This window comes from Elaeis guineensis, chromosome 4 (assembly GCF_000442705.2).
Source record: "Elaeis guineensis isolate ETL-2024a chromosome 4, EG11, whole genome shotgun sequence".
Taxonomy (NCBI): Eukaryota; Viridiplantae; Streptophyta; class Magnoliopsida; order Arecales; family Arecaceae; genus Elaeis; species Elaeis guineensis.
Window position 1 is genome coordinate 3,644,165 of NC_025996.2, and position 144,179 is coordinate 3,788,343.

Sequence of the window (144,179 nt, forward strand, 5' to 3'; positions counted from 1 at the left end):
TGAACCTTTCCCCAAATGTACTGTCATAGAATTGGTATACGGGAGGCATATACAAGAAAAGGATGAAACACAGGAAACTACGCTGTAAGAGACCCAAAACTCTAAACAGTCAATCAAGCAGGTCATTGTAAGAAAATATGTTGTTGTCAAACTAGTCAATTTGCAAGTTGAAGAAAATTTAATCTCAAGATTCAAGTTGACTTTGGTTTTGTTATATTTGAACTAGTCCGATAGTGTTGTTGCCAGCCCACCCACATGGCAACTATAATTGCTTTAGCATAAAGTCATGCTGAATACGTTCTCTTGCTTTCATCAATCAACTCCATCTCTAGTTAAAACATCTTGTTGCAGTGCGAAATTTCTTTTCTTCTTCTAGAGCTTGATAAGTAATAATTGAACTTTTTTATTTGAAGCTTTCCCCACCACCAACCGAGTGCTCCCCAAGTCACGCGGTTGGCACATCCCAATCGGCTCCCCTCCGTCCCATTTCCAACCGAGTGTTCTCCAAGTCACGCGGTGGCACATCCCAATGCAAAAATAAATAAATAAATAAATAAATAAATAAAAAATAAAAAGGAAGAAGAAGAAGAAGAAGAAGAGGAGGAATGCAATGCAAGTCAACATCTCTACTTATAATTCTCTATTGCATGGCATGACTTGGTTATACTTATGCCCAGTCCTTCACAGTGGGGTGTGGGGCCTCGTGCGTTCCATCGTGAGGAAGGACAAGGTCTTGGACAAGGACAAGGACGAGGGCTTCTTTACTTTACATATATTTCCAACCGAGACTTCTTGAAGTCAAGTGAGTTCAACTTTCAAGAGTCCCCACTGCTTCGAAAACGAACGTTTACTAGATTTATCCAGATCTTTTTTTTTTTGGTAGAAGATTCATCCAGGTTTTTAAAGGAAACAACCTATGAAGGGACGAGGTTTTCCTGTCCTCACATTTGGTTCTTTTTTCCCCCCTCTTCCTCCCAGTTGTAGTGCACCTGTTACAAGAACTCCTTGGCTTTCCTACAAAAATATCTTTATTTGGATGATGGACAAAAATAATGCATACAGACCTGTTCTACCCGAGTTATTTGACTCTGAACCAACTAGAAAAAAGTTCTCTAGGATTTTGGTTAACAAATAATGGAATACTGAAATGGGCATTAAAATGGATCACTTTCGGCAACTGACATCTTAATCTTAGACGATTAGGCTTTGTCTAGCCGAATCCAAGTAAAGAAATAGAAGATTTTAAGTAATTAGCATGGTGAAGCAAGAGTCCGATCTGAAGGAATAGGCTGACATCCAAAGCGAGCACTACCTCGATTGTTTTCAAAAATGATATCATGTAAATTATTTAGTTTTTGATGTTGGACTTCATTCTAAAAGGTAATGAATTCCTTGTGAGCTATGTCTAAGGCAGCTAACTTTGTTACATTTCCCAGCTCATGAGGCAAAGAGCTAAATAAATAATTGATTATTGAAAAAGCGTAGATAAGTGAGGCTTCTAAAATTGCCAAAAGGCTTAGGGATGGCGCCAAAAATCCTACGATGAAGAAGCGAGGTTCTTCAATGCCTCATGGGATGGGGAATATTGGAAGCAAGGTTCTTCTATCAAACACTACGATGAAGAAGTCAAGTCATGATTGGTCTTTTGTATTGCTATGTTACACGGTGGCCTATCGATATTTACCATAAATTTATTTTTATAAGGAAAACTGCTGTATATCTGAAATTAAGCATTGTGTATTTTTCTAATAAATCTAGGTCATAGAGTGTTTGGTTTTAAGTGCGGAGTAGTTGAAGGCTTTGAATATGTCATTGACGTGAGTTCGGACTAAAGTCTAGCACTCCCCACCCCATATCTCTCTGCACGCGGACACAGACGTAGGATAAGCCATCCAAAAAAAAAATGACTCTCTTCTCACTCGCACTCTCCTCGGTCTTTCTCGCTCACGCTTTCTTAGCTTAGAAATATTTCTTTCTAGAATTCTATTGAAATACAAGTCTTCCTTCTTCACTTTAAAAATAATCTTCTATAACTAAAGAGGTTCATGGATTATTCTTACTTGTACTTTATATTTCATACATTTTGACTGAGGGAAGCATCTTGCTTCCCCCATTTCCACTAAAAAAAACGAAAAGTTCATGGATTAGAAAAATTTCTAAATCGCAATCCTAAAAATTATATAAGTGTTGAAATAACTTAGATGACAGCTTTCATCTTTCTTGTTATATTGCTCCAAAAATAGTCTTTCCTTGTTTATCTCCCGTGACAGTTTAGAATTCTTATTATGGTGAATCTCTATTTCGAGGAGTTTGTTTTTTCCTTTAAAAGAAAGCCGCGGTATCCTTCTTTGGGCAGAGGGTGCGAGTGCTCGGAAGAGGTTGCAGGTGCTCTTGTGCGGGTTTGCTCCCTGGCTTTCTCCCGCTGGTGCTCTTGTGCGGGTTTGCTCCCTGGCTTTCTTCCACTGGTGCTCTTGTGCTGGTTTGCTTCCTGGCTTTCTCCCGTTGGTGCTCTGTTGGTGTTCTACTTGTCTTCTTCCTTTTCGGTTTCACGGATGCCCTGTGCTGATGACCGAACACTTCTTCGGTTGGTAAGGAGGTATTCATCTTAATTTTTTGCCGAGGATTGAGAAAAGTATCTTCACCTCAGGTATTATCTTACCTTGATCTATTACCGAGGCTGAGATTGGTAGATCTGATTGGATCTTGGTTGCCTTCTATTCGATACTCTGTTGCCTTCTTATTGGTTTCGGTTAAAGGTATCTTATACCTCATATTGTACCTATTTTTCGGGACGGATTTATAGTGGATTGCTCCTCCTCCCCGTAGATGTAGGCCTCTTGTGCCGAACCACGTAAATCTTGGTTTCTTTGTCTTTGTTTATTTATGCCTACAATGTGTTTGGTGAATTATCTCAAAGAGATTAGATTTTAGATCAAAAGCCTAGGTCGATCCAATCCGATGCGCGTGGCCTCAATAATTGGTATCAGAGCTCTTGGATGGCTGGTGACAAGAAACAAAGTTTTTCAATGGCTAATGATCCGGCGTCTGTCTCTCACTCCACCACCATCAGGCATGAAGTGGCCGTCTTTGATGGCACGGGAGATTTTTCACTATGGAAGGTAAGGATGAAATATTTGTTGATTAAAGAAGGTGTTGCAAAAGCCCTTAAGGGTATGGATTCAATCCCGGGAGATAATGAAGCTGCTAAAGAAGAAATTAACGAGAGAGCCCTAGGAACTTTGTTTTCAGGTTTAAGTGATAAAGTCCTACGCAATATTGTGGAACTAGATACAGCCAAAAGTGTATGGAAAAAACTAGACAGTTTATATATGGCAAAATCCCTGACTAATAGATTATATTTGAGAGAAAAATTACACACATTTCGTATGATAGAAGGAACTTCACTTAAGGATCATTTGGATGAGTATAATAAGCTCCTGCTTGATTTAGTAAATATTGGTGTCGATGTAGATGAATAAGATAAGGCTTTGATTCTAATTTACTCTTTGCCTAAGTCCTTTGAGCATATTAACACTACCATACTTTTTGGAAGAGAAACAATAAGTCTTGAAGAAGTAGAAGCTACTTTATTATCCAATGAACTTAGATTAAAAGTACAGCTTCAGCATCAGGCTCAGACTCCAGCTCAAGGTCTTACTGTTAGAGATAGAGATGAACAGAAAAAGAGGGGATAGGGTAGAAGTAAGTCCAAAAACAGATCAAAGTCTAGGCCCAAAAGATCAGGTATTTGTCACTATTGTAAAAAGTCAGGTCACTGAAAATCTGAATGTAGACTTCTACAATCTAAAAGAAAAAGGAACAAAAAGATAAAGGAACAATCTCTGATACAGCATCAATTGCAGTTTCTTCAGGAAGTCATAACAGTATACCAGATGATGCAGTGTTTACAGCTGCCTGCAGTGTTAGCCATGCTGATACTTGGATCGTGGATTCTGGAGCATCCTTCCACATGACACTTCACAAGGAATGGTTCTCTTCCTTTAGATCTTGTGAAGGTGGTACTGTTCTTCTTGGAGATAATGGTATCTGTAATATAGAAGGTATTGGAATGATACAAATTAAATCTAATTCAAATACCATGGTGATATTGGATGATGTCAGATATGTTCCTAAATTAAAAAAGAACCTTCTCTCAATACATGCCTTTGACAGAGCAGGATATGAGGGTAGATGGGGAAGAGGATCTATAACTATCAATAAAGGGATATTAACTTTATTGAGAGGTAAATTAAGTGGCACCCTTTACTACCTGGATGGCAGTACAGTTGTTGGTCAGGCATCAGCAGTACAATCTTCTCTTGAGCAGTTGACACATTTATGGCACCAGAGACTAGGACACATTTCAGACAGAGGTCTACAGGAGCTGAGCAGACGTGGTCTACTGAGTGGTCAGAAGATTGGTGCACTTGGATTCTGTGAGCACTGCATATTTGGAAAACAACACAAAGTCAGCTTCACTACAGGCGTGCATAGGACAACTGATATATTAGACTATATTCATTCTGACCTATGGGGACCTGTTCCAATTACATCCAAGGGTGGATCAAGATATATACTTACTTTCATTGATGATTACTCCCGAAAAGTCTGGATATACACCATTAAAAATAAGAGTGATGTATTTGAAACATTCAAATGGTGGAAGTCTATGGTCGAGAGGCAAACTGAAAAGAAGGTAAAAACTTTTCGGACTGATAATGGTTTAGAATTTTGTTCTATAAAATTTGATAACTTTTGCAAGTCAGAAGGCATTATTAGACATAAAACAACAGTGGGTACACCTCAACAAAATGGTGTGGCAGAATGCATGAACCGCACACTATTAGAGAGAGTCAGATCTATGCTATCTAGTTCTGGATTAAGTAGAGATTTTTGGGCAAAGGCCGCTCACACAGCCTGCTATATTATAAATCGATCTCCAGCATCAGCATTAAGCATGAAGACTCCGGAAGAAATGTGGACAGGAAGATCTGCAGACTATTCAATACTCAGAATCTTTGAGTGTCCAGCTTATGCATATGTAAGAGATGGAAAGTTGGACCCCCGGGCTAAAAAGTACATATTTATTGGATATGCATATGGGGTAAAGGACTATAGATTATGGTGCATAGAGCCTGGATCTCAAGGATTTCTAGTCAGCAGGGATGTGACATTTCATGAGACAGCCACTGCTTCAAGGCAGCTACAGCCTAATTCTTCTCAAAGTGATCAGGATCGGGGTCAGCAGGATAGGACTGTTGTAGATATTGATCAGACTATTAAATCACTACTGCAGCAGTCAAGTAAAGATACTTACAATGAACAACAACAACAAACAAATGCACAGATTCAGACTCAGGAGGAGGTGACATTACAAGATCAGGATCAGATTGATAGTATTGCCACTCGAAGACCTAAGCGTCAGATCAGAGTACCTCAAAGGTATGGTTTTGAGGATTCTGCTTGTGCTGAGTTAGTCTATTATGCTCTGAGTGTTGCAGACACCATTGGTGATGAGCCGACCACATATCAGAAGGCTATTAGTAGTTCACGGGCTGATAAATGGACCATGGCTATGGTTGAAGAATTTCAGTCTCTAGAAAAGAATCAGACTTGGGAGTTAGTCAAATTACCAAGAGGTGAGAAGGCAATTGGCTGCAAATGGATCTTCAAAAGGAAAGAAGGAGCCCCTCCTCAAGATTTTAGATATAAGGCCAGATTAGTAGCAAAGGGATACAGTCAACGGGAGGATATTGACTACAAGGAGGTATTTTCTATGTAGTCAAACACTCTTCTATCCGTGTGTTACTTGCTTTTGTTGTTTCTCAAAATTTGAAGCTGGAATAACTAGATGTTAAGACAGCTTTTCTTCACGATGATTTAGAGGAACAGATCTATATGCAACAACCACCTGGTTTTGAGGTTTCAAACAAAGAAGATCATGTATGCTTACTCAAGAGATCATTATATGACCTCAAGTAGTCTCCAAGACAGTGGTACCATAAATTTGACAGATTTATGGTCGACCATGGATACAGTAGATCTCCATATGATAGTTGTGTGTATCACCAGCAGCTTTCAAATGGGTTCTTTTGTTATTTGTTATTATATGTGGATGATATGTTAATTGCAGCCAAGGACATGTCAATCATCCAGAAACTGAAATCCGAGCTCAGTACTGCATTTGATATGAAAGACCTTGGACCGGCAAAGAAGATATTTGGGATGGAGATTATTCGTGACAGGCAGTCAGGTAGATTTTTTCTTACTCAGCATAGTTATATTGAAAAAGTCTTGGACAGATTTGGTATGTCTACAGTTAAGCCTGTCACTACCTCCTTTGCCAGTCATTTTAGACTTTCTGCTAGAGACTCTCCTCAGACTGAGGATGAGGAGAGATATATGTCTAGAGTGCCATATGCGAGTGCAGTTGGCAGCATCATGTACGCGATGGTCTGCACTCGACCTGATATTTCACAGGCAGTAAGCGTTGTAAGCAGATACATGGATAAGCCTGGAAAGGCTCACTGGTCAGCTGTGAAATGGATACTTATATATCTAAAAGGCACTTCTAAATTGGGATTAATATTCACTGTACAAAATAATTGCATAGTTACAGGATTTTGTGATTCAGATTATGCTTGTGACTTAGACAGGAGAAGATCTTTGATCGGATATGTGTTTATTCTTTCTGGATGTGCAGTCAGTTGGAAGGCTACTTTGCAGTCTACAGTTGCTTTATCTACCACTGAAGCAGAATATATGGCATTGACAGAGGCAGCAAAGGAAGCTATTTGGCTAAAAGGGTTGGTACAGGATTTGGATCTCGAACAGGATTGTTTAGACATTCATTGTGACAGTCAGAGTGCTTTGCACCTTGCTAGAGATCAGATGTATCACGAACGAACAAAACATGTAGATGTCAGGTATCACTTCATCAGAGATCTGGTAGAGAAAGGTGATGTCAGGCTTCAGAAAATATATACTGCCCATAATTCAGCTGACATATTCACAAAATCAATCCCTGCAATTAAGTTCAGAAATTTTCTGAACTTGATTGGTATAAGCATTTGGTAATGCCCTGCGGGGCTTGTGGTGAGGAGGAGGTTATAAAAGTTTTTTTTTTAAATCCACATCTGATATAAAAGGTACAATATTTATCGCAAGGAGGAAGATTGTTATATTGCTCCAAAATTACCCTTTCCTTGTTTATCTCCTGTGACAGTTTAGAATTCTTATTATGGTGAGTCTCTATTTCGAGGAGTTTGTTTTTTCCTTTAAAAGAATGCCGCGGTATCCTTCTTTGGGCAGAGGGTGCGAGTGCTCGGAAGAGGTTGCAGGTGCTCTTGTGCGGGTTTGCTCCCTGGCTTTCTCCCGCTGGTGCTCTTGTGCGGGTTTGCTCTCTGGCTTTCTCCCGTTGGTGCTCTTGTACTGGTTTGCTTCCTGGCTTTCTCCCGTTGATGCTCTGTTGGTGTTCTACCTGTCTTCTTCCTTCTCGGTTTTATGGATGCCCTGTGCTGATGACCGAACGCTTCTTCGGTTGGTAAAGAGGTATTCATCTTGATTTTTTGTCGAGGATTGAGAAAGGTATCTTCACCTCAGGTATTATCTTACCTTGATCTATTGCCGAGGCTAAGATTGGTAGATCCGATTGGATCTTGATTGCCTTCTATTCGATACTCTGTTGCTTTCTTGTTGGTTTCGGTTAAAGGTATCTTATACCTCATATTGTACCTATTTTTCGGGACAGATTTATAGTGGATTGCTCCTCCTCCCCATGGATGTAGGCCTCTTGTGCCGAACCACGTAAATCTTGGTTTCTTTGTCTTTGTTTATTTATGCCTGCAATATGTTTGGTGAATTGTCTCAAAGAGATTAGATTTTAGATCAAAAGCCTAGGTCGATCCAATCCGGTGTGCGTGGCCTCAACATTTCTCATAGTATTACTATTTCCTGTTCCAAAATAGCTTTATAATGTTTGAATTTTTGGTTATCCCCATAATATCCCTATTAAACCTTCTCTCACTTCTCCAATCCCAAAAGTTTCTGTCATCTCACACTCAAAATTCTTCCACCTTCTAGACTCTCTCTATATCTTAGACTCAAAGCTCCTGAATTAATTCAAGTAGGCGTTAAGGATTGCTAACCCGGTTGCTCTAAAATCCATGGCACCTTGTGAACAAATCAAAATCCGACAGTAGTGATTGCAATCGCAGGCGCTTTTGAAGCCCACGAGACAAGGCCCAATTACTATTCTTGGCGGCAAGTGAGCTGGCTTGCCTAATAAAATCCAGAAGAGTTGTTAGTGTGGGTTGAGGGCTTATGCAAAGCTGGGGTGGTTCTATTTGAGGAAAAAAAGACAAAAAAAAAAAAAAAAACAAAAAACAAAAAACAAAAAAAAACAAAAGAAAAGGAGAAAGCAAAGCAGGGTGACCAACATCTCGTGTTAAGTTGGGTTAAATAACCACGGAACCGAATGACCACTGCGGAACCGAATGACCACTTGAGAAGCTTATTGTTTACAATACCATCAGTTTTAATGATGGAAGACTACAAGAGAGAAGTTGAGTCTGAAGCATGTGGAGCTGAAGCATAAAATCTAGAATTCGTGGGCTGAGATCAGGTTAACTGGGAGAACGAAACTTAGTATGCGTGTATGAGCACAAAAATACGAAGCATAAACGCAGGACTTGATGCCAACTCAGTCAAGCTTGGGTGAGCTCTGGGTTTGAAAATTTAAGCAAGGAACCACGGGCCTGACAACTTGGTGCGGCCCATGTTAAGAAACTGGACCACAAGCTGGTTCCTGGGCTTAGTCAGCGTCTGGATCGAACAGGTGATGGGCGACAACAAAATAGTGAAGTGAAAAAAATGACTAGCAGTGGTAATGCGACGGGTGGACTTGATGGCCTTAACCAATTGTTGAACCAAAGGACGAGTTAGGAGCGAGCCTGTAAGAGAAATTATTCTATGTGAAAGCTTGAATTGATTAAAATTCATATTTAAAGTAGGAATATTACTAGTTTAGAATATTTATTAGAGAAATTATTTTGGATGGCTTTTATCCAGAAGGCCGTGCTCATTTAAATTTTAAAGTATGGAAGGCTTCGATTATAAGGAGAAGTTTTAGCATCATATACATTAGTTTCAAGGGTTTTTACATACCCGTTGACATGTGCTCCATTTCGTGTGCTAAATGCTTTTATTGTTTATGTCATCTGCTAAGAATTGTTTCTTCTTCCAAGTAGATTTCTCTTATCTTTCTCTCCTTTGTCCTATCTTCCGCTGTTTATTTTATTTCTAGATATCTATTCAACCTTTAACTAAGATTCAGCAGTTTTCTTCTTCCGAGAGTCATGCCAGAAATTTATCCCATTAGTCTTGCTCCAACATATTTTTATTCAATTTGACAACAGGATGTGGCCATATATACAATTTTGAAGAGATTTTCTAAGCACTGTCATATTTATCTCATAATGATTCATCAAATAGATTTTTTTTTACTTTTTTTAATATACTAATTAGATCCATCCAATAATAGTTACACTTGAAACAATCATGGCATCATAGACCTTTAAGTAACGACAGGACATAAAATATATATATATATATATATATATATTTGAGCAAAAATGGAGGAAGCAAAACACTTCTCCTAAATCTATTGAAAAGAACTAGTAAATGAGTACAAATTATATTGGATGTTCATATAATGGTATTGCTGAAAGTAAAAGTATAAATGAATTATAATAAGATTCACAAATAGCTGCTTATAGCAAAAGAGAGTGCGAAGTCTGTCCAAAGATTTGCCCAAGCATAAGTATACCCACATCATAAATGTTGGCAGATTTTTATGCAGAATAATGTTTATAGTAGTTTTTTCATACAAAAATTTTGGAGTTCCACTTTCTTTTACCTCCAAGGTGTTTGGAGTGCATAAAGATAAGAAGGTTGATCATCAAGATTTAAACTGATGGTTAAAAAAGACCATATGTCCCTAGTAAATGGGATCTTATAGGAAAAATGAGACAATTAGCTCCACTCTTGTGCCACACACTAGGTAGTTCAAGCTAATCATCCAGCTCTTTTTCCAAAAAAAAGCTTACTCTTGTGTAGTGCATTCTTCTGTTCCGATTAAAGAAATATTTAAACTTTTTTCGATATAACTACTTTCTAGAGTGCTTTGTAGTAAGGAAAAAGAAGACCACCACTATTGATAAATTATATTAGGAATCAACCATAAAGTATCATTCTTTATAAGTTTTCAAACTAGTAAATCTGCAATCCTGAAGGATTTGATTGGAAAAAGAAAGATCTCAAGAGTTTCACGTTGACTTGATTTGTAAAAGAAGAGAAACATATTAAGATTTGATACTTTGAGATTCAATCCATATTGAGCCCACAGTAAGGTCCATGATGAAAAATAGAATCCAACGAGATCAAGATCACCTCAAATGAAGTCCGAATGGCCGAGATACGAGCGATTGAAGCTGGCACAGAATTCGAAGCGATGGAGGACCGCCGGTGGCCGGCAGCCAGCCGGCAGAGCGACGGCGGCGTAGCCGCATGCGGCGGGATGCGGCCCATCACACAACGCGCAGCCCAGGCCCAGGCACGTGAGTACATGGGCCGGCCAAGGCGAGCGAGCGCTCGAGCACAGCCCAGGCCCACACGCAGGCGCGGCCCAGGCCCAGTGCGTCGGCTGGGAACCCGTAGCCCAATCCACCATGGATTGGGCGGTGCACGGTTGATCGTGTGGACCACGTGGATGTTTCCCACGTGTTTCTCACGGTTCACGGCACTGTTCCATAAATCGGTGCGTGATCGAAGGATGTGGGTTATTTTCGATGTTGATCCAACGGCTCAAAGATTTTCTGGGCTTTGTTTGGGCCTGATTAGGACTCCTAAACCTAATCTAACATGATTTTAAGGCCTTTGAAAGGCCTGATGCATGGAACAGAACACCGTGTGGTGCGGCGTTGATTCGAGAAGAGCCCACAAAAATCTGTGAACACCCATGGAGAGAGAGAGGTTGAGATGCTGAGAGGAGAAAGAGCAAAGAGACTTTTGGACAGCAGACAGCGATCGCTTCAGGGATTCAAAAAGGTCTTCTAAGAGAGAAAGCTTTTGTGAGATAGAACTTTTTGTGAGGAAGAAATTATATATACGAGGGTTGAGGGTGAGATCTTCTCTTATAATATTTTTTTTTCTCATAGTAAAGTTTGCATGCTCCATTGAGGCGAGCTCTTTTTTGGCTGATCCACGTATTTGATTGTTTTATGTTTTATTTCTTCTTTCTTCTTACTGCATCGTACGGTATTGAAAAGATCATGAGATGTGGTGTCCTGATCAGACATCCACCAACACAATCCATGTAGTTTGATATTCTATACTTCTATCATAAGTTTCTCCAACTCCATTTAGAGACAACTAAAGAATTACAGGATCATGGCTCCTAGCGATGGGGCCGTTCTAGCTGCAAAGGAAAATATAGGGCAAAGGGGGAAAACAAGGAATTGTTGCGGCCATTGGGGATAAATGGTGGTGGTCATTTTGTCTTCTACAAATAATATTATAGAATTTATATTTATTTTTTATCAAAAAAAAAAAAGAATTTGAATTTACTTAAAACAAGATCATCCACGTTCCTAATGACCAGCTTCTTATGGTTTTATTCAAAAAATAATTGTCATCTTAATTTTGCTATTATTATAAAATGATTTCTAAAATAAATACTTCACTTTACTCTTCTTTTATATAAGGTTGTATATATTGATGAAAAATTATTGTTGAACAAAAGAAGATTTTAGAAATTAAACATCAGTTATATTGCAAAGATTGAATGAACAAAAAGAAATTTTAGGTTGAAGGACAATGACCAACTAAGCTACTATATTTGCATCTCATGTGTCAAAATGGTATTGATGGTCTTCAATGGTTATTTAGGTATATTCACTGGCTGGATTGAATAAAGAGATGAATCCACATAATCTTGATCTTTTGGAAAAGATGATGAGAAATATTTATATGCACAGTGTCCACACTTAATGGTACGATTATATTCTTGTATTTATAAATTATCATTATCTAACTACTGTGCCAAGTGGCTTCACCCTCTCATCGCATCTCACTCATGGCATCATTTAAACTTCAAAATAATGGTTGTTAGTTGTTTTTATTTTATAGCGACCACCATAACAATTTTGGATCCTTAGCGGTGCATCACATGTATGATAATGGAAATAGAAAATATAGTGACTGTTATGATCGATTATCTTAAAATAAGCGACGTTAGAATATTGTCACATGGATTCTGCATATTCACGTGATCTTAATAGTTCACGAAGCATGTGACCCACTTCAGCCAAGCAAGAAAAAAAAAGCGAATCCCTTGAATCGATGTATCAATGCCCAACGGCTCAGATAGACCGGATTCTCTTATCCCACACTGGATATTCCCTCCAATGATGAGGGACATGACAAAACATGTTACCTAAGCAAATGGTCCACTGAGTCTCGAATTCGTGAACCCAACTTGATTGGTTATATATCAATTGGTGATAACCACATCTTTTTCTCTCCCTTTATATATGTGATTGCTTATGCTTCCTTTCGGAGTTAATAAAAACTTTGAAGATTACTCCTTAATTATCCAAGTGATTTAGAAAAGTGGAGCAACCCTTCATGGCTTTATCTCTGTTAGGTTAGAAATTTAGCTCTCCAACTTTCTAGCTCCCTTATATTCAGATGAGCTTTTGCAGAGGCTTGGAGCCAGCAGAGCCATGAGGGGATTGGAAGTTGAGAAGGGCTTTATTGGGTGATGCATCAATATTCTATTGGATGGGGAATGAAAGCGAAGCTCTCCTTTCAAGCACTACGATGCATGAATTGGTCTTTTGTAGGGTTATTTTGCAATGATCTATTGCTATTTAGCATAAATTTACTTTTATAAGAAAAACTGTTTTATGTATAAAGTTTAGCATAGTGTATTTTTTTGATAAATCTAGGCTAGAGAGTGTTTGTGTTTTGAGTATGGACAAATGGAAGCTTTGATTATATTTTTGACGTGAGTTTGGACTAAAGTCTAGCACTTCCCCACCCATCTCTCTCTCTACACACTGACGGACACTTTTACGTGGTGAGGGAGAGTGTGACTTGGATGAGACTCAGGTTTAGCATCCTTCCAGGTGAATTATTGAAGAAAAGCACTTTCAGTTCCGATTCTAACACATACTGTGTAAAAATATATTAGGCTCCATTATGAGTGGGATTGGAAATGGGTTAGGCTGAGCCAGGCCACACTCAGATTCTAGTCAGATTTAAAACTTTTCTGGCTTTGGATCGGGCATAAGTTCAAAAATTTTTAAAAAATCCAGATCCAAATCTGACTAAAATCTGATTAGCCCAGCCTAGGAGTTGATTGCCAAACTAGAAGTTGGACCATATGAACTGTTAAATAAAAGCAAAATGTCAACTCATCTCATGATTTCTACCCAATGCAATGTTGTAACTCAAAGGGAATTTCATTTGTATTAGAGGTGAAGAGGACAACATGACACGGAATCAACAATTTTGTTATATGTAATGCTTCAACGATATATCAGTGACTTCACCTCTAAATTTGGAATATATACAAAAAAATGTAAGAAATTTACTGCAGAACAATTTGGAATGCAAAAGATTCCGGGCTTTGATATATCACAAATGGGATTCGAAACACAAACTTGACTCTGGAAATCTGCATACACAGAACTACGTCCCACCCGTCTCGTGTGAAAATATTAGATAGCCAGCCAAATAAGCAGACCTGTAGCAGAGATCCATCTGGCACAAATCTCATGTACATCCCTAGCCAAAGAGTGACAGTTCTCCGAGACTATACCCAGACTATAAGAAGAGTAAAGGGCTGCATTGTTTATGCACAGGATGGACATAAATCAAAAGAATAGAAGGCTTCATGTCGGGACTGAATTCGGACTCGAGCTCATACTAGACTAACTATATATTCAAATCGGATCCTAAAAAATAAGCTCTATATTTAACCCTAAATATGGCTTGAAATTTTTCGGGTCTCGCCCATAGCTTGACCTCGAGTTGGCCCAGCCTGATGGGTTTTGTTGCGGCCAATCCCTTCGTCACGTGGTCGTCGGGAACGAGCGCCTGCAAAAGAAGTCCGCACTGATCGAAGGTGATTCCGGCGGAGACCCTCCGATGGTCAAATCAGAGAGGAGACTAGGCAACAGTAGAAAAGAATCAAGGAGCTCAGCGAGAGAGGGCGAGAGCGAGAGCTAAAGAGGAAGAGTTCAGGAGTTTCGAAAGGGACCTCTTTCAGCACTGTTGCCTTCTCCGTTTTATAGTAGAGCGCGGCATGGCGCCGTCATTAATGGTGCAGACATTGGAGAATTGTCAAATCGCCGAAGACTGTCAGGGTCACATGAGGCTGTCAAATCGTCGTGAGGCTGTCAAATCACTAGGATTGACCCATGCCTTAGGTGGGATAATGCCCCAAGGCGGCTGTGCCGCACGCCGTTGTCAGGACGAACAGTCTCCAGCAGTCGTACGGCGTTTTGAAGAGCCGACCGACCATATGTCGACGTCTGGTTGAGGAATGTCGGGTGGAAACCCAGGGACCCTCCGATGGTCAGTCGGGCGCGTTGCGGGAGTCAGATATTGGGCTCCACAGTTCGGCCAATCGAGAGCGAAGAGGGTCTGTCCGACCGACGTATACTCGGTCGGTCGGTGACGGCAGTCGTCGGTCGGCAGAGTCGGTCGCTGATCATGCAGGCCCGACGGTGAGTCGGCGTGAGGGGGACCGGTCGGTATATCCCAACAGGTTTCAAGCCTACCTAAGCCTAATTTCCAGCTCTAGTTACAAGATGATAGAGCCATACTGACTCGAAACAAAAAAGAGCGCTCTTTCACTACAGGTGCTACAAATAGAATAAAGCAGTTATTCGGCAGAAATAAAAGAAGAAAGAGAAGGATTAAAAAGAATAGGGATGCCAATGGGGGTGGTTTTAATTGAAATTAAATAATTAAATGAGAATGATTTTGATGATCATTTTAATATATGAAAAATCATTTAGTTTCGGTTTCGATACCTATGTTCGTAAATTTTTTAATTTGAACCCGATACGAAACCAAACTGAACATTGAATTTGGCATTAAATCCAAAATCAGATATATTTGATGTCTCTTATTACTTCTTATATTTAGTATAAATCCTAGCCATCTATTTAATTCAATCTGTACAATTCACGGGACTTAGATAAGTAAAAGACTAAATGGCAAACCCTAGATGCTAGGGAGATGGCTTTTGCCTTCCCTTCGGTTCTTCTTCATTATTATTGTGTTTGTTAAGATTATTTTCTTTAATATAGTTGGACTTCTTTTTAACTTAAATCATCGTGCTTGTTGGATAAATATATTATTATTTAGAATTATTGAGTTTGTTGGATAGTTGTATTATTATTTTTGGACATATTTATTAGCTAAGTTTATATGAATTATATAAAAATTATAGATGATAATTTTAATTTAGATATTTATATATAAAAAATTTTAAAATAAGCAAAAAAGATTAAATAGTTTTATTTTTTAATATTTTATTTTATGATTTTTTTATTTCAAAAATAATTCAATTTTGGTTTTAGAAAATGGTGATAGATTTTGGATTTAGTTTTAGTTTTTTAATTAACCGTATTGAATTTGCTCAAAAGGGTAGGGGTGGCAAGGGATCGAGTATGAATCAGATTGATCGATATCTATATTTGACCTGTCAATAAAAAATCTATATCCATGCCTGCCCATACCCATCTCAGATCGGGTTGGATTGAGCTAAGCTCTAAGAATTGATCGGGTCAGATCAGATCAAATGTATCCAAAATCCCTATATAGTTTAAAAAAAATTGTGCAATGAAATAGAGTCACATAAATTAAAAATTTTATAGTCAAAAACAATCTTTTCAATCAAAAATCCCCAACCCTATAGAATATCTTGCTTCTACCAAGATTAAGCTCTCAAACCTCAAGGAACCAACTCACACCGCCAGAACTCGGACAGAATCCCATATACTTGAAGAAAAAATTAAATCAAAACCTCGGTAACCCCTCTAATCTCTCTCGAGTGCTCTCCTTTCCCATGGATCTTGAAAAAAGATAATGAAAAGAAAAGAAAAAAGCAACAAAAAAAAAAGATAATATATGTAGGAAAAGGACTTACCTCTCAATTTCTTTCATTTTTTCTTTGTTTTTCTTGACCTTTCCTTCATTTTCTCTCAATTTTTTCTATGCTTTTCCATCCTCAAGAGTCCTAATCGGGTGGAAGGCTTGGAGTGGCCGAATACAGAAGCTTAAGGGAGGCGGAGTGACAGAATATGGAAAGCTTAGATGGCTAGGATTTTGTATTGGGTATTTGGGTGTGGGTGGGTGTGTATGTCTATACATATACATATGTATGTCGGTTCGGATTCGGGATAGGGCATATTATTATCCATATCGAATCTGTGCCCACTTTGAATTTTTTTCTAAAACCCATACCCATTCCGAATTTTAATTGGATCGAATAAAATCCATCCCATTCAAATTGGATCAGATCATATATCTGACAGATTAAACCAAATTGCCACCCCTACAAAAGAGAAGGGAGAGAGAGAAGAGATCAGGAGAGAGATTTTTTTCTTTTTTTACTTGGTTCTCCTTTGAATTCTCCATATCTGGCAACTTTCTGATGACAAGCTTCTGCTTTGGTAATTTTCTCTATAATTTTTAATTTGATAAGGTGGTTGGTTCATGCAACACTTGTATGAGTAGAACCCAGAAAATTAGAGAAAAAGATATCTCGAAAGGACATTGGAAACAAGAACACATCATTCCAACCTCCATTAGATTGTTTAGCAACAAATGAGGCCACCCAGTCTCCCAGACTCTCTCGTTTCTTTTCCATGTCATATTCTCTATAAAATTTTTATCTTTCTTTAAATGCCTCTATTTCCTATCTTAAAATATTTTTTCATATTTAAATTTTTAGCTATTCTCGTAATATAATATATATATATATATATATATATATATATATTAAAATGGAGGCATCTACATTAGCAATGCCCCCATCTGCCACATGTGCACAAAGGTAGAGCCTCCATCCGCCATGTATGAAAAAAATACCATAGTTTTTAAGAGCTTTCTCTCATTTCTTTTGGATCTTTGCCACCATGTCTAGGGTTTCATCTTGTTTGGACCTTGAGAGAGAAAGCTTGATGAGGAGGAAAAAAGAAGAGATCTCGATCCACTTCGAATGGATAAGAATTCACTTTGCTATCTCTCATTTCGATTCCCATCAATTGCCATCTATATCACCTTCTCTTTGATCTCCTTCTCATGGCAGCATGGATTAAGATCTACAAGCTCTGAGGGAAGTCCAAGACAAAGCTTCTGACCCAGCTAAAGGACCTCAAGGCAAAGCTTGCTCGATCTCCATCCCAACGTGACTCGCACCATTTGCCACCACCTCACCAAGCACCAGATCTTCACCCTTCTTCTGAATTCTCCCTTCTTTTCAACTATCATAAAAAGAGAAAAAAAATATCCTCTTTTAGTTCTATAAGTTCTTGCTTGCATGTCTTTTGCCTTTATATTTCCTTCCAATATTATTTGCCGGCAGGGGCGGACCACACCAACTTTTATAGAGGAGCCAAGAGAATATAAAAATTAAAAAATAATAATAAATAATTAAACTTAATTTAAATAATTTTTTTCAAATCATGATGTACCATCATATATATAAATCTGAGATGATTAAATCTAGTGGTTTATAGTATGGTCAAGTGGGTATTGGTACGCTGTCCAATGATCATGGATCAGGATCTCTTTATCAAAATTAGTAAACTCATTAAAATAATTTTTTTTTTGAGATCTTTAGAGAGAGACACAATTTTAGAGATAGCAAATTCTAGAGAGAGAAACTAGAGAGAGAAAGTGGAGAGAAAATAGAGAGAGAAAGAGAGAAGAGAGGAAAGAGAGAGAATAGAGGAGAGAGAAAAAAGTCTTTTTTTCTTTTTTCTTTTCTTTTCTTTTTCTTTTCTTTTTTTCTTTTTTTTTTCTTTTCTTTTTCTTTTTTTCTTTCTTTCTTCTCCTTCTTCCTTTGGTTTGGGCATAGAATAGGGGATTCATTCGAATCCCCCCATTTTTCTTGAAATAGAGATTCTTGCACTTACAGATGGGCAGCCGAAGACGTGCTTGTGACGGTGCAACCATAGCTCCCCGATTCGATGATCGATGGCGACGAATGGCACCGAATGGCACTAGAAGAACAATGAATAAGGATGATCAAATAAAAAACTGAACACTTCGAGCATCCAATTTTCTCCCAAGAAATCAGTAAATAAAACTCGAAAATCTTAATCTACGTTCAAGAAGAAATCAAAGAGAAATTTTTCTTCAAATATTACTTGGCTCTTAGGGGTGTTTGGGCCATAAATTCACTACCACAATACCTTCAAATCGAGAACAAAAAACAAAGAAAAAATAAAAGAAAATAGGGAGAGAAAGATGGACTTTTCGACGATGAACGATGACTGGAGGTAGTAGAAATTTCAGAGAGAGCCAAACACCTATATATATGAAATTTTGCCTAAAAAATCTAACTTATATATAGAAGTTGTGGAAAAGTTGGGAGGAGGGGGGCCAAGGCCCCCCCCACCCCCCCGACGGTCTGCCCCTATTTGCCAGTTAGATGGATTTTATTTTATTATGGCATGGATAGTTTAGCTTTGCATCGAGTTTCGAAGAAATAATTTGGCAATCACTAAGGGGTTAGTGGTGTTGGATTGAAAGGTGAGGGGTTTAAGCTTGATGAGTACAAATCTGGCATTATAGGTGTCCTATAATGGTAATCTCAAGTGCTATTTTATTGCTCAAGTAGCATGTTCTTATGGATTAAAACTTAAGCTTGTTGAGTGTTGTGTTTTTCTGTCATTGGAAGAATTTATTTATCAGGGCATGATTCTCCATTTTTTGCTAGTGGTATTGCTACATAAGGTTCCTTGATTGCTTAAGTATGAGCATGTTAGATTACTGCATCTAAAATTATTAATGAACGTAGACGATTTCATGCATGTATTTCAAAATTTTTTTAAATAAATTATAATAGAAGATAACTAAATTAATCAAATTTATCTAACATGCATATGATCTAATCATCAAATCAACCTACTCTAGGATCTATGACATGATATGTTGCATATAAAATTTAAAAAATATTGAAGATAAAATCAGCATGCATGCATGTGAGCAGTAGATTACATCTACTTCTAATTTGAGTTCAGAACTCGATACCTGAGCATGGATCGACGATCACTGCTGCTGAGAATATGATAGAGAAGGTTCTCACTGGTTGCTCATAGCCTATATGCATTCGGTCTCTATGAGAAGTTCACTCGAAGCTAGCTCACATGAAGACCTTTCGATTGACTGATTTGGATCCTTTCTTTAAATCTTCAAAATTTTTTTAGAGATTGAAGATGTACTTTTGGAGGAGATAAAGAGGTAAAAAAAAGATGGAGAAGAAACTAATTTTTTCTCATATTTTTCTCTCTTCCCAAATCCTAAGGACCAAAACCCTAGAAAACAGGTTTTTGCGCACACCCCAAGAGAAAAGGACTCTCCTCTTTTTTCACACCATGAAACCACACCTAAAACCCCTCTCAACATGAAGGCATCTCTCTTAAGTCTCTTTCATGCACAAGAATAAAATAAAACTCCTTTTATCTTAGCGTATAAGGAGGTGGGATGAAGAGTCTTAGAGATCATGGACTCTTGATGTGTTGTCGTCCCTATTCATGATTTTATGCCAAACTACATCCAAAAAAATATGGGATATCTCTTTTCATATTTTTTCTCAGTAAAGCAATTCTCCAACTAATTTTTCATAAAAAATATCCTCAAAATATTATACATATAAGGAGAAAAATAAGTTGGCATGGAGAGGTGATTTGGATAGGAACAGATTCTCTTGATAAAAAATATTTTAAAATTTAATTTTAAAATTTTTATTTTATCAAAAATAAATTAGATTTGAATGTGAGATAAAGAGAGAGAAGAACTCTTTAGCATAAAAAAATCTCAAGCAAAAAATATTTGCACGTGGAGAAGAATAACATCCAAAGTGGGTTGGCGTAAGGGAGAAGAGTCCTATCCCAATATAGACTTTTAATTTTCTTATTTGAATCCAAACCAAATCATATCTGATTTAGCCCAAATAAAATAGATAAAATTCAATCTAATTTAGTTTATAAATTTTTAATCAAATCTCAATCAAATTAGAAATTGATTGAACCAAAGTCCCGAGCAAATCAGGGATAATTTTTGCTTAGCGATTAAGTCATTTCATAATCTAATCGAATCAAACCTAATTAAATTTAATTCAATTAGATTTTATTTAATCCTCTTTGCTCAATCAAATTGAGCTAATCAATAATCTAAGTACTAATTAATCCTTCATTAATTCACTAATATTTGATAAATTAATTTATTGTAACTTTTGTATAAGGTTAACCATTAATAGAATTGATGATTAAGCCCTTAAATGATTCTTAATCGTTGATCAACTACATGATCAGTCAGAAATTTCTTTTGAATGTGACCCTATAGATTCGAACTTAAGTCGGTAACACAAGAATAACTTTCTGAATCAATCGATGTAACCATCTAGCAATGATGACCCGATGTCCGGATAGGTCGAATAAAAGCGAAGCAATATTCAAGAACCTATTAGCGTATGGTTATCATATAATTCATCCCTTTGACTCTAATATTTGAAGACAACCTAAGATTTAACTATCAATTCTAGATAAGTCATCCATATTATATTTTAATCTTTTTGAAATCCATCATATGGATTACTCGGGTCCAGATTTTACTAAATTAAAATACATTGATACATTAACTCCTACTAATTCAGAGGGATCAGTTCCATCTTGATTCATACACCGACTTGATAAGTATTTGACTACACCTAAAAATTTTTCATCACTGAATTAAAAATTTAGTTAGTCTGGCATCAAAGTACAGTGAGTTGCTTGCAAGTCATCATGGTGATCTCAAGTCGGAGGGATACTTATACCCATACCCTTCGTAAGCTATCCTTGATAGCAGAGTGCTCCATAGTTGATCACGTTCAGTGATAATGTACTCTTACATCTCACTTGTATGCCATATCAGTATCTTCACACTATTTGGTTGCGAAGACAACCAACGCATATGGCACACAACGACCTACACTTGATATCACTATCGTCATAATAATAGCATATCATTTGATCGCGAACCAATTTAAGGACTACACAATAAATCCTTCTTCATCACAATATAGGAGTTCGTTAGAAGATGTAATCTTATGATAAAAAATATCAAATATTTTTTATTATTTATCAATTCATATATATTTATAATTAGCATAATCGTCAAAAGATTGATTTTAGGATACAATTTTCAATAACTCCCACTTGAATTAAAGTTAATCAATATAGTACCATATATCCATCTTCGATTTATCATCTCAGAACTCTTAGATACTGAGGCTTTAGTAAATAGATTGGTCAGATTCTTCTTTCTACCGATCTTTTAAAGATTGACGTCACCTTAATAGATTTTTTGAATAAGATGGTAGCAATGTAAAATACCTAGTAAGCTAATGAAATTTTGGCTCCTAGGCATAAGCTATAGTTCTGGCACTGTGCAATACAGCAAGACCATTATCGGAGGGTGCCACTCCCAGCTTGCCAGTGAATCTGTACAATCACATAGTTTTCTTGCACGCATTGGATGCTGCAATGCATTTAGTATCGTAATTTAAATTGGCTATATCGCTCTGCTTAAAATTTTTCCAGCAGATTACTTCATTATTTAGGATAAAAATTTATTCCGATGCATTCTTGCTATTATTATATCCAACTAAAAACTGGAGTCATACTCTTATAAATTTTAAGTCAGCTTTTTCATAATTGAGTCACTGATCCTTAATATTTCTTAAATACTTAAGGATAACCTACCAATGATTCTAACTCAGATCTTGCAGGTATCCACTCACTACCTTAGTGAGTATACCATATCCGTCTCATACATGGTGTACATAATAGAACAAATTCTACTTATAAATATTCTATGTATGTTGGACTAGAAAAATTCAAGCAGCCTCCTAGATCTACCTCTATAGATCTTCATCCCTAGGATAAAAAATATTTTTTTCAAATCCTTTATGGAGAATTATGATAATAGCAAAATCTTTATTCTCTGTAATGTAAAGAATGTCATTCCCGATTAAGAAAATTTTATTCACATACAAAATAAGAAATACACTCACAGAACTATTAACCCATTTGTATTTACAGGATTCTTCTTCGTTCTCAATGAAGCAATGCATTTTGATCACTTATCAAAATGTACATTCCAACTCCAAAATATTTAACATTATCATAGGAGAAAAATATCTTATTATGGTCAAAACCATAATGTTGACAATATCTTTAGGCAACCAGACGAGCTTTATAGATCTCCACCTTCTCGTCTGCGCTCTCTAATCCTATTGAAGATCCACTTATACCCTATCAGCTTTACCCTTTTGAGTGGATCAACGAGTGTCCATACATCGTTGATCATTATAGACTTCATTTCGGACTCTATGGCTCTAAGCTATTAATCAGAGTCGAACTTCTACATAGTATCCATGTAGATAATCAAATCCTTGTTGTTCTTATCGAGTTCAGCAGAATCACATCCTGGATCTAGATATAAAAATATCCATCCGACGAATATGGTACTCCACGGAATCTCCTTAATAGTGCTTTTACAATAGATTTCGAATTTGATCTAATCAAATTTGATTTCTATGAGCTTACTAGATTGTGTCGATTTTTCTACCTATCGAACTTCATAAGTTCTACATTAAAAATATCAGTTCCTTCACTAAGGTACTTCTTTTTTTAAAAAGAATATGAACAACTCTTATTCTTTAGCAAGGTAGAAGTTATAACATCTAGATTTTTTGGAATATCCTACAGAATAATATATATAGGACTGGGGTCCAAATTAATCGATCTACAAATGCTTGGCATTAAATAAACACTCTCAAATCTTAAAGTAAGAAAGTATCAGCTTATGCCTAGTCCATATCTCATATGGTATCTTTGCGATTGATTAATTCGAAGTTCAATTTAGAATATAACAAGCAATCTTAAGAGTATAAACCTAAAAAGAGAGTGACAAACTTGTAAACTCCATCATAAATCGAACTATGTCTAATAAAGTCAATTTCAATATGAGAGAATCTGATTCTCTTCTAGACATGTCACAAACTCATCGAAAGGGCATTCTTCTCTTTGGTCCGACAAAGGGTTTCAATACTCTTCTCAGATTATTTCTCTACCTTATTATGAAACTATTTGAATATTTTAAATAATCTAAATTTATGATAAATATATTTGTAGATCCAATATATCAGTATGTATCAAACTTAGAACATCATTAGCTTATTCACCTTTTCTAGCAAAAGGTGACTTGGTCATCTTTCTAAGAAGATAGAATTTACAGATTAATAATGATTCACAATAATTGACTTTGAGAATTATCTCTTATTGATCCTATTTTTGTTTAATGACAGTGCCTAAACTGCCAAAGGTAGGCTTCCATGACATAGTCTACTTTAAAGAGTTTGTTTGATTGTTGTGTACTATATACTAACAGGCTGTGTAAATATCATTTCTTAGTTATCCATCATGATTTTGACATTATTCATAATGATATCACAAAAATTATTAGACAATAATGACAATCACTAAAAATGATATTGTTAGGATTTGAAAATAGGCTCGACGATTTCTAAAATCAGGATTGGAATATAACTTCCAACTCCAACATTCAGGAACCTATTGCTGTTTTCAAACTTTTGCTAATCTGAAATTATTGTAATAATTTGCATAGATTTTTGATATCCAATATTCAGATAGTAGTTTCATAAATAGAGAAATCACAAAGTTTTTGTTCAGAAATCACAAAGTATATTGTTCATATGGTGATACAATCGTTTAGAAGCATCTGATAAGTATTTTTGATCGTATCATAGGTGTTGGACATAAAAATTTTAGATGCTGGATCTATAATTATATATAAGATCCATTCATGCTCTTAAACTATTTGCAACTTTCAATGCCATTTATCAAAGTTGGATCCTATAAATTAGCCACTGTCAAACAGTAAACGGAGCAACGAACATCTAACCATAACTGAAAGAAAAATACAAGATCTCTATGTTTATGAATTGATTAAATCTAAAGACTTGAATTTAGTCTAAAGGTTCTCTCACTATTTTAGTCGAATTGATAATCTCTATCTCCAATTCAAAAAAATATCTTAATTTTTTAACGGGTACTAAAATCCACATAGACTGCATACAAATTCGAGGATGGTTCAGTCAATCCATATGTACCTATGGATAGATTCTCAATCGATTATTTTTTTAAATAATTTTTAATAATTAATTTAATTCTAGATTTTATTTCAGTAGGCGATGGGTCTCCACTGAAAGCTCTGATTAGATCAAACCATTAACATGAACCTACTCAGTGATTCTAACTAATGAATAATCAGAATCGAGAATAGCTCGATCAATCTAACCATTATCAGATAGTACAACAAAGTCATCATATGATAAATGATAATTTTATCATTTAGAGAGAACACCAAACGGATGGCGCCTGCAATATCAATCAAAAATAATGGACTCATTATCATTCACCTTAATGAGAGGCTATGATCTAGTTATCTCTATAACCAGCTCATTTTTATGGATCTAATAATTTAAAAGATTTGATAATTAGTTTGAAGAAGAGATGAGAAGAGATCAATCTGTAAATCATAATCCTCCCACTGACTTTGCCAAGTCATTGAATTGAATCAAGATCATGCTGGTTGAAATGGCACCTAGATCAGTAACACTGATCAATCTTAATGGCATGGATCAACTCGAATCACTTAACAATCTACTCAAGATATAATTTATCAAATTGACCAGATAAGTGAGATCGATGGGAGGGTTTGCTAAGCTTGTCTTAAACACCATCGAAATGACTACATAAGTCGCTCTCAATTAAAAACCATCGATCAGAATGCTGAACTGATCTTAGACATCAATTGATTAATTAGTTTCAATTTAATCAATTTAATGATTCGAATTCAACCACTGAGCCATAATCAAAATTTATTTGGTCTAATCAAAGATATGGACTTGACCATCTACAACTATTGTATTGATTCTAAAAAAATTCTGATTTAATCTAATTCAATATTTAATTAGATTTAATCAATTTCTCTAGTTAGTCTATTAGTTCTTTGATTCTAACCTTAAGTCTAATCCAATTAAAAAGATCTGATTTGAGCTAACCCATGCCCCATATTTTATGCAAATGATATTAGATCTTTAATTTATAATTCTAAATATAATCGATTCTACACTTAATTCTGAACTGAATCCAGCATCAACATAGATTTAGATTTAGATTTGAAATAATTTCAACCTTTTCATTTTATAAATAATTTACAATAAATATTATGCAAAAACTTTCTTTTCTAAAACTGAGTCGACTCAATCAACATTGAGCTGGCTATACAAGGAGACTAGATCAATTCAATTTAAAACTAGATTGGCTCAGTAATAGTGCGAGCACATTTTAGATCCGAAAAATTTTGCATAATCCTAAAATAAAATCAATCATAAACAACCTTTTAGATCATATCTAAATTTTTTATGATTCAAGATTTTATTTTTCTTATGATTAAAATAATTTTAATCACATAGATTAGATGTTTATTTTTCGTACAACTTTGTATCGCATACAACAAACTTAAGATTTCAAGATTTAGGATTTTGCAGAAAAATAAGTTCTTTCTTTCGTATTCTTCTTCATAGGATCTAATCATATAGCATCCACATGCCATAAGAACACCCCATCGAATGGAAAGAGAAGGTCTTTAAACCTTTCTTGCTCCTATGACCGGACAGCTTGGTGATCAATCCAATTCAAGTACTTGCTAATCGGACCATCTAATCTAATCACATATCATATATGTATGAATTTAGATTTAATCTAAATTATATCAGATCTGATCACAACTTTAGATCATATCTAAATCAGATCATAAACATCACATACATGACATAAAATCAAATTTTATCAAAGATCAGTATAAACTAGGACAATCTATTCACTGTAAGAGACAAACTCTACAGTAAGATAATATTATTTTAGTTTATGCAATCCATCATTAATTAAATTTAGATCTAAATATCATATATTAGATTTAAATAAAATTAAATTTTAGATTTAATATGTACATAAATTATGTCATAATGAACCTAAGCTCTGATACCACTATTGGTGAATGTAGGCAATTTCATTCATGTATTTCAAAATTTTTTTGAATAAATTACAGTAAAAGATAACTAGATTAATCAAATTAATCTAACATACATATGATCTAATCATCAAATAAATCTACTCTAGAATCTATGACATGATATGTTGCATATAAAATCTAAAAAATACTGAAGATAAAATCAGCATGCATACATGTGAGCAGTAGATCACATCTACTTTTAATCTGAGTACAGAACTCGATACTTGAGCGCAGGTCGACGATCGTCATTGCTGAAAATATGATAGAAAAGGTCCTCGTTGGTTGCTCATAGCTGCACATTCGTTCGGTCTCTATGAAAAGTCCACTCGAAGCTCCGATCTGATCGGTCTTCTCGGAAGTGCTAGCTCATATGAAGACCTTTCGATTGATCGATCTAGATCTTTTCTTCAAATCTCTAAAATTTTTTCAAAGGTTGAAGATGCATTTTTGAAGGAGATGAAGAGGTGAAAAAAAGATAGAGAAGAAAATAATTTTTTCTTATATTTTTCTCTCTTCCAAAATCCTGAGGACTAAAATCTTAAAAAGCAGATTTTTGCGCACACCCCAAAAGAAGAGAACTCTCCTCTTCTTTCACGCCATAAAACCATGCCCAAGACTCCTCTCAACGTGAAGGCCTCTCTCTCAGATCTCTTTCACGTACAAAAATAAAATAAAACTCTTTTTATTTCAATGTGTAAGGAGGTGGGAGAAGAGTCTTAGAGATCATGGACTCTTGATGTATTGTCACCCCTACTCATGATTTCATGCCAAATCATTCCCAAAAAATATGGGATGCCCCTTCCTATATTTTTTCTCAATAAATCAGTTCTACTAATCTCTCAAAAAAAATCTTCTCAAAATATCACATATATAAGGAGAAAAAAATATGTTGGCATGGAGAGGTGATTTGGATAAGAACAGATTCTCCTGATAAGGAATATTTTGAAATCTAATTTTAAAATATTTCTTTTATCAAAATTAAATTAGATTTGGATGTGATATAGAGATGGAGAAGGACTCTTTGGCATAAAAAAATCTTATGCAAAAAATATTTGCGTGTAGAGAAGAATAGCATCCAAAGTGGGTTGGCGCAAAGGAGAAGAGTCCTATTCCAATATAGACTCTTAATTTTCTTATTTGAATCCAAATCAAATCATATCTAGTTTAGCCCAAATAAAATAGATAAAATTCAATCTAATTAAATTCATAAATTTTTAATCAAATCTCAATCAAATAGAAATTGATTGAACTAAAATCCTAATCAAATCAGAGATAATTCTTCCTTAGCGATTAGGTCATCTCATAACTTAATTGGGTCAAACCTAATTGAATCCAATTCAATTAGATTTTATTTAATTCTCTTCACTTAATCAAATTGAACTAATCAGTAATCTAATTATTAATTAATCCTTCATTAATTTATTAACACTTGGTGAATTAATTTATTATAATTTTTGTATAAGGTTAACCATCAATTGAATTGATGATTAAGCCCTTGAACAATTCTCAATCATTGATCAACCACATGATTAGTCAGAAATTTTTTTTGAGTGTGACCCTATAGGTTCGATCCTAAGTCAGTAGTTCAAGAATAACTTTCTGAACCAATCGATGTAATCATCTAGCAATGGTGACCTGACATTTGGATAGGTTGAATGAAAATGAAGCAACATTCAAAAATCTATTGACGTATGGTTACCGTATAATTCATTTCTTTGATCCTAATGCTTGAGGATAACCTAAAATTTAACTGTCATTCCTAGATAAGTCATCCACATTGTATTTTATCTTTTTTAAATCTATCACATGGATTATCCGGATCTAGATTTTGCTAAATTGAAATACATTGATACATTAACTCCTACTAATTCGGAGGGATCAATCTCATCTTAACTCACGCACCGACTTGACAAGTACTTGACTGCATCCAAAAATCTTTCGTTACTGAATTAAACACACAGTTAGTCCAGTATCAAAGTACAGTAAGTTGCTTGCAAGTCACCATGATAATCTCAGATCAGAGGGACACTTATATCCATACTCTTCGCGAGCTACCCTTGATAGAAGAGTGCTCCATAGTTGGTTACGTTCAATGATGATGTATTTCTATATCTCACCTGCATGCTATATCAATATCTGCACACTATTTGATTACAAGGACAACCAATGCATATGATACATAACGACCTACACTTGATATCGCTATCGTCCTAGTAATAGCATATTGTTTGATCGTGAACCAATTTAAGGACTATGTGATAAATCCTCTTTTATCGATCAAAGTAGTCCTAAGGACTTCATCACAACATAGGAGTTCGTTAGAAGATGTAATCTTATGATAAAAAATATTAAATAATTTTATTATTTATCAATTTATATATATTTATAATTAGCACAATCGTCAAATGATTAATTTTAGGACAAAATTCTCAATAAAAATTACCTTCACTTATCCTAAAAAAGAAATCCCAACTGCTCCCTGCAATTAGATGGTGCATGCCCTTGTACTATTTTGAGACATGCATATCTACATACGAAAATTTGTATCGAATAAAAAAGATAAAAAACAAAAATTTTATTGTAATATTTTTTTATAATATTTTTATTATAAAAATATTTGAGATATTTTATTTTATCATTTTTATATATTTTATTTAAAAATAATAATAATAATAATATTTAAATATTATCTAAAAAATATTTATTCAAAAAAAATATAAATTTTTAGATAATTTTTTTATCTTTAAAGGAACAAATCTTAAAAGATAAAAAATAAATTGTCTAAACATACAGCATGAAAAGAATGCTTGTCGTGTAATTTTTATTGCCCATGACTTCTCGACCTAACTAAAAAATTCAAGTTTCACTCTCCATCCATAGGCGAGTCACGGCATGAAAGCAAGTGTCAGACCAAACTTGGGAGACCCATCCGATATTTGTTCGATCCATCATAAATAGGTTTGGATTTAGACTAAATAGATTTGGGTCATAAATGGATCAATCTGTTTGATCTGTTTAATATTAGGTCGGATATGGATTTTAAATATTTGATCTGTTTAACTCCTTTAATTTATTTAATATTCAGATCGAGTTGAGTCAGATAACCCTTTTAACCTGTTTAACCTATTTATCATATTTCTGACCCATTTAATTGGATCTGTTTAACCTGTTTAACCTATTTAAGACCCGTTTAACCTATTTAAAACTTGTTTAACCTATTTCTGATCCATTTAACTCAACCTATTTAACCTATTTAACCCGTTCAACCAGTTTAACCTATTTAATCCATTTAATCTAATTTGACCTATTTAATAAATAAGTTAAACGGATCGGATCGGGTTACTTGTTTAATAAACAGATCGGATTTAGGTTTGAATTTTTGACCTGTTTACTAAACAGATCAGATTTGGGTTGACGATTTTCTTATCTGACCCATTTATGATCCAATTCGTTTATGACTCGATCTGATCCGATTATCACCCCTATTTGGGGATCAACAACATATTGCCCTCCAACAGTAAATACATTTTTATTGGTAGAGAATCTTTCAACGCCCTTCTGCATCTCATACAAAATGGTACACGTATGAAGCATGGAGCGTGTCTCCCATCTCTGTCCTAATTAAATAATAAGTATTAAATAGGTTATCTAACTCGACCCAATCTGAATAATAAGTGGGTTAAATGGGTTGAACTGATCAAATATCTAAAATCTAAATCTGACTTAAATATTGAACGGATCGATCTATTTATGATTTAAATCATTTTAGTTTAAATCCAAACTTATTTATAATAGATCGAATGCAGATCAGATTGATGTATTGGGTTATATTTTGTCTGCTTTAGTGTGGAGCAATATTCCGTAGAAGAGAAAGGAGAAAGAGTAGGGATAAAAAAAAAATGTCAACTAGGGTGGTTTGAACTAAAATTAAATAGAAATGATTTCGATGATGTTTTTAAAAATAAAAAAACCATTTGATTTTTGTTTCCATATTGATCTTGGTAAATTTGCTAATTTGAATATGATATGAAACCAAACCCGATACTCAACCTAGCATCAAACCCAAAACCAAATATATCCGAGATTTATTATTTTCTTTTATATTTAGTATAAATCCTGGCCATCTATCTAATTCAATTTGTACCATTTATAGACATTGGATGGGTAAAGGACTAAATAGACAAACCTAGATGCTAGAGAAATGGCTTTTGTCTTCCCTTTGGTTCTTCTTCAAATGCTTAAGAAGCTAAAGGACATGTTGAGATCTACTGCCCTTAGTACGGAACTATCTCCTCCATCCAATCGTGAAGTATTGTCCGCTTTGGAATGGGGCCCAGGCCTTGACCCGGTCAACACCCCGCCCCTCACGGTTTTGCTCCCAAAAGGCGCCTCACATGGGAGAGGGGGAACTCGCACTAATAAGCAGTAGGCTCTCTTGTATGTTTTCGGTATGAAACTTTCGGGCTCGAAGCCCCCGATGCCCATCCCACAACAGCCCCCCCTGCAAGGGAGCATACTGCTGCAGGTAGGGGACGGGTTCCCACAGACGGCGCCATATCATGCTCCACTATATATATCGGGGAAGGCAACAGTGCTAGGGGTCGATTCGAAATGCCTGGACTCTCTCTCTCTCTCTCATTGAGCTCTCTGTTTTCGTTTCACTGTTGCCTAGTCTCCTCTCTGACTTGACCGTCGGAGGGTCCCTGCCGGAGCCGCCTCCGATCAGTGCGGACTTTCTTTTGCAGGTGCTCGTTCCCGACGACCAGACGACGAGGAGATTGGCCGCAACAGATTGGCACGTTAGGAAGGGAGAGTGGTACTTTACCCCCGCAGAATTCAAGATGACAAAGACAAGAGCTCAGCGATCGAGGGTCACTGGATTGGCGAGATACTCTTCCCGTCGGGAAGAGGCATCTCCTCCACCCATCACGACGGAACCTAGCTCTCCGCACCCTGCGGTGACCATGGAGGTGCAGATCGTGACGATCGTGCGGTAGATGACCGTGCTGACGGACGCGGTCAAAAGCCTTCAGCAACAACCGGTCCGACTGCTGCCATCACTGGTCGGGCAACCTGTGGCGCATCCGATGCCCTCCAGGAGCAGCCACCGACACCCGCATCGATCTCCATCACCTCTGCAGGAGCACCTGCCACAGCGCTCCTACCGAGAGGAGGAGGGGCGACCGTGGTGCGACACCCATCGATCCCGACGGCATTCTCCCTCCCAGCTAGAATGAGCAAGGAAGGAGAAGCACCTGCGAACGCCATCCGCCTCTCTCTCAGACTCTTCTGGAGACTCCACTCCTGGGCTCTCCCAGCACCGACGGACTGACGACTACGAATGCAGGTTCGAGGAAATCGACCGTCGGCTCGCACAGCTGCAGGTGGACGGACAGAAGTCTTCAAATGACGTTGACTTCCAGACCGCCCAACCTCTCCCCCGCTTATCCTGGACGAACCGATCCCCAGTCGGTTCAAGATGCCGCACGTGGAGCCCTACGACGGCTCCATCGACCCAATCGACATTTGGAGAGCTACAGAGCTCTCATGACGATCCAAGGGGCAACCGACGCTCTCCTTTGCATCGGCTTCCCCGCTACGCTCCGCAAAGCTGCCAGGGCCTGGTACTCCGGTCTTCGATCGGAAAGTGTCCACTCTTCGAGCAGCTCGAGCACTCCTTTGTGGTCCACTTCAGCACCAATCGGAAGCCGCCACGAATGTCGGACAGCCTTTTCTCTCTCAAACAAAGAGAAAATGAGACGCTCCGATACTTCGTGGTGCGGTTCAACGCGGCCACACTCGAGATTCGGGACCTCAATGAGGATATGCCGTTTCGGCCATGAAGCGTGGGCTGAGGGCATCCCGGTTCACCAATTCTCTGGACAAAACCCTCCCCCGAACGTACGCTGAGCTGCTGGAGCGCGCGTACAAGTACATGCGCGCGGACGAGGGAGCTTCCGACCGACGTCTGGCTGAACCCAAAGGCCCGAAGGAGAAGTGGAGGAAGGGTCGGGACCCCGCTATGCCTAGCAGGCCCCCGATCGATAGTCGGGTCTTACCCCTATGACGGGACCAGAGGTCGCCCCGACGGCGGAGTCCAAGGCCGACACACCCCAGGTATGATTCTTACACTCCCCTCTCTGCTCCTCGTGCACAGATTTTGATGGAAATCGAAGGGGAAGAGTACCTACGATGGCCTCCACCTCTAAAGGCAAAGGACCTCGACCGATGGAAGTATTGCCGGTTCCATCGGGGCCACGGCCACAATACCGAGCAATGCATCCAGCTTAAGGATGAGATCGAAGCCCTCATCCACCGAGGATATCTCGATAAATTTTGGAGGAACCCGCCGACTCAACCCATTGTCGAGCGACGACCCCAGCCGACTGAAGAAGCGATGACTAATCAGCCTACGGCCGGGGTCATCAACATGATTTCCAAACGGCTGGGCCCGGGGACGTCTGCTGGGGGCGAGCCGATGAAGAAGCCACGCCCGGACGATGCAATTACCTTTACAGAAGAAGATGTTCGGGGCATCCAAACTCCCCACGATGATGCTGTTGTTGTCTCGGCAACGATAGCAAACTTTGATGTAAAAAGAATTTTTGTAGATAATAGAAGTTCGACGAATATTTTGTTTTACTCGACCTTCTTCCGGATGCGACTATCGACCGACCGACTCAAGAGGGTCTCTACACCCCTGATAGGATTCGCTGGAGACGCTGTCACGACGGAAGGAGAAGTCACTCTGCCCGTAACGGTCGGCACCGAACCACGATAAAGCACAGTCCATTTGACTTTCGTGGTCGTCCAAGTATCTTCGGCTTACAACGCCATACTTGGAAGACCCGGACTAAAAACCCTTAAAGCGATCGTCTCAACGTACCACCTCTTGGTTCGATTTTCGATCAAAAATGGGGTCAGAGAGATGCACGGAGACCAGCAGCTCGCTCGTCGATGCTTCAGATCTCCGCCCAAAGCGACGAGCTGAAGGGCTCCTTGACGATCGACAAACTGGACCAGCGGGAGGAGGGAGAACGGGGTTCACCGGCCGAACAGCTCGTTTCCATCTCGATAGCGAAGGATCCCGACTGACAGGTATGGGTCGGGTCTCAGCTACCCGACCCAGAACGACGACGGTTGGTGGAGCTGCTGAAGGCCAATGCCGATATATTTGCTTGGTCGGCAGCAGATATGTCGGGCATTCCTCCGGAGACGATAGTCCACCGGCTCAACATCGACCCAACGATGAGGCCGGTGAGGCAGAAGAAAAGATCTTTTGCTTCTGAAAGACAGAAGGCCATCGACGAAGAGGTGGACAAGCTACTCGAGGTGGGCTTCATCAAAGAGACCACCTATCCCGATTGGCTCGCCAATGTTGTTATGGTGAAGAAAGCCAACGTAAAGTGGAGGATTTGCATCGACTACGCCGACTTGAATCGGACCTGTCCAAAGGATAGCTTTCCACTTTCGAAGATCGACCAGTTGGTGGATGCGACGTCCGATTATCGACTGCTCAGCTTCATGGACGCCTTCATCGGGTACAATCAGATCCGAATGTGCCCGAAGATGAGGAGCACACTGCCTTCGTGACCCCAAAGGGCCTCTACTGCTACAGGGTGATGCCCTTCGGACTGAAGAACGCGGGAGCTACCTACCAACGACTCGTCAATAAGGTCTTCAAAGATCAGATCGGGCGTAATATAGAAGTATATGTGGACGACATGCTGGTAAAAAGTGCGCAGACTGCGGATCATGTTTGAGACCTCGAAGAAGCTTTTCGCACTCTACGACAACATCGAATGAAGCTGAATCCGACTAAGTGCGCTTTTGGAGTAACCTCAGAAAAGTTCCTCGGGTTCCTCGTTTCTCGGCGAGGAATCGAGGCCAACCCCGAGAAAATCAAAGCAATCGTCGACATGCGGCACCCGAACACCAAGAAGGAGGTCCAGAAGCTGAATGAAAAATCATTGCTCTCAGCCGATTCATTTCTCGGTCGGTCGAAAGATGCCTCCCGTTCTTCAAAACCCTGAGGCAGGCGAGGGGTTCTCTTGGTCGGATGAGTGCCGACGGGCCATCGAGGATCTGAAGGGGTACTTGGCTTCTCCGCCATTGCTTGTGAAGCCAGAGGTCGGGGAAACACTGTATCTCTATTTGGCCGCTTCCCCTGAGGAGGTCAGTTCGGTGCTCGTCCGAGAGAATGAGAGCCAAATTCATCAACCCATATACTACACCAGCAAAGTGCTCCGCGGCGCTGAAGCTCGATACTCGAAGACAGAAAAAATGGTTTTCGCCCTGACCGTCTCCGCACAACGACTCCGCCCATACTTCCAGGTGCATGCCATTGTGGTCCTCACCAACCAGCCCCTGAGGGCGATATTGTGCCGACCTGACACATCGGGACGACTGGCAAAGTGGGCAATGAAGCTAGCGAGTTTGACATACAGTACCGACCGCGACCTGCCTTGAAGGCCCAGGTCCTGGCCGACTTCATCGCAGAATGCCTGACGACCGACCAAGGGTCGGAAGGCTCGGACCCTGGACGAGCCGCGGTCTCCGAGCCTGACCCGGTCTCCACCTGGGTACTGCACATCGATGGAGCTTCGAACGCTCAAGGGAGCGGGGCTGGGTTCCTGCTCACTAACTCGAATGGGGTAGTCACCGAGTACGCCCTCCGATTTGACTTCAAAGCCTCCAATAACCAAGTCGAGTACGAAGCGCTCCTCGCCGGCTTGAGGATGGTGAAGGAACTTGGGATCAACAGCCTCCGGGTATTCTCGATTCTCAGCTAATCGTGGGGCAGGTCAAAGGCGAATTCGAGGCACAAGACCCAGTTATGGCAAAGTATCTCCAAAAGTGAAGGATCTCGTGGCGCGCCTCGAATATTTTGAAATCTCCCATATCCCCAGATCGGAGAACGCCCGGGCCGACGCACTCTCCAGGCTGGCAACTTCAGCTTTCGACTCTTTGGGCCGGACGTTCGTGGAGAATCTCGAGCAGTCGAGCATCGACAAGGTCGAGGAGGTGCTACAACTGACGGTCGAACCAAGCTGGATGGATTCGATTGTTCGGTACCTGACCGACGGGATCAGTCCTGAAGACCCGCAGAGGTCAGGCGACTCCGATGGTCGGCCTCCCAATACGTGATCATGGACGGCCGACTCTACAAAAGATCGTTCTTCCTTCCCTTGCTCAGGTGCTTGGGACCGACCGACGTGGACTACGCACTCAGAGAAGTGCACGAAGGGATCTGCGGGAGTCACTTGGGGGGTAAATCCTTGGCCTACAAGGTCCTGCGGCAGGGTTACTACTGGCCCACCATGAGGAAAGATGCGGCTAAGTTGGTCCGAAAGTGCGAACCATGCCAGAAGTACGCCAACATACAACACCGACCGGCCAGCCAAATCACTCCTATTATCGCCCCATGGCCCTTCGCTCAGTGGAGGGTCGACATACTTGTCCTTTCCCTCCGGCATCGGGCCAAAAAAAAATTCATAGTCGTTGCCATCGACTATTTCACCAAGTGGGTGGAGGCCGAGCCCCTGACGCAGATTACCGAGCGGAAGATGGAGGATTTCGTTCAAAAATCCATCATCTTCAGGTTCGGACTACCGCATCCCATTATCACCGACAATGGGCGACAGTTCGATAACCAGAACTTCAGAGACTTCTGCGCGAGGTTTCACATCACGCACCGACTGACTTCAGTCGGGCACCCACAGTCCAATGCGAGGTCGAGGTGACCAATCGGAATATACTACACGGGCTCAAAACCCGACTGAATGAAGCCAAAGGCCTCTGGGTCGAGGAGTTAAGCTCCGTCCTGTGGGCTTACCGAATGACCCCCCGCGTTCCGACCGGAGAGTCACCTTTCAGTTTGACCTATGGGACGGAGGCAATGATACCGCTCGAGGTCGGGCTGCCATCATCAGGGTCGAGCAGTATCAAGAACCGAACAACTCCGAGTGCCGGAGGGCCGACCTAGACCTCCTCTCCGAACTTCGGGACGAGGCTCAACTTCGCATGGCTTCATACCGACAGAAAGTAGCTGGATATTACAACGCCAAGGTCTGGCCAAAGCTCTTCATGGTTGGTGACCTAGTCCTAAGAAAGGCAGAAGTCTCGAAGCCACTAGACCAAGGGAAGCTAGCTCCGAATTGGGAAGGACCCTACATGGTAGCGGACACCTACGGCCAAGGGCCTACCGACTGGAAACTCTGGAAGGGAAACCCATTCTCCGAACCTGGAATGCTGATAACTTGAAGTTGTATCACCAATGAACTTTGTACTTGTTCGCTCAGAATACAATCCGGTTCCAAATTTTGGAGTCTTGATTCTCGACCGATGATCGGCGCTCGTCAAGAAGGATGAGTGCCAACGTCCCGACTTGGACTTGATGTCCATATGGAGCCTACAGCCAGATCGCCGACGATGTATCGGATGCTCACAAGGGCCGAACCGTCCGTGACAACGGGAGTTAGCACTCCTATGGTCGAATTTTCGGGCCAAACGATCGGCCTAACTTACCGACTGAGGCCTGACCAAGAAAGGCATAACGCCTGCGCGACCGACCGTCGCGACTTACCGATCGAGCTACGGCCGGTCGAAAGATATTCGGCTTACCCCCATCTATCACACGATGCGACCTCTGTCGTCCGACGTGTTTAGTCGACTAAACGCACCGGACGACACTTGACTAAACGTGCCGGACGACACTCGACTAAACATGCCGGACGACATCCCGACTGAATGCATCGAAAGAGATCTGACTGCCAAGTCTTATCCGGCAGTTGGTCGGCTTTCGACTCGACAAATACGCCCGACTCACAACCGGACGAAGGATGCCCGACTTAAGCCCTCGACCGTCGGAAGATCGATCTAAAGTCGGAACTTGCTCTGCCTCTGTGGCGGTATGCATTACCAAACGTCCTAACTGATCTATCAGGCTAGCGACTTATGTATTCAAATGTGTTCCACAATACACGGAAAAAGAAAGACACGAGAAAAGTTCAAGTCGAAAAGACTTTGACTTTGATTTCATTAGCGATCAGGTCAAGCTTACAAAACTGGGCCGAGGCCCGACTACAAGTATTACAAGCCGAAGCAAAAAGAAATGGAAAAAACCGACTAGTCCTCAGAGTCAGCCTCTTCCACTGGATGACGGTCGGGGACGGTCGGCGAACCCGCTCTGGCTTCAGCAGTCAGGGCCGCTTGATCCTCGGGGGCTTGCTCTGCGTCTTCTTCGGCTTCCGCCCTGGTGGTGAGGCCTTCCGATGCTGGGTCGGCCGTCTCCTCCACAAGCTGGGGCCTCCGACTCCGACAGAACAATGCTGCTAAGATCAAGCTTCGGGTACAGACGTCGAACGGCTTCCCGAGCATCCTCGTACCCCACCCGGTATGAAAGGAAGTCGCTCTCCAGAAGCTCTTCCCGATACTCTTCCGAGTCGCGAAAGTCTTCCAACGGCTCGACCCATGGCCTCCTTCGCCGACTCTGCTTCTGCCTTTGCGATGTCTGCGTCGGCCTGGGCGATGGATAGACCTTCTCGGCCTTAGCAAGATTTTCGAGGCTTACTCGGAGCTGCTTGCGTTCGTCCTTCAGCTCCTGGCGAAGCTGTCCCGCTCATGCTGAAGCCGACGGACGGTCCTGGGACTTCTTCTTCACGTCGTCCCGGGTCGACTGCAGCTCCGACTCCGTTGTCGCCAAGGCGCCCGTAGTCAGGAGACCTCCTCCGTGAGTCGGGAGACCTCTCCTTCAAGCTGGCCCCCCGATCGACCCGACTGTTGGAGCTGGTCGACCAGAATGACCTATCGGCTTCAACTGCCGCGACCTTGTCTCTCCAAGCTGCGTGCATATCACCAAACTTCGATATCCGGCCTCCAGCTCGGATATGTTGTAGACCAGCTGCACAAAACAAAACCGACCATTAAGGGACCGAACTTAGGAAGCTATATTGAAAACGAAGAAGAGAGAAACCACCCGGATCATCATCGGATAGAATGAAGACAGCATGTCGGAGACACGCTGGTTCTCATCGCCTCGATGTCGGCAGGAAGAAGGAGCGCCTGGCACAGCCTCCTGGCCAAGTCGTGGTTGGCCAGGCCCGACATACCTTCGGGGAGTGAGAAGTCGGTCGACCACCCACCATCGGCCGACCTTCCTTCGTCGCCCGACGCCATGGGGGCCATCCTCGAGCGGACATCAAGCCCTGACGTCGGAGAAGGACGGCAGGCTGAGCCCGACCGAGTATCGACCGAGGGCGCGACAGCAGCGGATGCAGGTTGCTCGGGGCCCATGTGCCTCCTCCCGATCCTCCTCTGCTGGCTGAGCAGCCGGCGCGCCGTCGACCGATTCATCGGCCGCCCTTCTCTCGGGCGAGGCTGCGCCTCGCCCGACGGTCCCTCGGACGGGACCTCGACGAGCACTGTCGGTGCCGATAGTGCGATGACGGGCTCCGCCCCCGACCCAGTCGGCTCGCTCGGCGGAGCTACGTGGGGCCTCTTGGGAGGCCGCGATGGCCCGGCCCCTTGTCCAGCCTCTTTCGAATGGCATATTGCCGAATGTCGGCTGCCGTCAGTCTCGACCTCGGTGGCATGTCTGCAAACAACGACTGAAGGTCAGTATCATAAAAGAAAGAAAAGAAGGAAGGGAAAGAAAAATGAAAAACCGACCTAAGCGAGGGACCGGGTTGAGACCGGCATCGTACAGTGCCTGCTCAGTGACGAGTTCCCTCTGCTTCGGCACTGAGATGTCTTTCAGCCGGTGGAAGTCTTCCCGGTCTTCGGCTTCCACCCGACTGTTCTCGTTCGGTTCAGTTGGGGATTTCCCCAACGAGCAGGGAACCCCCATGGAGTGGAAGAAAATGCGAAGAAGAACTGGTTCTTCCATCCGTGAATGGACGACGGAAGACCAGTGATGAAAGAGAGCCCCTTCCGAGGATTGAAGTACCACCACCCTCGGGCTTTAGGGTGGAGTCGGAGGACGAAGAAAGTTCGAAAGAGAGAAATCCGAGGTTCAGTCGGCAAAAGCCGACACAACAAAGCAAAACTGACTATTAGCCAAACCGAGTTCGGCGCGAGTTGCACCGGGCATAACCCGTAATAATCGAGTACGTTTCGGACGAACTCCGGAACCGAAAAGCGAAGGCCGGCCCGGAGGTCCTCAACGTAGAAGGCCACCTGGCCCTCAGGCGGGCTGTTAACCCGACCATTGGCACCAGGGGTGGACAGCCGAAATTGCTCCGAGATGCCAGTATTGCTCCCGGAGCCGATCGACGTTCGGCCCTGAAAGTGAAGAGACCTCCACCTCCGGGGTCGACCGAGGGTCGTCGGTCGGATTTCCCGACCGACCCCTCTTGGAGACGTTCTAGCCATGATGGGAGGCAGAAGATAAGGAAAAGAAGGAGAAGACTGTGAGAAAGCAAGGAGGGAAACGATGAAGATAGAGAAGGCCCTTAGAAGAAGAAAAAGAGAAGAACTCTCAAAAGAAAGAAAACGGAGACGAGTACCTGGAGTGGGGGATCACACGGACAGAGTCTCGACAGCAAAGTGAGGAGGGTAAAAACTTAAATAAGGACGATCTTGTATATATAATGCCCCCCGACGGTCGAGATGAAGGCACGACCAATGAGGGATACCCAGATCACGCCACGTGGCATCATCCGGGCCATTCGTCGGCCCGACGGTTCGACGCATCCATCCTCAGATCGAGCCACGTCACCTCCATCCGCTCCAACGGACCCGTCCCAATGACCACCTGTCACGTGGCACAGAGGCCATGACGTTTCGTATCTCCGAAGGGACGGCGGGAACGACGGTTTCTCTTCCCGATGGGACTGGACGTCTGGCGCCGACAGGACATCTAACACCGGTTGGATGTCTGGCATCGACAGGACGTTTGACGCCGACAGGACATCTGACGCTAGCCTTTCGCCCGACATTCATGAGGCGCCCGTCATCATGTCAACCCACGGTACGATCGTCGTACCGACCCGAGGACGGTCGGAACTTGGCACGCCTGTAATCCACTCCTTTCGCCCGACGTTGCTGCCCCAAACAAAGACATTGGCCAGCGGCCATCCGACTCAGGAGTGGAGGGGGGCAACTGTTGGGGAATACCGACCGACCCCACTCAGCCGACTCATCATCGGACCTACATGTCCAACGTCCGGCTTTATCGGCCGACCGACCGACGGGAGCCGTTACCGACCGATCGATGGCTATTGACCGACCGAGGATACGTCGGTCGGGCAGACCTTTTTCGCTCTCCCAACCGACTGCACCACGGAGTCTGATGCCCGACTCCTGCAACGTGCCCGATTGACTGTCGAAGGGGCCCAGATCTTCACCCGACACCCCTCAGCTGGCCACCGACCTATGGTCGGTCGGCTCCTCCAATCACCGTACTACTGCTAGAGACTGTCAGTCCTGACAACGGCATGCGGCACTGCCGCCTAGGGGCATTATCCCATCCAGGGCATGGTCAACCCTAACGATTTGACAGCCCCACGGCGATTTGACACCCTCACGACGACCCTGACAGTCCTCAGTGAGTTGACAATACTTCAATTGTCCGCGTCATTAATGACGGCGCCATACCATGCTCCACTATATATATCGGGGAAGGCAACAGTGCTAGGGGTCGATTCGAAACGCCTGGACTCTCTCTCTCTCGTTGAGCTCTCTGTTTTCGTTTCACTGTTGCCTAGTCTCCTCTCTGACTTGACCGTCGGAGGATCCCCGCCGGAGCCACCTCCGGTCAGTGCGAACTTTTTTTGCAGGCGCTCGTTCCCGACGACCAGACAACGAGGGGATTGGCCGCAACAGGACATATGCTTATTATATATTTTTTTAGTTTTCGATCTTAAGTTTTAAGAGAAAGAACTTTCATTTTGAGTCTTATTAACTTGTTTTCAGTAAAATCTGCGAGCCAGATAGCCCCTTAATTATGTTCCAATTATCAGGATCAACTTAATTGTTAGCAAGCTTGGGCACAACTTTTGGACCAAATAGTCTTAAAGTCTGATCTACAGTGCAATGTTTGGTTATCCGTCATATATGTGTTGATGAAACACATAAGATATTGTACAGGAAATGAGGGCAGTGCCTCGACAGAAAATGACATTACACATCTACCAGAGGTCAAGTTGCTTCCAACAATAAAAGGTAAAAAGTAAATAGCCTAAACATACACCAGCATCAAGCAAACCATTTACGGTGATCCAAAATTTCATCAAAAGAATGCCTCTCGTATAATTTTATTGTCCACAACTTCTGGACCCAACTAAAAAGTTCAAGTTTCGCTCTCCGTCCATAGACAAGTCATGGCTTAAAAGCAAGTGCCAGACCAAACATGGGAGTCCCATCCAAGGCCTTGGTGTAAATTCTTAGCAGAGATGACCAAAGACAACTTGGGTTTCATCTAATGTTGTAACGTGCTGCCCTCCAACAGTGAACATTCATTGGTGGAGAACCTTACAACGCCCTTCTGCATCTCATACAAAATGGTACACGTATGAAGCACGGAGCGCGTCTCCCATCTCCGCCCTAATCAAAAAGTGATAGAAATTTATCAATAAAGAAAAAGAAGATTTACATTCTTTCTATGAAGCATTTCGCCAAACATTTTCTACTCACCTCAGAGCTGGGCACCGGGGGAGTTATGCAGATCCTGGTCTGCCTCAAGGCCTCGATATCAGTGGTGAGGTGAAAAGGAGATGAAGACAACTAATAAAGAAGATGCCAACTGGAAGATGACGGTGATACAGCTCCGGACGCCGGTGGGAAAAATTTTTATTGGTTGGACGGTTCAGATTTTTCTATAATTTTTAATAAAATATTATAAAAGAGCCAGTTTCTAAATATTTTTGGGTAAGCCAGTTTCTAATTTTTTTTTATTTTTTTGGATAAAGTCATTTTCTAATTTAGAACACCCAATCTCCACACCGCCCCCCCGTCATTTTCTAATTAAGAACACCCAATCTCCCCCCCCCCCCGCCCCCTCTCTCTCTCTGCCTATATATATATATATATAAACTCTTAACCAAGTGGATTCCCAGGCCACAATCTTTCCCACTCCTTGTTCTAATCCACCTTAGATAAGTTGGTGCTGAAGCATGGAGGAGAAGAAAACGTGGATGTTGGCATGTGCTTTGTTTCTTCAGCTGCTCTGCTCGGTTTCTGGGCTGGACCGGAGCCAGTTCCCTTCATCGTTTCTCTTTGGAACTTCGACTTCTTCTTACCAGGTAACATCCATTAACTTGTATCTTTTGGCGGTCTTGATTTTTGCCATGATCGATCTAAAACCATGGCCACTGTAATGACTTCACAGGCCAGCCACATAGGTATTTCTCTGGTCCAAGGCGATTGTTTTACTGTTTCTGTTATTTGTTTATTTATTTTTGAGAAAGTTTCTGTTTCTTAATGACTAACAGTCACTGTAACAAGCACCATCTCATCCCTAAAGGCTAAAACATCTAATTATTTAGAGTTGATTGACGGGGCACATAACGGTCGTTATGTTCATTATAATCGTCTCTCTTTTTTTTTTTTTGAAAGAAATATTTTCATTTTAATCGTAAATAATGGTTTTGGATGACGACTTCTTTTCTATTTTTCGCTGAGGAATATGACCAAGTTGATCCAAATTAACTACAGTGATTACACAAATCATAGGCCGAAACTCCACTATACTCTTACTTTATTATAGGCCACAAATTCCACCACCGTGTTACTTTAACTCTAGATCAAATCAAGCAATTGAGGTCGGATGCGGGTTTAACATTATTTTTAGCACCCATCTAACATCTAAGTGGATGGTTCAAGGGGTGGATGGTGGTTGCAAGTGTGAGTTTAATAACAAAGAGAGATTGGGACACACTTTTGGCACGATGCTTTTTTTTTTATTTTTATGAGGTTTGTTCGTCTTTTAATTTGGTGGGGAGGGTGGGACTAGTGGAACAAAACGCCGTGAACGCTATGTTGGACAGTGACGTTCCAAGTGAGGCCAATCTCTTTTTGATCGATTGAAGTATTTGACGGGATGCCATGCTGGTACTCTAAAATTCTTGAGAGGGGACCTTGCCGAGTTATCTACAGTGCATTTGCTCCACGATTTATCCTGATTCACTTAGATCTGATCCATACAATAATTTCTCGCTCAGCAGCTCCACCGCTAGATTTATCAGACGCTCATTACTGGTGGGTGAAAAGATCATCACATCAACGGATGTGACATCAAATCTTTTTTACCAGATACTTATTGATTTGCTACATCAGGTCTTGGCAAGTGGGATGAAAACAATACACTCATGCGAATGCGACAGGAAAGGCACCAAAGGCTACTGGAGATATTAAACGCCTACCAACATCACGGAGGCTTATATGGGCCCTGTAGTTATTTTCCTCGCATGCCTCCCAAATGTAACGCTAAATATTGATAAATTATGGATACAAAATCAAGCTTGCGGGATTTGTAACATTTTTTTTATTATTTTTTTCTCACTGTTTGTTATTTAAATCACGTGATAAAATTATTTTATATACAAAAATAAAAAAAATTAATTTCATACTAGGCTTATGGTCAATATGATGCATCTAACAAGTTCTCTCTCAAAGAGCTATTTACCATGGCATGATGGCTCAGCCTGGTCCAAAACAACACGAAACCCAAAAAAAATACTCATTAAGTCGTGCTTGTTATGCGGTACGCATTGTTATAATAATCTTTATTTGCTCAACGATACGAACAATGGCATTGTTCGTCCGGTCACCATTCACCGGACAAATTCTAGTCAAATTTAATATTATTATTTAATTTAGATAAACAAAATAAAAGTTAAGTAACAGCCATTATTTAATTAACTGGTATTGTAACTTCGCATTCTCATTTTTTTAATATATACATATAATGCAGTAGAATAGATAGAAGAATTTATAGATAAATTCAAAGGGTTCAGTGAATTCTAGGGCCAATACTGATATTTGACATATCTCATAATTTGTTCAAAAGCCTTTTGATGACTCACAATTATCTTTCAGATAGAAGGTGCATACCTAGAAGGTAACAAAAGCTTAAGTAATTGGGATGTATTCACTCATATACCAGGTAAGTTATTTCCCTTTCCACATTTCAGTAATGCGTTACTTGTAGTGTTAAATTGAGCTTCAGAAACTGGATAAAAAGGATTTTGGAAAAAAGGAAAGCATATACGGCTTCTAGCTTAGGGTTTCGGCACAGTGTTCCTCAAAATCCAAACACTATGCGAACAAAAATTAGTTGAACAAGCCTTTAATTATGCCGTTTGTGCCTCATGTCAGATGCCCCAAGCAGTGGTACATGTACTTCGTTCATTCATTAAATCGATTTGCCTCTGCTTACTTCATGGCTAGCCACTTGGTCTAATTGGCGAGGACTTTACCAGCTTGAAAAGTTGGCATTTTCGGCCATTTCTTTTTTTTAAGAGAGAAAAAAGAAACAGATTACGCATTTCAAAATCAAGAATATATTATTAAGTTGGATAAACAATAAAAGGATGCCCTTTTTTTATGTTTCAAAGAGCCATCCATTATAGCTATTACATGCAAGTCTAGTCTAGTATTGAAAACCTGAAATCTATGAGACCTTGAGCAGACTAGAACTCATGAACTGTTCCAAACTAATTAGCGGATATCTGCCACTCAGGGCTACAAATTGACTAGTTCAATTGTCTGGTTTTATTTTATTTGCATTCTCTTGCATCCTTTATAATGAAATAATATTTGAATTTGTAAGATTTTATTGTGCATGACAAGTCAAACTTGTAGTGGTTGCACAAGCAATCCCAACTCATGGCGATGGTAGATCACAATTTGTTAGCTCATAGCATTGTATAATCTTAAAAATATCGGGGCATCATATATTTTTCAGAGCTTAAAATTTCATGATAAAAGACTTTTTTTTTTTCTTTTCCTTTTTCTGCAAAGGTCTAATGTTCTAGAAGGATGTTCAATATCTTTTTTTTTGTTTGCTTGTCGGTATTTTATTTAGGTCATATCCAGGACAACAGTGATGGAGATATTGCTGACGATCATTATCATCTCTACATGGTGAGGATATTTCGGAGGCTTGGATTATCAAAATATCATCCACTGCAATTCATACAAAATGTTTGTATGCTTAGTAACACAAACCATGCAAACTATACTGATTTAGGATAGTTGCACCAAAACATGATGAGGATAGGTAGGAACATATGGTGAAATTTCAAAACTACAGTTGTTAGTTACTTGGGCCTATGGAGCAATTAACTCATTGTATAAATTGAGAATTCACTATTACACTATGAGTTGTTATGTAGTGGTTTATTAAAAATAGTATTTGATATTGAAAGACTTTTCCTTTCAAAATAATACCATAAGATTTTACATACTCGAGTGTTGTTGCATACAGGAGGATATTGAACTCATGCATCACCTTGGTGTCAACTCTTACAGATTCTCTATATCTTGGTCAAGAATTTTACCAAGTGAGTTATAGTCTAGTGATGGTACCCTAATATGTTTTCAGTGACTGATGATTTAGTTTCACTAAGGAAATTTATCCTACTGGCAACAGGAGGCAGATTTGGGAAGGTTAATTCAGTGGGCATCGCGTTTTACAACAGACTTATTGATGCTCTACTACTTCAAGGTATTACTTCTCTCTTTTTTCCTTTTTTTTGGCCGCTTTTCTTGTTTCGTAGCATTAAAAATGAATCTAAATTGCATGCAAATTGCATGTTTGTCTATATAACAATTGATTTTGTAATTTTAGCATAGTCGATATTCCTTCCTTATTATTGATGCAGGGATACAGCCATTTGTTACATTAAATCACAATGATGTTCCTCAATATCTTGAAGATCGATATGGTGCATGGCTGAATCCCCAAATACAGTATAGTCTCTTTCCTTCACTACAAATCATTTTTGGCTTCTAGTTTTCTTTTTGGGACAAATAATAAAAATATCACCACATCAGGAATAATATGAAGAAAATATGAATAATATGAATAATAGTACATAAGCATTTGTAAGGATGGAGAATCCAAAAGTATGACACACCGACACATACCAAGTGCTTGAGCTAAATATCACCTCATCAATCAATCTTGGTACATCTAATTGAGCTCGTGACTATTTCAATTTCTTTCTTTCTTTTTTTCTTTTGTTTTTTTTTTTTTTAATACAGAAAAGACTTCGGACATTATGCAGATGTTTGTTTCAAAGCATTTGGGAGGAAAGTTAAATATTGGATTACATTCAATGAGCCAAACAACGTTGTGGAAAAAGGTTTTATAAGTGGAGTATATCCTCCTCAACATTGCTCGAAGCCATTTGGTGATTGCCTCTCTGGCGACTCAAACATAGAACCATATAATGCTGCCCATAACATCATACTAGCCCATGCAGCTGCAGTCGAAACATACAAAAAGGAATATCAGGTAGATGTCAGAGTGTTAGAATCAAAGTGATTTTGCTTATCTTTCATTATGAGAAAGTGGGGGAAAAAAGACAAGACAGAACGTATCTTTTAGAGAGATTTTGGGCCAGTGTGTTTTGAAACATTCAATGGCAGCAACATAATCTCAGAAAAATGCCCTATTTATATTCTTCAAATCTATATTTATTTGATGGTGGACAGAACGTTAATCTATTGTTTTATCTTTTAGGCAAAGCAAGGAGGTTCTATTGGTATTGTAATATCCACAAGATGGTTTGAGCCACTTAGGGACATTCCAGCAGATCGTTTTGCAGTTCAACGGGCTTTAGCATTTGACATCGCATGGTAAATTGATAATCATACTTCAAATGGGTGTTAGTGAAGAATGCACCAAGCACTTAAACTATTCATATATTTATTACCTAAATGAGACATTCCATCGTTTGCTGGTGCATTACATAAATTTATCCGAGTATTCATGATATCTGATATGTAATTACTCATGTTTGCAGGTTCCTTGATCCTGTCATATTTGGTGAATACCCTCCTGAAATGCGCCAGGTCCTGGGTTTAAGATTACCATCATTTTCATCTGAGGATGGAAGAAAATTGCAACATAAATTGGATTTTATTGGTATTAATCATTACACAAGTAAATATATGCAAGACTGCATATTTTCTCCATGTGAGGAAGGCAGCATAGAGTCAACTGCATTTGTGATCAGCACCGGGGAAAGAAATGGGATTCCAATTGGTACTCCGGTGGGAACAGAAGAACAACAGTACATTTCTTAAGCAACAGAATTAATCAGACTAGGAGAACTAGAACGATCATATGTGTGCAAGCTTTTTCTATTTTTATTTTTTTTGACTGGATAAGGAGGTATCAATCAATACCCCCACTTTATTGATAGAATAGCTGTGTACAAACAGAAGATTTGGGGAAATGGGAGAAGTATTCAGAAGAGATAGGGAGAAGAATTACATGAACAAACAGAGAAGTTATGTATGCCAGCTTTAAATGACAATATAAAGCTTTTAGAATTCTAGCACCTAGCAGCATTAAGACAATACCATTTGATTTTGGACTTCTTCTACATGTCCTGAAAAGTTACTTACCAATTGAATCTTTCCTTGTAGACTTCAATACCAGATAATTTTGTGTTTCCAGATGGTATGGAGAAGATGATCATGTACATTATGCAAAGATACAATAACATCCCCATGTTCATTACTGAAAATGGTAAGTCAAGAAAACATGGCAAGGAAAATGGATTTCTTATTATTGTTATATCTTCATCGATGTAAATTTGCATTTCCCATCATTTAAAATTTCATGATAATTTTATAATTAATTGATTACTCATCTAGATCCATGAACACAGCTACTCTCATTTAGATGAGCAGGGAAGTCTTGTTATCGTGGTCAGCTAAAATATGGTGAAGCCAAATATTTTGGTATTCAAATAGTCGAACATTTAGTAACAGTGCGAAAAGAAAAGTGCTGCATTTTCACCCTCCCCCTCTCTTTGCCCTCCACTTCTAACACATAAACTTTGATTACTCCAATATATATTTTAGGTTCATGTGGATACTAATATAGATCTGCACAGGTTACGCACAAGGGAGTACTAGTAATGATCCAACAGCAGATATGCTGAATGACGAGGGCAGAGTGGAATATTTGCATAGCTACCTTACTTCTTTGACAAGAGCCATGAGGTGATTAACAATCATTAGGTTGTTTCATTAAAGAAATTTTTTTTGGCTTTAGACAAAAAAATTAGATATTGATAAACATTGATGTTACATCCATGAGGATGCTTGTCAAATGCAATGAACCTACAATATGTATAAGAAATTAAGGACATAATAAACATGAATGAATTCATAAAGAACAACAATCTGTAATGTAATCCATATTTCTGATTTATAAAATATAGAAAGTACTTCTTTTGACGTTGCTAACAAACTGCAACTTGTTTTCGGAATATAATATACACAGATATTTATTTTATTTTAAGTTTACCTACAAAATAATTTGATATTTGTTTGTGTGGTTGCAGGCAAGGAGCTGATGTCAGGGGCTACTTCATATGGTCTCTCCTTGACAATTTTGAGTGGCTCTTTGGCTATACTCAAAGGTTTGGGCTCTATCATGTGAATTTCGAGACACAAGAAAGGACTCCAAAACTATCTGCAAAATGGTTCAAAGAATGAATTCTTATCAAACTTATTTGAACAACATCAATTTACACAGAAGTTCAAAACAAGGAGATTGAGACATTAATGCTTCGTAGAATACCTCAGATATGCTCCATGCCTTCAGCTTATGAAAGCTGATGGCAAACGTACAACTTAATAATACCAAATCAATAAAAAAAAAAAGAAAAGGAAAGGATCAAGGGGAAAAGTTGGTTGGTACAAAGAATTAGATAACTTGCCCAGCATAAATATTTGCAAGAATGACAAATGACTTTGAAACAGAGACGTGTTAAGGAAAAGGGAAATTCCAATTTTTAGTTTATGGACAGATAGAGCAGCTAATTGCCTGAATAAAAGCACTGACGAGTTCAAAAGAGGTAACAAGGAGAGAAGAAATGAGATATTAATTTAGAGAGATTGTGCCAAAGGGGATGCCCCAAATTGAGAGAAACAAGAGGATAATCAAAGTCTTATATCCGTACTAAGAAGAAATCCAGTTGTCGGAGATCCCAACGCCACCAATAAAGGCAAGAGGGTGAGAGATTGCAGTTTGGCAGGGTGAGGATGGATTGGGAAAGCTAGGGAGGCCGAAACTAGGTGGTGCCAAAAATCATTGGGACGGAATTCAGAGACACAGATCGAAAGTTTAGGGGGAATCGAGAGGAAATTAGGATTCGAGCGGATGATGCTGCCGCGTGTGCTCTCTGTCGGCCGTTGGCAACGTGAAGCTCTGAAGAGAAGATGAGGCAACTGGAGAGGAAGGGAATGATGCGAGCACAGATGTCAAAGCAACCGTGGATGATCCATATATCGATCCATCTTCACAGCTCTCGAAAAAATGGGATGATCTAGATTCATTTATCTGTACAGATCTCAAAATAGTTACTGCATGAGTAAGATCATCCATCCGTTTGCATAAATCTCAAAACAATCTAAATATTCATTCACGTACACAAATTGCCAAATAACAACATGGGTGATTTGAATATTTATCCATATGCATAAATTTCAAATTGATCCATGATTGAATTTTTCATTCATCTATATAGATCTTGAAGCAATCTAAATATTCATCTGCATAGATCTTAAAACAATTATATGGACGATCTTAATATTCATTCATCTACATATTTCTCAAAGCAATCAGTAGATGATCAAAAATATTCATCTATTTATATAGATCTTAAAAGATGTTGGAATAGGCCAAAAAAAAAGAAGAAAATATTTTTGCCACTTGAAATGGTAGGCTAATTTCATCTGCTAGTCTGAGAGTTGAAGGACTATTTTTTATCAATTGAAATGGCAAAATAACACCATCCGCTAGTCGTAAAGTTGAAGGACCAACTTGGAGTAATTTGAAAATTTGGATGATCTGTTTAAAATCTTTTAAAGTTGAGGATATCTTTGAGATTGATCTTAATTTGTGTTGCTTCATCCAAAATTATCAATAAACAACTTTACAATTTTAATATTATATAATTATTATCAGGTTGTTCACAAACAATCAATCTCTAGTTTGAAACTAAAATTTGGCAAACCATTTGCTGATATCAGTTAGTTACATCACTGCAGATTACTTCCTGTAGAGATGATATTCTTATAAAGTTCTCATGTTCTGTTATCATGAGCCATCTTTGCAAACAAGCCCTTTAATATTAAGCCAAATTCAGTAGGGCAGCGGGTAATCATAAGAAAAGAACCATGTAGAGTTTATTCATAAGAAAACAAAGCAAACAGGTGCCATACAAGTGAGCTGGCCATAAGAGATTCACTGGAGGAACCATTTCCATGAGGAAGACTCTCATTATGCATGCTAGGAAATGAGTAGAAGCTAAAGGATGCATCAAGAAATTGAGGGTAAGCATGATAGGGTTATTGGTTACTTAGAGGCAAGACTAGAGGAAGCGGTATGCATGGGGGGTGCATGAGTGACAAGAGAAGGGTAGGAAAAATAGAAGGATTTTTATGCAACAAAACCAGCCAAAATCAACCAATAGGCTTGCGACAATCCATAAAGGAAAGATCCTGGCAAGAGTGGAATGCTTGAGCACCTAACAAAGAAGGTGATGTGCTAGAACTGGTAATTTGAGTAGGACGATGATATCGATAATCCCCTTTTTTTTGCCAGAAGATGTATGCATGAGGAGACTTGTGGACGTAAAACTTCTTGTGTTCGCCTGAACGGAGATTATGTGTATAGGTTACCAGTAGTGGGAGAATTAGAATAAAGCCACTTAATTATAAGGTGATTGCAAATAAAAGCTAAAATCTGAAACTATGTACATGTAATGGTGGCGTATGGAAATGAAACACCCAGTCGGAGCAACTTTTTCTTCAAATGCATGGATCTTCATTGTCCCTGAACCAATGATCTCACAAGCTGCTTTGCGGCTTAAAAGAATAATGCCTTCACTTTCCATAAAGCAAACGTATTGAGCTCTTCCAGCCCCAACTCAATAAGAACTATGGAAATCCAAGATCCATTTTTTTAGTGGAGAATTTTATTTTTGATGAGAATTATTAGCGATGAAAAGTATTTTCATTGAAAAAATTATTTTAAAAATAATTTTTTTGAATTTTTTTGATGAAAAAATTGTTAGCGGGAAAAATTTTTTTTGGCGATATTTATTAGTGACGAAAATTAAGTTTTCATTGCCAATAATATTATTAATGATGAAATTTTTTTTTATCATTAATAATTTATTTTTGAATGAAATTTTTTTAGAAAAAATTTTTTTAGTGAATTTTTTTTTTGACGAGAATTATTGATGACGAAAATAGTTTTTCATTGCTAATAATAGTATTAGCGATGAAAATTTTCATCGTTAATAGTTCTGCATTCAATGCACGTCAATTCAACGTCCCTTTGTGTAAAACCCACTTCCTTCTCCCATCCCTCTCCTATCGACATTCCGTCTCCTCTCTCCCTCTCCGAGGTCTCTCCCCCTCTCTTCCCACCGGCAAGTGCTTCTCCCTCGTCGTCACCGTCATTGCCATCCGCACCTCCGACGCTGCCGTTACTGTCTGCCATCTATCGGAGGTAAGCAGACATCCAACCCTTTTTTTTAGTTGATCGGGCCACCGAGGGACAGAGAGGGGGCCATGGGTAGTCGGGGGCGACATGGGGCCAAGGCGGGGGTCGGTCGGTGGAGATGGGGTCGGGGGGCGGCTGGGGACGACATGGGGGTGGGGCTGGGGTCGTGGGGTGGCCAAGGGCGACACGGGGGCAAGGAGGGGGCCGTGGGCGGCCAGGGGCAACATGGAGCCGAGGAGGGGGTCGACCAGTGGAGATGGGGTCGGGGGGCAACCGAGGGCGACACCGGGGTGGGACTGAAGTCAAGGGGTGGTCGAGGGCGACATTGGGGCGGAGAGGGGGCCGTGGGTGGTCGAGGAGGGGGTCGGCCGATGGAGATGGGGTCGGGGGTGACACGAGGGCTAGGAGGGGGTTGTGGATGGTCGAGGGTGACATAGGGCCGGGGAGGGGGTCGACCAGTGGAGATGGGGTTGGGGGGCGGTTGGGGGCGACACGGGGGTGGGGTGGGGGCCATGGGTGACCGGGGGGGGTCGATCGGTAAGGGGTGGGTGATGGCAGGGAGGGGGTCGGTCGGGGAGGGGTGGGTGACGGCTAGGTGGGAGGAAGGGAGAAGAAAGAAATGGAAAAAAAATAAAAAAATAAAAAAATATTAATCAAATATTTTATTATTTGATTAATAAAAATAAAATTTGAATTATGATTTGAATTGGATCGAGATCAGGATCTGGATTGAGATCCCGATTCAGATTGGGATCCAGATCGAGATCTGATCAGGATCTGAGTTGAGATTCGAGTCATAGGGGGTTGGAGAGGGTGGCAGCACCGTGGGGGGTGGGTCGCGAGCGGTGGGTGATGGCGGTGGCATCGCAGGAGCGAAGGTCGTGGGGGTCGAGTCCGGATGGCGCGGGGTGGGTGACGGTGTCGGCACTATAGGAGCGGGGGCTGTGGGCGGTCGAGTCCGGAGCTCGTTTAGAAAAAAAATATTTTAAAAAAAATATTTTTAGATAAAAATATTTTAAAAAATAAAAAATTATTTATTATTTTTAGATAAAAAATATTTTAAAAAAAATAAAAAATCATCAGACCCTCGGGATTAGGTTTCATGTTATTATTTTACATTAATATTATTTTGCATATTCAACTACTTATAGTTTATTTTATATTTATTGCATAAATTTTTTAGTGTTACTACTGAAATTTATAAAAAAATTTTTTGTTCCACTAGCACAATGTATATTGCTTTTGCTTATTACAATTTAATTATTTTGTGTACTATTTTGTATACTTTTGTTTATTATAATTAAATATAAAAATATTTTTATTTTAGAGAAAACTCTACTGAAATTTTTGATGAAAAAATTTCAATGCAGAGTTACTCTTTTTTGATAAATTAGAAATCCATCTTTGAATGTATGTTCAGAGATGGTAGTTAAATTGTATTAAGTCGTAGATTTTCGTTCAAGAATCGATCTTGATCGAGATCGACTCTTGGATGTCTCGTATTGAAATTTTTTAAAAAACTAATAATCTTATTATTGTTAATAGTTAATATTTTATTTCATTATATGATACTCAGCAGTTATCTATCCACTGTTCTTCAGATTTATGGTGGATAGGATGTGTAGACACCATATTCACGTCGTATACTTGGAGAACCATGGAGAGATGCTGTCAAAATTTTTATAATAATGAAACAAAATATCGACTAATAACAATAATAAGATTATTACTTTTCTAAAAAGGATAGGACCATACCTGTTAGTAATAATTTGAAATGGATAGGATCATATATTTTTGCTTCATTAAATTGATGGAAGGAGATTTTCTGTGTTACTGTTCAATCTGTGTTCTTTAATACGTGCTGTTTTGTATAAAATGATTTGTGTCCGGATCCAGATCGAGATTTTATTCAGAATTCAGGTCGAGATTCAATCCGAAATCTGGATCGGGATCCGGTTCAGATGAATACCACTGTATTTTTTTTGTTGTTAATGATTTTCATGTTTGTTGTTAGATTGATATCAACAAAAATTGGATGAATACTAGAGATATTTTTTTGTCTAAATACCGAAAAGGTGTTCAAGATTTTATTAAGTTTGCACAGTATAAAGCTGACAGTGCTAGTCGGATAAAGTGTCCATGCAAGAGATGTGTCAATATAATATGTCATCACATAACACTTGTTGAAGAGCATCTGCTACGTTATAGTATGGATAAGAAGTATACTTGCTAGATATGGCATGAGGAGGATGATCCGAATGAAGTTGTGCATGACAATGACGATACTGAAAATGATAATGATGCTGTTGAACCTGTCGAATATGGTAGTATAGGAGAACTATTGGATGATTTACATCAGGATACTTATTTAAATATACGCGTGAGCACTAGTGCATTTAAAGACAATTCTGATCATGAACACAATAGCCAACTTGAGGTAGAAGAGATTTCTGAACAGTTTGCAAAGCTTGTAAAGGATGCACGAGAGCCACTCTATCCAAATTATACAAAGTTCTCTGAGTTAGAGTTTTTGACAAAATTGCTTCATATTAAAATCATAAACCGATGGAGTCAGAAGTTATTTGACCAAAATTTGATATTGATTAAAGCAGCTCTTCCCGATAGAGAGAGACTTTCAAAATCGTATTCTGAAGTAAAAATATACATGCAGAAATTAAGACTTGACTATATTCCTATACATGCCTACAAAAATGACTGTATATTATTTTATAAGGATAACGAAGAAGTAACTGATTGTCCGAAATGTGGTGAGCTTAGGTACAAAATCGATAATAAAAAAGGAAAGAAGATACCTCAAAAGATTTTGAGATATTTTTCATTGACTCTAAAACTTCAAAGATTGTATATGTCCATAAAAATAGGTGAAGAAATGAAATGACATCACGAGCAGCAGGTTCCGGAGGAGAACATATTTAGCCATCCGACCGACTCCGTAGTATGGAAAGACTTCGATGCAAAGCATCCGCACTTTACGAGTGACCCATGCAATATCCAGCTTGGTCTAGCGACAGATGGATTTAATCCCTTTGGCAATTTGAGTACTTCCTACAGTATGTGATCTGTGATGCTAGTTGTATATAATGTATTACCTTGAAAGTGTATGAAAGAATCATTTATTTTTATGTCACTATTGATTCTAGATCCGAAAGCATCAGGTAATAAAATTGATGTATATCTACGATCGTTAATCAATGATTTGAAGGAGCTATGAGAAAACGGAGTACAGATATATGATTCTGTGAGTCGAAAAAATTTTAAGTTGTATGTTCGATTTTATGGACCATAAATAATTTTTCTGCATATAGAAACTTATCTGGATGGAGCACCAAAGGATATCTGGCATGTCCAATATGCAACAAGGATGCATCCTCCTTATATTTAAAGCATGGATGAAAAATATGCTTTATGGGTCATCGACAGTTTCTACCTGATAATCATTCTTGGAGGATCCGTTACAATCAATACTTTGATGGTAAGTCTGACCGACGTCTGCCACCTAAGGAGTTAAGTAGAGTAGAAGTTTTAGAACAACTTGAAGTCATTAGAAATGTCTAATTTGAAAAAACATCGGGTACTTGCAAGCGAAAGCGTACTGAAGTTGAGCTGAATTGGATGAAGTGAAGCATCTTTTTCGAACTATCATATTGGAAGCAGCTAATACTTCATCATAATCTGGATGTAATGCACATTGAGAAGAATATTTATGATAATATCATCAGTACTGTATTGAACATCTCAGAAAAAATAAAAGATAGTACAAAAGCTCGTCTTGATTTGTAGAAAATAAAAATTGGATCGGAGTTGTATTTAGTTTGTCGAGGTGATATATTTTTTATGCCACCTGCATGTTATTCACTGTTTGGTGAAGAAAAAAAAATTTCTATGGATAGTTCAAAATTGTAAAATTTTCTGACGCATACACTTCAAATGTATCGCAGTGTGTTGGGAACAATGACGGTAATATCTCTAACATAAAAAGTCATGACTCCTATGTGATGATGCAACGCTTGCTTTCTATGGTCATACATGGCTATTTGGATGGTGATGTTCAAACTACATTGATTGAGTTGGGAGTATTCTTTCAAGAACTGTGTTGCCAAAACTTGAAGATTAACTTGAGAAGTTTGAGAAGGATATCATACTCATTCTTTGTAAGTTAGAAAAAAAATTTTCACCATCATTTTTTGATGTTATGGTGCATCTGACTATTCATCTTTCAAAAGAAGCTCTTTTGGTCGGATCGGTACATTATCGGTAGATGTATCCTATTGAAAGGTAAAAAAATTATACACACTTTATCATATCAGTTATAAGATGTAAATATATTTTTAAAATTTAAATTTATTTTTATTTATAAATTTTTATTTACCCTAAAAAAGTATGTGTGCAATAAAGCATAGTCTGAAGAGTCTATAGCAAAAGCATACATAGCTACAGAGTGTGTCACGTTCTGCTCGATATATCTTGACGATATCAAAATAAGATTCAATCGTACAGATCATAATACAGACCATGAATGGGATGAAAATGAACCAACACTATCTATATTTAAACAAACGATTTGACCCATTGGTGGAAGGAGATATGACTTTATGGATGTGAATGAGCTATCCAAGGCATACTTCTACGTTTCAAATAATTATGAAAAAATTGAAGATTTCATTGAGTAAGTATCATCTTAGCATACTGTTTAATATTCTAAGTAATTTTTTCATGTCGATGTAAAATTAAAAATCATGACTTGTTGCAATGAGCACAAGAGCATACTATGCAGAGAGAATAATACGGATGTTGATGATCGATATAGGAGAAAATTTGCAAAATAGTTTGGTGATTTTGTAAGTTACACTAGTAATACGTTATTTTTAATAATTATAAAAATAATTATTTGAACAAACATAATTTTTTTATGTTATAGTGTAGATGAAATATAAGTATTTCAATAAAGAAGAGGGTGCGATCGATGAGTTGTATGATTTAGAATGTGATCCAGATCGAAGGGTTAACCACTATGCATCCTGTATCATTGGAGGAATGAGATTTCACACAAGGAAGCTTGAGATGCAATGACGGATCCAGAATAGTGAAATTGCTACGATAGGATACGAAGGAGAAGAAAAAATTGAATATTATGGTGTGCTGATAGATATCATAGAACTGAAGTATGGGTTTAGTAATTCTGTATTCTTGTTTCAGTGTGAATGATGGGATATTAGCAATAAAAAGATCGGTATTCATATTGATCCACACTTTATCAGTATAAATTTTATACGAACATGATACCAGAATGAGCCATATATATTAGCAACTCAAGCAAAACAAGTAATATATTTGAAAGATCTAAAATATCGAGGTACTTGATATGTCATACAAAAAATAACACCTAAAGACATATATGACGTACCAACCCGATTAGAGATAGATGAAAATTCAGATTTATATGAAAAAAAAACTTTTCAAGAGGAAGAACAAATATTAGCCGAGCTTCTTGTTGATAAAGAACTTGTAACAGCTCCTTTGAATAGGGCTGATCCACCGTCCAACAAAGTTGAAGCTAATTTTATATTTAATCTTGATGAGTCAGAGGGCAACGATCAGTTCATAAATGACGATGAGATAGAATACGATATATATGTCGATTATTGTGATTCGGAGGAGGATCTACACATCGAGGAAGATACGAATATTGATGAGTAGATCTATATTCTTTGTTCAATCTTCTCTTGCAATAATGGTATGCGATATAATTTTATTCATTAAAATATAATTTATTTATTATTATTATTATTTAATATTATATTTATTTATATGTCAAAAATTGTAGGCATCAGGAGACAGACGACGACATTCGCGTTCGCAGTCTACCCCGAAGGCTGAGGCGCCTTCACTGATTTCTACTGCCGCACCAGCTCCGTCGCCAAAGGGTCCTACATTGGCAGGTCCCAATGAGGTGGATACGAGTGAGACAGATCTGAGTGAGATGGATCCGAGTGGTATTATTATATTTTTTATATAATAAAATTTTATTTTTTTTATTTGGATAGCTATCATACTAATGATTTATTTATTTTTGTTTCAGTCCAGTCTCTACCAGTGGCGAGGCGAGGGCGAGGTCTATCGAAAAACCTCGCTCTAGAGCGTTGGAGATGCGAGCACCTAGGATAGCATCTCCATATAGAGATACCACCCCACTACACTAGGCCCATTAGGGGATGGTGCAAGCTATGGCGCAGATCGAGTTGGGCATCATATGCTGCAGCTATACCTCTATGACGTTTTTTGATTGGCATCACGTTGTACCAATTCAGAGAGAGATTTTTTATATCCAGTTATAGATAAAATAAATCATACTGTGAATATTTAATTAGCATGATATTCTTTTAATATTTGTTATTAGTAGGGTGTATTTGATATTATTGATTTTGAGGAGGATCATATGCGGCGAGCTGTGGATACTCATTTATCTTTGTTTCAAGAAGTATCGCCACTGCATCCATCAGCATTGGTACCATGTGATGCAAGATAATGGGATGGAGGCAGCACGGCAGCGGCCCTATGACAGCATCATTATGAATGATTGGGCTCTCATATGCTGGTATTACGAGGATCCGACATATCATATTACACATCGAAACTTCTTTTTTTTTTACAGTTTAATGATTGAGTCATTTATTCTTAAATTTAGTTTGTTACCTACTAATTTGACTGCTAACTGTACAGAGATGATGTGCCCAGAATGCTGCAAATCGGACGAGATAGACCATATTGCATTATGGGGGTTCGAGGTCGTTTGCTCGTCACATGGAGCAAATGGTAAGTAATTTCTAATTAGTATATTTTAACTCTCTAACTATTTAAAAAATTTTTAATTAATTATTCTTAAATTATAGAGAGATGCAGAGTGACGAGCTTCCTGATAGGATTGATATCTACCAGCGGATCCACCAACAATGATCAGAGAAGTGGATGATGGGGAGCCAGGATCTTTTTATAAGTTTTTTTAATTATTTTTTTATTCGAAGTTTGATTTTTAGTACGAAATTAAAATAACTATAACTTTAATTTTCAGGACTGTATGATAGACATCAGATCCCAGCCTATCCCTAAAGACTCGACCGCATTCACAGATGATGAGATCTGTGATCAGATGCTTGGTATGAGATCCTATTATGTTAGGGGTCTAGGGCATGGGATCAGTGCTCCCTCATCCTCATGCTAGTCCAGGGCTGACAACCATGCTGCCTGCGATGCTCGACTGGTGGAGGTGCAGAGACAGGTTGAGCAGCAAGCTGATGAGCTAACTGCACGCATCGACGAGTACCAGCGGCTCTAGATCCAGGTGATGGAGCGGATAGCACAGATGAAATAGATGATGCAACTGATGAGGCAACATCAGGTCGGTCCGAGCTCTCCCGACCACTCTCCTTCCCCAGCCCATTCTCCTTCTACAGATGCCGACACTTGACGACTTGTTTATGTAGCTTTTTATTTTTATTTTAGATCTTTTATAATTTTAATTTAATATAATAAAATGATAAAATTTATTTATAAATTTATTGTATGAATTTTTTATTTTTATTTTTTATTTTTAATTTATAAAAAATATTATAAATATAAATTAAATATATATATTCATAAATTATTTTTTTAAAAAATATGTATAAATTATTAGCGACAAAATTATTTCTGACTAAATGTTGGTCGCCAAAAATCATATTAGCGATGAAAAATTGCTCGTAAATAATTTTTTTAATAAATTTAAAAATATCAAAATTTTATATTAAATTAATAGTGATGAAAATATTTTTATCATAAATAATTAAAAATTTATTAGCGATAAAAATTTATGTCAAAAATTATAATATTTACGACGTAAAATGTACATTGCTAATATTTTTTTAAAATTTTATTTTCATAAAAATTATTAATTAAATTAATAGTGATGAAATTTTTTTATAATAAATAATTGATAATTTATTAGCAATGAAAATATGCATAAAAAATTATCATATTTATGATGAAAAATTTATGTTGCTAATATTTTTTAAATTTTAATTTTTATAAATATTTTTAATTAAATTAATAGCAATAAAAATATTTTTATCATAACTAATTAATATTTATTAGCAAAAAAAATATCCATCAAAAATTATCATATTTATGATGAAAAATTTACGTCGCTAATATTTATTTAAATTTAATTTTTATAAAAAATTTTAATTAAATTAATAGCGATAAAAATATTTTCGTCATAAGTAATTCATACTCAACGAAAATTTACGTCAAAAATTATCATATTTACGATGAAAAATTTACGTCGCTAATATTTTTTTGATTTTCATAAAAAATTTTAATTAAATTAATAGTAATAAATATTTTATTAGTGACATAATATGTTGTCGTAATTTTTTTTATGACTAAAATTTTTTGTTGTAAATAATTTTTGAAAAAAAATTTTAACGACGAAAATTTTTCATCGATAATATTGATTATTATTAATGAAAAAAATTTTTATCATAAAAAATTATCAAAGACGTCATTATTTGCGACTAAATATTAGTAACGAAAGTTTCGTCGCTAATAACTATTAGCGATGAAAATCGATTATTAGCGATGAATTTTTTTCGTTGCTAATACCCTATTCTATTACAATGGAAGTCCAAGACAAAGCTCCTGACCTAGCTAAAGGACCTCAAGGCGAAGCTTGCTCCATCTCCGACCTAACAAGACTCGCACCATTTGCCGCCGCCTCACCAAGCTCCAGATCTACACCCTTCTTTGAATTCTCCCTTCTTTTCAACTATTACAAGAAGAGAAAAAAATATCTCCTTTTAGTTCTATAAGTTCTTGCTTGCTTGTCTTTTTCTTTCATATTTCCTTCCAATATTATTTGCTGGCAGGGACAGACCAAACCAATTTTTATAGAAGGGCCAAAAAAAAATAAAAATAAATAAATATTAATAAATAATTAAAATTAATTTAAATAATTTTTTTTAGATCATGATGTATCATCATATATATAAGATCTGAGATGATTAAATCTAGTGGTTCATAGTATGGTCAAGATGGGTATTGGTACGTTGTCCGATGATCACAGATTAGGATCTCTTTATCAAAATCAGCAAACTCATCAAAATAAAGTTCTTTTTGAGATCAATCTCGAAGAGATAAATTTTTAGAGAGAGACATAAGTTTAGAGAGAAAAAATTTTAGAGAAAGAAATTAGAGAGAGAAAGTGGAGAGAAAATAGAGACAGAAAGAGAGAAGAGAGGGGAGAAAAAGAATAGAGGAGAGAGAAAAAGTTTTTTTTCTTGCTTTCTTTTTTTTTCTTTTTTTTTCTTTTCTTTTCTTTTCTTCTTTTTTTTCTTTTCTTTTTCTTTTCTCTTTCTTCCTTCTCCTTCTTCCTTTGGTTTGGGCACAGAACAGGGGATTCATTCGAATCCCCTCATTTTCTCCGAAATAGAGATCCTTGCACCGACAGACGGACAGTTGAAGACACACTTGTGGCAGTGCAACCACAGCTCTCCGATTCAATGACCGACGGTGATGGATGGCATCGGACGGCGCCGAAAGAACAACGAACAAGGACGGCCAAACAAAAAACAGAACACTCCGAGCATTCAATTTTCTTCCAAAAAATCAGTAAATAAAACTCGAAAATCTTAATCTACGTTCAAGAAGAAATCAAAGAGAAAGTTTTTTTTAAAAGTTTACTCGGCTCTTAGGGGTGTTTGGGTCATAAATTCACTGCCACAATACTTTCAAATTGAAAAAAAAAATTAAAAAAAATAAAAAAAAAATAGGAAGAGGAAGAGGGACTTTCCAACAGTGTACGATGACTAGAGGTAGTAGAAATTTCCACCCCCCCGGCGGTCTATCTCTGTTTGCCGGTTAGGTGGATTTTATTTTATTATGGCGTGGATAGTTTGGCTTTGCATCGAGTTTTGAAGAAATAATTTAGTAATCACTAAGGGGTTAATGGTGTTGGATCGAAAGGGGAGGGGTTTAAGCTTGATGAGTACAAATCTGGCATTATAGGTGTCCTATAATGGTAATCTCAAGTGCTATTTTATTGCTCAAGTAGCATGTTCTTATGAATTAAAACTTAAGCCTGTTGAGTGTTTGTGTTTTTCTATCATTGGAAGAATTTATTTATCAGGGCATGATTCTCCATTTTTTGCTAGTGGTATTGCTACATAAGGTTCCTTGATTGCTTAAGTATGAGCATGCTAGATTACTGCATCTAAAATTGCCTTCACTGACCCTGAAAAAGAAATCCCAACTGCTCCCTGCTATTAGATGGTGCATGCCCTTGTGCTATTCTGAGACATGCATATCCGCATACGAAAATTCGTATCGAATAAAAAAAGATAAAAAATAAAAATTTTATTATAATACTTCTTTATAATATTTTTATTATAAAAAATATTTGAGATATTTTACTTTATCATTTTTATATATTTTATTTTAAAAAATATTATTATTATTATTTAAATATTATTTAAAAATATTTATTCAAAAAAATATAAATTTTTAGATAAATTTTTTATCTTTAAAAGAACAACTCCTAAAAAATAAAAAGTAAATTGTCTAAACATACAGCATGAAGAGAATGCCTGTCGTGTAATTTTTATTGCCCATGACTTCTCGACCTAACTACAAAATTCAAGTTTCACTCTCCATCCATAGGCGAGTCATGGCGTGAAATCAAGTGTCAGACCAAACTTGGGCCTCGGTGTAAATTCTTAGGAGAGATGACCAAAAAGGGTTTCATCTAGTGTTGTAACGTGCTGCCAGCTTTCGGAAGTTGTTGATATTTGACTTGAGAATAGTTTGGGGATCAACAACATATTGCTCTCCAACAGTAAATATGTTTTCGTTGGTAGAGAATCTTACCACGCCCTTCTGCATCTCATACAAAATGGTACACGTAGGAAGCACGGAGCGTGTCTCCCATCTCCGCCCTAATGAAATAATAAATATTAAATAGATTATTTAACTTAATCCAATCTGAATAATAAGTGAGTTAAATGAATTGAATTGATTAAATATCTAAAACTCAAATCTGACTTAAATATTAAATAGATTATTTTATTTATGATTTATATTATTCTAATTTAAATCTAAAATTATTTACGATGAATTGGACACAGATCAGATTGATGTGTCAGGTTATATTTTATCGATTTTAGTGTGAAGCAATATTTCACGGACAAAAAAAGAGAGAGTAGCAAAAAAAAAAAAATCAACCGAGGTGGTTTTAACTAAAATTAAATAGAAATGATTTCATGATGTTTTTAAAAATAAAAAATCATTTGATTTTGGTTTCCTGATCGCGGTAAACTTTCTGATTTGAATATGATATGAAACCAAACCCGACACTGTACCTGGCATCACACCCAAAACCAAATATATCAGAGATTTGTTATTTTCTTTTATATTTAGTATCAATCCTGGCCATCTATCTAATTCAATTTGTACCGTTTATAGACCTTGGATGGGTAAAGGACTAAATAGACAAACCCCAGATGCTAGAGAAATGGCTTTTGTCTACCCTTTGGTTCTTCTTCAAATGCTAAAGAAGCCAAAGGACATATGCTAATTAAAAATTTTTAGTTTTTTATCTAAAGTTTTACGAAAAAGCACTTTCATTTTGAGTCTTATTAACTTGTTTTCAGCAAAATCTGCGAGCCAGATAGCCCCTTAATTAGGTTCCAATTATCAGGATCAACTTAATTGTTAGCAAGCTTGGGCACAACTTCTTGGACCAAATAGTGTAAAGTCTGATCTACAATGCAATGTTCGGTTATCCGTCATATATGTGTTGATGAAACACATAAGATATCGTACAAGGAAATGAGGGCAGTGCCTCGACAGAAAATGACATTACACATCTACAAGTCAAGTTGCTTCCAACAATAAAAGGTAAAAAGTAAGTAGCCTAAACATACACCAGCATGAAGCAAACCATTTAGGGTGATCCAAAATTTCATCAAAAGAATGCCTCTCATATAATTTTTATTGTCTATAACTTCTAGACCCAACTAAAAAATTCAAGTTTCGCTCTCCATCAATAGAAATTTTAGTCCATCTCATTAAGTCCAACTCATGGAACACCAACCTACTAAATTGAAACGAATACATCCAAATTTTTTGGATCATTTTTAAATAATTTTTATAGATAGTCGGTTTTAGTTTTAATTTTAAGGAACCAGTTTAAATCGGTTCAATTTCAGGTATACATCCAAACCAATCCGGCCCGTTACATCCTTACGAGCGCTTCCCAAGAATCAGCAAATGCCATGGGGAGTGAACAGTGTGAGCAAGACCGACTTACGGACGTGACGGTTGGAGACTTCAAAGTTTTTCCATGAGAAACAGAGGCATGGCCGACTGGTAGATCCTGACAGAGAAGTCCGGGCCCACTTATCCCAACAATGATTAGGTCACGATGTCATGATGCCATCAAAATTTATCCGATGGCTATGAATCTTGAGAAAATAGGACCCCAAAGAGGTTTCCTCATCCATAACGAACTCTAGAATGAGTTGGACAGAGCTCTAAGAACATAGATTTTGAAAGAAGAAAATTTTCTTTATTCGCTCAATATCTGATTAGAAGACCCTACTTTTTTATTTATATGTGCAAGCATGCAACGATAAGAGCTAAAAAAAAAAAACCCTACCTTTCTCTTGGCCTTTTTTCCTTCTTTCTTCTTCTCAGTATATCCCCTTTCTTCTTCATGGGTCGCCACAGGATCCCCATCAAGATGATCGAGAAAGAAAATGAGAGAAAGATAGAGGTTTTTTTTTTTAGCTCTTATCGTTACATGCTTGCACATATAAATAAAAAGGTTAGGTCTTCTAACCAAATATTGAGCGAATAAAGAAAATTTTCTTCTTTCAAAATCTATGTTCTTAGATCTCTGTCCAACTCATTTTAGAGTTCATTATGGATGAGGAAACCTCTTTGGGGTTCTATTTTCTCAGGATTCACGGCAGCCATCGGATGAATTTTGATGGCATCATGACGCTATGACATAATCATTGTTGGGATAAGTGGACCTGGACTTCTCTATCAGGCACTGTTATTAAACCCGGCCCGGCCCGGTCGGTCGGACCGAAAACCCGGTGACCCGATCAGAAGATCGGGCCGGTTATCTAATTAAACCGTTTATGTTTAAAATTTGGTTAAAACCGTATGAACCGGCCGGTTGAACCGTGAACCATCTGACCCGGTCTAACCCGGTTGAGCCGTAAAATTAAAAATTAATTTTTTTTGATTTTTGAGATCGACCGTTCGACTCCCCTTCGGCCCTTCCTCCCATCGTCCCTTCGTCTCTTTGTTCCCGAGCTCAAACCCCAGCGGCCCAACCTCAGCCAGTCAGCCATCTTCCATCGGCGTCATCGGCGACGAAATCAGCAGCGACAGCCGACAGCGAAGGAGGAGAGGAGAACCGAGTCTTCTCCATCTCCGGTGAGTAATCTAACTCTTTTTTTTTTTTTCAAATCTCCAGAGTCCGGCAGCTCTGCTCCGTCCGCTTCCTCCAAGGCTCCAACCGCTTCCTCCAAGGCTCCAACCGCGAGTCCGCGACCGCCCTCCTCTGCTCGCCCCCTCCCCTCCGGAGTCCGGACCTCCCTCTGCCTCTTTCTTCTCCGCTCAGCCGCCTTCGCCCTCCGCCTCCTCCTCCTCTGCCGTCCGCCTCCTCTTCCTCCACTCGATCCCCTCCCCCCTCTGCCTCCTCCTCCGTCGGCTCCTTCCCCCCTCCGCCATCTCTGCCTCCTCCTCCCTCGGCTCCCTCCCCCCTCCACCGCCTCCTTCTCCTCCTCCGTACGCTCAACCCCCTCCCCCCTCGGCCTCCTCCTCCGCTCCGCTCCGTTCCCTCCCCCCTCCGCCTCCTCCTCCTCCTCCGTACGCTCCCCCCTCTGCCTCCTCCACTCGGCTCCCTCCCCCCTTCGCATCCTCCTCCTCCTCCTCCATATGGCCGTCGGTCGTCCGCCTTCCTCCCCCTTGCGCCGCCGCCTCCTCCTCCTCCGTATACAGCCGCGGACACGGTGAAATTTTTTTTTTTTTAAATGCTGTGAGCCTGTGACTGTGATACAGTGATAGTGTGAGTGTGTGACTGTCTGCGGACTGCGGACACGATAAATTTTTTTTTTTTACTGCAGTGTCACAGTAATACAGTATTACTGTAAACACTACAGTACAGTAAACACCCATGATTCCGTGAACATGAAAAAAAAAAAAATTTAATGATGCTATGTTGATTGATACAGTAAATATTAAATATTATTTTTTTAATTTCTGTAATCTGTGATCACCATGAGTTTGACTCTATAGGATCATGGGAAAAAAAAATTTGGATAGAAATGAAAGAAGATGTTGATGACTTGATCTTGTTATTTATTTATTTTATCTTCTACTTATAAATTATAGCTTAATTTAATTTTCTTTGTAGATTATCAAAATGGCCTCTGTTGAGGGAAGTATGCCATCCATGGATGATTCAAGTAATACTTCATCCACTCAAGTAACTGGGGTTAGAGGTAAAAGTGATCCTGCATGGAATCATTGTAGAGAAGCTCCTGAACTTAGTGGTAATACCAAAAGGATGAAGTTGGCATGCTTGTATTGTGGAAAGTCATTTGCTGGTGGTGAGATCAATCGCTTCAAACAACATCTTGCAGGAGTAAAAGGAGAAGTAGAACCATGTCGCAAGGTGCCGGCAGATATTCGCCATCAAATGATACAAAATATTCAAGCTATTAGTGAGAAGAAGAAAAGAACAAAGGAAATGGGTGAAGATTACAATCCTTTTAGTGCAAGGCATAAGGAACATGAGGAACAAGTATATTATAGGCAATTAGGTGAAGATGATGACATACAAGAAATTCCTCCCTCATCAAACAAGTCTACGGGTAATACAAGAGGTAAAAATATAGAAGGTGGAAAAGGAAAACAACTAGGAACAATTGGAAATTATTTCATGCCAAGAACAACTCCTGGTGCTCAACCAACTATAAAAAGCTTGTTGCAAAACAAAGAAACAGTTGAAAGGTGTGATCTTGCAGTGGCAAAATGGATGATAGATGCATGTGTGCCATTTAATGCTGTCAACTCTAAGTATTATCAGTGCATGATAGATGCAATAGCTAGTATGGGGCCTGGTTACAAAGCTCCAAATTTTCATTCTGTTCGTGGTTATTTGTTAACCAAGAATGTTGATGAGGTGAAAAAGTATGTTGAAAGCTTTCGTGCCACATGGAAGAAAACAGGATGCACAATCATGACTGATGGATGGACGATCAGTGTAGGAGAACTTTGATTAATTTTTTAGTTTATTGTCCTAGAGGGATCGTATTTTTGAAAAGCGTGGATGCTTCAGATACCTCAAAGACAGCTGATATATTGTATAAGTTGTTCAAAAAAATTGTCATGTCCGTTGGTTTTGAAAATATGGTTCATGTAGTGACTGATAATGCTGCAAACTATGTTGCTGCCGGTAAAAAGTTGAAGCAAGACTTTCCTACACTTTTTTGGTCACCTTGTGCTGCTCATTGTCTTAATCTCATCATGCAAGACATTGGCAAGTTAGTTTCAGTGAAGAACACCGTAGCCCATGCTGCAGGTATCACAAAATATATTTATAATCATTGTTATCCTTTATATTTGATGAGAAAATTTACTGGTGGAAAGGAGATAATTCGTCCGGCACCTACACGTTTTGCTACCAATTTTACTGCTTTACAAAGCATATTGGGCCACAAAGATGCATTAAGAGCAATGGTGACTTCTAGAGAGTGGACAACTTCAGCTTATGCTAAAGATAGTAAAGGAAAAAAGCTCACCGATGACGTGCTTAATTCTCTTTTTTGGAATGAATGTGCAACCATTGTTAAACTAACAGAGCCTTTAATTCGAGTTTTGAGGATTGTTGACAGTGATGATAGACCTTCAATGGGTTACTTGTATCATGCTATGCATCAAGCTAGAGATGAAATGATCAAGAGATTTAGAAGGAGAAAGATTGTAGTTGAACCTTATTTGAGAATAGTTGATTCTCGGTGGGATTTGCAATTACATCAAAATCTTCATGCAGCTGGGTTTTGGTTGAATCCATGTTTTCAATATGACTCAAAACTTATGGATAAACATCCTCGTAGTGTTTCTGGACTCTTAGATGTCATAGAGAGATATTCATTTGGTAATCCAACCTTGCAGGGGAACTTAACTAATGAGATGAGATTATTTAGAAATGCAGAAAATGACTTTGGACGCTCATCGGCTATAAATGATCGAAGTCGCTTGGCTCCAGATAAGCTTGTTCCTTAGTTATGTTCTTATGCTTTCATTAGTTTTATTGATATAAAGTTTTTTCAATTACATTCTATTTTAACAAATACAATATTTTGTATCTAGATGAATGGTGGGTCACCTATGGAAGTTGTGCACCTAATTTGCAAAAGTTAGCTATTCGTGTTTTAAGCCAAACTTGTAGTGCATCCGGGTGTAAGAGAAATTGGAGCATCTTCGAACATATTCATTCTAAAAAGAGAAATAGATTAGAGCATCAAAGGCTTAATGATCTAGTATTTGTGCACTATAATTTGAGACTACAACAAAGGTAATTTTATTGTGAATGATATCCAATTGCTTGTATTTATTTCTTGTTATTTAATTTTCAAACTAACAAATATTAAATACAGGTTTTATTTCAAGGGTCGCAACTATGATCCTATTGACTTTGAATTGTTTGGTGATAATGATGCGTGGATATTAGTCGATGAGCCATCGGAGTTAACTAGTGAGGAATTAGAAACTTTTCACCGTGAATTGGCATCATGTTCTATTCAAAAAAATAATAATAATGGTGAACGAATTATTTTATTATATAGTTTATGAATAAAATATTATTACAATTTTATTACATATGATTTTTCTTTTTAACTTTTTGTTAAAATTATGATTTTGTAGATATATTGAACTTGGAAGATTTGGATGGTGATGATGGTGAAAATGATGGAAATGATGCGAATAGGAGAAAAGATGGAGGAGATGAGAACATTGCAACTCAAGAAGATGTTTTTGCAAATATTGACATAAATTTCAGTCCATTAGCTTGAATTTTTATGTTGTGTACTTGTTTATCACTTTTAACTTTTTTTTTAAAAGATATTGAAGTGAAATGTCGTACATTATTATGTACTTGTTTGTTAAAACTTTTCATTTTGCTAGCAGATGTGGATGGTTATGTTTTAAAGTTTAAACTACTAGTTATTATGCATTTATAACTTTATGCCATTAAATCTTTATATTCATCAATATTTTAGTCTAATTATTTGTATTTATAGGATTACAGTTTTGTTTCATTTGTATTTTGATACTTGTAGCATTGGAATATATATTATCAGGACTATTATTATATTTCTGGATATAAACAGGTTATTAAATTTTAGATTTTATGATTTGTGCATTGACCCACCGGTTCAACCGTTGACCCGACGGTTGGACCGCTGACCCATTAACCCGGTGCCTTATCCGGGTTAAGGCCCGGGCCGGGTTTAATAACTTTGCTATCAGGATCTACCAGTCGGCCATGCCTCTGTTTCTCATGGAAAACTCCGAAGTCCCCAACCACCACACCCGTAAGTCGGTCTCACTCATACTGTTCACTCCTCATGGTATTCTCTGATTCTTGGATAGCACTAATAAGGATGTAACGGATCGAGTTAGTTTGGATGTACATCTGAAATTGAACCGATTTAAACTGATTGTTTAGAACTAAAACTAAAACCGGCCATCTATAAAAATTATTTGAAAATGATCTACAAAATTTGGATGGATTCGTTTCAATTTAGTAGGTAGGCGTTCAATGAGTTGGACTTAATGGCTTGAAAGCAAGTGCCAGACCTTGGGAGTTCCATCCGAGGCCTTGGTGTAAATTTTTAGCGGAGATGACCAAAGACAACTTGGGTTTCATCTAATGTTGTAACGTGCTGCCCTCCAACAGTGAACATTCATTGGTAGAGAACCTTACAATGCCCTTCTGCATCTCATACAAAATGGTACACGTATGAAGCACGGAGCGCGTCTCCCATCTCCGCCCTAATCAAAAAGTGATAGAAATTTATCAATAAAGAAAAAGAAGATTTACATTCTTTCTATGAAGCATTTCGCCAAACATTTTCTACTCGCCTCACAGCTGGGCACCGGGGGCCAACACATGGATCCTGGGGTGATAAACGATGACCTCGCCTCCTTATCATCGCTAGTGGAGAAGTTGCGGAGTTGTGCAGATCCTGGTCGCCTCAAGGCCTCGATATCAGTGGTGAGGTGAAAAGGAGATGAAGACAACTAATAAAGAAGATGCCAACTGGAAGATGACGGTGATACAGCTCCGGACGCCGGTGGGAAAAATTTTTATTGGTTGGACGGTTCAGATTTTTCTATAATTTGTAACAAAATATTATAAAAGAGCCAGTTTCTAAATATTTTTGGGTAAGCCAGTTTCTAATTTCTTTTATATTTTTGGATAAAGTCATTTTCTAATTTAGACCCCACCCCCCCTCCTCTCTGTCTCTCTGCCTATATATATATATATATAAACTCTTAACGAGGTGGATTCCCTTGTTCTAATCCACCTTAGATAAGTTGGTGCTGAAGCATGGAGGAGAAGAAAACGTGGATGTTGGCATGTGCTTTGTTTCTTCAGCTGCTCTGCTCGGTTTCTGGGCGGGACCGGAGCCAGTTCCCGTCATCGTTTCTCTTTGGAACTTCGACTTCTCCTTACCATTTATGATAAAGATAATATAAAATAAGATATCCTCATTTGTTTGAAAATGAAAGTATATCAAATTTTGAGGATGAAATATTTTTTTAAGAGGGACAGAATGTAATACCTTATCCTAAAGCCCCTCAAGCCCACCCGAAAGCGCCCACCAAGGCCCCTGCCTCCTCCCCCCCCCTCCCAAAAGAAAAAGAAAATGAGAAGAAGACTTCCGATAGGAGTCTTCTTCTCCGACGAGTTTCATCTGGAACAGGAGTCCTAGGACCACCGGAGGTCCTAAGGCACTCTATAAATGAGTCTTCCCTCCCTAAGATCCTCCATCAGCCTTCCTCCCTCTCCTTTCTCTTTGATTTCTTTCGTTGAAGCCGTGGCCTCCTGTATTTGTGCTCATCGAAAATTGGAGCCGACGATGCTGCTGAAACTTGAGGTAAGCCCTTCTCCTTTTTCCTCTCCCTCTTCCCATTCTTCCCATGCTACTGCGCATGGCCGTCGTCTGTCAGGTTCATCGAAAAACCCACAAAAAGGAAGGCCCTGTTTTCTCTTGTTCGATCGAGCCCTTTCTTCTTTTCCAGCCACTAGTGCCGCCGCCCATAGTGCCGCACCCATGGGTCATGATCCCCACCTCCCTAGCCTCCTTCTTCGAAGGCCATGGCCGTCGGTGATCTACCAATGATCGGAGAAATCCAAAAAAAGGGGTGGGTCCCCTATTTTTCATTTTTTTCTAAATCCCCCGTCGGCCGGCCTCGCTGCCGGCGATCTTTTGCTCCCCGCTGTCGGCTGCCACTGTAGGATCTCCAGTCGTGCCACTGTCCTTCGTCGAAGCCCGAGCTACCAAGCCCCTACCCTCGGCCCCTCCTCTGTTCAGCCAGGAAGAGAAAGAAGAAAAGAAAAGAAAGAAGAAGAAGAAAAGAAGAGGAAAAGAAAAAGAAAAAAAAAAGAAAGAAAAGAAAAGAAAAAAAGAAAAAAAAAGAGAGAGTATTTTCTCTCTCCTCTCTCTCCTCTTTCTCCCTCTTTTCCTCTCTTCTCTCTTCACTTTCTCTCTCTAAAATTTCTCTCTCTAAAAATTTTCTCTCTCCTTCTTTTTCTCTCTAAGAAGACCTATGGATCCTATATTAAGCTATCTTTTTTTCTTGTAGAGACCTATGACTCTGAATCGATTCAATGTCCGGATGGTCTATCAGACTGGTCACCTAATTAATCACTTTCTGTAATTATTTAATTTTATTAAATTTATGAAATAAAAATTGATTTTGATTTAATATTTTAAATAAGATTATCTGATTCATTTAAGGAAGATAAAAGATCTAGGACGAAAAAGATAAGTAATCCTGACACTTCTTACTTGCTTTTGAAATTATTGATTATTTTATCATAAAAAGAATTATTCTGTATTTTCATAAAATAAGGATTAAGTATATGCATTATAAAATTCATGATTCATAGTAAAATAGTGATTTATAAATATTTTAATATGAATAATTTTTTATGAAATATAAATTTTATATTTTTAAAATGTATGCCTTATTATGAAAGAATGATTTCATGATTGTTTTATTGTTAAAGATTATTTATGGATTATGAATTTTATAAAATTATCTAGTATCTTATTTATGCATGATTTAAGAAAATGTGATTTGATGAAATATGACTTAAGAATGTCTATCTTAAGAAACATGAAAAAAAATCTCTCAGATAGCTATGTACGACCCTGCCAATGGGTAATAATTATTAGCATATGACCCAGCCAGTGGGTAATAGTAATTGGCATATGACTCTACCAACGGGTAATAGTAGTTGGTATACGACTCTGCCAACGGATAATAGTAGTTGGTATATGATTATGATCCTGTTATGGGTATAATAATGACCTTAGTATTTAGTCTGAGAGAATTATTAAGAATTATGATATGAAAAAAATGACAAATGATTTATAATTTTATATACAAAAGTTGACATAATTTATAAATTTGTTTATGCTGTGCATTGAAAACTATGTTTATGTAAATTACATGATTTATGCATGTGCAAGAGTATTATTGATTTATAATATATTGTTATTATAAAAATTTTATGTTTTAATGATAATCATCTTTTCTAAATGATTTATTGATATATGTATAAACTAATGCTTGATCTGGATAAGATAATGTAAGGTTTGCTTATTAAGCTGGTGTAGCTCATATATTTTTATTTTTATTTTTTCTGTCCAGACAAATTAGGTTAGGAAATAAGGATGATCTAGGCTGGAGGGTCTATATCAGTAAGCATGGAGATTTGCAACTGAAACTGAATTTATAGGATTATTATGGGCTTGTAATCAACTACTGATGAATTTTGTCATATGGGTTTTGTATTTGATTTTGAATTTAGATGCTCTGAATCAATTTTGGTTTAATTATTTGATGAATAATGGAACTGAATCTTTTATTTGATGGATTTTAGTTGATTATGATTGATTGGCTTCATGTTATCATGGGTCTCATTTCTCGATAGCATGGCCGTGTTATGTCTCGGATTTGGGGCGTGATACTATGCGAACAAAAATTAGTTGAACAAGCCTTTATGCCATTTGTGCCTTATGTCAGATGCCCCAAGCAGTGGTACATGTATTTCATTCATTCATTAAATCGATATGCCTGTGCTCGCTTCATGGCTAGCCACTTGGTCTAATTGACAAGGACTTTACCAGCTTGAAAAGTTGGCATTTTCAGCCATTTCTTTTTTTAAGAGAGAAAAAAAGAAATAGATTACGCATTTCAAAATCAAGAATATATTATCCAATTGGATAAACAATAAAAAGATGCCCTTTTTTTTTGGTTTTAAAGAACCATCCATTATAGCTATTACATGCAAGTCTAGTCTAGTATTGAAAACTTGAAATCTATGAGACCTTGAGCAGACTAGAACTCATGAACTGTTCCAAACTAATTAGCCCATATCTGCCACTCGATCCACAAATTGACTAGTTCAATTGTCTGATTTTATTTTATTTGCATTCCCTTGCATCCTTTATAATGAAATAATATTTGAATTTGTAAGATTTTATTGTGCATGACAAGTAAAACTTGTGGTGGTTGCACAAGCAATCCCAACTCACGGCGATGGTAGATCACAATTTGTTAGCTCATAGCATTGTATTTTCTTAAAAATATCGGGGCATCATATATTTCTCAGAGCTTAAAATTTCATGAAAAAAGACTTTTTTTTTTCTTTTCCCTTTTCTGCAAAGATCTAATGTTCTAGAAGGATCTTCAATATCTTTTTTTTTTTATTTTTTGGTATTTTATTTAAGTCATATCTAGGACAACAGTGATGGAGATACTGCTGGCAATCATTATCATCTCTACATGGTGAGGATATTTTGGAGGCTTGGATTATCAAAATATCATCCACCGCAATTCGTACAAGATGTTTGTATGCTTAGTAACACAAACCATGCAAACTATACTAATTTAGGACAGTTGCACCAAAACATGATGAGGATAGGTAGGAACATTTGGTGAAATTTCAAAACTACAGTTGTTAGTTACTTGGGCCTATGGAGCAATTAACTCATTGTATGAATTGAGAAATCACTATTACACTATGAGTCGTTATGCGGTGGTTTATTAAAATTAGTATTTGATATTGAAAGACTTTTCCTTTCGAAATAATACCATAAGATTTTACATACTCGAATGTTGTTGCATATAGGAGGATAATGAACTCATGCATCACCTTGGTGTCAACTCTTACAGATTCTCTATATCTTGGTCAAGAATTTTACCAAGTGAGTTATAGTCTAGTGATGGTACCCTAATATGTTTTCAGTGACTGATGATTTAGTTTCACTAAGGAAATTTATCCTACTGGCAACAGGAGGCAGATTTGGGAAGGTTAATTCAGTGGGCATCGCGTTTTACCACAGACTTATTGATGCTCTACTACTTCAAGGTATTACTTCTCTCTTTTTTCCTTTTTTTTGGCCGCTTTTCTTGTTTCGTAGCATTAAAAAAAATGAATCTAAATTGCATGTTTGTCTATATAACAATTGATTTTGTAATTTTAGCATAGTCGATATTCCTTCCTTATTATTGATGCAGGGATACAGCCATTTGTTACATTAAATCACAATGATGTTCCTCAATATCTTGAAGATCGATATGGTGCATGGCTGAATCCCCAAATACAGTATAGTCTCTTTCCTTCACTGCAAATCATTTTTCGCTTCTAGTTTTCTTTTTGGGATAAATAATAAAAATATCACCACATCAGGAATAATATGAAGAAAATATGAATAATATGAATAATAGTACATAAGCATTTATAAGGATGGAGAATCCAAAAGTATGACACACCGACACATACCAAGTGCTTGAGCTAAATATCACCTCATCAATCAATCTTGGTACATCTAATTGAGCTCGTGACTATTTCAATTTCTTTCTTTCTTTTTTTTTTGTTTTTTTTTTAAATACAGAAAAGACTTCGGACATTATGCAGATGTTTGTTTCAAAGCATTTGGGAGGAAAGTTAAATATTGGATTACATTCAATGAGCCAAACAACGTCGTGGAAAAAGGTTTTATAAGTGGAGTATATCCTCCTCAACATTGCTCGAAGCCATTTGGTGATTGCCTCTCTGGCGACTCAAACATAGAACCTGTTGGGATATATCGATCGGTCCCTCTCACGCCGACTCACCGTCGGGCCCACCTAACCGGCGCCCGACTCTACCGACCGCACCGACCGACGATTGCCGACGCCATCCGACCGAATATATGTCGGTCGGACAGACCCTCTCCGTTTCCGACTGACCGAACTGCGGAGCTCGATATCTGACTCCCGCAACGCGCCCGACTAACCGCCGGAGGATCTCTAGGTCTCCACCCGACATCCTACGGACGAAGGCCGACGTATGGTCGGTCGGCTCCTCCGAACACCGTACGGCTGCTGAGGGCCGCCGCCCTGACAAAGGCATGCGGCGCAGCCGCCCTGGATATTGTCCCACCTAAGACATGGGTCAACCCTGGTGATTTGATAGCCCCACGGCGATTTGACAGTCCCACGGCGATCCTGACAGCCACCGACGATTTGACAACTCTCCCATTGTCTGCGCCATTAATGACGGCGCCATGCCGCGCTCTACTATAAAACGGGGAAGGCAACAGTGCTGGAGGAGGTTCCTTCGAAATCCTGGGGCTTACTCTACCCTCTTTCTCTCTCTCACTGAGCTTCTTGATTCTTTTCTACTGTTGCCTAGTCTCCTCTCTGACTTGACCGTCGGAGGGTCTCCGTCAGAATCACCTCCGGTCAGTGCGGACTTCTTTTGCAAGCGCTCGTTCCCGGCGATCAGGCAACGAGGGGATTGGCCGCAACAGAACCATATATTGCTGCACATAACATCATACTAGCCCATGCAACTGCAGTCGAAACATACAAAAAGGAATATCAGGTAGATGTCAGAGTGTTAGAATCAAAGTGATTTTGCTTAGCTTTTATTATGAGAAAGTGGCGGAAAAAAGACAAGACAGAACATATCTTTTAGAGAGATTTTGGGCCAGTTTGTTTTGAAACATTCAATGGCAGCAACATAATCTCAGAAAAATGCCCTATTTATATTCTTCAAATCTATATTTATTTGATGGTGGACAGAACGTTAATCTATTGTTTTATCTTTTAGGCAAAGCAAGGAGGTTCTATTGGTATTGTAATATCCACAAGATGGTTTGAGCCACTTAGGGACATTCCAGCAGATCGTTTTGCAGTTCAACGGGCTTTAGCATTTGACATCGCATGGTAAATTGATAATCATACTTCAAATGGGTGTTAGTGAAGAATGCACCAAGCACTTAAACTATTCATATATTTATTACCTAAATGAGACATTCCATCGTTTGCTGGTGCATTACATAAATTTATCCGAGTATTCATGATATCTGATATGTAATTACTCATGTTTGCAGGTTCCTTGATCCTGTCATATTTGGTGAATACCCTCCAGAAATGCGCCAGGTCCTGGGTTTAAGATTACTAACACTACAATGAAAATGGTAAAAGACGACGCTATTAAAGTTATTTTACGACGCTAATAAGCGTCGTTAATAAAGTTTACGACGCTTCAAAAAGCGTCGCGAAAGCATCGCTTATGTAAGAGTGGAGACGAAAAGCGCCGACGTTTTTTAAAAGCATCGTTATTTCTTAACGGCGCTTTAAAGCGTTGTAAAATTCAATTATAACGGTGCTTTTTAGCGTCGTTAATGACAACGCGTCCTCCACTCTACCAAGACGCTTTTTGAAGCATCGGCTGTTAAGTCTTTAGCGACGCTTATAAGCGTCGTTAATCTTTTTTTAACGATGCTTATAAGCGTCGTTAAATTGTTTGTAACGACGCTTTAAAGCGTCGTAAAATTCAATTATAACGATACTTTTTAGCATCGTTAATGACAACGCGTCCTCCACTCTACCAAGATGCTTTTCGAAGCGTCGGTTTTTTTATCTTTAACGACGCTTATAAGCGTCGTTAAAGGTTTTAAAAAAAAAAAAATACTTTTTTTATTTACCAAAAAAAAAGAATACATACATTCCTGTACAAAATTATATCAATTATTCAAACATAAACCTGTACAATCACCACCATTCACACCTGTACAATCACCACCATTCACACCAAAAGCAAACTTAAATAGCAAATTTAACCAAACCAAAAGATATTATTTTATATAAATAAAAATAAAGTACTAATCATCCATTACAATCAAGAGTAATATAAATAAATATAAGAATACAATAAAAATAAAATAATGTCAATCCGCAGGCGGATGGTCGTCGTTGTCTCCACATGACGTGCCGCTGTCTCGACGGGTGCCTGATGTGCCAGGAGCCTACAAGAAACATATCAAAAGCATGATTTACATATCTATAAATAAAAATATATAAATTATTAAATTAATATAAAAATATATATTTAATAATATGTGTTTACCTAAGATGGGCCATACATCTCTAATAAAGATGTAAGCCGATCAATCTATCCCCTCATGGCCTGCATCTCGACACGGCTCTGTCGCATCTCCTCCATCTCAGCGGCACGACTCTGTCTAATCTCCTGTATCTCCGTCTCGAGTCTGCGAACGCGTGAATCCGGAGTATCTGCTGTAGCATGCTGCGTATATCTACTAACCTCAGATAACTGAGTGGGGGTGACTCCTACTCCATAACCCCTCACTCGGCCGTAGCGCTCTGATCCCATCAACTCTGTGAACACCTCGGCCTCGATACGGCTCTGCTGCGTAGATGCTGTGGACTCATCGTCGCGCTCCGTAATGAGAGATGTAGCCCTCTCCTGTATTTATTTTGAAAACAAGAGTTATACATTAATAGCTAACAAAATTAAATTAAAATCATTACAAAAAATAGAATATTAATAATGCCGTACATATAAATCTCTCGACTCATCTCAAACAAAAGTACCATCCTGATGAGTATGAGTCATCCGATAAAACTTCACTTTATCGGGTTCCCTCCCATGCTCATCCACCTACACAAATAATTTTAATTTTAAATAAATAATTATAATAATTTAAAAAAATATATGAGTATCATGATACAGACATGGTCTACGATACATAATGATATTAGTTATATAAATATTTCAACATAAAAATTAAAAGTTAATTATGAAAGTTTAAGGAACATACAAACTCCTGTCGGAGTCGTGCATAACTCTTCGACCCCGATGTATGAGGAACAGACTGAGCTGCTCGTGCAGCTCTACCAATAGCAGAATAAGTCTGTAAAATAAAGTAAAGAACTTGTTATATGTATAATATATAATAAAAATTAATATTTTTATAAAATATTTAGAAAAAAAAGATAATGAGCAGATAATATACCTGTGCCCTCTCGGAGAACCAATAATGAACCAACTCCATCCACTGATGAGGGGGTACATCAGGAGGACAATTCCTAGCAACCTCCTCCTCTGTCATATCCTGTCTCATATAGTCCCTCTTCAATTGTGCTCTATATTCTTTCTATTTGCGGTTGAGAGACTTCATTACAAAATCATGAGTGGATGGAGGGAGAACAAACTTGCTCTATAAAAAAAAAGTTAAATGAAATAAATTATATAAGTGATTAACAATTAATATACAGTATGAACATCAATTCATTACCTTTATAACTCGGAGGAGCTCAACTTTATACGTTGGAAGCATGTCATTCCATTTTGCATAGCCCAACGGACATAGCTGAGGCCTCCGAGCAACAGTCCCCAAAAATGAAGTCAATAAGCAGGCAGCTTTCTTAATTGACTGACCTAGCTGATTGCACTCCACAACAATTCTCTCGCCCTCACGCATCTGCCACACATCTCGTACTACTGTGGGTCCGCATCTGGGGCGTACTCTCCCGGATCCATCTGCAAAAAATACATAAAAGTAAGTATATCATAAATATACATAAAATAAAATAAAAATAAAATTACATAAAGATAATATATACCCTGCACGTGTATCTCATCATCTGACTGATGAACAGGAGGATCGTGCTATGCTGATGATGAAGGACAGGGCTCAGAATACTGTGCAGCTTAACTGGCCTCAGACTGCTATGCTGAAGAAGACGTACCGGCCTCTGTCTGTGAAAACTGGAACTGCACACCAGCATATCATCCCTTGCGACGCATGATGTCACCTAGCATTTATATAAATAAAAGGTAGAATCAGTTAATATATGGAGTAAAATAACACAATAATTAATGCAAAATATATACATCATAAATAATTACTACCAGTAACAATCAAGCAGTAGTGTTTCCTTCAAATTCTGTCTAACCAACGTCGTCGTAGCATTTAAATCATCAGCTGGCACAAAATTGTAGGGCATACATTGTGTATAAGTGTCATCGTCATCATCCTCCACTTGGTTTTCATATCATATAAGTCTCTAGGTTTTGTTTTGATGACAGTAAACCAATCTTTATCTTTTGCGTCTTGTACATAAAATACTTACGAGCTTGAGATGAAAAAATGAATGGGTCATCCTTCAATAACACACCAGTGTGTATCAACCTTGAAAAATTTACAAGTGTAAATCCATTTGCATATTGTTTCAAATCCCTTGGTGAGTTTATGTCTATCCAATCACATCTAAACAATACTACTTTAAATTTTTCATAATAATCCAACTCATAGATATCTTTAAGTGCACCATAATAGGATTTTCCATCCGCTTCCACCATAACACCGCTATTCTATATTTTTCTAAATTTCTCCCGTTCTCTAGTATGAAATTTAAAGCCATTAATTATGAAACCGTTATATCTATTCACAATCTTGTTAGGTCCTCGAGCAAGAGCTATTAGTTCATCTGAATTATTTATCTCCATCATCTTTGATACCTAAAAAAAATGATATGACGAAGTGCTGTTGAGTTATCTGATATTAAATATGTATCAAAAATTAATGTATCCCATAATTAAATATAAATCACACCTGATTCGAAAGCCACATAGGGAATAACTCGACCAACCATCGCTGTTCAATCCTTGCATTAAGATGAATGTTATGATTGGCTCGTCTCTGATAAATTAAAAATTCACTGCATAAAATATAAATATATATTTAAAATATTATATCTAATATAAAATTTAAATCTTGATGTCATGCCTTAAATATACTAACCTGCGATGGTCAGATATTATGTCACTGTGAAGTAACACATAACGATGTGCTTGTGCTAAGGATTTTTGATCAAGTACAATACTTTCAGCTCTTCCCAAGAATTTTCCAGCAGTTAAGAACTTATACAGTTCTGCATTCTCCACAAAGTCATTATGCCGTTGAGGTCGACTAAAAATAGTCTCTACATCTTGAAGATATCTTGAACAAAATGTCAAACATTCATCCACAATATATGCTTCAGCAATCGAGCCTTCGGGATAGGCTCTATTTCGCACATAATCTTTAAGACGCACAAGATACCTTCAAGAATTAAATATTTATTAAAATATCAGTATATTGTTGTTTCTAATAAAATTATCAAAAGATTTAAGGTTTGCAATAATACCTCTCAATAGGATACATCCATCTATAATATACCGGTCCACCAACTTTAACTTCTGAAGCTAGGTGAATGAGCAGATGTACCATAATAGTAAAAATCCAGGAGGAAAAATCTTTTCCATCTGACAAAGTGTAATTGCAATATCGGATTCTAACTGATCAAGTTTTCGAGGATCAATAACTTTTGAACATAATGCCTTAAAGAATGACGATAATCGAAGTACAATTGCAATAACTTGTTTCGACAATGACGATCTTAAAGCTATTGGAAAAATATCTTGCATCAATATGTGACCATCATGACTTTTAAGATTTGAAAGTTTTCGATCCTTTAGATGCACACATCATGAAATATTTGATGCATATCCATCAGGTACTTGATACTTTTCAAAACTCCCAAAAAATTATCTTTTTCTCGAGCAGATATTGTGTAACATGCAGGAGGCATATACATTCTATCATTAGCAATATTTTAGGATGAAGTTCCTGTCGGATACCCATTTCTTTTAAATCAAGACGGCCTTCATATTATCTTTGCTCTTTCCATCAAGGTTTAAAAATATTACAAGTAAATTATCACAAACATTCTTCTCTATATGCATGACATCAAGATTGTGCCGAATAAGATTATGTTTCCAATAAGGTAAGTCAAAAAAGATACTTCATTTTTTCCATAAATATTTACTGGACTGTTGTGTAGATGCTACTGTGTGTCTTCCTCATTTTCATCCTCGAAATAATTATCTGGATCTTGAAACACCTCTGCATCTATAGTACTGATACTGACTTCCTCTGGTAACCCTTCGTACACTGAGCTTTCAACATCATCCCTTCCTCTTTTTTTAGAGGACTTTGAGTGCTTACCATAGCTGTAATTGATGCCATCCATTTGTCTATGAACATCAGTTTCAGAAGGTGGAATAGGGGCACATCCCAATTCCAGAGTACCATCAAACAAATCTTTCTGAAATCGAAACGGATGATTTGCTTCCAACCATCGACGATGTCCCATGTAACAAAATTTACCTCTATATTTTAACCAAATTGAATATGTTGAATCTCCACAACAAGGACATGCGACCCGTCCCTTTGTACTCCAGCCAGATAAATTGGCATATGCTGGAAAATCATTAATAGTCCATAACAAAGCTGCCTGTAGTTTAAATGTTTGGCCGTTGGAAGCATCAAATGCATCAACACCCTCCCACAACTGTTTCAATTCCTCTATTAAAGGTTATAGAAAAATATCAATATCATTGCCTGGACCCTTATCTCCTGGAATAACCATTGACAAGATAAGTGATGATTGTTTCATGCACATCCACGGTGGCAAATTGTAAGGTATCAAAATGACTGGCCAAGTGCTGTAGGTAGAACTCAGGATCCGAAATGGATTGAAGCCATCAGAAGCTAAGCCAAACCTAACACTGCGAACATCAGAGGCAAAATCAGGATGCCTATCATCAAATGCTTTCCATTGAAGACTATCTGCTGGATGTCTCAACATTCCATCCTTTGTACGTCCTTCATCATGCCATCTCATTGATGAAGCTATTTTTGATGATGCATAAATCCTTTTCAATCTAGGTATAAGAGGAAAGTAACGCAATACCTTGGTCGGTTTCTTTTTACTCCGCGTTGCATCCAATCATTCAGTACATCGTCTCGATCTTCTTTTTGTGTTATCCATCTTGAAGATCCACATACATTGCATGACTCTTGATTAGCATTTTCACCCCGATATAACATACAATCTTTCGGACAACTATGAATCTTTTCGTATCCAAGATCCAATTCTTTTACTACTTTCTTAGCTTCATAATACGATGGTGGTAAACGAGTACTTTCTGAAAATGCATCCTTTAATAACTTGAGCAGCATGGTAAAACTCTTTCCAGACCATCCATTCAAATATTTTAAATGAAATAAATATACAAAAAAGAAATCTTAGAAAATTTCGTACAACCCGGATATAATTCTTCATCTGCATCTTTCATTAAGGTGTGATAACGAGCTGTCTCATCATTAGATGTATGTATAGGCTCCTCAACATGCATACATTCTGCATGTGTACATCCATCAAACATCCCAATTGTTTCTTGTATACTACTGAATTCTTCTAAATTTTGAACACCAAGTCCAAAAGCATCTGTGATCAAACCCCTTATATCATCATCTCTTACAGAATTGTCTCGTAGGCTAGTGGATCCAAAATGAGTCAGGGGTTGGTTATATGATGATGGCAACATAGATTCTTCATGAAAAATCCAGTCGGTATAACCTCTTAAAAAACCATTCCATACCAAATGTTCTTCAACAATTTGTGGATGTAAAGAAGAACTATTTACACATTTCCGACATGGACATAAAATCTTTCCATTCAAACTACTTTTCTCCATACCAAATTTAATGAAGTCATGAACTCCATCTAAATATTCTTTACTATTCCTTGGTTTATTTATCCAACTTTTGTCCATTGTAGGATAAAAATGATCGAACTTATAATTTATCTAAAAATAAAAAAATTATACAATCTATATTAATGCAATGAGTAAAAAATATCAGTCATTTCATAAAATCCAAAAAAATAACAGCTAGATAAAGTTTACATAGTAAATGCTTGCTATCATCAACTAATAGGTAAAGAAAGTCCTATCCCATTCAAAAAATGTATTAATTCTATAGGTCAATTACAGAAATCAAATGATATGCAACAAGAGCCGAAAAAAATTTCGGCAGTATTTTTCTTAGTTCTTCCGTATAGGAAGAACAAAAGGAAAATACCATCCAAAATTTTTTTTGAACCCTCAGCATACCATTTGATTATAGTAATGACCTATAGAATTACTCACATTTTCCAAACTGTCCATACTGGACAATCAATTGATCAATGTACATAATTCTTTTATCCGTATAAAAATAAATAAATGTACGGATACAATAGAATATGTACATTAATCAAAAGATGAGTTTATGATTCTATGCAATGTAATTTTTTTTTAAATTAATTCATAATTAACATTGCCTGACATGAAATTCACAACCTTCACAAAAACACCCATGAAAATCTACTTAGCATGGATTTTAAAATTAAAATCCATGCTAAGTAGTTTTTTTTTTTTTGGATAGGCTGTCCCTCGTGGTTGGGAACTCCTTGCTTTCAATTGCTATGAAAGTTTTCAATGCATGCCTGTAGGAATAAATTGGTGGACCTTATGTTCCTCTTTGGATGATGTGGTATTATCTATTTGGACATGATATACAGGAGAGGATTAGACAGCCAACACCTACATGTGATTCCAAATGCTCCATTCTTTTGGTTAAGATTCTTAAATTTTCAACTGGTGATGACATAAATGAGTTGCGATGCTCTGATTGATCAAAGATTAATATTAAATAAAAAATTATAAATGAGTTAAGGTACTTCTTTAAAATAAATAAATAAATATTTCATAAAATAGATTTTATTGAAAAATAATTCAGAAAACAATCCAAAACCCTTTCACAATGTACGAAAAATATTTTTCGATCCTAAAAAAATATCCATGAGAAAGATTAAATGAAAGAATAGTTGGATAGTACATTTTGATACTCTTGATTTGTTTAAAATAGATATGAACAAGAATTTTTGTAGTCAATCATATCTGTATTCATATTTGTATCCGTCAAAAAAAATGAATGTAAAATTGGATATACTAGTATCTAATCCAATTTCAGCCTTATGTTTGTGGGAAACATGATATGCATGACAAATACTATTAAAAACCACAAATATAATACTTATCAGATTGCAATTGTCTGGGTATTTTAGTCAAGTCAATCATATTTTTTGGTAGGAAAATTAATTATAATAGGTTATTTGAAATCATCAGCACACAGTATTGGACTTAGAATCATATGATTGTCTTTTCAATATTGATTGTTTTATTAATGGAAAGAGATCTAATTTTTAATTATTTGGATGGACAAAAAGGAAGTAATTGATGGACCTGTTAATATTGGATGATCAGATATGCTCTGTATAAATGATAACACAAAGATCCTTTTAATTAATATAAGACATACTTCAACATATATACAAATGGCAATGAGAGAGAAGAAACTTTGCTTTATATATTGGATGGTATTTTTTTTTTATGTTCATTAAAAGGGGTTGAAGGAAAAGGGCCATGAAGTGGCATGTTAGCATGTCCCATGGAGTTGGTGAGATTGGGGCAGGCCTTCTTCATGGTTCAAGATAAGGGAATGTTTGATGAGAACACCAATTCCAAGTTTCAGTGCAGGGCATTGAATATAAATGAGGATTTGGGGCAGATCAAGTATGTGTTCTCGGATAAAACCGGCACTTTGACACAGAACAAGATGGAGTTCCGGTGTGCCAGTGTCTATGGGATGGATTACAGTGGAGGCCAGGATGCTGAGGAGATTGGGCTTTCCATCTCAGGTAGGTGGCGACATTAATCTCATTTAGTTATGGACTTGTGTTTTCTATGATCTATTTTTCTAAACCACAAGCATTAACTGAAAGGATGGGGTCTTCCTACATGCCATTCATAGCTCAAACACCTATGCATTTTATTGTCCTGATGTGATGTGTGCTTTGAGTTTGTTTCTTCTGATACACCTGCAGCATGTCATAGATGATTGGTAACTTCATCTAGACGCATGTTTAAGATTTGGCTGCTACTCGGATTGCCACCTAACCAAATATCTCTAATTAGAATTATCGGCACTCTTTGGCACATGAGCCTTCTCATGCTGTCTTGGTCCCACATGTCATCAAGAGGATGTAGATTAAGGTGTTAGTTAGAAGCAGACATATTAGGCATTTAACATTTTTAACTAATTAGGATGAGAAATATTGGGCGACTATATTCAAGAATTGCTTCTTCTAATTTGCATTGGCATTTAACATGTAGACCAGTAATGCACGAAAATCTACATCTAACCAAATTAAGAAAGTCTTACTGTTCAGCATATGCATATGATTTTAGTAGGTGAATCTCATCATGAATCGGTTGAGATGTAAAATGTTCCATAAAGAACATACAGATTGACCTAAATATTGAATGAAAAGATCAACATTGAGAGCTCAAGAAAACACGATCTATCAGTTAGATTTTTTTTTTTCTTTTCTTTTCTTCTTCTTTTTTCATTTTTTTTTTTTTTTGAGTATGTGAATTACAAAGGCCAACACTGGATGCCATCAGTTAACAGCAGCTTCATATAGCAATGCACCATTGTACTTTGACTACAATGCATTGCAGCTGTTCGGTTGCTTGTCTTTTGCTTTGTCAGCTAGTACAAGTTGGACTGCATATATTGTAAGCCATAACCCTATATATGTCTTTTATCTAACTATGTAGATCTTTTCCTTTAACCGTGCAAAGCTTGATTTGAGACATGTTTTTCCTAATCAAGGGGATTTGTAGGCAGGAGATGCTTCAATAAATAGTAAAGTGCCAAATGAACCACTACTTCTCACAGTAGCAGCCAATTCTAACCTTACGCATGAGAAACTTAAATGGTTAATGCTTTCTTAGACATGCTTTCTTATAATGTCATGACCGAGAGAAAAAGTTGGCCGTATTTTTTTCATGCTGTGCCTGCCATTACCTAAATCAAGATTAAGGTGCGAACTATCAATGCACAATCAAAATAAAAATTTTTCTTTTATAACCAAATAAACTATCAAAATCATGATGCGCTAACAGTCAAGCCACACAATCAATGATCAGTCTAAAAATAATTTAATAGCCCACAGGAGAGAGACCAAATCATCTTCAATGGAAATTAGGGAGGAAAGCTGAACAGAATCAAAGATTGATCAAAGTTTTCTCACCTTTCTTTCACCGACAAACGGCGAACAACTCTGTCAGAAAAGAAGAATTTGGAAGCCCGTTCGATTGCCGGGAGGGAGGAGGGCCGGTGGGGAGGCTGCTTCCGGGAGGGCAGACAGTGTCGGCTTGGACCGCGCGGGTGCAGCGTCGACGGACGCGGCAGCAGAGGGGAGCGGCGGACGGTGGTGCGGCGTGGACGGCGGGTGCAGCGTGGACGGCGGGTGCGCTGCCGGCGGCGGAGATGGGGTCGGCGGAGGAATGGATGGAAAGGGGCGGCGGTAGATGGATTAGGGCACGGGAGATCGGGGGTATTAAACGAACCTAACGACGCTTTCTAGCGTCGTTACATAATGACGTAAAAAAGCGTCGGCATTTGCTTTATTTAACGATGTTTTTAGCAAAAACGTCGGCGTTGACAAAGCTCAAATTTTACGACGCTTTTAAGCGTCGTTAAAAGACGACGCTTTTTAAAAGCTTCGGCAGGTCAGCGCAACCTGCCGACGCTTTCAAAAGCGTTGGCAAAAAAGGGTCGCTACATGCCCTTCTTCCTGTAGTGCAACATTTTCATCTGAGGATGGAAGAAAATTGCAACATAAATTGGATTTTATTGGTATTAATCATTACACAAGTAAATATATGCAAGACTGCATATTTTCTCCATGTGAGGAAGGCAGCATAGAGTCAACTGCATTTGTGATCAGCACCGGGGAAAGAAATGGGATTCCAATTGGTACTCCGGTGGGAACAGAAGAACAACAGTACATTTCTTAAGCAACAGAATTAATCAGACTAGGAGAACTAGAACGATCATATGTGTGCAAGCTTTTTCTATTTTTATTTTTTTTGACTGGATAAGGAGGTATCAATCAATACCCCCACTTTATTGATAGAATAGCTGTGTACAAACAGAAGATTTGGGGAAATGGGAGAAGTATTCAGAAGAGATAGGGAGAAGAATTACATGAACAAACAGAGGAGTTATGTATGCCAGCTTTAAATGACAATATAAAGCTTTTAGAATTCTAGCACCTAGCAGCATTAAGACAATACCATTTGATTTTGGACTTCTTCTACATGTCCTGAAAAGTTACTTACCAATTGAATCTTTCCTTGTAGACTTCAATGCCAGATAATTTTGTGTTTCCAGATGGTATGGAGAAGATGATCATGTACATTATGCAAAGATACAATAACATCCCCATGTTCATTACTGAAAATGGTAAGTCAAGAAAACATGGCAAGGAAAATGGATTTCTTATTATTGTTATATCTTCATCGATGTAAATTTGCATTTCCCATCATTTAAAATTTCATGATAATTTTATAATTAATTGATTACTCATCTAGATCCATGAACACAGCTACTCTCGTTTAGATGAGCCGGGAAGTCTTGTTATCGTGGTCAGCTAAAATATGGTGAAGCCAAATATTTTGGTATTCAAATAGTCGAACATTTAGTAACAGTGCGAAAAGAAAAGTGCTGCATTTTCACCCTCCCCCTCTCTTTGCCCTCCACTTCTAACACATAAACTTTGATTACTCCAATATATATTTTAGGTTCATGTGGATACTAATATAGATCTGCACAGGTTACGCACAAGGGAGTACTAGTAATGATCCAACAGCAGATATGCTGAATGACGAGGGCAGAGTGGAATATTTGCATAGCTACCTTACTTCTTTGACAAGAGCCATGAGGTGATTAACAATCATTAGGTTGTTTCATTAAAGAAATTTTTTTTGGCTTTAGACAAAAAAATTAGATATTGATAAACATTGATGTTACATCCATGAGGATGCTTGTCAAATGCAATGAACCTACAATATGTATAAGAAATTAAGGACATAATAAACATGAATGAATTCATAAAGAACAACATTCTGTAATGTAATCCATATTTCTGATTTATAAAATATAGAAAGTACTTCTTTCGACTTTGCTAACAAACTGCAACTTGTTTTCGGAATATAATATACACAGATATTTATTTTATTTTAAGTTTACCTACAAAATAATTTGATATATGTTTGTGTGGTTGCAGGCAAGGAGCTGATGTCAGGGGCTACTTCATATGGTCTCTCCTTGACAATTTTGAGTGGCTCTTTGGCTATACTCAAAGGTTTGGGCTCTATCATGTGAATTTCGAGACACAAGAAAGGACTCCAAAACTATCTGCAAAATGGTTCAAAGAATTCCTAGAAGGTCCAGAAGTAATTGAAAGTGAATAGAGATTTGGAATCTCTACGATCCATATGCTAGTTGATACGGATTGCTGATGTCTTATATGTAATATCCCAGTTAACAGGGAGCATATGGAGATATGAGATACAGATGATCTCCTCCATTCATAATCCAATCACTTTGCTTCCCTCAACCAAATGTTACCTGTCAACGCTTGATTCTCGCTGCTGGCATATTTTCATTAGCTTGGTTGTAAATATTTGTTATGCTGTAGCAAAAGCACTCTCACGGACAGCAAACTTTTATATTAGACTGAGACATGCAATCACACTTTTATGCTACCTGGAATGACTGAGAAGGAGAGTTTGAAGCAGTTTTTGACGAGTATTAGCTGTTCAATCGACGGGAGAAAAATAGCAGTCTGAGCTTGTCTGTAACGGCTCAGATTTATATCATTCCAATAATATCTTTCTTTGTTTGAGCCATGACAGCCAATTATATACCAACAATTGGATGGAAGCCTAAAATTCACATTGAATGGATAAGTGACTTTGGATGATTTGTTGTCTGTTCTTACCTATGGATATAGATTCTCCAAATAATATGCCACACTATTATATAGTTGTTCACTTTCCCATATTCAATCCCTAATCAATCTTCTTAGGGGGTGTTTGGTTGGAGGAGTAGGAGTCTGGAATCAGAATCAGAATGGATGATTCTCATTCCAACCGCTTAGTTGGGAGCAGTCCCATTTTAATTTCGATTCCATTCCGATTTCGATTCCGGAATAGAATAAGAATGGATCAATCTATATAGAACTCAAGAGATGTCGGGTTCGCAATCAAAATCAGAATAGAAATGAGAATCGGAATGATTAGGAATCGAAATCAGATGATCCAATCTTCTGAAATATTTAGTTCGTGATCGGAATCAGAATTGAAATGAAAATTTGAGTCCATAAAAGAGAGTAGAGATTGAGTTCTATATAGATTGAGCTATTTTTATTCCATCCCAGAATTGGAATGGGACTCCTTCCAATCAAACGGTTGGAATGAGAGTCATCCACTTCGATTCCGATTCTAGACCTTCACTCCTTCCAATAAAATACTCTCTCGATCCCTACTCTTCTCTATGGATTTCAATTTCGATACTAATTCTGATTTTGGAAGGTTAAGAAGCCATCGATGTTGCCATACCTCCACCAACATCAAAACCTTGTGCATGATAGGCAATCATCTAGATACGGGCCCAAACTCTCTTGGAATTCACACCTTCCAAGAGCATATCTCCAATAGAGTTGGTGAAGTCATTGGAAGTTGATATCAATGACTTGGGTTTAGGTCCCACCCTCATCCAAATTTCAATCCGGTTTCCTGCCCTAATTCACCAAAAAAAAGGAAAAAGAGAAAAAGTGCATATAAGCTGTTTAAGAAAGCAATCCAAAAGTGCATATAAGCTGTTTAAGAAAAAGTGCATAAATCTTCATTTGGATGTTTCCATAGTCCGGCAACGAAGCAAAGAGAATGGGAGCAGGGCATGGGAAGGCTGGGAACGGCTGTAGCATCGCAAAGATTAACTGATGCAATAATGATATAAATTCACTTTGTCTCTTTGTGGTTGCTTACCAAAGCAAACCATGTCAAAAGAATGAATTCTTACCAAACTTATTTGAACAACATCAATTTACACAGAAGTTCAAAACAAGAAGATTGAGACATTAATGCTTCGTAGAATACCTCAGATATGCTCCATGCCTTCAGCTTATGAAAGCTGATGGCAAACGTACAACTTAATAATACCAAATCAATAAAAAAAAAAAAAGAAAAGGAAAGGATCAAGGGGAAAAGTTGGTTGGTACAAAGAATTAGATAACTTGCCCAGCATAAATATTTGCAAGAATGACAAATGACTTTGAAACAGAGACGTGTTAAGGAAAAGGGAAATTCCAATTTTTAGTTTATGGACAGATAGAGCAGCTAATTGCCTGAATAAAAGCACTGACGAGTTCAAAAGAGGTAAAAAGGAGAGAAGAAATGAGATTTTAATTTAGAGAGATTGTGCCAAAGGGGATGCCCCAAATTGAGAGAAACAAGAGGATAATCAAAGTCTGATATCCTTACTAAGAAGAAATCCAGTTGTCGGAGATCCCAACGCCACCAATAAAGGCAAGAGGGTGAGAGATTGCAGTTTGGCAGGGTGAGGATGGATTGGGAAAGCTAGGGAGGCCGAAACTAGGTTGTGCCAAAAATCATTGGGGCGGAATTCAGAGACACAGATCGAAAGTTTAGGGGGAATCGAGAGGAAATTAGGATTCGAGCGGATGATGCTGCCGCGTGTGCTCTCCGTCGGCCGTTGGCAACGTGAAGCTTTGAAGAGAAGATGAGGCAACTGGAGAGGAAGGGAATGATGCGAGCACAGATGTCAAAGCAACCGTGGATGATCCATATATCGATCCATCTTCACAGCTCTCGAAAAAATGGGATGATCCAGATTCATTTATCTGTACAGATCTCAAAATAGTTACTGCATGAGTAAGATCATCCATCCGTTTGCATAAATCTCAAAACAATCTAAATATTCATTCACGTACACAAATTGCCAAACAACAACATGGGTGATTTGAATATTTATCCATATGCATAAATCTCAAATTGATCCATGATTGGATTTTTCATTCATCTATATAGATCTTGAAGCAATCTAAATATTCATCTGCATAGATCTTAAAACAATTATACGGATGATCTTAATATTCATTCTTCTACATATTTCTCAAAGCAATCAGTAGATGATCAAAAATATTCATCTATTTATATAGATCTTAAAAGATATTGGAATAGGCCAAAACAAAAAGAAGAAAATATTTTTGCCACTTGGAATGGTAGGCTAATTTCATCTGCTAGTCTGAGAGTTGAAGGACTATTTTTTATCAATTGAAATGGCAAAATAACACCATCCGCTAGTCGTAAAGTTGAAGGACCAACTTGGAGTAATTTGAAAATTTGGATGATCTGTTTAAAATCTTTTAAAGTTGAGGATATCTTTGAGATTGATCTTAATTTGTGTTGCTTAATCCAAAATTATCAATAAACAACTTTACAATTTTAATATTATATAATTATTATCAGGTTGTTCACAAACAATCAATCTCTAGTTTGAAACTAAAATTTGGCAAACCATTTGCTGATATCGGTTAGTTATATCACTGCAGATTACTTCCTATAGAGATGATATTCTTATAAAGTTCTCATGTTCTGTTATCATGAGCCATCTTTGCAAACAAGCCCTTTAATATTAAGCCAAATTCCGTAGGGCAGCGGGTAATCATAAGAAAAGAACCATGTAGAGTTTATTCATAAGAAAACATAGCAAACATGTGCCATACAAGTGAGCTGGCCATAAGAGATTCACTGGAGGAACCATTTCCATGAGGAAGACTCTCATTATGCATGCTAGGAAATGAGTAGAAGCTAAAGGATGCATCAAGAAATTGAGGGTAAGCATGATAGGGTTATTGGTTACTTAGAGGCAAGACTAGAGGAAGCGGTATGCAGGGGGGGTGCATGAGTGACAAGAGAAGGGTAGGAAAAATAGAAGGATTTTTATGCAACAAAACCAGCCAAAATCAACCAATAGGCTTGCGACAATCCATAAAGGAAAGATCCTGGCAAGAGTGGAATGCTTGAGCACCTAACAAAGAAGGTGATGTGCTAGAACTGGTAATTTGAGTAGGACGATGATATCGATAATCCCCTTTTTTTTGCCAGAAGATGTATGCATGAGGAGACTTGTGGACGTAAAACTTCTTGTGTTCGCCTGAACGGAGATTATGTGTATAGGTTACCAGTAGTGGGAGAATTAGAATAAAGCCACTTAATTATAAGGTGATTGCAAATAAAAGCTAAAATCTGAAACTATGTACATGTAATGGTGGCGTATGGAAATGAAACACCCAGTCGGAGCAACTTTTTCTTCAAATGCATGGATCTTCATTGTCCCTGAACCAATGAACTCACAAGCTGCTTTGCGGCTTAAAAGAATAATGCCTTCACTTTCCATAAAGCAAACGTATTGAGCTCTTCCAGCCTCAACTCAATAAAAACTATGGAAATCCAAGATCCATTTATTTGAAGTGTTAACACTTGTGGAGAACTCTGAAAGCATTTTCATCATGATGTCCTCACAACCTCAGACACCACCACTGCATCCAGAAAACCACAATTGCCTTTGTTCTTCTTTGTATGTTATGAAAAGACAACCTAAAAAGTTTTCGCATGAGTAAAATTTTTCAATGCGTACACAAACAAAGGTTTCAATGTAGAAAAGCATAAATAGCTAGCGTGGAGGTTTTGGAGTCTCGTACCTAGGTATTTCTGGATTAGATGCCAGAGCTGGCATCAAGACAAAAGGAAATTGTACTATACCAACAGAGTTGGTTGTTGCGATCGACAAATATCCACGCTACATCCTCAGCAGTAAATAGGATCCTCCATCAAAGGCCTGAAGAGGCTCTTCCAGCCAGGACAGCTAACATGAGAGGGTTTGAGAGTGACAGGAATCATCTATGTGGCACTCAACACAGTAGCATCAATCGATTGAGGAACAAAGCCTTAACGAAGAACCATGAAAACATATTTGAAGAATGGTTAGCCAGAGGTTTGAAAGAAGGAAGAAGGGCTTTGAAAGAAGTATTGAGGTTTGGTGTGAGAATAGTGAGGAGTCTCAGAGAACATGGACATGTAAACAGTTCCTAGAATATAGCCAGCGGGAAACCTTGCTTCTCAGGGTAGTGCCTTGTATGATCTGATTAAATAGTTTTAATCCGTTTATTATTCAATTTGAAGAAAGGTTGGTCTGTGTCAGGCATAGTTTATTTGAGAACATGTGATGTTCTCAGGATTTCTCATATTTCCCACCACTGATAACTGTTTGATGTTGTGTAATGGCTGATGATGGTAAGTAACCAGTTCACAATCATCTGTTCGTGAATGAGACATATTGGATCTTTGTGCTCAGCCGCTTGAAGTTCAATGGCACTACTGGAAGCTTGTGGACTGATTCTAGATATGGTCTTATTAAATACCGAAGTAAAGATGGAACATGCAAACATTTGTTTGGGTGCAAAAGTACATGTTAATGGTCTTCACAAGCCGTCAACTTCTGGTACCGTAAGCTAGCAGGGAAACTTGAACATTGAGAGAATCCTCTGATTATCTATCAACATGGTATATATCCAATATATTGCCTAGTTTTGTACTTGTGCTTGTTATATTAGGGAATTGCCCTTTGGGTTGGAGTGTATTCATGAATAATTTGAATAATACTGCATGTGTTTGGCAACTTTGGTCAATGATTGCACAAGATTTGTCCGTTGACCACCGTCTGTTTCACTGGGATGTAATGCTAGTGCTTGACAGGTCTTCAAGTGAAAGTTGAGTGAAAATATTAGCGTAGTATTATTGCGTAATGGTACTGTTAATTGATAATGGTAATACATCGGGGTTTTGTCTTCTTGTTGCTTTGATGGACCCCTTCACATTAGCTTCCTTTCACCATGGAGATTGTCCGAAACAGCAATTGACACCCAGTACCAGTATCAATACTACATAAAAGCTATAGTAGCATTTGTCGCATGAGCAAAATTTTTCAAGTTATACACAAGCAAAGGTTTTTCAGTGTAGAAAAGCATGTATAGATAGTGTGGAGGTTTTGTAGTCTCTTCGTGCAAATCAGATCTCATTGAATTTGTTTAACTGCTGATACATAAGACTGTCATAGTTTTGTAAAAGTTTCCGAGAAATTATTTGACATTTTCAGAAGCCTTTTTCTTTTTTTGCTTTTTATTTTTGGCTTTGGCAGATGCTTAAGTTGGTTTGAACTTTGAAGACAAAATGATTAGCAATATGTCCTAGTTAGGTACTTCTGGATTAGATTCTAGAGCTAGCATGAAGACTAAGGGAAATTGTACAATGCCATCAGAGTTGGTTGTTGCAATCAACAACCATCCATTCCATGCCACATTCTCAGTTGCAATTGGGATCCTCCATAAAAAGCCTGAAGAGGCTCTTCCAGCCAGGTCAGCTAACATGAGAAGAGGGTTTCAGCGTGACAGGAGTCCTCTATGCGACACTCAACACAATAGCATCAATCAATTGAAGAACAACGCCTTAATGAAGAACCGTGAAAACATATTTGAAGAATGGTTAACCAGTTTGTTATTGTTACATTTATTTTGAAAAAAGAGTAATGGTGCGAGCACAGCATTTCTCATGATAGAGTGCCTGTGGTGGGTGAAGTCTCCGAGAACGTGGACGGATAAAAAGTTCCAAGAACAGCCTTTTATGATTTGATTCAATACTTTTTATCCGGTTCTTATTCAATTTGAAGCAAGTTTGGTCTCGGTCAGGTGTAGTTTATTTGTCTTATCAATTATTTGGTCGGCTGCTCTCACTGGCTTTTTCTTGGCTTCAATTGGATATGTTTAGGATGGGCTTAGTTGGGTGGAAATTTTCTTGATGGAACGCTGAGCAATAACAGTTTAGCCAACTTCAGTCTGTGTTAGTTTAATCCAAGCCATTTTGAGCCCCACGCTTTGGATTTTGGAATACACCATTGTCGTCTCCTAGCTTCACATGGCAATATCTTTTGCTGTGAAATGGCTTTCACATTTTATCAGTTGCTTTCTTTAAAGCCGTGCTTTCTGTTAGCAAGGGGCTAATATATATTATTTTTCAAATGGTCAAAGTCATCAGAGAAAACATTACAGGGCATGAGGAACCTTGAATGAGAATATGGGCATATCGATATTGAATGGCCGAAATGAGGAGATGGTTGCAGGGCCCGAGATATAAAGTCGGGGTTAAGTAGGCTTTCTTTAAGGTAGTATAGTCGCAAAAGAATCCTATTCTACTTACTACTAACATCGTTAGCTATTTTAGATGGCTTCCAAATTTGCAGAAGCATATCACAGGCATCTATTTACTACAAACATCGTTGGATACAGCCCTTGCAACAAGCTATAAAGTGGAAGAGGTTTTGCCCTCTTCTTTGGTTACTTTTTTTGACCCCTTCTCCTCCCCGTTTTAAGGGACCTGCTGCAGGAGCTCGCAGGCTTTCTATGCAAATAATACATACATACCTGTTCTACAGAAATGGGCATTAAAATGGATCGGCAAGAGACATCTCAATCTTATTAGATTAGGCCTTGTCTATCCTTATCCGAGTAAAGGAAAAGACAACTATATGTATTAGCATGGTCAAGCGAGAATCCATGGCCTTAACCAACCTTGAAATGGTGAAGTGAATATTGACTAGCAGCAATGGTTCGGTGAATAGGCTCCATGGTCTTAACCAACCTTGAACCACGAACCTAAGAGAGTTAAGAAACTATTACCCTCTATTTGGTATGAATGATGGATTGAAGGAAGGATGGAAGGAGGAGGAAGGATGGATGGATTTTCTATCCATCCTTTTATATGTTTGGTTAAACATGGAATGATGGGTGAAAATGGTTTCCTCTGTTTGGAATAGGAGGAATAAGAGAAAGGATGGATAATATTTTACAAAATTACCCCTTAATAAAAATATTGTTATTATTAATTTATAATATTTATTTATACTAAAGGAGTAAACATAAATTATATAAATATTTAACTTAATACATGATTTCAAAAATTAATTATATAAAAAACTAACTAATTTATAATTTAATTTAAATAGTTAATTAATATTATATAAATAGTTAATTAAAAAATAATAAATATAAATAAAAAATAGAAGATAATCTAATTATTTAATTATAATTATAAAAATTATATATTAAAATTAAAATAATAATTAATAAAATTTAATAGTATATAATTAATAGTGTATATAAAAATATATATATATAATATTAATAAAAAAATAGTATTATATTTTTATCAAAAAATTAATGAGAGGTAATTTTATCACTATTAAAATCCATCATTAAGTGCCCCATCCATCCTTCTTTCATATTCTCAATTTGTGAAGATGCAAAATGATGGGCCAGGGGGATGGACAATCTACTTTTTTCATCCATCCTTTCTATAACTTTTTGAACCAAACGATGGATGGAGGCCATCCATCCTTTCAATCCCATCTATCCATCCTTTCATGACCCCAACAAACACAACATTAGTATCCATGTAAAGCTTGAATAGATTAAAATTCATACTTAAATTAGGATATTTCAAGTTTAGAGTGTTTGTCAGAGAAATTACTTTAGGTGACTTTTATCTAGAAGAATTTGATTGCATGGGAAAGTTTAAGCATCATCTAGAGTAGTTTCTAGGATTTTTACATGTCTGGGATATGTGTTCCATGCCGTGCCCTAATGATTTAGTTATATCTATTATTGACTAAGGATTGCATTGTCTTCTTTATAGATTCCTCAAATCTTTCTCTTTCCCTTGCCTTTCCTATTTTCTTATTTATCCAATCATTAAGTAAGATGCAAAGTTTTTTTTTTTTTTTTTTTTTGCAGTTAAAATTCATTAATTGTTAATTCTTCTTCCAAATTCTTCTTCCAAGAGTCATACTAGAAGTTTATCTCGCTAGTCTTGTTCGACCATGCTTTTGTCAATTTGACAACTAGCTATGACTATGCATACAATTCTAAAAAGAAGCCTCCTTTGTATTTAGAATTTTTGAATGTTGCCATGGTTATATCACAGTGATCCATCAGTCATTTGTGTTTCCCCTCTCTTTTTAATACTCATTGATCCATCAAAAAAATCATTCCATTTGAAAATATAACTTGGATCATGACATCATAGGCCATCTATGAAGTGGCGGCACTAGACATAAAAGAAAAGTAAAGTTTTTTTTTTTTGGTTTAAAAATGGAGGAAGTGAGACACTTCCCTCAAATTTGTTGAAAAGAATAGAGAATGAGAACAATAATGTGGAGGTTCATATGATGCTATCTCTACAATGTAAAAACAGAATAGATTTACAAAAACTTATACCATGCAACATGAAAGAGCTACATCATATTTTTGTAGCTTTTAAGCACTACATCTATATTGAAAACTCCACTAATTGATGTAATTTAATTGAATTGAATGGCTCGTGAATAGTTGGAATGTTGCCACTTATGAATAAGTGAGATACCCTTTGCATGGTTGGTCGTGCTTGTGGTGTACCATGGATGCATGAAAATGCTATAATAGCCAGCAACAGCACTTCTTTTACCATATCAGCTGTAGGAGGTGAGATACGTTGATCTAACACATCAATGAATAACATCTGCTGGATGTCTGATGATGATAGAGAGGAGATAAGATCACCCGGATACCTTCCCATTATTATTTCTAATATTATTATGCCAAAGCTATATACATCACATTTCTCATTCGCCTTTGTTGTGTATGAAAGCTCTGCAAAATTACAAAGAAATGAATATTCTTTTGTTTCCAATTTCAATAACTTTTTGAAACTTGACAAAAATGCCAAAATCTTGCTTCCACTTGTCAGATGCAATTTTTGGCTTCCTTAAGTTATATATTAATTTTTTGAAATAATTTGATATTTGTAAAATAAATGTTATTATTGATGAATTGAAGTTTATGCATAGTAGTGGTTTTTACTTCTTTTACTTTCCTGAAATGATTACCAATTAAATAATATAGTTGTCATTAAAAAATTAATTATCTATAGGCACTAGTTTTTATTTAAATATCCAAGTTTTGGTATAGATAGATTCATAAACGAAAGATATAAGATACTAATTCTATTTTCAAATGGATGGTAAGCTACATAAGATATTGAAATAGAAAAATAATGCAAAGTATAAGACATATAACTTACAAATAGAGTTATTAAAATAATAAGGAGAAATTGGAAGCATGAATTACCTGGGGCAGTATATCCAACTGTGCCTGCTAGCATGCTCCAATTTGATAAATCAGATCTTAACATTCTTGCAGTGCCGAAGTCCGAAAGATAGGCCTTGAAATCAGAGTCTAATAGTACATTGTTACTAGAAATATCTCGATGCACTATGGATGGATTACAATCATGGTGCATATATGATAAAGCATGAGCCACATCTTTGATAATACGAACTCTTCTCTCCCAATTCAAATCCTCTGCTGTTTCTTGACTGCGAAAGTTGCTAGCTAAACTTCCCTTCTCGATGTACTGATATATAAGAAATTTACAACCTGGATTTGAGCAAAACCCATGAAGTTTCACAATGTTGCGATGACGAATTTTGGTTAATGCTTGAATCTCGCTCTCAAAACTTTTCTCATCAAATACTTCTTCCCTTAGATGAAGTTTTTTAACAGCCACCATTTGTTCCATTGGAAGTTCTACTTTATAAACTTTACCATATGTTCCACTCCCGATGCAATATTTCTCATCAAAATTTTCAGATGCATCAATGATGTAGTCATAAGCAACTCTTCCATCAAAATTCAATATCGAGAATATATCACCAATAATAGCATAATTATCCTTTTGCTCTACAAGTTTTCCTCTCCTACAAAGAGCTGCAATGATGATGGCAAACGTACCTAAAAGAACCAAGCTGCCTAATATAGGAGTGATAGCAAAGAGTATAATATGGTTTTTAGTTGAATGCCGAATGCTTACAGTGGTTGATCCACAAGAAGGCAAACTTGACACTTCACCACATAAACCTTTGTTATGGATAAGCCATTCTGCTTGAGCATTTTGAAACAATTTGCTTTTTGGGACTGGGCCTTCCAAATTATTGTACGATACATCAATTGACGACAAACTCAACATGCTTCCAAAAGATGAAGGAATGGCACCAGACAGATTATTGTGGGATAAGTTCAAGGATATTAAATATATCAAACTTGCTAGTTGTGATGGAATCTCTCCTCCAAGAAAGTTATTGCTTAGATCAAGTAAATCTTGCAATCTTTCTAACTTTCCAATTTGAGACGGAATGCTCCCATTTAGTTTATTTTTTCCCAATCTTAAGGTGCGCAAGTTAATGCAACCCTCTAATTGTTGGGGTATTGGGCCACTGATGTCATTATTAGACAAATCAAGAATTTGCAGATTAGACAATTTTCCAAACTCCGAGGGAATTATTCCAGATATCTTATTATCACATAAAGTCAAGTTGAACAATAAACTCATGGTACTTAACTCTCTCGGTATTTCTCCTGCAAGTTGATTTGAAGAAAGGTCCAGAACTCTTAGTTGAAGCAACTTCCCCAATTCGGAGGGTATATTCCCAGTAAGTAGATTTCCTGAAATCCTGAAGTATGTTAAATTTTGACAATATATCCAACTTGATGAGATTTGGCCATATAATTGGTTGTAGCTCATGTCAATGTAGACTAGATTTGGATATATCCCAAAAGCTTCGGTGATATTTCCGTTAAGCTTGTTTCCATCAAGGCGAACTCTAAATAAGCTGGAGCAATTCTTCAAACTCCTTGGAATGGGGCCCTCAAAGTAGTTGTTTTCTATAGCAAGATATTGAAGCACACCTCCTCTACAGATCTCATGAGGAAAGTAACCAGAAAAATTATTGTCACTGATAGCTAGGCAAACCATGTTGGAGAGGTTACCCAGTTCTTGGGGCAAAGAGCCTGATAATTGATTGCTAAAAGCATGAAAGTCAATTAAAGTGGTGAGGTTTCCTAAAGTAGAAGGGATGGAGCCTGACAATTGATTTTCTGGGATACCGAGATTACGTAAGTTCACTAGGTTGCCTAATTCATGAGGGATTGTGCCTGATAAATTATTGTTGTTGAGGTATAGGGTCTTGAGTTTGATGAGATTGCCTAAACTGGAAGGGATGGAACCTACTAAATTATTGTATGAGATTTCTAAATCCAAGAGGTTAACTAGATTGCCTAGTTCATGGGGAATATCACCAGAGAATAGGTTTCTGTGAAGGTAGAGCATTCTTAGGTTGGTTAGGTTACCAAAGATGGAAGGAATGGAGCCTGATAGTTGATTATCATCAATATCTAGATCACATAAGTTTATTAAGTTGCCTAATGCACGAGGGATGGTGCCAGATAACTTATTTACGGCAAGATACAAGGTCTTAAGTTTGATGAGATTGCCTAAGCTGGAAGGGATGGAACCTATTAAATTATTGTATGAGATTGATAGATCTAAGAGGTTAACTAGATTGCCTAGTTCATGAGGGATGGTGGCGGATAAATTATTATTGTCAAGATATAAGGTTTCAAGCATGGTGAGGTTTCCTAAAGTGGAAGGAATTGAACCCAATAGTTGATTACTTGCGACATCTAGATAACTTAAGTTCACTAGGTTGCCTAATTCATGCGGAATGGTGTCGGATAGTTGATTTTCTGAGATTCCTAGATTACGTAAGTTCACTAGATTACCTAATTCATGTGGAATGGTGCCAAATAAGTTATTGTTGTTGAGGTACAAGGTCTTGAGTTTGATGAGATTGCCTAAACTGGAAGGGATGGAACCTATTAAATTATTGTATGAGATTTCTAAATCCAAGAGGTTAACTAGATTGCCTAGTTCATGGGGAATATCACCAGAGAATAGGTTTCTGTGAAGGTAAAGTAGTCTTAGGTTGGTTAGGTTACCAAGGATGGAAGGAATAGAGCCTGATAGTTGATTATCATCAATATCTAGATCACATAAGTTCATTAAGTTGCCTAATTCATGAGGGATGGTGCCAGATAACTTATTCACAGCAAGATACAAGGCCTTAAGTTTGATGAGATTACCTAAACTGGAAGGGATGGAACCTGTTAAATTATTGTATGAGATTGCTAGATTCACGAGGTTAATCAGATTGCCTAGTTCACAGGGAATATTACCAGAGAATAAGTTTTTGTAAAGATAGAGCAATCTTAGATTGGTCAAGTTACCAAGAGTCGGAGGGATGGGACCGGCAAGATTGTTTCCGAACAAACGAAGCGTACGTAGACTCTTGAGCTGACCAATCTCTGGAGGCAGTGTGCCCGTGAATTCATTCGAGGAGAGGTCCATCTCGATTAGGTTGGAGAGGCTGGCGAGAGCGATGGGTAGATTGCCGGAAAGGTGATTATGGGAGAGATCGAGGGAGGTGAGAGCGGAAAGCGTGTGTATGCTGGGCGGGATTGTTCCAAACAAGTAGTTGCGTCGGAGGTGGAGGTGCGTGAGAGATGGGACGGCGGAGAAGTTGAGGCTATCGAGCTTACCTACTAAGCCCGCACGAGGTAGGCTGATGCCAGTGATCACAGCTAGGCCTCCATTAATCTCCGTGCAGGTGATACCATACCACATGCACGCGTTGTTGGAGAGAGACCAAGAACTGAGTTGTTGGGTGTGTGGATTTTGAAGGGTGGATTTCCAGTGGAGCAGAACTCTCGCTTGGGATTCAACGGTTGAAGAAGCAACTACCATTGCTGATGAGTAGTGAAGAATTAGGAAGAAGGATAGCAGGAAGAGGGCAGTGGACAGAAGAAGATACGGAGAGAGGGATTTGTATTGGGAAGGAGGCCTACGACTAGGATCCATAGTTAACATGGCTCTCTAGGTGCTCGGTGGTTTTTGGTTCTGCTGATTGGTACCGAAATGGGGATTCAAGCGCCTTACTTATAGACCGAGGGAGCACGTTCACGACGATTCTTAGGCTGTTCATGAAATCAAAAAAAAAAAAAAAAAAAAGACTCTGTGGTCAATCTGATGATCATGTTTCTTTCAGCGGCCATAAACAATTAATGGGTCGGTGATCGTGAAATAAAAATAGATAGAAAATGACTCTCAGTGGTCCCCCCGTCAACCGGGTCATGGCCGTGAAGCACCCCACCATGGCCCTCCTTTTGGCTTCGCGACCATCCACGTCCATTTTCATTGTCCATGTAAGTGGGTTGGGGGTGCACGGTTAATTGTGAGGAGGCGGTCGGATGGGGAGCACGGGGGAGGGGAGAGCGATAAAGTTACCCTCCAAGTTGATTTAATCACTTTATCCCCAAAATGGCTCTTACCTTTACACTTATTTCCCTCTTTTTCGATGCCATTCACCAGCAGCCAAGCAAGAGCAACAGGTATTGCTGATTATAAGGAACACAAAACCGTCCAATTTTATGAATGCACTGCTCGAACAACAAGATGCAAGTAAGCAAATCTCAAAATAGAATTTATAAAAAAAATATTTACTTATAGCAAGGATCAATGAATGTTGATAAGTATGCAAAATCTGCTACCCTGTAGAATTGATCCAATGAGCACAATAGAAGTCTCCAAAGTTACAAGACAAGGAACATTTCATGATTGAAATCCTGTAGTTCTCGCAGAACATATTTCCAGTCAAGAACCGAGTCTATATTATTCTGTTTCGGTAATACGTTAAAATCGTGCGTACCATTTTGATTAATAAATGTGGGAGGAAGTGTCTCGCTGCCTCCATTTTAACTCAAAAAAAAGAATGATGAATCAAAAATCAGTTCATATTAGTTGGTTTATCGGTCAACTTTCTTTCTCAAAAATGTTGCTTGATTAATGCTAGATTAAAAAAATCCTCCATAGCTATCCAGTTAGATTAGAAATTTAAGAGGCTTGCAGCAGCCAGCGGAGCCCGGGGGTGATTGAAAATTGGAAAAGGTGCTTTACTAGGTGATGCATCGATGTCTCGTGATTGAGAAAGTCATTCATGATTCATGGTTCTCAATATAGTTCCTTCTATGATGTGATTAAATACTTCTAGCCCATATCCTATTCAATTGGAAGATAGGTTGTTTCGGATCAGGGGTAATTTATTTGTCTGATCAACTATATGGCCGTCTGCTCTCAATGAGTTTTTTTTTCGGGTTCAATTGGATATTTGGGTAGAATTTATCTTGATGGAATTGAACCGATTGCATTCCGGGTTTCCTTTAACCGGAGCCATGTTGAGCCCCACACCTTGGATTTTGTTTTTTACGTCGTCATGGTCTGCTATCTTTACACGGCAGTGTCCTTTGCTGCGAAATGGCTATCACATATTATTATTAGTTACTTTCCCTAAAGGTGGGGCTTTCTCGTTACCAAGAAGCTAATTATACTTTCAAAGGGTAAACTTTTTAGAGAAAATGTTCAGGACCCTGGAATAAGAACCTGCGAATATCATCAAAAAGAATAAGACCCTGCGAATATCAATATGGAATGGCCCAAATGGTGAAATGGCTGTAGGTCCGGAGATGTAAAAATTAGGGCTAAATAGGCTTTCTTTAAGGCAGTAGAGTTGGAAAAGAACCCTGTATATTCCTGTTGAAAATATCTATACGACCATCTTAGACTTGCAATATCATGCATTTTAAATGGCTTTGACGCATCTGCTGAGCTTCCTATAACGTCTACCAACGGCTATGCTGGCATTACTTATCTTAGTGTTTGCGGTAAGATCTACAGCCGCTAGAGCAAAGTCTATTTTGTTGGAGATCATAACCTGACAAATTCGAGCTTTTGTGTTTGATTAATTCGTTCCAATAGGGGAGCATAAAAATTCACTTTTGAAGGCTTCATCGAACCTTTCATTAGAATTGAAGTAAAAATAATAACAAACTTTTTTATATTTAAATGTATTCTTGCCCGATGCAAAGATAGTATGTCTGTTGGTGATTCTAGTGGATGATGAAGAGTTTAGATAGCCTGAAGAAAATGGTCGTCATTTGTTTTGATAAACTATCTATCACCATCACCCTGTAAACTATCTATCACTATAGCGAATTTGGAGCCTATCGAACCAGCTCCATCTATAATCACCTTCAAAACTATGGGGCACCACAGCATCCCTACACACTATACCTAATAGAATTTAATCTCGTATGCAACTCAGTAAATTTGAACCTTTCCCCAAATGTACTGTCATAGAATTGGTATACGGGAGGCATATACAAGAAAAGGATGAAACACAGGAAACTACGCTGTAAGAGACCCAAAACTCTAAACAGTCAATCAAGCAGGTCATTGTAAGAAAATATGTTGTTGTCAAACTAATCAATTTGCAAGTTGAAGAAAATTTAATCTCAAGATTCAAGTTGACTTTGGTTTTGTTATATTTGAACTAGTCCGATAGTGTTGTTGCCAGCCCACCCACATGGCAACTATAATTGCTTTAGCATAAAGTCATGCTGAATACGTTCTCTTGCTTTCATCAATCAACTCCATCTCTAGTTAAAACATCTTGTTGCAGTGCGAAATTTCTTTTCTTCTTCTAGAGCTTGATAAGTAATAATTGAACTTTTTTATTTGAAGCTTTCCCCACCACCAACCGAGTGCTCCCCAAGTCACGCGGTTGGCACATCCCAATCGGCTCCCCTCCGTCCCATTTCCAACCGAGTGTTCTCCAAGTCACGCGGTGGCACATCCCAATGCAAAAATAAATAAATAAATAATAAAAAAAATAAAAAGGAAGAAGAAGAAGAAGAAGAAGAAGAAGAAGAGGAGGAATGCAATGCAAGTCAACATCTCTACTTATAATTCTCTATTGCATGGCATGACTTGGTTATACTTATGCCCAGTCCTTCACAGTGGGGTGTGGGGCCTCGTGCGTTCCATCGTGAGGAAGGACAAGGCCTTGGACAAGGACGAGGGCTTCTTTACTTTACATATATTTCCAACCGAGACTTCTTGAAGTCAAGTGAGTTCGACTTTCAAGAGTCCCCACTGCTTCGAAAACGAACGTTTACTAGATTTATCCAGATCTTTTTTTTTTGGTAGAAGATTCATCCAGGTCTTTAAAGGAAACAACCTATGAAGGGACGAGGTTTTCCTGTCCTCACATTTGGTTCTTTTTTCCCCCCTCTTCCTCCCAGTTGTAGTGCACCTGTTACAAGAACTCCTTGGCTTTCCTACAAAAATATCTTTATTTGGATGATGGACAAAAATAATGCATACAGACCTGTTCTACCCGAGTTATTTGACTCTGAACCAACTAGAAAAAAGTTCTCTAGGATTTTGGTTAACAAATAATGGAATACTGAAATGGGCATTAAAATGGATCACTTTCGGCAACTGACATCTTAATCTTAGACGATTAGGCTTTGTCTAGCCGAATCCAAGTAAAGAAAAAGAAGATTTTAAGTAATTAGCATGGTGAAGCAAGAGTCCGATCTGAAGGAATAGGCTGACATCCAAAGCGAGCACTACCTCGATTGTTTTCAAAAATGATATCATGTAAATTATTTAGTTTTTGATGTTGGACTTCATTCTAAAAGGTAATGAATTCCTTGTGAGCTATGTCCAAGGCAGCTAACTTTGTTCCATTTCCCAGCTCATGAGGCAAAGAGCTAAATAAATAATTGATTATTGAAAAAGCGTAGATAAGTGATGCTTCTAAAATTGCCAAAAGGCTTAGGGATGGCGCCAAAAATCCTACGATGAAGAAGCGAGGTTCTTCAATGCCTCATGGGATGGGAAATATTGGAAGCAAGGTTCTTCTATCAAACACTACGATGAAGAAGTCAAGTCATGATTGGTCTTTTGTATTGCTATGTTACACGGTGGCCTATCGATATTTACCATAAATTTATTTTTATAAGGAAAACTGCTGTATATCTGAAATTAAGCATTGTGTATTTTTCTAATAAATCTAGGTCATAGAGTGTTTGGTTTTAAGTGCGGAGTAGTTGAAGGCTTTGAATATGTCATTGACGTGAGTTCGGACTAAAGTCTAGCACTCCCCACCCCATATCTCTCTGCACGCGGACACAGACGTAGGACAAGCCATCCAAAAAAAAAAAAGACTCTCTTCTCACTCGCACTCTCCTCGGTCTTTCTCGCTCACGCTTTCTTAGCTTAGAAATATTTCTTTCTAGAATTCTATTGAAATACAAGTCTTCCTTCTTCACTTTAAAAATAATCTTCTATAACTAAAGAAGTTCATGGATTATTCTTACTTGTACTTTATATTTCATACATTTTGACTGAGGGAAGCATCTTGCTTCCCCCATTTCCACTAAAAAAAACGAAAAGTTCATGGATTAGAAAAATTTCTAAATCGCAATCCTAAAAATTATATAAGTGTTGAAATAACTTAGATGACAGCTTTCATCTTTCTTGTTATATTGCTCCAAAAATAGTCTTTCCTTGTTTATCTCCCGTGACAGTTTAGAATTCTTATTACGGTGAATCTCTATTTCGAGGAGTTTGTTTTTTCCTTTAAAAGAAAGCCGCGGTATCCTTCTTTGGACAGAGGGTGCGAGTGCTCGGAAGAGGTTGCAGGTGCTCTTGTGCGGGTTTGCTCCCTGGCTTTCTCCCGCTGGTGCTTTTGTGCGGGTTTGCTCCCTGGCTTTCTTCCACTGGTGCTCTTATGCTGGTTTGCTTCCTGGCTTTCTCCCGTTGGTGCTCTGTTGGTGTTCTACTTGTCTTCTTCCTTTTCGGTTTCACGGATGCCCTGTGCTGATGACCGAACACTTCTTCGGTTGGTAAGGAGGTATTCATCTTAATTTTTTGCCGAGGATTGAGAAAAGTATCTTCACCTCAGGTATTATCTTACCTTGATCTATTACCGAGGCTGAGATTGGTAGATCCGATTAGATCTTGGTTGCCTTCTTATTGGTTTCGGTTAAAGGTATCTTATACCTCATATTGTACCTATTTTTCGGGACGGATTTATAGTGGATTGCTCCTCCTCCCCGTAGATGTAGGCCTCTTGTGCCGAATCACGTAAATCTTGGTTTCTTTGTCTTTGTTTATTTATGCCTGCAATGTGTTTGGTGAATTATCTCAAAGAGATTAGATTTTAGATCAAAAGCCTAGGTCGATCCAATCCGGTGCGCGTGGCCTCAACAATTGGTATCAGAGCTCTTGGATGGCTGGTGACAAGAAACAAAGTTTTTCAATGACTAATGATCCGGCGTCTGTCTCTTACTCCACCACCATCAGGCATGAAGTGGCCGTCTTTGATGGCACGGGAGATTTTTCACTATGGAAGGTAAGGATGAAATATTTGTTGGTTAAAGAAGGTGTTGCGAAAGCCCTTAAGGGTATGGATTCAATCCCGGGAGATAATGAAGCTGCTAAAGAAGAAATTAATGAGAGAGCCCTAGGAACCTTGTTTTCAGATTTAAGTGATAAAGTCCTACGCAATATTGTGGAACTAGATACAGCCAAAAGTGTATGGAAAAAACTAGACAGTTTATATATGGCAAAATTCCTGACTAATAGATTATATTTGAGGAAAAAATTACACACATTTCGTATGATAGAAGGAACTTCACTTAAGGATCATTTGGATGAGTATAATAAGCTCCTGCTTGATCTAGTAAATGTTGGTGTCGATGTAGATGAAGAAGATAAGGCTTTGATTCTAATTTACTCTTTGCCTAAGTCCTTTGAGCATATTAACACTACCATGCTTTTTGGAAGAGAAACAATAAGTCTTGAAGAAGTAGAAGCTACTTTGTTATCCAATGAACTTAGATTAAAAGTACAGCTTCAGCATCAGGCTCAGACTCCAGCTCAAGGTCTTACTGTTAGAGATAGAGATGAACAGAAAAAGAGGGGATAGGGTAGAAGTAAGTCCAAAAACAGATTAAAGTCTAGGTCCAAAAGATCAGGTATTTGTCACTATTGCAAAAAGCCAGATCACTGAAAATCTGAATGTAGACTTCTACAATCTAAAAGAAAAAGGAACAAAAAGATAAAGGAACAATCTCTGATACAGCATCAATTGCAGTTTCTTCAGGAAGTCATAACAGTATACCAGATGATGCAGTGTTTACAGCTACCTGCAGTGTTAGCCATGCTGATACTTGGATCGTGGATTCTGGAGCATCCTTCCACATGACACTTCACAAGGAATGGTTCTCTTCCTTTAGATCTTGTGAAGGTGGTACTGTTCTTCTTGAAGATAATGGTATCTGTAATATAGAAGGTATTGGAATGATACAAATTAAATCTAATTCAAATACCATGGTGATATTGGATGATGTCAGATATGTTCCTAAATTAAAAAAGAACCTTCTCTCAATACATGCCTTTGACAGAGCAGGATATGAGGGTAGATGGGGTAGAGGATCTATAACTATCAATAAAGGGATATTAACTTTATTGAGAGGTAAATTAAGTGGCACCCTTTACTACCTGGATGGCAGTACAGTTGTTGGTCAGGCATCAGCAGTACAATCTTCTCTTGAGCAGTTGACACATTTATGGCACCAGAGACTATGACACATTTCAGACAGAGGTCTACAGGAGCTGAGCAGACGTGGTCTGCTGAGTGGTCAGAAGATTGGTGCACTTGGATTCTGTGAACACTGCATATTTGGAAAACAACACAGAGTCAGCTTCACTACAGGCGTGCATAGGACAACTGATATATTAGACTATATTCATTCTGACCTATGGGGACCTGTCCCAATTACATCCAAGGGTGGATCAAGATATATACTTACTTTCATTAATAATTACTCCCGAAAAGTTTGGATATACACCATTAAAAATAAGAGTGATGTATTTGAAACATTCAAATGGTGGAAGTCTATGGTCGAGAGGCAAACTGAAAAGAAGGTGAAAACTTTTCGGACTGATAATGGTTTAGAATTTTGTTCTATAGAATTTGATAACTTTTGCAAGTCAGAAGGCATTATTAGACATAAAACAACAGTGGGTACACCTCAACAGAATGGTGTGGCAGAATGCATGAACCGCACACTATTAGAGAGAGTCAAATCTATGCTATCTAGTTCTGGATTAAGTAGAGATTTTTGGGCAGAGGCCGCTCACACAGCCTGCTATATTATAAATCGATCTCCAGCATTAGCATTAAACATGAAGACTCCGAAAGAGATGTGGACAAGAAGACCTGCAGACTATTCAATACTCAGAATCTTTGGGTGTCCAGCTTATGCATATGTAAGAGATGGAAAGTTGGACCCCCAGGCTAAAAAGTGCATATTTATTGGATATGCATATGGGGTAAAGGGCTATAGATTATGGTGCATAGAGTCTGGATCTCAAAGATTTCTAGTCAGCAGGGATGTGACATTTCATGAGACAGCCACTGCTTCAAGGCAGCTACAGCCTAATTCTTCTCAAAGTGATCAGGATCGGGGTCAGCAGGATAGGACTGTTGTAGATATTGATCAGACTATTAAATCACTACTGCAGCAGTCAAGTAAAGATACTTACAATGAACAACAACAACAAACAAATGCACAGATTCAGACTCAGGAGGAGGTGACATTACAAGATCAGGATCAGATTGATAGTATTGCCACTCGAAGACCTAAGCGTCAGATCAGAGCACCTCAAAGGTATGGTTTTGAGGATTATGCTTGTGCTGAGTTAGTCTATTATGCTCTGAGTGTTGCAGACACCATTGGTGATGAGCCGACCACATATCAGAAGGCTATTAGTAGTTTACGGGCTGATAAATGGACCATGGCTATGGTTGAAGAATTTCAGTCTCTAGAAAAGAATCAGACTTGGGAGTTAGTCAAATTACCAAGAGGTGAGAAGGCAATTGGCTGCAAATGGATCTTCAAAAGGAAAGAAGGAGCCCCTCCTCAAGATTTTAGATATAAGGCCAGATTAGTAGCAAAGGGATACAGTCAACGGGAGGATATTGACTACAAGGAGGTATTTTCTATTGTAGTCAAACACTCTTCTATCCGTGTGTTACTTGCTTTTGTTGTTTCTCAAAATTTGAAGCTGGAATAACTAGATGTTAAGACAGCTTTTCTTCACGATGATTTAGAGGAACAGATCTATATGCAACAACCACCTGGTTTTGAGGTTTCAAACAAAGAAGATCATGTATGCTTACTCAAGAGATCATTATATGACCTCAAGCAGTCTCCAAGACAGTGGTACCGTAAATTTGACAGATTTATGGTCGACCATGGATACAGTAGATCTCCATATGACAGTTGTGTGTATCACCAGCAGCTTTCAAATGGGTCCTTTTGTTATTTGTTATTATATGTGGATGATATGTTAATTGCAGCCAAGGACATGTCGATCATCCAGAAACTGAAATCCGAGCTCAGTACTGCATTTGATATGAAAGACCTTGGACCGGCAAAGAAGATACTTGGGATGGAGATTATTTGTGACAGGCAGTCAGGTAGATTTTTTCTTACTCAGCATAGTTATATTGAAAAAGTCTTGGACAGATTTGGTATGTCTACAGTTAAGCCTGTCACTACCTCCTTTGCCAGTCATTTTAGACTTTCTGCTAGAGACTCTCCTCAGACTGAGGATGAGGAGAGATATATGTCTAGAGTGTCATATGCGAGCGCAGTTGGCAGCATCATGTACGCGATGGTCTGCACTCGACCTGATATTTCACAGGCAGTAAGTGTTGTAAGCAGATACATGGATAAGCCTGGAAAGGCTCACTGGTCAACTGTGAAATGGATACTTAGATATCTAAAAGGCACTTCTAAATTGGGATTAATATTCACTGCACAAAATAATTGCATAGTTACAGGATTTTGTGATTCAGATTATGCTTGTGACTTGGACAGGAGAAGATCTTTGACCGAATATGTGTTTATTCTTTCTGGATGTGCAGTCAGTTGGAAGGCTACTTTGCAGTCTACAGTTGCTTTATCTACCACTGAAGCAGAATATATGGCATTGACAGAGGCAGCAAAGGAAGCTATTTGGCTAAAAGGATTGGTACATGATTTGGATCTCGAACAGGATTGTTTAGACATTCATTGTGACAGTCAGAGTGCTTTGCACCTTGCTAGAGATCAGATGTATCACGAACGAACAAAACATGTAGATGTCAGGTATCACTTCATCAGAGATCTGGTAGAGAAAGGTGATGTCAGGCTTCAGAAAATATATACTGCCCATAATCCAGCTGACATGTTCACAAAATCAATCCCTGCAATTAAGTTCAGGAATTTTCTGAACTTGATTGGTATAAGCATTTGGTAATGCCCTGCGGGGCTTGTGGTGAGGAGGAGGTTATAAAAGTTTTTTTTTTAGATCTACATCTGATATAAAAGGTACAATATTTGTGTGTTATATTGCTCCAAAATTACCCTTTCCTTGTTTATCTCCTGTGACAGTTTAGAATTCTTATTATGGTGAATCTCTATTTCGAGGAGTTTGTTTTTTCCTTTAAAAGAAGACCGCGGTATCCTTCTTTGGGCAGAGGGTGCGAGTGCTCGGAAGAGGTTGCAGGTGCTCTTGTGCGGGTTTGCTCCCTGGCTTTCTCCCGCTGGTGCTCTTGTGCATGTTTGCTCTCTGGCTTTCTCTCGTTGGTGCTCTTGTGCTGGTTTGCTTCCTGGCTTTCTCCCGTTGATGCTCTGTTGGTGTTCTACCTGTCTTCTTCCTTCTCGGTTTCACGGATGCCTTGTGCTGATGACCGAACGCTTCTTCGGTTGGTAAGGAGGTATTCATCTTGATTTTTTGTCAAGGATTGAGAAAGGTATCTTCACCTCAGGTATTATCTTACCTTGATCTATTGCCGAGGCTGAAATTGGTAGATTCGATTGGATCTTGGTTGCCTTCTATTCGATACTCTGTTGCTTTCTTGTTGATTTCGGTTAAAGGTATCTTATACCTCATATTGTACCTATTTTTCGGGACAGATTTATAGTAGATTGCTCCTCCTCCCCGTGGATGTAGGCCTCTTGTGCCGAACCACGTAAATCTTGGTTTCTTTATCTTTGTTTATTTATGCCTGCAATATGTTTGGTGAATTGTCTCAAAGAGATTAGATTTTAGATCAAAAGCCTAGGTCGATCCAATCCGGTGTGCGTGGCCTCAACATTTCTCATAGTATTACTATTTCCTGTTCCAAAATAGCTTTATAATGTTTGAATTTTTGGTTATCCCCATAATATCCCTATTAAACCTTCTCTCACTTCTCCAATCCGAAAAGTTTCTGTCATCTCACACTCAAAATTCTTCCACCTTCTAGACTCTTTCTCTATATCTTAAACTCAAAGCTCCTGAATTAATTCAAGTAGGCGTTAAGGATTGCTAACCCGGTTGCTCTAAAATCCATGGCACCTTGTGAACAAATCAAAATCCGACAGTAGTGATTGCAATCGCAGGCGCTTTTGAAGCCCACGAGACAAGGCCCAATTACTATGCTTGGCGGCAAGTGAGCTGGCTTGCCTAATAAAATCCAGAAGAGTTGTTAGTGTGGGTTGAGGGCTTATGCAAAGCTGGGGTGGTTCTATTTGAGGAAAAAAAGACAAAACAAAAAAAAAAAAACAAAAAACAAAAAACAAAAAAAACAAAAGAAAAGGAGAAAGCAAAGCAGGGTGACCAACATCTCGTGTTAAGTTGGGTTAAATAACCACGGAACCGAATGACCACTACGGAACCGAATGACCACTTGAGAAGCTTATTGTTTACAATACCATCAGTTTTAATGATGGAAAACTACAAGAGAGAAGTTGAGTCTGAAGCATGTGGAGCTGAAGCATAAAATCTAGAATTCGTGGGCTGAGATCAGGTTAACTGGGAGAACGAAACTTAGTATGCGTGTATAAGCACAAAAATACGAAGCATAAACGCAGGACTTGATGCCAACTCAGTCAAGCTTGGGTGAGCTCTGGGTTTGAAAATTTAAGCAAGGAACTACGGGCCTGACAACTTGGTGCGGCCCATGTTAAGAAACTGGACCACAAGCTGGTTCCTGGGCTTAGTCAGCGTCTGGATCGAACAGGTGATGGGCGACAACAAAATAGTGAAGTGAAAACAATGACTAGCAGTGGTAATGCGACGGGTGGACTTGATGGCCTTAACCAATTGTTGAACCAAAGGACGAGTTAGGAGCGAGCCTGTAAGAGAAATTATTCTATGTGAAAGCTTGAATTGATTAAAATTCATATTTAAAGTAGGAATATTACTAGTTTAGAATATTTATTAGAGAAATTATTTTGGATGGCTTTTATCCAGAAGGCCGTGCTCATTTAAATTTTAAAGTATGGAAGGCTTCGATTATAAGGAGAAGTTTTAGCATCATATACATTAGTTTCAAGGGTTTTTACATACCCGTTGACATGTGCTCCATTTCGTGTGCTAAATGCTTTTATTGTTTATGTCATCTGCTAAGAATTGTTTCTTCTTCCACGTAGATTTCTCTTATCTTTCTCTCCTTTGTCCTATCTTCTGCTGTTTATTTTATTTCTAGATATCTATTCAACCTTTAACTAAGATTCAGCAGTTTTCTTCTTCCGAGAGTCATGCCAGAAATTTATCCCATTAGTCTTGCTCCAACATATTTTTATTCAATTTGACAACAGGATGTGACCATATATACAATTTTGAAGAGATTTTCTAAGCACTGTCATATTTATCTCATAATGATTCATCAAATAGACTTTTTGTTACTTTTTTTAATATACTAATTAGATCCATCCAATAATAGTTACACTTGAAACAATCATGGCATCATAGACCTTTAAGTAACGACAGGACATAAAAGAAAAAAAAAATTATTTTTGAGCAAAAATGGAGGAAGCAAAACACTTCTCCTAAATCTATTGAAAAGAACTAGTAAATGAGTACAAATTATATTGGATGTTCATATAATGGTATTGCTGAAAGTAAAAGTATAAATGAATTACACTAAGATTCACAAATAGCTGCTTATAGCAAAAGAGAGTGCGAAGTATCTGTCCAAAGATTTGCCCAAACCCACATCATAAATGTTGGCAGATTTTTATGCAGAATAATGTTTATAGTAATTTTTTCATACAAAAAATTTGGAGTTCCACTTTCTTTTACCTCCAAGGTGTTTGGAGTGCATAAAGATAAGAAGGTTGACCATCAAGATTTAAACTGATGGTTAAAGAAGACCATATGTCCCTAGTAAATGGGATCTTATAGGAAAAATGAGACAATTAGCTCCACTCTTGTGCCACACACTTCTCCTAAATCATCCAGCTCTTTTTCCAAAAAAAAGCTTACTCTTGTGTAGTGCATTCTTCTGTTCCGATTATAGAAATATTTAAACTTTTTTCGATATAACTACTTTCTAGAGTGCTTTGTAGTAAGGAAAAAGAAAGCCACCATTATTGATAAATTATATCAGGAATCAACCATAAAGTATCATTCTTTATAAGTTTTCAAACCAGTAAATCTGCAATCCTGAAGGATTTGATTGGAAAAAGAAAGATCTCAAGAGTTTCATGTTGACTTAATTTATAAAAATATATATATATATTAAGATTTGATATCTCGAGATTCGATTCATATTGAGCCCACAGTGAGGTCCGTGATGAAAAATGGAGTCCAACAAGATCAAGATCACATCAAATGGAGTCCGAATGGCCGAGATACGAGCGATTGAAGCTGGCACAGAACTCGAAGCGGCGGAGGACCGCCGGCGACCGACAGCCAGCCGACAGAGCAGCTGCGGTGCAGCCACGTGCGGCGGGATGCGGCCCATCGCACAACGCATGGCCCAGGCCCAGGCATGCGAGTGCGTGGGCCGGCCAAGGCAAGCGAGCGCTCGGGCGCGGCCCAGGCCCACACGCAGGTGCGGCCCAGGCCCAGTGCACCCGTTGGGAACCTGTAGCCCGATCCACCATGGACCGGGCGGTGCACAGTTGACCGTGTGGACCACGTGGACGTTTTCCACATATTTTTCACGGTCCACGGCATTGTTCCATAAATCGATGCGTGATCGGAGGGTGTGGGTTATTTTCGATGTTGATCCGACGGCTCAAAAATTTTCTGGGCTTTGTTTGGGCCTGATTAAGACTCCTAAACCTAATTTAACATGATTTTAAGGCCTTTAAAAGGCCTGGTGCGTGGAACAGAACATCGTGTGGTGCGGCATTGATTCGAGAAGAACCCACGAAAATCCGTGAACACCCATGGAGAGAGAGAGAGGCTGAGATGCTGAAAGGAGAAGGAGCAGAGAGACTTTTGGACAGCATACAGCAGTCGCTTCAGGGATTCAGAGAGGTTTTCTTAGAAAGAAAGCTTTTGTGAGGTAGAACTTTTTGTGAGGAAGAAATTAGGTAACCGAGGATTGAGAGTGAGATCTTCTCTTGTAATATTTTTTTTCTTATAGTAAAATTTGCATGCCCCATGGAGGTGAGTTCTTTTTTGGTTGATCCACGTATTTGATTATTTTCTGTTTTATTTTTTCTTTCTTCCTACTGCATCATACGGTATTGAAAAGATCATGAGAGATGATGTTCTGATCAGATATCCATCAACACAACCCATGTAGTTTGATATTCTATACTTCTATCGTAGGTTTCTCCGACTCCATTTAGAGGCAACTAAAGAATTACGGGATCATGGCTTTTAGCGATGGGGCCGTTCTAGCTGCAGTGGAAAAGATAGGGCAAAGGGGGAAAACAAGGAATTGTTGCCGGCCATTGGGGATAAATGGTGGTGGTCATTTTGTCTTCTATAAATAATATTATAGAATTTATATTTATTTTTGATCAAAAAAAAAAAAAAGAATTTGGATTTACTTAAAACAAGATCATCCACGTTCCTAATGACCAGCTTCTTATGGTTTTATTCAAAAAATAATTGTCATCTTAATTTTGCTATTATTATAAAATGATTTCTAAAATAAATACTTCACTTTACTCTTCTTTTATATAAGGTTGTATATATTGATGAAAAATTATTGTTGAACAAAAGAAGATTTTAGAAATTAAACATCAGTTATATTGCAAAGATTGAATGAACAAAAAGAAATTTTAGGTTGAAGGATAATGACCAACTAAGCTACTATATTTGCATCTCATGTGTCAAAATGGTATTGATGGTCTTGAATGGTTATCTAGGTATATTCACTGGCTGGATTGAATAAAGAGATGAATCCACATAATCTTGATCTTTTGGAAAAGATAATGAGAAATATTTATATGCACAGTGTCCACACCAAATGGTACGATTATATTTTTGTATTTATGAATTATCATTATCTAACTACTGTGCCAAGTGGCTTCACCCTCTCATCGCATCTCACTCATGGCATCATTTAAACTTCAAAATAATGGTTGTTAGTTGTTTTAATTTTATAGTGACCACCACAACAATTTTGGATCCTTAGCGGTGCATCACATGTATGATAATGGAAATAGAAAATATAGTGACTGTTATGATCGATTATCTTAAAATAAGCGACGTTAGAATATTGTCACATGGATTCTGCATATTCACGTGATCTTAATAGTTCACGAAGCATGTGACCCACTTCAGCCAAGCAAGAAAAAAAAGCGAATCCCTGGAATCGATGTATCAATGCCCAACGGCTCAGATAGACCGGATTCTCTTATCCCACGCTGGATATTCCCTCCAATGATCAGGGACATGACGAAACATGTTACCTAAGCAAATGGTCCACTGAGTCTCGAATTCGTGAACCCAACTTGATTGGTTATATATCAATTGGTGATAACCACATCTTTTTCTCTCCCTTTATATGTGTGATTGCTCATGCTTCCTTTCGGAGTTAATAAAAACTTTGAAGATTACTCCTTAATTATCCAAGTGGATTTAGAAAAGTGGAGCAACCCTTCGTGGCTTTATCTCTGTTAGGTTAGAAATTTAGCTCTCCAACTTTCTAGCTCCCTTATATTCAGATGAGCTTTTGCAGAGGCTTGCTGGAGCCAGCAGAGCCATGAGGGGATTGAAAGTTGAGAAGGGCTTTATTGGGTGATGCATCAATATTCTATTGGATGGGGAATGAAAGCGAAGCTCTCCTTTCAAGCACTACGATGCATGAATTGGTCTTTTGTAGGGTTATTTTGCAATGATCTATTGGTATTTAACATAAATTTACTTTTATAAGAAAAACTGTTTTATGTATAAAGTTTAGCATAGTGTATTTTTTTGATAAATCTAGGCTAGAGAGTGTTTGTGTTTTGAGTATGGACAAATGGAAGCTTTGATTATATTTTTGACGTGAGTTTGGACTAAAGTCTAGCGCTTCCCCACCCATCTCTCTCTCTACACACTGACGGACACTTTTACGTGGTGAGGGAGAGTGTGACTTGGATGAGACTCAGGTTTAGCATCCTTCTAGGTGAATTATTGAAGAAAAGCACTTTCAGTTCCGATTCTAACACATACTGTGCAAAAATATATTAGGCTCCATTATGAGTTGGATTGGAAATGGGTTAGGCTGCGCCAGGCCACACTCAGATTCTAGTCAGATTTAAAATTTTTCTGGCTTGGGATCGGGTGTAAGCTCAAAAATTTTCAAAAAATCCAGACCCAAATCCGACTAAAATCTGATTAGCCCAGCCTAGGAGTTGATTGCCAAACTAGAAGTTGGATCATATGAACTGTTAACTAAAAGCAACATGTCAACTCATCTCATGATTTCTACCCCAATGCAATGTTGTAACTCAAAAGGAATTTCATTTGTATTAGAAGTGAAGAGGACAACATGACACGGAATCAACAATTTTGTTATATGTAATGCTTCAACGATATATCAGTGACTTCACCTCTAAATTTGGAATATTTACAAAAACTGTAAGAAATTTACTGCAGAACAATTTGGAATACAAAAGATTCCGGGCTTTGATATATATCACAAATGGGATTCGAAACACAAACTTGACTCTGGAAATCTGCATACACAGAACCACGTCCCACCCGTCTCATGTGAAAATATTAGATAGCCAGCCAAATAAGCAGACCTGTAGCAGAGATCCATCTGGCACAAATCTCATGCACATCCCTAGCCAAAGAGTGACAGTTCTCCGAGACTATACCCAGACTATTCGAAGAGTAAAGGGCTGCATTGTTTATGCACAGGATGGACATAAATCAAAAGAATAGAAGGCTTCATGTCGGGACTGAATTCGGACTCGAGCTCAAGCTAGACTAACTATATATTCAAATCGGGTCCTAAAAAATAAGCTCTATATTTAACCCTAAATATGGCTTGAAATTTTTTGGGCCTCGCCCATAGCTTGACCTCGAGTTGGCCCAGCCTGATGGGTTTCAAGCCTACCTAAGCCTAATTTCCAGCTCTAATTTCAAGACGATAGAGCCATACTGACTCGAAACAAAAAAGAGCGCTCTTTCGCTACAGGTGCTACAAATAGTATAAAGCAGTTATTCTGTAGAAATGAAAGAAGAAAGAGAAGGATTAAAAAGAATAGGGATGTCAATGGGGGTGGTTTTAACTGAAATTAAATAATTAAATGAGAATAATTTTGATGATCATTTTAATAAATGAAAAATCATTTAGTTTCGGTTTCGATACCTATGTTGGTAAATTTTCTAATTTGAACCCGATACGAAACCAAACTGAACATTGAATTTGGCATTAAATCCAAAATCAGATATATTTGATGTCTCTTGTTACTTCTTATATTTAGTATAAATCCTAGCCATCTATTTAATTCAATCTGTACAATTCACAGGACTTGGATAAGTAAAAGACTAAATGGCAAACCCTAGATGCTAGGGAGGTGGCTTTTGTCTTCCCTTCGGTTCTTCTTCATTATTATTGTGTTTGTTAAGATTATTTTCTTTAATATAGTTGGACTTCTTTTTAACTTAAATCGTCGTGCTTGTTGGATAAATATATTATTATTTAGAATTATTGAGTTTGTTAGATGGTTGTGTTATTATTTTTGGACATATTTATTAGCTAAGTTTGTATGAATTATATGAAAATTATAGATGATAATTTTAATTTAGATATTTATATATAAATTTTTTTAAAATAAGCAAAAAATATTAAATAGTTTTATTTTTTAATATTTTATTTTATGATTTTTTTATGATGGTTATGATTTTTTTTATTTCAAAAATAATTCAATTTTGGTTTTAGAAAATGGTGATAGATTTTGGATTCAGTTTTAGTTTTTTAATTAACCGCATTGAATTTGCTCAGGAGGGTAGGGGTGGCAAAGGATCGAGTATGAATCGGATTGATCGATATCTATATTTGACCTGTCAGCAAAAAATCTATACCCATGCCTGCCCATACCCATCTCAGAGCGGGTTAGATTGAGCTAAGCTCTAAGAATTGATTGGGTCAGATCAGATCAGATGTATCTAAAATCCCTATATAGTTTAAAAAAAATTGTGCAATCAAATAGAATCGCATAAATTAAAAATTTTATAGTCAAAAAAAAATCTTTTCAATCAAAAATCCCCAACCCTATAGAATATCATGCTTCTACCAAGATTAAGCTCTCAAACCTCAAGGAACCAACTCACACCGCCACAACTCGAACAGAATCCCATATACTTGAGGAAAAAATCCAATCAAAACCTCGATAACCCCTCTAATCTCTCTCGAGTGCTCTCCTTTCCCACGGATCTTGAAAAAAAATAATGAAAAGAAAAGAAAAAAAGCATAAAAAAAAAAAGACAATCTATGTAGGAAAAGGACTTACCTCTCAATTTCTTTCATTTTTTCTTTGTTTTTCTTGATCTTTCCTTCATTTTCTCTCAATTTTTCTCTGCTTTTTCCATCTTCAAGAGTTCCAATCGGGTGGAAGGCTTGGAGTGGCCGAATACGGAAGCTTAAGGGAGGCGGAGTGACAGAATATGGAAAGCTTAAATGGCTAGGGTTTTGTATTAGGTATTTGGGTGTGGTGGGTGTGTATGTCTATACATATACATATGTATGTCGGGTCAGATTCGGGATGGGGCATATTATTATCCATATCGAATCTGTGCCCACTTTGAATTTTTTCTAAAATCCATACTCATTTTGAATTTTAATTGGATCGAATAAAATTCATCCCATTCAAATTGGGTCAGATCATATATCTGACAGATTAAACCAAATTGCCACCCCTACAAGAGAGAAGGGAGAGAGAGAAGAGACCAGGAGAGAGATTTTTTTCTTTTTTTACTTGGTTCTCCTTTCAATTCTCCATATCTGGCAACTTTCTGACGACAAGCTTCTGCTTTGGTAATTTTCTCTATAATTTTTAATTTGATAAGGTGGTTGGTTCATGCAACACTTGTATGAGTAGAACCCAGAAAATTAGAGAAAAAGATATCTCAAAAGGACATTAGAAACAAGAACACATCAGTCCAACCTCCATTAGATTGTTTAGCAACAAACAAGGCCACCCAGTCTCCCAGACTCTCTCGTTTCTTTTCCATGTCATATTCTCTATAAAATTTTTATCTTTCTTTAAATGCCTCTATTTCCTATCTTAAAATATTTTTTCATATTTAAATTTATAGCTATTCTCGTTATATATATATATATATATATATATATATTCAAATGGAGGCATCTACATTAGCAATGCCCCCATCTACCACATGTGCACAAAGGTAGAGCCTCCATCCGCCATGTATGAAAAAAAATACCATAGTTTTTAAGAGCTCTCTCTCATTTCTTTTGGATCTTTGCCACCATGTCTAGGGTTTTGTCTTGTTCGGACCTTGAGAGAGAAAGCTCGATGAGGAGGAAAAAGGAAGAGATCTCGATCCACTTTGAATGGATAAGAATTCACTTTGCTATCTCTCATTTCGATTCCCATCAATTGCCATCTATATCACCTTCTCTTTGATCTCCTTCTCATGGCAGCATGAATTAAGATCTACGAGCTTTGAGGGAAGTCCAAGACAAAGCTCCTGACCCAGCTAAAGGACCTCAAGGCGAAGCTTGCTCGATCTCCAGCCTAACATGACTCACACCATTTGCCACCACCTCACCAAGCACCAGATCTTCACCCTTCTTCTGAATTCTCCCTTCTTTTCAACTATTACAAGAAGAGAAAAAAAATATCCCCTTTTAGTTCTATAAGTTCTTGCTTGCATGTCTTTTGCTTCTATATTTCCTTCCAATATTATTTGCCGGCAGGGACGGACCACACCAACTTTTATAGAGGAGCCAAGAGAATATAAAAATTAAAAAAAATAATAAATAAATTTAAATAAATTTAAATAATTTTTTTCAAATCATGATGTACCATCATATATATAAAATCTGAAATGATTAAATCTAGTGGTTTATAGTATGGTCAAGTGGGTATTGGTACACTGTCCAATGATCACGGATCAGGATCTCTTTATCAAAATCAGTAAACTCATCAAAATAAAAATTTTTTTGAGATCAATCTCAAAGAGATAAACTTTTAGAGAGAGACACAATTTTAGAGAGAGCAAATTCTAGAGAGAGAAATTACAGAGAGAAAGTGGAGAGAAAATAGAGAGAGAAAGAGAGAAGAGAGGGGAGAGAGAGAATATAGGAGAGAGAAAAAAGTCCTTTTTTTCTTTCTTTCTTTTTTCTTTTCTTTTCCTTTTCTTTTCCTTTTCTTTTTCTTTTCTCTTTCTTTCTTCTCCTTCTTCCTTTGGTTTGGGTGCAGAACAGGGGATTCATTCGAATCCCCCCATTTTTCTTGAAATAGAGATCCTTGCACTGACAGATGAGCGGTCAAAGACGTGCTTGTCGCGGTGCAACCACAGCTTCCCGATTCGATGATCGATGGTGACGAATGGCACTGGAAGAACAATTAATAAGGATGGCCAAACAAAAAATAGAGCACTTCGAGCATCCAATTTTCTCCCAAGAAATCAGCAAATAAAACTCGAAAATCTTAATCTACGTTCAAGAAGAAATCAAAGAGAAAATTTTCTTAAAAGATTACTTGGCTCTTAGGGGTGTTTGGGCCATAAATTCACTACCACAATACCTTCAAACCGAGAACAGAAAACAAAGAAAAAATAAAAGAAAATAGGGAGAGAAAGAGGGACTTTTCGATGATGAATGATGATTGGAGGTAGTAGAAATTTCAAAGAGGGCCAAACACCTATATATATATATGAAATTTTGCCTAAAAAATCTAACTTATATATAGTTGTGAAAAAATTGGGAGGGGGCCAAGGCCCCCTCTACCCCCCCCCCAATGGTCCACCCCTGTTTGCCAGTTAGGTGGATTTTATTTTATTATGGCATGGATAGTTTGGCTTTGCATCGAGCTTTGAAGAAATAATTAGGCAATCACTAAGGGGTTAGTGGTGTTGGATTGAAAGGTGAGGGGTTTAAGCTTGATGAGTACAAATCTGGCATTATAGGTGTCCTATAATGGTAATCTCAAGTGCTATTTTATTGCTCAAGTAGCATGTTCTTATGGATTAAAACTTAAGCCTGTTGAGTGTTGTGTTTTTCTGTCATTGAAAGAATTTATTTATTAGGGCATGATTTTCCATTTTTTGCTAGTGGTATTGCTACATAAGGTTCCTTGATTGCTTAAGTATGAGCATGTTAGATTACTGCATCTAAAATTATTGATGAATGTAGGTGATTTCATGCATGTATTTTAAAATTTTTTCGAATAAATTATAATAGAAGATAATGAGATTAATCAAATTAATCTAACATGCATATAATCTAATTATCAAATTAACCTACTCTAGGATCCATGACATGATATGTTGCATATAAAATTTGAAAAATATTGAAGATAAAATCAGCATACATACATGTGAGCAGTAGATCACATCTACTTCTAATCTGAGTTCAGAACTCGATACCTGAGCATGGATCGATGATCGTCACTACTGAGAATATGATAGAGAAGGTCTTCACTGGTTGCTCATAGCCATATATACAGTCGGTCTCTATGAGAAGTTCACTCGAAGCTCCGATTTGATCGTTCTTTTCGGGAGTGTTAGCTCACACGAAGACCTTTCGATTGACTGATTTGGATCTTTTCTTCAAATTTTTAAAATTTTTTTAGAGATTGAAGATGCACTTTTGGAGGAGATAAAGAGGTGAAAGAAAGATGAAAAAGAAACTAATTTTTCTTATATTTTTCTCTCTTCCCAAATCCTAAGGACCAAAACCTTAGAAAACAGATTTTTGCACACACCCCAAGAGAAGAGGACTCTCCTCTTCTTTCACACCATGAAACCACACCCAAGATCCCTCTCAACATGAAGGAATCCCTCTTAAGTCTCTTTCATGCACAAGAATAAAATAAAACTTTTTTTATCTTAATGTATAAGGAGGTGGGATGAAGAGTCTTAGAGATCATGGACTCTTGATGTGTTGTCGCCCCTATTCATGATTTTATGCTAAACTATATCCAAAAAATATGGGATGTCTCTTTTCATATTTTTTCTCAGTAAAGCAGTTCTCCAACTAATTTTTTACAAAAAATCTCCTAAAAATATTATACATATAAAGAAAAAAAATAAGTTGGTATAGAGAGGTGATTTGGATAAGAACAGATTCTCCTGATAAGAAATATTTTGAAATTCAATTTCAAAATCTTTCTTTTATCAAAACCAAATTAGATTTAAATGTGAGATAGAGAGGGAGAAAAACTCGTTAGCATGAAAAAATCTCATGTAAAAAATATTTGCGTGTGGAGAAGAATAGCATCTAAAGTGGGTTGGCGTAAGGGAGAAGAGTCCTATCCCAATATAGACTCTTAATTTCTTTATTTGAATCCAAACCAAATCATATCTGATTTAGCCCAAATAAAATAGATAAAATCTAATCTAATTTATTTTATAAATTTTTAATCAAATTTTAATCAAATTAAAAATTGATTGAACCAAAGTTCTGATCAAATCAGGGATAATTTTTTCTTAGCGATTAGGTCATTTCATAACCTAATCGGATCAAACCTAATTAAATCTAATTCAATTAGATTTTATTTAATCCTTTTTATTCAATCAAATTGAGCTAATCAGTAATCTAATTGCTAATTAATCCTCCAGTAATTCTCTAATATTTGATGAATTAATTTATTATAATTTTTGTATAAGGTTAACCATCAATAGAATTGATGATTAAGCCCTTAAATGATTCTCAATCATTGATCAGCTACATGATCAGTCAAAAATTTCTTTTGAGTGTGACCCCATAAGTTCGAACTTAAGTCGGTAGCACAAGAACAACTTTCTGAATCAATCGATGTAACCATCTAGCAATGATGACCCGATGTCCGGATAGATCGAATGAAAGCAAAGCAATATTCAAGAACCTATTGGCGTATGGTTACTATATAATTCATCCTTTGATCCTAATATTTGAAAACAACCTGGGATTTAACTATCAATTCTAGATAAGTCATTCACATTATATTTCAATCTTTTTCAAATCCATCATATGGATTATTCGGGTCCAGATTTTGCTAAATTGAAATACATTGACACATTAACTCCTATTAATTCGGAGGGGTCAGTTCCATCTTGACTCATACACTGACTTGATAAGTACTTGACTGCACCTAAAAATTTTCTATCACAGAATTAAAAATTCAGTTAGTCAGACATCAAAGTACAGTGAGTTGCTTGCAAGTCATCATGGTGATCTCAAGTCGGAGGGACACTTATACCCATACCCTTCGCGAGCTATCCTTGACAGTAGAGTACTCCATAATTGATCACGTTCAGTGATAATGTACTCCTATATCTCACCTACATGTCATATCAGTATCTTCACATCATTTGGTTACGAAGATAACCAGTGCATATGGCACACAATGACCTACACTTGATATCACTATCGTCCTAATAATAGCATATCATTAGATCGCGAATCAATTTAAGGACTACGCAAAAAATCTTTCTTCATCGATCAAAGTAGTCCTAAGGACTTCATCACAATATAAGAGTTCATTAGAAGATGTAATCTTGTGATAATAAATATCAAATAATTTTTATTATTTATCAATTCATATATATTTATAATTAACACAATCGTTAAAAGATTGGCTTTAGGATATAATTTCCAATAACTCTCACTTGAATTAAAGTTAATCAATATAGTACCATATATCCATCTTCGATTTATCATCTCAAAACTCCTAGATACTGAGATTTTAGTAAATAGATTGGTCAAATTCTTCTTTTTGCCGATCTTCTAAAGATTGACGTCACCTTAATAGATTTTTCGAATAAGATGGTAGCGATGTAAAATACCTAGTAAGCTAATAAAATTTCAGCTCCTAGGTATGAGCTATGGTTCTGACACTGTGCAATACAGCAAGACCATCATCAGAGGGTGCCACTCCTAGCTTGTCAGTGAATCTGTATAATCACATAGCTTTCTTGCACGCATCGGATGCTGCAATGCATTTAGTATCATAATTTAAATTGGCTATATCGCTCTGCTTAAAACTTTTCCAGCAGATTACTTCATTACTTTGAGTAAAAATTTATTTCGATACGTTCTTGCTATTATTATATCCAACTAAAAATTAAAGTTATACTCTTATAAATTTTAAGTCAGATTCTCCATAATCGAGTCACTGATTCTTAATATTTCTTAAATATTTAAGGATAACCTATCAATGATTCTAACTTAAATCTTGCAGGTATCCACTCTCTATCTTAGTGAGTATACCATATCCGTCTCATACATAGTGTACATGATAGAACAAATTTTACTTATAAACATTCTATGTATGTTGGACTAAAAAAATCTAAGCAGCCTCTTAGATCTACCTCTATAGATCTTCATCCCTAGGATGAAAGATATTTTTTTCAAATCCTTTATGGAGAATTATGATAATAGCAAAATCTTTATTCTCTGTAATGTAAGGAATGTCATTCCTGATTAAAAAAATTTCATTCATATATAAAATAAGAAATACACTCATAGAACTATTAACCCATTTGTATTTGCAGGATTCTTTTTCATTCTCAATGAAGCAATGCGTTTTGATCACTTATCAAAATGTACATTCCAACTCCAAAATATTTAACATTGCCATAGGAGAAAAATATCTTGTTATGGTCAAAACCATAATGTTGACAATATCTTTAGGCAACCAGACAAGCTTTATAGATCTCCACCTTCTCGTCTGTGCTCTCTAATCCTATTGAAGATCCACTTACACCCTATCAGTTTTACCCTTTCGAGTGGATCAATGAGTGTTCATACACCATTGATCATTATGGACTTCATTTCGAACTCTATGGCTCTAAGCTATTAATCAGAGTCGGACCTCTGCATGGTATCCATGTAGATGATCAAATTGTTGTTGTTCTTATCGAGTTCAACAGAATCACATCTTGGACCTAGATATCAAAATATCCATCTGACGGATATGGTACTCTATGGAATCTCCTTAATAGTGCTTTTACAATAGGTTTCGGATTTGATCTAATCAAATTCGATCTCTATGGGCTTACTAGATTGTGTCGGTTCTTCTACCTATCGAACTTCATAAGTTCTACATTAAAAACATCAATTCCTTCACTAAGGTACTTTTTTTTTCAAAAGAAATATGAACAACTCTTATTCTTTAGCAAGATAGAAGTTATAACCTCTAGATTCTTTGAAATATCCTACAGAATAATATATATAGGACTGGGATCTAAGTTAATCGATCTACAAATGCTTGGTATTAAACAAACACACTAAAATCTTAAGGTAAAGAAGTATTGGCTTATGCCTAGTCCATATCTCATATGGTGTCTTTGCGATTGATTAATTCGGAGTCCAACTTAGAACATAACAAGCAGTCTTAAGAGTATAAACCTAAAAAGAGAGTGACAGACTTGTAAACTCCATCATAGATCGAACTATGTCTAATAAAGTCGATTTCAATATGAGAGAATCCTATTCTCTTCTAGACATGTCAAAAACTCATCGAAAGGGCATTCCTTTCTTTGGTCTGACCAAAGGGTTTCAATGCTCTTCTCAGATTATTTCTCTATCTTATTATGAAACTGTTTGAACATTTTAAATAATCTAAATTTATGATAAATATATTCATAGATCCAATACATTAGTATGTATCAAACTTAGAATATCATTAGCTTATTCACCTTTTCCAACAAAAGGTGACTTGGTCATCTTTCTAAGAAAATAGAATTTATAGATTGATAATGATTCACAATCATTGACTTCGAGAATTATCTCTTGTTGATCCTATTCTTGTTTAATGATCGAGCCTAAACTGCCAAAGGTAGACTTCCATGACATAGTCTACTTTAAAGAGTTTGTTTGATTATTGTGTACTATATACTAACAGGCTGTGTAAATATCATTTCTTAGTTATCCATCATGATTTTGACATTATTTATAATGATATCACAAAAATTATTAGATAATAATGACAATCACTAAAAATGACATTGTTAGGATTTGAAAATAAGCTCGATGATTCTTAAAATCAGGATTGGAATATAACTTCCAACTCCAACATTCAGGAACCTCTTGCTGTTTTCAAATTTTCTACTAATCTGAAATCGTTGTAATAATTTGCATAGACTTTCGATATCCAATACCCAGATAGTAGTTTCACAGATAGAGAAATCATAAGATGTTATCATATAAGTATTTTATTCAGCAATCTTTTACTGATTTCTCTTCTTTTACTTATTCGAATAAGAGACTCTGTCAGACTAGGTTAATCTTAGACTCTTTTATCAGTTTGGACTCATTAGTTCAAATACGACTCTTTTGTACCTTCTTTTTTTTCAAAAATTATTATCCCACTAAAGATACATCTTCAGAGGTACAAAATAACTCCTTCAATATTTGAAAGATTTTCTCTCACTGAGCACCATCAAATTTATAACTAAATTCATATTCTTCATTGCTCTCAAAAACATCATATGGTGATACAATCGTTTAGCCGCATCTGATAAGTATCTTTGATTGTATCATAGGTGTTGGATATGAAAATTTCATGTGCTGGATCTATAATCATATATAAGATCCATTCATACTCTTGAACTATTTACAACTTCCAATACCATTTATCGAAGTTGGATCCATAAATTAGCCACTGTCAAACAGTGAACAGAGCAACGAACATCTAACCATAACTGAAAGAAAAACACAAGATCTCTATGTTTATGAATTGATTAAGTCTAAAGACTTAAATTTAGTCTAAAGGTTCTCCCACTATTTTAATCAAATTGGTAGTCTCTATATCCAATTCAAAAAATTATCTTAATTTTTTAATGGATACTAGAATCCACACAGACTGCATACAAGTTCGAAGATGGTTCGGTCAATCCATATGCACCTATGGATAGGTTCTCAACAGATTATTTCTCTAAATAATTTTTAGTAATTAATTTTATCCTAGATTTTATTTCAGTAGGTAATGGGTCTCCACTGAAAGCTCCGATTAGATCAAACTATTAACATGAACCCACTCAGTGATTCTAACTAATAAATGATCAGATCCAAGGATAGCTTGATCAACCCAACCATCATCAGATAGTACAACAAAGTCATCATATGATAAATAATAATTTCATCATTCAGAGAGAATACCAGACGGATGGCGCCTGCAATGTCAATTAGAAATAATGAACCCATTATCATTCACCTTAATGAGAGGCTATGATCTAGTTATCTCTATAACCAGCTCATTTTTATGGATCTAATAATTTAGAAGATTTGATAATTAGTTTCAAGAAGAGATGAAAAGAGATCAATCAGTAAATCATAATCCTCCCACTGACTTCTCCAAGTCATTAAATTGGATCAAGATCATGCTAGTTGAAATGGCACCTAGATCAGTCACACTGATCAACCTTAATGACATGGATCAACTCGAATCACTTAGCGATCTACTCATGATATAATTCATCAAATTGATCAGATAAGTAAGATTGATGGGAGGATTTACTAAGCTTACCTTAAACACCATCGAAATGGATATATAAGTGGCTCCCAATTAAAAACTATTGATCAGAATGCTGAACTTATCTTAGACATCAATTGATTAATTAATTTTGATTTGACCAATTTAATGATTCAGATTCAACCACTGAGCCATAATCAAAGTCCATTTAGTCTAATCAAAGACATGAACTTGACCATCTACAATTATTGTATTGATTCTAGAGAAATCTCGATTTAATCTAATTCAATATTTGATTAGATTTAATCAATTTCTCTAGTTAGTCTATTAGTTCTTTGATTCTAACCTTAGGTCTAACCCAATTAAGAGGATCTGATTTGAGCTAACCCATGCCTCCATATTTTATGCGAATGATATTAGATCTTTAATTTACAATTCTAGATCTAATCGATTCTACACTTAATTCTGAACTGAGCCCAGCATCAACATAGATTTAGATTTAGATTTAAAATAATTTCAATCTTTTTATTTTGTAAATAATTTACAATAAATATTATGCAAAGATTTTCTATTCTAAAACTGAGTCGACTCAATCAACATTGAGCTGGCTACACAAGGAGACTGGGTCAATTCAGTTTAAAACTAGATTAGCTCAGTAATAGTGCGAGCATATTTTAGATCTAAAAAATCTTGCATAATCCTAAAATAAAATCAATCATAAATAACCTTTTAGATCATATCTAAAATTTTTTATGATTCAAGATTTTATTTTTTTATGATTAAAATAATTTTAATCACATAGATTAGATGTTTATTTTTCATACAACTTTATATCGCATATAACAAACTTAAGATTTCAAGATCTAAAATTTTGTAGAAAAATAAGTTCTTCCTTTCGTATTCTTCTTCATGGGATCTAATTATATGGCATCCCTACATGCCATAAGAACACCCCATCGAATGGGAAGAGAAGGTCTTTAAACCCTTCTTGCTCCTATGACAGGACGCTTGGTGATCAATCCAATTCAAGTACTTGCTAATCAGACCATCTAATCTGATCACATATCATATATGCATGAATTTAGATTTAATCTAAATTACATCAGATCTAATCACAATCTTAGATCATATCTAAATCAGATTATAAACATCACATACATGACATAAAATCAGATTTTATTAAAGATCAGTATAAACTAGGACAACCTGTTCACTGTAAGAGATAAACTCTACAGCAGGATGATATTATTTCAGTTTGTGCAATCCATCATTAATTAAATTCAGATAAAAATATTATATATCAGATTTAAATAAAATTAAATTTTAGATTTAATATGTACATAAATTATGTCATAACGAACCTAAGCTCTGATACCACTATTGGTGAATGTAGGCAATTTTATGCATGTATTTTGAAATTTTTTTGAATAAATTACAGCAGAAGATAACTAGATTAATCTAATTAATCTAATAGACATATGATCTAATCATCAAATAAATCTATTCTAGAATCTATGACATGATATATTGCATATAAAATCTAAAAAATACTGAAGATAAAATCAACATGCATACATATGAGCAGTAGATCACATCTACTTTTAATCTGAGTACAGAACTCGATACCTGAGTGCAGGTCGACGATCGTCGTTGTTGAAAATATGGTAGAAAAGATCCTCACTGGTTGATCGTAGCCGTACATACGTCCGGTCTCTACGAAAAGTCTACTCGAAGCTCCGATCTGATCGGTCTTCTCAGAAGTGCTAACTCGTATGAAGATCTTCCGATTGATCGATCTAGATCTTTTCTTCAAATCTCTAAAAATTTTTTAAAGGTTGAAGATGCATTTCTGGAGGAGATAAAGAGGTGGAAGAAAGATGGAGAAGAAAATAATTTTTTCTCATATTTTTCTTTCTTCCCAAACTCTGAGGACTAAAATCCTAAAAGGTAGGTTTTTACGCACACCCCAAGAGAAGAGAACTCTCCTCTTCTTTCACGCCATAAAACCATGCCCAAGACCCCTCTCAACGTGAAGGCCTCTCTCTCAGATCTCTTTCACGTACAAAAATGAAATAAAACTCCTTTTATTTTAATGTGTAAGGAGGTGGGATGAAGAATTTTAGAGATCATGGACTCTTGATGTATTGTCACTCCTATTCATGATTTCATGCCAAACCATGCCCAAAAAATATGGGATGCCCCTTCCCATATTTTTTCTCGATAAATTAGTTCTACTAATCTCTCACAAAAAATCTCCTCAAAATATCACACATATAAGGAGAAAAAAAATAAGTTGGCATGGAGAGGTGATTTGGATAAGAACAGATTCTCCTGATAAGAAATATTTTAAAATTCAATTTCAAAATCTTTCTTTTATCAAAACTAAATTAGATTTGGATGTAAGATAGAGATGGAGAAGGACTCTTTGGCGTGAAAAAATCTTGTGCAAAAAATATTTGCGTGTAGAGAAGAATAGCATCCAAAGTAGGTTGGCGCAAGGGAGAAGAGTCCTATTCCAATATAGACTCTTAATTTTCTTATTTGAATCCAAATCAAATCATATCTAGTTTAGCTCAAATAAAATAGATGAAATTCAATCTAATTAGATTCATAAATTCTTAATCAAATCTCAATCAAATTAAGAATTGATTGAATTAAAGTCCTAATCAAATCAGAGATAATTCTTCCTTAGCGATTAGGTCATCTCATAACTTAATTGGGTCAAACCTAATTGAATCCAATTCAATTAGATTTTATTTAATTCTCTTCGCTTAATCAAATTGAACTAATCAGTAATCTAATTGTTAATTAATCCTTCATTAATTTATTAACACTTGGTGAATTAATTTATTATAATTTTTGCATAAGATTAACCATCAATTGAATTGATGATTAAGTCCTTGAACGATTCTCAATCGTTGATCAGCCACATGATTAGTCAGAAATTTTTTTTGAGTGTGACCCCATAGGTTCGATCCTAAGTCAATAGCTCAGGAATAACTTTCTGAACCAATCGATATAACTATTTGCAATGGTGACCTGACGTTTGGATAGGTTGAATGAAAGTGAAGCAACGTTCAAGAATCTATTGACGTATGGTTACCGTATAATTCATTCCTTTGATCCTAATGCTCGAAGATAACCTAAGATTTAACTGTCAATCCTAGATAAGTCATCCACATTGTATTTCAATCTTTTTCAAATCTATCACATAGATTATCCGGACCTAAATTTTGCTAAATTGAAATACATTGATACATTAACTCCTACTAATTCGGAGGGGTCAATCCCATCTTGACTCATGTACCGACTTGACAAGTACTTGACTGCATCCAAACATCTTCTATCACTGAATTAAAAACTCAGTTAGTCTGGATCAAAGTACAGTAAATTGTTTGCAAGTCACCATGGTGATCTCAGATTGGAGGGACACTTATATCCATACCCTTCACGAGCTACCCTTGACAGAAAAGTGCTCCATAGTTGGTCACGTTCAGTGATGATGTATTTCTATATCTTACTTGCATGCCGTATCAATGTTTCCATACTATTTGATTATGAGGACAACCAATGCATATGATACATAACGATCTACACTTGATATCGCTATCATCCTAGTAATAGCGTATTGTTTGGTCGCGAACTAATTTAAGGACTATGCAATAAATCCTCTTTTATCGATCAAAGTAGTCCTAAAGACTTCATCACAACATAGGAGTTCGTTAGAATATGTAATCTTATGATGAAAAATATCAAATAATTTTTATTATTTATCAATTTATATATATTTATAATTAGTACAATCGTCAAACGATTGATTTTAGGACACAATTTTCAACAAAAATTACTTTTACTTACCCTGAAAAAGAAATCCCAACTGCTCCTTGCAATTAGATGGTGTATGCCCTTGTACTATTCTGAGACATGCATATCCACATACGAAAATTCGTATCGAATAAAAAAGATAAAAAATAAAAATTTTATTACAATATTTTTTTATAATATTTTTATTATAAAAAATATTTGAGACATTTTATTTTATCATTTTTATATATTTTATTTAAAAATAATAATATTATTATTATTTAAATATTATCTAAAAATATTTATTTAAAAAATATAAATTTTTAGATAAATTTTTTATTTTTAAAAGAACAAACCCTAAAAGATAAAAAATAAATTATCTAAACATACAGCATGAAAAGAATGCCTGTCGTGTAATTTTTATTGCCCATGACTTGTCGATCTAACTAAAAAATTCAAGTTTCACTCTCCATCCATAGGCGAGTCATGGCATGAAAGCAAGTGTCAGACCAAACTTGGGAGACCCATCCAAGGCCTTGGTGTAAATTCTTAGGAGAGATGACCAAAAACAACTTGGATTTCATCTAATGTTGTAACGTGCTGCCAATTTTCAAAAGTTGTTGATATTTGACTTGACAATAGTTTAGGGATAGGGCTGGTAAAATATGATCCAATCTATCAATCGGATATTTGTTCGATCCACCATAAACAAGTTTGGATTTAGATTAAATGGATTTAGGTCATAAATGGATCGATCCGTTTGATCCGTTTAATAATTGAATCGGATATAGATTTTAAATATCTGATCTGTTTAACCCCTTTAATCTGTTTAATATTCAAATTGGGTTGAGTCAGATAACCCATTTAACCTATTTAATCTATTTAATATATTTCTGATCCATTTAATCTGATCTGTTTAACCTATTTAACCTATTTAAGATCCGTTTAATCTATTTAAAACTTGTTTAGCCTATTTCTGACCCATTTAACTCAACCTATTTAACCTATTTAACCCGTTCAACTTGTTTAACCTATTTAATCCGTTTAATCTAATTTGACCTATTTAATAAATAAGTTAAACGGATCGGGTCGGATTACCTGTTTAATAAATAGATCGGATTCAGGTTTAAATTTTTGACCTGTTTAATAAACAGATCAGATTTGGGTTGACGATTTTCTTATTCGATCCGTTTATGATCTGATCCGATTGCCATTCCTATTTGGGGATCAACAACATATTGCCCTCCAACGGTAAATATGTTTTTGTTGGTAGAGAATCTTTCAACGTCCTTCTGCATCTCATACAAAATGGTACACGTATGGAGCATGGAGCGTGTCTCCCATCTCTGTCCTAATTAAATAATAAGTATTAAACGGGTTATCTAACTCGACCCAATCTGAAAATAAGTGGGTTAAATGGGTTGAACTGATCAAATATCTAAAACCTAAATCTGACTTAAATATTGAATGGATCGACCTATTTATGATTTAAATTATTTTAGTTTAAATCCAAACTTATTTATGATAGATCGAATGCAGATCAGATTGATGTGTTGGGTTATATTTTGTCTGCTTTAGTATGAAGCAATATTCCATGGAAAAGAAAGGAGAAAGAGTAGGGATAAAAAAAAAAATGTCAACTAGGGCGGTTTTAACTAAAATTAAATAGAAATGATTTCGATGATGTTTCTAAAAATAAAAAAACCATTTGATTTTTGTTTCCATACTGATCTTGGTAATTTGCTAATTTGAATATGATATGAAACCAAACCCGGTACTAAACCTAGCATCAAACCCAAAATCAAATATATCCGAGATTTATTATTTTCTTTTATATTTAGTATAAATTCTGGCCATCTATCTAATTCAATTTGTACCATTTATAGACCTTGGATGGGTAAAGGACTAAATAGACAAACCTAGATGCTAGAGAAATGGCTTTTGTCTTCCCTTTGGTTCTTCTTCAAATGCTTAAGAAGCTAAAGGACATATGCTTATTATAATTTTTTTTTAGTTTTCGATCTTAAGTTTTAAGAGAAAGAACTTTCATTTTGAGTCTTATTAACTTGTTTTCAGTAAAATCTGCGAGCCAGATAGCCCCTTAATTAGGTTCCAATTATCAGGATCAACTTAATTGTTAGCAAGCTTGGGCACAACTTTTTGGACCAAATAGTCTTAAAGTCTGATCTACAATGCAATGTTTGGTAATCCGTCACATATGTGTTGATGAAACACATAAGATATTGTATAGGAAATGAGGGCAGTGCCTCGACAGAAAATGACATTACACATCTACCAGAAGTCAAGTTACTTCCAACAATAAAAGGTAAAAAGTAAATAGCCTAAACAAACACCAGCATCAAGCAAACCATTTACGGTGATCCAAAATTTCATCAAAAGAATGCCTCTCGTATAATTTTTATTGTCCATAACTTCTGGACCCAACTAAAAAGTTCAAGTTTCGCTCTCCGTCCATAGACAAGTCATGGCTTAAAAGCAAGTGCCAGACCAAACTTGGGAGTCCCATCCAAGGCCTTGGTGTAAATTCTTAGCAGAGATGACCAAAGACAACTTGGGTTTCATCTAATGTTGTAACGTGCTGCCCTCCAACAGTGAACATTCATTGGTAGAGAACCTTACAATGCCCTTCTGCATCTCATACAAAATGGTACACGTATGACGCACGGAGCGCGTCTCCCATCTCCGCCCTAATCAAAAAGTGATAGAAATTTATCAATAAAGAAAAAGAAGATTTACATTCTTTCTATGAAGCATTTCGCCAAACATTTTCTATTCACCTCAGAGCTGGGCACCGGGGGGAGTTATGCAGATCCTGGTCGCCTCAAGGCCTCGATATCAGTGGTGAGGTGAAAAGGAGATGAAGACAACTAATAAAGAAGATGCCAACTGGAAGATGACGGTGATACAGCTTCGGACGCCGGTGGGAAAAATTTTTATTGGTTGGACGGTTCAGATTTTTCTATAATTTTTAATAAAATATTATAAAAGAGCCCGTTTCTAAATATTTTTGGGTAAGCCAGTTTATATTTTTTTTTATTTTTTTGGATAAAGTCATTTTCTAATTTAGAACACCCAATCTCCACACCGCCCCGGGCGCCCCCCGTCATTTTCTAATTTAGAACACCCAATCTCCACACCGCCCCCCCCCCTCTCTCTCTCTCTGCCTATATATATATATATATATATAAACTCTTAACCAGGTGGATTCCCAGGCCACAATCTTTCCCACTCCTTGTTCTAATCCACCTTAGATAAGTTGGTGCTGAAGTATGGAGGAGAAGAAAACGTGGATGTTGGCATGTGCTTTGTTTCTTCAGCTGCTCTGCTCGGTTTCTGGGCTGGACCGGAGCCAGTTCCCTTCATCGTTTCTCTTTGGAACTTCGACTTCTTCTTACCAGGTAACATCCATTAACTTGTATCTTTTGGCGGTCTTGATTTTTGCCATGATCGATCTAAAACCATGGCCACTGTAATGACTTCACAGGCCAGCCATATAGGTATTTCTCTGGTCCAAGGCGATTGTTTTACTGTTTCTGTTATTTGTTTATTTATTTTTGAGAAAGTTTCTGTATATTAATGACTAACAGTCACTGTAACAAGCACCATCTCATCCCCAAAGGCTAAAACATCTACTTATTTAGAGTTGATTGACGGGGCACATAACGGTCGTTATGTTCATTATAATCGTCTCTCTTTTTTTTTTTTTTTCGAAAGGAATATTTTCATTTTAATCGTAAATAATGGTTTTGGATGACGACTTTTTTTCTATATTTCGCTGAGGAATATGACCAAATTGATCCAAATTAACTACAGTGATTACACAAATCATAGGCCGAAACTCCACTATACTCTTACTTTATTATAGGCCACAATTCCACCACCGTGTTACTTTAACACTAGATCAAATCAAGCAATTGAGGTCGGATGCGGGTTTAACATTATCTTTAGCACCCATCTAACATCCAAGTGGATGGTTCAAGGGGTGGATGGTGGTTGCAAGTGAGTTTAATAACAAAGAGAGATTGGGACACAGAGGGTGGGACTAGTGGAACAAAACGCCGTGAACGCTATGTTGGACAGTGACGTTCCAAGTGAGGCCAATCTCTTTTTGATCGATTGAAGTATTTGACGGGGATGCCATGCTGGTACTCTAAAATTCTTGAGAGGGGACCTTGCCGAGTTATCCACCGTGCATTTGCTCCACGATTTATCCTGATTCACTTAGATCCGATCCATGCAATAATTTCTCGCCCCTGCAGCTCCACCGCTAGATTTATCAGAAGCTCATTACCAGGTGAAAAGATCATCACATCAACGGATGTGACATCAAATCTTTTTTCCCAGATACTTATTGATTTGCTACATCAGGTCTTGGCAAGTGGGATGAAAACAATACACTCGTGAGAATGCGACAGGAAAGGCACCAAAGGCTACTGGAGATATTAAACGCCTACCAACATCACGGAGGCTTATATGGGCCCTGTAGTCATTTTCCTCGCATGCCTCTCAAATGTAACGCTAAATATTGATAAATTATGGATACAAAATCAAGCTTGCGGGATAAGCATCAATTGTTTGTGTTTGTAACATTTTTTTATTATTTTTTTCTCACTGTTTGTTATTTAAATCACGTGATAAAATTATTTTATATACAAAAATAAAAAAATTTAATTTCATACCAGGCTTATGGTGAATATGATGCATCTAACAAGTTCTCTCTCAAAGAGCTATTAACCATGGCATGATGGCTCAGCCTGGTCCAAAACAACACGAAACCCAAAAAAAAATACTCATTAAGTCGTGCTTGTTGTGCGGTGCGCATTGTTATAATAATCTTTATTTGCTCAACGATACGAACAATAGCATTGTTCGTCCGGTCACCATTCACCGGACAAATTCTAGTCAAATTTAATATTATTATTTAATTTAGATAAACAAAATAAAAGTTAAGTAACAGCCATTATTTAATTAACAGGTATTGTAACTTCGCATTCTCATTTTTTAATATATATCTATAATGCAGTAGAATAGATACAAGAATTTATAGATAAATTCAAAGGGTTCAGTGAATTCTAGGGCCAATACTGATATTTGATATATCTCATAATTTGTTCAAAAGCCTTTTGATGACTCACAATTATCTTTCAGATAGAAGGTGCATACCTAGAAGGTAACAAAAGCTTAAGTAATTGGGATGTATTCACTCATATACCAGGTAAGTTATTTCCCTTTCCACATTTCAGTAATATGTTACTTGTAGTGTTAAATTGAGCTTCAGAAACTGGATAAAAAGGATTTTGGAAAAAAGGAAAGCATATACGGCTTCTAGCTTCGGGTTTCGGCACAGGGTTCCTCAAAATCCAAACACTATGCGAACAAAAATTAGTTGAACAAGCCTTTAATTATGCCGTTTGTGCCTCATGTCAGATGCCCCAAGCAGTGGTACATGTACTTCGTTCATTCATTAAATCGATTTGCCTGTGCTTACTTCATGGCTAGCCACTTGGTCTAATTGACGAGGACTTTACCAGCTTGAAAAGTTGGCATTTTCGGCCATTTCCTTTTTTTTTAAGAGAGAAAAAAAGAAATAGATTACGCATTTCAAAATCAAGAATATATTTTTAAGTTGGATAAACAATAAAAGGATGCCCTTTTTTTATGTTTCAAAGAGCCATCCATTATAGCTATTACATGCAAGTCTAGTCTAGTATTGAAAACTTGAAATCTATGAGACCTTGAGCAGACTGGAACTCATGAACTGTTCCAAACTAATTAGCGGATATCTGCCACTCAGGGCTACAAATTGACTAGTTCAATTGTCTGGTTTTATTTTATTTGCATTCTCTTGCATCCTTTATAATGAAATAATATTTGAATTTGTAAGATTTTATTGTGCATGACAAGTCAAACTTGTAGCGGTTGCACAAGCAATCCCAACTCATGGCGATGGTAGATCACAATTTGTTAGCTCATAGCATTGTATTCTCTTAAAAATATCGGGGCATCATATATTTTTCAGAGCTTAAAATTTCATGAAAAAAGACTTTTTTTTTCTTTTCCTTTTTCTGCAAAGGTCTAGTGTTCTAGAAGGATCTTCAATATCTTTTTTTTTTTTTTGCTTGTCGGTATTTTATTTAGGTCATATCCAGGACAACGGTGATGGAGATATTGCTGACGATCATTATCATCTCTACATGGTGAGGATATTTCGGAGGCTTGGATTATCAAAATATCATCCACTGCAATTCCTACAAAATGTTTGTATGCTTAGTAACACAAACCATGCAAACTATACTGATTTAGGATAGTCGCACCAAAACATGATGAGGATAGGTAGGAACATATGGTGAAATTTCAAAACTACAGTTGTTAGTTACTTGGGCCTATGGAGCAATTAACTCATTGTATAAATTGAGAATTCACTATTACACTGAGTTGTTATGTAGTGGTTTATTAAAAATAGTATTTGATATTGAAAGACTTTTCCTTTCAAAATAATACCATAAGATTTTACATACTCGAGTGTTGTTGCATACAGGAGGATATTGAACTCATGCATCACCTTGGTGTCAACTCTTACAGATTCTCTATATCTTGGTCAAGAATTTTACCAAGTGAGTTATAGTCTAGTGATGGTACCCTAATATGTTTTCAGTGACTGATGATTTAGTTTCACTAAGGAAATTTATCCTACTGGCAACAGGAGGCAGATTTGGGAAGGTTAATTCAGTGGGCATCGCGTTTTACAACAGACTTATTGATGCTCTACTACTTCAAGGTATTACTTCTCTCTTTTTTCCTTTTTTTTGGCCGCTTTTCTTGTTTCGTAGCATTAAAAATGAATCTAAATTGCATGCAAATTGCATGTTTGTCTATATAACAATTGATTTTGTAATTTTAGCATAGTCGATATTCCTTCCTTATTATTGATGCAGGGATACAGCCATTTGTTACATTAAATCACAATGATGTTCCTCAATATCTTGAAGATCGATATGGTGCATGGCTGAATCCCCAAATACAGTATAGTCTCTTTCCTTCACTACAAATCATTTTTCGCTTCTAGTTTTCTTTTTGGGACAAATAATAAAAATATCACCACATCAGGAATAATATGAAGAAAATATGAATAATATGAATAATAGTACATAAGCATTTATAAGGATGGAGAATCCAAAAGTATGACACACTGACACATACCAAGTGCTTGAGCTAAATATCACCTCATCAATCAATCTTGGTACATCTAATTGAGCTCGTGACTATTTCAATTTCTTTCTTTCTTTTGTTTCTTTTGTTTTTTTTTTTTTAAAATACAGAAAAGACTTCGGACATTATGCAGATGTTTGTTTCAAAGCATTTGGGAGGAAAGTTAAATATTGGATTACATTCAATGAGCCAAACAACGTTGTGAAAAAAGGTTTTATAAGTGGAGTATATCCTCCTCAACATTGCTCGAAGCCATTTGGTGATTGCCTCTCTGGCGACTCAAACATAGAACCATATATTGCTGCACATAACATCATACTAGCCCATGCAACTGCAGTCGAAACATACAAAAAGGAATATCAGGTAGATGTCAGAGTGTTAGAATCAAAGTGATTTTGCTGAGCTTTTATTATGAGAAAGTGGGAAAAAAAGACAAGACAGAACATATCTTTTAGAGAGATTTTGGGCCAGTGTGTTTTGAAACATTCAATGGCAGCAACATAATCTCAGAAAAATGCCCTATTTATATTCTTCAAATCTATATTTATTTGATGGTGGACAGAACGTTAATCTATTGTTTTATCTTTTAGGCAAAGCAAGGAGGTTCTATTGGTATTGTAATATCCACAAGATGGTTTGAGCCACTTAGGGACATTCCAGCAGATCGTTTTGCAGTTCAACGGGCTTTAGCATTTGACATCGCATGGTAAATTGATAATCATACTTCAAATGGGTGTTAGTGAAGAATGCACCAAGCACTTAAACTATTCATATATTTATTACCTAAATGAGACATTCCATCGTTTGCTGGTGCATTACATAAATTTATCCTAGTATTCATGATATCTGATATGTAATTAGTCATGTTTGCAGGTTCCTTGATCCTGTCATATTTGGTGAATATCCTCCTGAAATGCGCCAGGTCCTGGGTTTAAGATTACCGACATTTTCATCTGAGGATGGAAGAAAATTGCAACATAAATTGGATTTTATTGGTATCAATCATTACACAAGTAAATATATACAAGACTGCATATTTTCTCCATGTGAGGAAGGCAGCATAGAGTCAACTGCATTTGTGATCAGCACCGGGGAAAGAAATGGGATTCCAATTGGTACTCCGGTAAGAACAGAAGAACAACAGTACATTTCTTAAGCAACAGAATTAATCAGACTAGGAGAACTAGAACGATCATATGTATGCAAGCTTTTTTTATTTTTAATTTTTTTTGACTGGATAATGAGGTATCAATCAATACCCCCACTTTATTGATAGAATAGCTGTGTACAAACAGAAGGTTTGGGGAAATGGGAGAAGTATTCAGAAGAGATAAGAAGAAGAGTTACATGAACAAACAGAGAAGTTATGTATGCCAGCTTTAAATGACAATTTAAAGCTTTTAGAATTCTAGCACCTAGCAGCATTAAGACAATACCATTTGATTTTGGACTTCTTCTACATGTCCTGCAAAGTTACTTACCAATTGAATCTTTTCTTGTAGACTTCAATGCCAGATAATTTTGTGTTTCCAGATGGTATGGAGAAGATAATCATGTACATTATGCAAAGATACAATAACATCCCCATGTTCATTACCGAAAATGGTAAGTCAAGAAAACATGCAAGGAAAATGGATTTCTTATTATTGTTTATATCTTCATCGATGTAAATTTGCATTTCCCATCATTTAAAATTTCATGATAATTTTATAATTAATTGATTACTCATCTAGATCCATGAACACAGCTACTCTCTTTTAGATGAGTGGGGAAGTCTTGTTATTGTGGTCAGCTAAAATATGGTGTAGCTAAATATTTTGGTATTCAAATAGTCGAACATTTAGCAGCAGTGCGAAAAGAAAAGGGCTGCATTTTCACCCTCCCCCTCTCTTTGCCCTCCACTTCTAACACATAAACTTTGATTACTCCAATATATATTTTAGGTTCATGTGGATACTAATATAGATCTGCACAGGTTACGCACAAGGGAGTACTAGTAATGATCCAACATCAGATATGCTGAATGATGAGGGCAGAGTGGAATATTTGCATAGCTACCTTACTTCTTGACAAGAGCCATGAGGTGATTAACAATTATTAGGTTGTTTCATTAAAGAAATTTTTTTTAGCTTTAGACAAAAAAAAATAGATATTGATAAACATTGATGTTACATCCGTGAGGATGCTTGTCAAATGCAATAAACCTACAATATGTATAAGAAATTAAGGACATAATAAACATGAATGAATTCATAAAGAACAACATTCTGTAATGTAATCCATATTTCTGATTTATAAAATATAGAAAGTACTTCTTTGACTTTGCTAACAAACTGCAACTTGTTTTCGGAATATAATATACACAGAGTTTTATTTTATTTTAAGTTTACCTACAAAATAATTTGATATATGTTTGTGTGGTTGCAGGCAAGGGGCTGATGTCAGGGGCTACTTCATATGGTCTCTCCTTGACAATTTTGAGTGGCTCTTTGGCTATACTCAAAGGTTTGGGCTCTATCATGTGAATTTCGAGACACAAGAAAGGACTCCAAAACTATCTGCAAAATGGTTCAAAGAATTCCTAGAAGGTCCAGAAGTAATTGAAAGTGAATAGAGATTTGGAATCTCTACGATCCATATGCTAGTTGATACGGAGTACTGATGTCTTGTAATGTAATATCCCAATTAACAGGGAGCATATGGAGATATGAGATACAGATGGTTTCTCCATTCATAATGCAATCACGTTGCTTCCCTCAACCAAGTGATACCTGTCAACCCTTGATTCTCACTGCCGGCATATTTTTCGTTGGCTTGCCCATAAATATTTGTTGTGCTGTAACAAAAGCAGTTTCACATATATCATACTTTTATATTAGACGGAGATATGCAATCACACTTTTTATGCTACCAGGAAGGACTCAGAGGGAGAGAATCAAGCAGTTTTTTATGAGTATTAGCTGTTCATCGACTGGAGAAAAATAGCAGTCTGAGCTTGTCCGTAATGGCTCAGATTTATATCATTCCAATAATATCTTTGTTGAAGCCATGACTGGCAGTTATATACCAACACTTGGATGGAAGCCTACAATTTACATTGAATGGATAAGTGATTTTGTAAGACTTCTTGTCTGTTCTTCTCTCTGGAGAAAGATTCTCAAAATAATATGTTACACTGTTGTATGGCTGTTCACTTTCCCAAATGCAATCCCTAGTCAATCTCCTTAATTTCTATCATCTTGAGTCTCTTATCAATATTATTCATATTAATACTTGCTCCATGAGATGATTTATGAAGCATAGATATTGAAATCAAATATTTCTTACATTCTTCCCCCACTTCAACGCTAGGCCCTCTTCTATACCATTGGGTCTGACAAGACTTAGCATATCAATGGATCTTGTCATCATTCTAGACCTCTACATTGTTGAAAACCCTGTCGAAGGAGCGATCTGTTAACCTGGGCGATGGATGTTGAGGTAAAAGTTTAAAACATGTCTCATCTGTCAAACAGGGTTTACGGTTGAATTACTTGTAATTCAATTGGGAATGCAAAGCATTCGGTTTGTAGGTCTCCAGTCGGTCGTGTCCCGTTCCTCGTCTGTATGCAGATAACTTTAGAAGCTAAATTTACCATACGAGAGGATATTGCATGCAGCAGCTGTACTTTTGATTCAAAGTCCCCACTTTGATTACAGGAAGTCGAGAGCCAAA

At 37.3% G+C, this 144,179-nt stretch overlaps 4 protein-coding genes, 2 long non-coding RNA genes and 1 pseudogene across 10 annotated transcripts; 4 read left to right on the top strand and 3 right to left on the bottom strand.

The window, feature by feature from the left end:
• The first annotated feature begins 42,456 nt into the window (after positions 1-42,456).
• On the top strand, positions 42,457-49,125 carry LOC105044265 (beta-glucosidase 18). 5 transcript variants are annotated; one of them, XM_073255330.1, is made up of 12 exons: positions 42,462-42,689; positions 44,485-44,551; positions 45,473-45,531; positions 45,875-45,950; positions 46,040-46,114; positions 46,272-46,359; positions 46,654-46,906; positions 47,135-47,250; positions 47,418-47,667; positions 48,046-48,148; positions 48,519-48,627; positions 48,972-49,125. In XM_073255330.1, the coding sequence occupies exons 1-12, from the start codon at positions 42,561-42,563 to the stop codon at positions 49,123-49,125; spliced, it is 1,479 nt and encodes a 492-aa protein (XP_073111431.1). In that variant the 5' UTR covers positions 42,462-42,560. The 5 variants fall into 5 exon arrangements, with proteins under 5 accessions (XP_073111433.1, XP_073111432.1, XP_073111431.1 ...); XM_073255331.1 differs by lacking the exon at positions 44,485-44,551 and having other exon boundaries at positions 42,458-42,689; XM_073255333.1 differs by lacking the exon at positions 45,473-45,531 and having other exon boundaries at positions 42,550-42,689.
• An 18,712-nt stretch (positions 49,126-67,837) lies between these two features.
• On the top strand, positions 67,838-68,599 carry LOC140856844 (uncharacterized). The gene has a single exon (XM_073255055.1). The coding sequence runs from the start codon at positions 67,838-67,840 to the stop codon at positions 68,495-68,497; it is 660 nt and encodes a 219-aa protein (XP_073111156.1). The 3' UTR covers positions 68,498-68,599.
• Positions 68,600-74,259: 5,660 nt separating this feature from the next.
• Positions 74,260-89,217, top strand: LOC105036628 (beta-glucosidase 18-like). The gene is made up of 12 exons (XM_073255335.1): positions 74,260-74,438; positions 74,646-74,721; positions 74,811-74,885; positions 75,035-75,122; positions 75,412-75,593; positions 76,315-76,385; positions 76,614-76,729; positions 76,897-76,964; positions 87,394-87,575; positions 87,954-88,056; positions 88,427-88,535; positions 88,880-89,217. The coding sequence occupies exons 2-12, from the start codon at positions 74,661-74,663 to the stop codon at positions 89,064-89,066; spliced, it is 1,242 nt and encodes a 413-aa protein (XP_073111436.1). The 5' UTR covers positions 74,260-74,438; positions 74,646-74,660; the 3' UTR covers positions 89,067-89,217.
• Positions 77,624-78,066, bottom strand: LOC140857064 (uncharacterized). Its single transcript, XR_012140568.1, has 2 exons — positions 77,932-78,066; positions 77,624-77,814 (listed from the first exon to the last, which is right to left on the bottom strand). It is a non-coding gene; the product is annotated as an uncharacterized lncRNA (long non-coding RNA).
• LOC140857065 (uncharacterized) lies at positions 78,363-79,021 on the bottom strand. The gene is made up of 3 exons (XR_012140569.1): positions 78,826-79,021; positions 78,631-78,723; positions 78,363-78,470 (listed from the first exon to the last, which is right to left on the bottom strand). It is a non-coding gene; the product is annotated as an uncharacterized lncRNA (long non-coding RNA).
• Positions 89,218-97,957: 8,740 nt separating the features above from the next.
• Positions 97,958-102,563, bottom strand: LOC140857066 (uncharacterized). Its single transcript, XM_073255336.1, has 2 exons — positions 98,897-102,563; positions 97,958-98,419 (listed from the first exon to the last, which is right to left on the bottom strand). The coding sequence occupies exons 1-2, from the start codon at positions 102,528-102,530 to the stop codon at positions 98,061-98,063; spliced, it is 3,993 nt and encodes a 1,330-aa protein (XP_073111437.1). The 5' UTR covers positions 102,531-102,563; the 3' UTR covers positions 97,958-98,060.
• Positions 102,564-136,428: 33,865 nt separating this feature from the next.
• Positions 136,429-143,701, top strand: LOC140857067 (beta-glucosidase 18-like; annotated as a pseudogene).
• Positions 143,702-144,179: the final 478 nt, after the last annotated feature.

Bases quoted from the DNA above. Each gene is read 5' to 3' on its own strand.
- LOC105044265 (XM_073255330.1), top strand. From the start codon at position 42,561: ATGGAGGAGAAGAAAACGTGGATGTTGGCATGTGCTTTGTTTCTTCAG. The intron at 47,251-47,417 runs GTAAATTGATAA...TCATGTTTGCAG, and splicing joins TTAGCATTTGACATCGCATG to GTTCCTTGATCCTGTCATAT. The intron at 48,149-48,518 runs GTAAGTCAAGAA...AGATCTGCACAG, and splicing joins CATGTTCATTACTGAAAATG to GTTACGCACAAGGGAGTACT.
- LOC140857066 (XM_073255336.1), bottom strand. From the start codon at position 102,530: ATGTTAACTATGGATCCTAGTCGTAGGCCTCCTTCCCAATACAAATCC. The intron at 98,420-98,896 runs GTAATTCATGCT...GTAATTTTGCAG, and splicing joins AGTTGGATATACTGCCCCAG to AGCTTTCATACACAACAAAG.
- LOC140856844 (XM_073255055.1), top strand. From the start codon at position 67,838: ATGAGAAAATTTACTGGTGGAAAGGAGATAATTCGTCCGGCACCTACA.
- LOC105036628 (XM_073255335.1), top strand. From the start codon at position 74,661: ATGCATCACCTTGGTGTCAACTCTTACAGATTCTCTATATCTTGGTCA. The intron at 74,886-75,034 runs GTATTACTTCTC...TTATTGATGCAG, and splicing joins TGATGCTCTACTACTTCAAG to GGATACAGCCATTTGTTACA. The intron at 76,386-76,613 runs GTAGATGTCAGA...TTTATCTTTTAG, and splicing joins CATACAAAAAGGAATATCAG to GCAAAGCAAGGAGGTTCTAT.